Genomic DNA, 144,179 nt, shown 5'->3' on the forward strand with positions numbered 1-144,179 from the left:
TACACCATTGTGTAATGTAAAGTCAATAGATACCACATCCACTCATATCGGACCAATCATATATGATGGATGATTTCTAATAATGTCCTAGAAATAATGCTGGCCTAATGAAAATCATTGCAATGCAAACGTGTTGATGGTCATGAAATGTGACATCTGCGATGATTTTGAGAGCGGTGGTGCTTTTGTCGAACATACGCTGTGTGTAGCGCTGGACTCACCTTGTGACCCTAGCACCCCCTTCTCCTCTAATAATTTCATTTGTGTTTTGCAGCTCAGCCAGCAACATGGCCCCAGGCAAGACCACAGAGGCCAGAAGGTCGGGGAGCGGGCCCGACTCTCCAGACAATCCTACATCTGGTGCTGAGCAGCTCCAATTCTCGGCCGTCAATCTGCTGGGTCTGTTCGCTACTGTTGAGAGCGCCGACTTCGAGGAACCTGCATCGCCACACTCCAGAAGCCATTCCACCTCAAGGCCATCGAATGGTCCTCCGGTCATTCCCGTCTCTACCCTGGAGCTGCCGGCCCCAAGCACCTCACCACAGGGCACCCCATTTGTCCCCAGGACGGCGCCGACCCCGCAGAGGCCTCGTGGACGCGGCAGGTCTGGTCCACGAGTGCCGCATGAGAACAGAGAGATGGTACAGTTGTCCAGGAGGACTGTAGATATTGGTGACCAGCTCATTGAAGCATTGGGGGGCATATCCCGACAGCTGACCACCATGACTGAATACATTCCGCGGATGGCAGAGGCCCTGGATGCGATAGCCAGGAACACTGCTGGCGCAGGCCTCTCAGTGGACCCAGAGTGCGGCACTCCTCCCCTAGGTTTCACACCACCACTGCGAACGACAGATGAGAGCAAGGACCAAGATCCTGCTTCTGCATCAGAGAATGTTGCCCCCTCGGCACCCCCCGCTCCCATACAACTACTGCCTCTGCCTTCAACCCCTCCAATGAGACACCGCCTGAGAAGCTCCTTGGCCAGGCGCTGTGGAGCGAGGAGGGGAAGGGGTAGAGTTGGGGAGTAGAAGGGGTGGGGGGGGGAAGGAAAGTGAGGTGCATGTCCGCAGGTGATGGCTGTGTTATAACTCCATTTGAGTGTATGCAATTTGTTGTGATGTATGGGGGGAGGGGACCGCCCTCCAGCTTTGCGTTTGTATTCTGTGTTGCTGGACATGTTGAACATTTGATTGATGTCAATGGTGGAAAAAGTGGGGTGTGGGCGGGGTTCGGGTGTTTTTGCCTGTGATTCTTATGACTTCAGCCCAATGTTGGTATAAATCTTTTTTTATTGAACATAACCTTGTTGCGCATTGTCTCCGATAGCTGAAATGTTACACACTGGTGATTCCTCAACATGAAAGGGTTAAATAAAACTTAACTTCAATCAACGTAAACTTTAATTCACACCAAGGTGATGGGCGCCATTGATGTCTGAGCTGCACACACACAGCAGTGTGTCAGCGTTGTCACTCACAGGCAAATAGTTCAGATATCAGTGTGGTGTATGTAGCACACAAATCACTGACACGGTCTGGTGTAAGTCTAACTGCTGTGACCTTCATCCTTTATTGTTCAGCTCCAGAGTGCCTCCCAGGTGTGGTGGTCAGCCTTATATAGCCCTTGTTACATGTATTACCAGGGTTTCCCACCGCAGTGCCCTCTGTGGTGTGGCATAGTACTTACATTACATTTAAGGTACTGGGACGATATACACATCATTACATAACATCACCTTCCCCGCCCCCCCACCTGGACGCAGGACAACGATACACACATCATTACATAACATCACACTTGTCCAACGGAAGGCAGGTGGGCATAGACAGTGCGTTAGTATGGTACATATTATCTGGTACATTAACTGGTTATTGACTGGTAGCGGAACCTTGATTTCCTTGTTAGCCGTTATCATTAATTGTACTTCATCCATTATTTTACACAAATACAGTGGCCATTCAGCATAAAAAAAAGTAATTCTTATTATAAATTCACTATCTCACATTAACATAGCTCATTTTAGACTCGCTCTGCCAAACAGAAGTCCTTTGTGGGGACCACCTCTTTGTAAGGCCCTTTTAAGACTCCCGGGTGCATTTCCTTTTTAAGGCGCCATCTTTGATGCAGGAGGATTCCACGAGGCTTCTCCTTGGGCGCCGCCATCTTTAATGCTCTGCAGCTCCGACACGATGCCGCCGCCATCTTCTTCTCCGCCGCTCCGGATGCCCTCCGCCGCCGCAGCCTCTGCTCCCCTCCGCTGCCACCTGACTTGCCGCCTCTCCTGCGGCCGTCGTGGCCTCTCCAGCGGCCGCACTTGCCGCGTCCCCCCGCGGCCTCCGTAGCGGCCTCCCCTGCGGCTGCCATGGCCGCCGACCGACGCTACCAGCTCCTCGGCGGGGCCCGCCCAATGGCTTCTTCCCTGCGGGGCCCTTCCAAACCGCCACCCCTGGATCCCTCAGCACCCCGCCCGCAGTGCCCCGCCGGCTCACCCCCCCCCCCCCCACCCCCACTAGGCCCCTCTGTGCAGGGCTGCTTGCCTGTGGGGGCTGGGGCTGCAGGGTCTCTGTGTGAGGTCCGGGCCTGGGACTTGCCTGTGGGGGCTGGGGCTGCAGGGTCGCTGTGTGAGGTCCGGGCCTGGGACTTGCCTGTGGGGATTAAGGCTGCAGGGCCTCTGTGTGAGGTCCGGGCCTGGGACTTGCCTGTGGGTGGATTGAGGCTGCAGCTCCAGCTCGGTCGGCGCTGCTCTCTGGGGACCCGGGGCACGGCAGCACCCCGGGGAACAGCAGCCTGTGGAGTGATGAAGTCTTCCCAGCTCCCACGGACCGTCCCCATCCACCTTCGGCCGAGGGGTGTCGGCCCATCGCCTGCAACGACCCACAAAGGTAAAGCGTGCGTCTCGTCCCCGTGGGATACCTGCACCATCGCTCTGCCGAGAACAGGTATTAGTTCCCTGGTGTAAGTACGCAGCTTCACCATGACCGGGACCAGCTTGGGTCGTGCAGCTGGGTTAATCCACAGTTTATGAAAAGTTCTCCGACTCATCAGCGACGGATCCGAGCCCGTGTCCACTTCCATACTCACTGGGACTCTGTTGATTTTTACTTCACTTATCACTGGGGGCGAATCGTCAGTACACGTGTACAGTCCAAGCACCTCATCTTCTTCTACCTGCTCCCTGCTCCTCGCTGAACAGTGGATCATCCCCCATCTCCTCAGCCACACGGTGAGTCCGATTTCTTTTACACATACGCTGAAGATGACCTTTAACGTGGCAGGTATTGCACGTGTATTCTGCAAACCTGCACTGGTGAGCCCCATGGCTTCCTCCACAGCGCCAGCATGGTGCTGCTTGATTGGCCTCCCTCGGCGGACTCTGAGCTCCAGGATCCCGAGGACCATGCTCTCTGTCCCGGGCAGAGCCACATTCTGCAGTTTTGTCCGTGGTGGGCGCTATCCTGTGGACAGTGCCTGCCGGGTTCGAGACTGTGTGGATTATTTGCTTGGTGCTGCAAGTCGAAGTCATATATGCCCGGCTGATGGTGATGGCCTTTGTCAGGGTAACTGTGGGTTCCGTGGCCAGCAGCTTGTGAAGGAGGCCCTCGTGGCCAATCCCCAAGACGAAAACGTCCCGCAAAGCCTCGTCAAGGTATGCGCCAAAATCACATGGCGCCGCGAGTCTCCTGAGGTCCGCAGCATATTTGGTGATATCCTGGCCCTCGGGTCTGCAGTGATGGTAAAATTTATATCTGGCCGTGAGGATGCTCTCCTTCGGTTTCAACTGGTCACTGAGTTCAGTCAGCTCCTCGTATGACTTGTCCCTGGTGCTCCCAGGTGCCAGCAAATCCCTGACGAGACAGTAAACCTCATCTCCACAACTGGAAAGCAATATCGCCTTACGCTTCTCTCTCATTGCGTTTGTGTCCTCCATCAGGTCATTTGCTGTGAAGTAGTACTCGAGCCTTTCTGTAAAGGCCTCCCAATCATTGCCCACGGTAAAATCCTTTAGCGAGCCCAGAGTAGCCATGGTTGCGTGGAGTTCGTCCGCTTCCTCGTTGCCAATGTGATGTATGTAGCACACAAATCACTGACTCCACACGGTCTGGTGTAAGTCTAACTGCTGTGACCTTCGTCCTTTATTGTTCAGCTCCAGAGTGCTCCACAGGTGTGGTGGTCAGCCTTATATAGCCCTTGTTACAGGTACTACCAGGGTTTCCCACTGCAGCGCCCTCTGTGGTGTGGCATAGTACTTACATTACATTTAAGGTACTGGGACGATACACACATCATTACATAACAATCAGCTCCTCACGAAAGAGCCACCACAGGCACTTTCCTGCGGTCTGGAGGGGTTCGTGGGCATGATTGCATAGCAAGCCTGATTGTCTGGCCCTAGGTCAGCGTACAGCCCCTCATCGTCCTCTTCCTCTCTCTCCTGAGGTGGAGCATCAGTGCCTTCTGGCAATTCTTGGCCCCTTCTGATAGCCAGGTTGTGCACCATGGAGCACAAGACCACGAATTTACCTACTTGCTCAGGGTTGTATTGTAGTTCCCCTCCTGAGTGGTCCAGACATCTGAAGCGCTGCTTAAGCACAGTTATTGTTTTGTGGACCACATTGCTTGCGTCTCTGTGGCTCTGGTTGTATCGCTTCTTGGCCTCGGTGTGGGTGTCATGCAGGGGGGGGGTCATCAGCCAGGTGGCTAAGCCTTATCGGTTATTAGCAAGCATCCAGCATTGTCCTTGTGGCTGACTCTTAAACATGTCAGAGACAGTGCTCTCAAGCAGGATGTGAACCTCATCGAAGGTGCCCAGACATTTGGCATTCACTGCCATGGTGATCTGGTTCTGGTTGATAACTGGTTGGCCCGTCAGGGAGTGAAATCCTTTTCTGTTACGAAAATGCTCCGGGCCCTAAGAAGGTGGCCGCATGGTGATGTGAGTGCACTGTATAGCTCCCTGCACCCTGGGGAACTTAGCAATGTGGTAGAATGCACCAACCCTGTCAGTCTGAGCCTCCGTGGTCATGGGGAAGCTGATAAAGTCCATCCTTCGCACATACAGGGCCTCCGTGACCTGTCTAATGCAGCGATGGGTTGCATGGTGAGACAGAGGACAAATCTCGACCGCAGAGGCCCGAAAGGAACCGGACATGTAGAAAAATAGTGCCATAGTGACCTTGACCTCGATCGACACTGATGTACTGATGGCAGGCTGCATATGTGGCCTGATGAACTCACATATATCTTTGATCACCACCTTGTGGAAGCGCAGTCTCTGAAGGCAGGTGTGGTCGGACACGTCAAGGTAAGACATCTTTTCCTTGTGCATGCGGGGTGTGTATGGTCTGGCCCTCCTCCTCATTCTTGTACATCTTAAATTTGGGACATGATGATGTGCATTACACATTGAGCCATCTGCACTCTGCAGCATCTACGTATTAATCGATGCAAGCTGAGAAATGGCTGGCCCCATTGCAATGAAAGTATAGTAGTGATTGATCAGAAGCAATAATTTCCTTACTAAAATACAGCCAGAGTAAACCCCCAATAATCCAGAGTCTGAAAATATGTCTGTTGAGATGGTCACTTCACCTGAGAAGAACTCCAGAGTCAATGCAAACTCCCCTAAAGTTGAAGCAGCCTTTTAAAAATGGCAGCCACACAGCTAGCTTTAGTTCAGAACAGTTCCACTTTTTCTGGGCGGTTTTTTGGGCGAGCGATATTGTGGGCGATATGTGTGCGAGATGGTGAAAGTGACGGTGGGCGATCTCCTGGGCGTTCGTTTAGCCAAATGTGCTTTTTATGACAAAAACAAATGGGCGGGCGGTATTATTGAATCTCGGCGTTAATTCCGTGTGGAAAATAACGCTTGCCGATATTATGGGTGTTGATTTCGCCCATTCTGATGATTCCTAAAAAAAGTGGGCGGGCGGTATTATTTTTTTCCCACCGTTACGCACATGGGGAAAGTAGTGCTCACCGATAAGTTTCCGAAAAATGCACGTCAGTTTCCATTTTGTGGCTAATTGGGCGATATATGGGCATTATATGTCATTTCAGCAGTAAAATGGCTGTTAAGTGGGCATTAAGCATGCAAAAAACATGGAAAATCTAGCCCTTAGACTTGGGTGTATAGGGCACAATTTCAAAATTGGCAGATGACACAAAACTTGGAAGTATAGTGATAGACTTCAAGAGGATATAGACAGGCTGGTGAAATGGGCGGACACATGGCAGATTAAATTTAAGGCAGAAAAGTGCGAAGTGATACATTTTGGTAGGAAGAATGAGGAGAGGCAATATAAACTAAAGGATACAATTCTAAAGGGGGTGCATGAACAAAGAGACCTTTGGGTATATGTGCATAAATCATTGCAGGTGGTAGTGCAGGTTGAGAAAGTGGCTACAAAAGCATATGGGATCCTGGGCTTCATAAATAGAGGCAGAGTGTACAAAAGCAAGGAAGTTATGATGAACCTGTATAAAACCTCAACTGGAGTATTGTGTCCAATTCTGGGCACTGCACATTAGGAAGGATGTGAAGGCCTTAGAGAGGGTGCAGAAAAGATTTACAAGAATGGTTCCTGAGATGAGGGACGTCAGTTACGTGGATAGACTGGAGAAGCTGGGGTTGCTCTCCTTAGAGCAGAGAAGATTGAGAGATTTGCTAGAGGTGTTCAAAATCATGAAGGGTCTGGACAAAGTAGATTGAAACTGTTCCTATTGGTGGAAGGGTCGAGAACTAGAGGGCACAGATTTAAAGTGATTGGCAGAAGAACCAAAGGCGACATGAGAAAAAACTTTTTTACGCAGCGAGTAGTTAGGATCTGGAATGCACTGCCTGGAAGGGTGGTGGAGGCAAACTCAATCGTGGCTTTCAAAAGGGAATTGCATCAGTACCTGAAGGAAAATAATTTGTAGGGCTACGGGGAAAGGGTAGGGGAGTGGGACTAGCTGAAGTGCTCCAGCAGCGAGTTGGCATGGGCTCGACGGGCCGAATGGCCTTCTGTGCTGTAACCCAATCCATCACTCTATGATTCTAGCAGGAGGCACTCAATCAGACAACAGATTAAACAAGTCCAGAGTTTGTGTTCTTTTATATATGCATGCCATCAATGAGAATGACTTAATGTCAAATGTCTTCAAACTGTAACAGCAGAAGTAAAGATGAACTCAAAATCAAAAACCGCAAGTGTGATGAGAGATTAGAAAACTTCCCTCTTGCTCACGTTTGCACACAGTACTCTTATCAAAAGCAGTTAATGCTATGTTTTAATAACTACTAAAATGGAGCTGGATGAAATGAAATGAGATAAGAATAGAATAGGTAATGACAGATCAAACAGTCGATTGAATGGTATAGTCCCCATACTGCTGAGGCCCTGGAAATGTCATCTGTGGAATTCATCTAGCTAGGATTAAATAATGTAGATTCTAATGTTGGAATAGTATCTTGGCATTTCAGTTAATTGCCTTTGGGAGACGGAAACTTTTCACAAGGCTTGCAAATTTTACCTGTAGTTATCCTCCTTCCTCAGGAGATTAGTTTGAAGTAATGCCCATGACAGTGCACTTTGTACATGCAAAGTTCAATTAGCAGGAACAGGTTTCATGATCCAAATGATTTTCTTCCAGTTTCTTACTATTTTTTCTTGAGTAAAGATGATGTACGGTTGTGTAGGATTGTCCACGGTTGAATTCAGTTTCTTTTCTCCGATGTCTTTTTAGATAAACATTACTAACTTGGAGTAGGCTTGATTTCTGTCACTGCAGGGCCAGGTAATGAGAAGGAGGCATTTTAGATAACTTATAAGGCAAAGAGTGACTCCACAATCACCCATGCCCTTTGAAGCAAGAAATATTAACTGAATTGAACAAACAAATCAAACCCAAAGTCTGACCCAAAGTGCTGCATTTTAAAACAATAGTTTAAAAGCATTCACTAGCTCACTGTGTAAAAGCATTGAACCATCCAGGCCAGGAAGGTTCCAAGTTCCAGGTGATGTCCCCTTCAGTTGAATAATCTGTCAATATTCATGAACCAGATTTACATGAAGAATGGCTACATACAACTGGAGTGTGCTCAAGACACATGGAACCATCTATCCAGTATCAGATCGTGGCCCCCCCGACCTGCGAGAGAACACCTCCGCAGTGTTGTGTATAGAAGAACTCCACGAGGCTGAGTACTGTGAGCTAAACTTAATGTGACCTTAGTCTTCTTTATTACAACTCCAGAGTGCCTAAACAACATGGCAGCCAACCTTTTATACTGGCCCTGAACGTGTATGCAGGGTGACCATTAGAACTCCAGCAGTCGCGCCCTCTGGTGGCAAGTATTATATAGTTACATACATACCACGCAGGTCGGGCTATAAAAGAGCTTGAGCGGCGTACCACTTCAACCTCCAGCGCGAGCTGCTCCATGTGTGCGACAATTTTGAGATGGGCAACTGGGTCGCCATTTTGGAGTGTGGGCAGGAACATCGGCGGGGCCAAGGTACAGAGGAGTGGGAAGCTCGGGGCGGATGAGCGGCAAGAGTTTGTGGCGTACGTGCAGCAAGAGATCGTGGTGGAGGAGCGGCGAGAGATCGTAGTGGAGGAGCGGTGTGAGATCGCGGCGGAGGCGAGGCGAATGTTTGGCAGAGGAGCGTCGAGAGATCGTGGCGTAGGTGAGGCGAATGTTTGTGGTGGAGGAACGGCGAGAGATTGTGGCGGAGGTGTGGCAAATGAGGGTACAGGGCCCAGAAGAGCCGAGGGCCCAGGGGCAGCACAGGCCAGCCCACACTGCGATATGTGGGCACGTTAGATCCGTGCAGCAGAGCAGGTCTCCAGTCGTCCTGGTTAACCCTAGCCACTGGAAAAAGGCCTAGCTCTGTCAAGCCCGTGTGCAACGATCACAATACGTTAAAAAAATTCACGTACAGGCATCTTCCACCCCCTCAATTAGAGTTCAAGACTGGAACATCGGGTCCTTCATTGAAACACCTGTGAACTCGTGGAAGCAAGTCATCCTCGTTCGAGGGACTGCCTATGATGATGATGATCAGATGGAAATGTGAAAATGGATGAAATGGCTTCCTATCTAGGTTTATGACATTTCTCTGCCCTCTCAAGTTTTTTTAAGCCTTTGAGATAGATCTATCTTCAGTTTAATTATTTTTAGCTGGAATGTCTGAGTAAAAGTGGAGTTTGAGATGGAACCACGAAATACAGTTACAGTTTTCATTAAACAAATTTCCTGAGTTGCAGCATTCCTGATGCTAATGCACAATTCTCACTGCTAGGAATCAGCACCCAAGAAACTGCATCCTGCCTCTTTTTCAGAAAACAGATTAATACTAATAATTTTAGTTAAGTAGAATTCTGTCTCATTTGTTTATTAATGCATTAGAATTCATACTTCGTATTCTAAAAAAACTGTTTTTCATCCCTAGGATTAGAAACAGAAAATAGGTGCAGGAGTAGGCCATTTGGTCCTTCTAGCTGCATCACCATTCAATATGATCATGGCTGATCATGCAACTTCAGTACCCCATTCCTGCTTTCTCTCCATACCCCTTGATCCCTTTAGCAGTAAGGGCCACATCTAACTCCCTCTTGAATATATCTAACGAAATGGCCTCAACGACTTTCTGTGGTAGAGAATTCCACAGGTTCACAATTCTCTGAGTGAAGAAGTTTCTCCTCACCTCGGTCCTAAATGGCATACCCCTTATACTTAGACTGTGACCCCTGGTTCTGGACTTCCCCAAAATTGGGAACATTCTTCCTGCATCTAACCTGTCCAATCTGGGGAAGTCCAGAACCAGGGGTCACAGTCTGAGGATAAGGGGTAAGCCATTTAGGACCGAGATGAGGAGAAACTTCTTCACCCAGAGAGTGGTGAACCTGTGGAATTCTCTACCACAGAAAGTAGTTGAGGCCAATTCACTAAATATATTCAAAAGGGAGTTAGATGAAGTCCTTACTACTCGGGGGATCAAGGGTTATGGCGAGAAAGCAGGAAGTGGGTACTGAAGTTTCATGTTCAGCCATGAACTCATTGAATGGCGGTGCAGGCTAGAAGGGCTGAATGGCCTGCTCCTGCACCTATTTTCTATGTTTCTATCCCGTCAGAATTTTATTTGTTTCTATGAGATCCCCTCTCATTCTTCTAAATTCCAGTGACTATAAGCCTAGTCGACCCAGTCTTTCTTCATAGGTCAGTCCCACCATCCCGGGAATCAGTCTGGTGAACCTTCGCTGCACTCCCTCAATAGCAAGAATGTCCTTCCTCAGATTAGGAGACCAAAACTGCACACAATACTCAAGGTGTGGTCTCACCAAGGCCCTGTACAACTGTAGCAACACCTCCCTGCTCCTATACTCAAATCCCCTCACTATGAAGGCCAACATGCCATTTGCCTTCTTCACTCCCTGCTGTACCTGCATGCCTACCTTCAATGACTGATGTACCATGACACCCAAGTATCGTTACACCTCCCCTTTTACTAATCTGTCACCATTCAGATAATAATCTGCCTGCCTGTTTTTGCCACCAAAGTGGATAACCTCACATTTATCTACATTATACTGCATCTGCCATGCATTTGCCCACTCACCTAACCTGTCCAAGTCACTCTGCAGGCTCTTAGCATCCTCCTCACAGCTCACACCGCCACCCAGTTTAGTGTCATCTACAAACTTGGAGATATTACATTCAATTCCTTCGTCTAAATCATTAATGTATACTGTAAATAACTAGGGTCCCAGCACTGAACCTTGCAGTACCTCACTAGTCACTGCCTGCCATTCTGAAAAGGACTGGTTTATTCCTACTCTTTGCTTCCTGTCTGCCAACCAGTTCTTTATCCATGTCAATACATTACTCCCAATACCATGTGCTTTAATTTTACACACTAATCTCATGTGTGGGACCTTGTCAAAAAGCCTTTTAAAAGTCCAAAAACACCACATCCACTGGTTCTCCCTTGTCCACTCTACTAGTTACAGCCTCAAAAAATTCTAGAAGATTTGTCAAGCATGATTTCCCTTTCATAAATCCATGCCGACTTGGACCGATCCTGTCACTGCTTTCCAAATGCGCTGCTATTACATCTTTAATAATTGATTCCAACATTTTCCCCACTACCGATGTCAGGCTAACCGGTCTATAATTACCCGTTTACTCTCTCCCTCCTTTTTTAAAAAGAGGGGTTACATTAGCTACCCTCCAATCCGTAGGAACTGATCCAGAGTCTATAGAATGTTGGAAAATGATCACCAATGCATCCACTGTTTCTAGGGCCATTTCCTTAAGTACTCTGGAATGCAGACTATCAGGCCCTGGGGATTTATTGGCCTTCAATCCCATCAATTTCCCTTACACAATTTCCTGACTAATAAGAATTTCCTTCAGTTGCTCCTTTTCGCTAGACCCTCGGTCCCCTAGTATTTCCTTAGTGAAGACAGAACCAAAGTATTTGTTCAATTGGTCTGCCATTTCTTTGTTCCCCATTATAAAGTCACCTGATTCTGACTGCAAGGGACCTGCATGGCAGGAAATATTAAAGATTTACATTTATATAGCACCAATCATGACTACTGGATGGCCCAAAGTGCTTTGCAGTCAATGAAATACATTTTGAACTGTAGTTGCTATGTATTTAACCTCTTATAACCTACATCACACCTGTCCACCAGAGGGCCTACCTGTTGGAGTCCCAAGGAATCCCAGCATCCCTTGGGAGCACAGTATATAAGCAGGCCATCCATGAGATACCTGCACTCTGGAACTATAATAAAGGAGCTAAAGTCACACTTGCTCATTATACACAGTACTCGGTCTGACCATTTATTATGAGTGTAACAATTGGTGACGAGGTAATGAACAACCGCGCAAAAATGCAAAGAACAGTCGGCATCCTGGGGAAGTTCTCAGAGGGGGATGATTGGGAGGTCTTCGTGGAGAGACTCGACCAATACTTCGTGGCCAACGAGCTGGAAGGGGCCGAGAATGCAACCAAATGAAGGCGATCCTCCTAACTGTCTGTGGGGCAGCGGAGGCAGAGCAGCGTCGTTGGAGAGGCCTACAAGAGGCCAGCGTCGAGTCGGGGAGGCAGTGGGAGTTCGAGAGGCGGAGCAGCGTCGTCGGAGAGGCCAGCCGATGCAGCTGCAGCAGGGAGGCAAAAAGAAGTAGAAAGAAATCGAAAGGTGACGTCACAGCCAAGGAGGTAAGTGATTGGTAAGTAGTTTTTCTTTTTCTTTTCTATATCAGTAAGTAACATTTAGCATTGTTGTTGCCAAATTAAGTTTATCTAAGGGTTAAGTCATCGCAGGAGAGCTCGGACACGTGTTATGCTCCTCCTGTACTATGTGGAAAGTCAGGTGTGCGGGAAGTGCATCCGCCTGCAGCTCCTGACGGACCGCATTGCGGCACTGGAGCTGCGGGTGGATTCACTCTGGAGCATCCACGATGTTGAGAATGACGTGAATAGCACGTTTAGTGAGTTGGTCTTACTGCAAGTAAAGGGTACACAGCCAGATAGGGAATGGATGACCAACAGGAAGAGCGGTGCAAGGAAGGCAGTGCAGGGGTCCCCTGCAGTCATCCCCCTGAAAAACAGATACACCGCTTTGGGTACTGTTGGGGGTGGATGACTCATCAGGGGAGGGCAGCAGCAGCCAAGTTCATGGCACCGTGGGTGGCTCTGCTGCACAGGAGGGCAGCAAAAAGAGTGGGAGAACTATAGTGATAGGGGATTCAATTGTAAGGGGAATAGATAGACGTTTCTGCGGCCGCAACCAAGACTCCAGGATGGTATATTGCCTCCCTGGTGCAAGGGTCAAGGATGTCTTGGAGAGGGTGCAGGGCATTCTGAAAAGGGAGGGTGAACAGCCAGTTGTCGTGGTGCATATAGGTACCAACGATATAGGTAATAAATGGGATGAGGTCCTACAAGACGAATTTAGGGAGCTAGGAGCTAAATTAAAAAATAGGACCTCAAAAGTAGTAATCTCAGGATTGCTACCAGTGCCTCGTGCTAGTCAGAGTAGGAATCGCAGGATAGCTCTGGCTTGAGGAGTGGTGCAGCATGGAGGGATTCAAATTCCTGGGACATTGGAACCGGTTCTGGGAGAGGTGGGACCAGTACAAACCGAACGGTCTGCACCTGGGCAGCACCGGAACCAATGTCCTAGGGGGAGTGTTTGCTAGTGCTGTTGGGGAGGAGTTAAACTTATATGGCAGGGGGATGGGAACCTATGCAGGAAGATAGAGGGAAGTAGAATGAGGGCAGAAGCAAAAGATAGAAAGAAGAAAACTAAAAGTGGAGGGCAGAGAAACCTAAGGCAAAAAGCAAAAAGGGCCACATTACACCAAAATTCTCAAGGGGCAACGTGTGTTAGAAAGACAAGCCTGAAGGCTCTGTGGCTCAATGCGAGGAGTATTCGGAATAAGATGGACGAATTAACTGCGCAGATAGCAGTTAATGGGTATGATGTAATTGGCATCACGGAGACATGGCTCCAGGGTGACCAAGGCTGGGAACTCAACAGCCAGGGGTATTCAACATTTGGGAAGGATAGACAGAAAGGAAAAGGAGGTGGGGTGGCATTGCTGGTTAAAGAGGAAATTAATGCAATCGTAAAAAAGGACATTAGCTTGGATGATGTAGAATCGTTATGGGTGGAGCTACGGAATACCAAGGGGCAGAAAACGCTAGTGGAAGTTGTGTACAGACCACCAAACAGTAGTAGTAAGGTTGGGGGCAGCATCAAACAAGAAATTAGGGATGCGTGCAATAAAGGTACAGCAGTTATCATGGGTGACTTTAATCTACATATTGATTGGGCTAACCAAATTGGTAGTAATGCGGTGGAGGAGGATTTCCTGGAGTGTATTAGGGATGGTTTTCTAGACCAATATGTCGAGGAACCAACCAGGGAGCTGGCCTTCCGAGACTGGGTATTGTGTAATGAGAAGGGACTAATTAGCAATCTTGTTGTGCGAGGCCCCTTGGGGAAGAGTGACCATAACATGGTAGAATTCTTTATTAGGATGGAGAGTGACACAGTTAATTCAGAAACTAGGGTCCTGAACTTAAGGAAAGGTAACTTCGAAGGTTTGAGGCGTGAATTGGCTAGAATAGACTGACGAGTGATATTTAAAGGGTTGACGGCGGATAAGCAATGGCAAACATTTAAAGATCACATGAATGAACTTCAGCAATTGTACATCCCTGTCTGGAGTAAAAATAAAACGGTGAAGGTGGCTCAATCGTGGCTAACAAGGGAAATTAAGGATAGTGTTAAATCTAAGGAAGAGGCATATAAATTGGCCAGAAAAAGCTACAAACCAGAGGACTGGGAGAAATTTAGAATTCGGCAAAGGAGGACAAAGGGTTTAAATAAGAGGGGGAAAATAGAGTACGAGAAGAAGCTTGCCGGGAACGTAAAAACTGACTTCAAAAGCTTCTATAGATATGTGAAGAGAAAAAGATTAGCGAAGACAAACGTAGGTCCCTTGCAGTCGAATTCAAGTGAATTGATAATGGGGAACAAAGAAATGGCAGACCTATTGAACAAATACTTTGGTTCTGTCTTCACGAAGGAAGACACAAATAACCTTCCGGTGGTACTAGGGGACCGAGGGTCTAGTGAGAAGGAGGAACTGAAGGATATCCTTATTAGGCGGGAAATTGTGTTAGGGAAATTGATGGGATTGAAGGCCGATAAATCCTCGGGTCCTGATAGTCTGCATCCCAGAGTATTAAGGAAGTAGTCTTAGAAATAGTGGATGCATTGGTGATCATTTTCCAATAGTCTATCGACTCTGGATCAGTTCCTATGGACTGGAGGGTAGTTAATGTAACACCACTTTTTAAAAAGGGAGGGAGAGAGAAAGTGGGTAATTATAGACCGGTTAGCCTGACATCAGTAGTGGGGAAAATGTTGGAATCAATTATTAAGGATGAAATAGTAGCGCAGTTGGAAAGCATTGATGGGATCAGTCCAAGTCAGCATGGATTTATGAAGGGGAAATCATGCTTGATAAATTTTCTGGAATTTTTTGACGATGTAACGAGTAGAGTGGACAAGGGAGAACCAGTGGATGTTGTGTATTTGGACTTTCAAAAGGCTTTTGACTAGGTCCCACACAAGAGATTGGTGTGCAAAATCAAAGCACATGGTATTGGGGATAATATACTGACAAGGATAGAGATCTGGTTGGCTGACAGGAAGCAGAGAGTCAGGATAAACGGGTCCTTTTCAGAATGGCAGGCAGTGACTAGTGGAGTGCCGCAAGACTCAGTGCTGGGATCCCAGCTCTTTACAATATACTTCAATGATTTAGATGAAGGAATTGAGTGTAATATCTTCAAGTTTGCAGATGCCACTAAATTGGGTGGTGGTGTGAGCTGTGAGGGGGATGCTAGGAGGCTGCAGGGTGACTTGGACAGGTTAGGTGAGTGGGCAAATGCATGGCAGATGCAATATAATGTGGATAATTCTGAGGTTATCCACTTTGGGGGCAAAAACGCAAAGACAGAATATTATCTGAATGGTGGCAAATTAGGAAAAGGGGAGGTGCAACGAGACCTGGGTGTCATGGTTCATCAGTTATTGAAAGTTGGCATATTGGTACAGCAGGCGGTGAAGAAGGCAAATGGTATGTTGGCCTTCATAGCTGGTGGATTTGAGTATAGTAGCAGGGAGGTCTTACTGCAGTTAGAAACATAGAAACATAGAAAATAGATGCAGGAGCAGGCCATTCGGCCCTTCTAGCCTGCACCGCCATTCAATGAGTTCATGGCTGAACATGCAACTTCAGTTCCCCATTCCTGCTTTCTCAACATACCCCTTGATTCCCCTAGTAGTAAGGACTTCATCTCACTCCTTTTTGAATATATTTAGTGAATTGGCCTCAACAACTTTCTGTGGTAGAGAATTCCACAGGTTCACCACTCTCTGGGTGAAGAAATTCCTCCTCATCTCGGTCCTAAATGGCTTCCCCTTATCCTTAGACTGTGTCCCCTGGTTCTGGACTTCCCCAACATTGGGAACATTCTTCCTGCATCTAACCTGTCGAACCCCGTCAGAATTTTAAACGTTTCTATGAGGTCCCCTCTCATTCTTCTGAACTCCAGTGAATACAAGCCCAGTTGATCCAGTCTTTCTTGATAGGTCAGTCCCGCCATCCCGGGAATCAGTCTGGTGAACCTTCGCTGCACTCCCTCAATAGCAAGAATGTCCTTCCTCAGGTTAGGAGACCAAAACTGTACACAATACTCCAGGTGTGGCCTCATCAAGGCCCTGTACAATTGTAGCAACACCTCCCTGCCCCTGTACAAAAATTCCCTCGCTATGAAGGCCAACATGCCATTTGCTTTCTTAACCGCCTGCTGTACCTGCATGCCAACCTTCAATGACTGATGTACCATGACACCCAGGTCTCTTTGCACCTCCCCTTTTCCTAATCTGTCACCATTCAGATAATAGTCTGTCTCTCTGTTTTTACCACCAAAGTGGATAACCTCACATTTATCCACATTATACTTCATCTGCCATGCATTTGCCCACTCACATAACCTATCCAAGTCACTCTGCAGCCTCATAGCATCCTCCTCGCAGCTCACACTGCCACCCAACTTAGTGTCATCCGCAAATTTGGAGATACTACATTTAATCCCCTCATCTAAATCATTAATGTCGTGTAAACAGCTGGGGTTCCAGCACAGAACCTTGCGGTACCCCACTAGTCACTGCCTGCCATTCTGAAAAGTCCCCATTTACTCCTACTCTTTGCTTCCTGTCTGACAACCAGTTCTCAATCCATGTCAGCACACTACCCCCAATCTCATGTGCTTTAACTTTGCACATTAATCTCTTGTGTGGGACCTTGTCGAAAGCCTTCTGAAAGTCCAAATATACCACATCAACTGGTTCTCCCTTGTCCACTCTACTGGAAACATCCTCAAAAAATTCCAGAAGATTTGTCAAGCATGATTTCCCTTTCACAAATCCATGCTGACTTGGACCTATCATATCACCTCTTTCCAAATGCACTGCTATGACATCCTTAATAATTGATTCCATCATTTTACCCACTACCGATGTCAGGCTGACCGGTCTATAATTCCCTGTTTTCTCTCTCCCTCCTTTTTTAAAAAGTGGGGTTACATTGGCTACCCTCCACTCCATAGGAACTGATCCAGAGTCAATGGAATGTTGGAAAATGACTGTCAATGCATCCACTATTTCCAAGGCCACCTCCTTAAGTACTCTGGGATGCAGTCCATCAGGCCCTGGGGATTTATCGGCCTTCAATCCCATCAATTTCCCCATCATAATTTCCCGACTAATAAGGATTTCCCTCAGTTCCTCCTCCTTACTAGACCCTCCGACCCCTTTTATATCCGGAAGGTTGTTTGTGTCCTCCTCAGTGAATACCGAGTCAAAGTACTTGTTCAATTGGTCCGCCATTTCTTTGTTCCCCGTTATGACTTCCACTGATTCTGACTGCAGGGGACCTACGTTTGTCTTTACTAACCTTTTTCTCTTTACATATCGATAGAAACTTTTGCAATCCGTCTTAATGTTCCCTGCAAGCTTCTTCTCGTACTCCATTTTCCCTGCCCTCATCAAACCCTTTGTCCTCCTCTGCTGAGTTCTAAATTTCTCCCAGTCCCCGGGTTCGCTGTTATTTCTGGCCAATTTGTATGCCACTTCCTTGGCTTTAATGCTATCCCTGATTTCCCTTGATAGCCACGGTTGAGCCACCTTCCCTTTTTGTACAGGGCCTTGCTGAGGCTTCACCTCCTAATTGAGGAAGGACATTCTTGCTATTGAGGGAGTACAGCGAAGATTCACCAAACTGATTTCCGGGATGGCAGGCCTGACATATGAGGAGAGACTGGATCAACTGGGCCTTTATAAATTGGAGTTTAGAAGGATGAGATGGGATCTCATAGAAACATATAAAATTCTGACGGGACGGGACAGGTTAGATGCGGGTAAAATGTTCCCGATGTTGGGAACCAGGGGCACAGTCTTAGTATAAGGGGTAGGCCATTTAGAACTGAGATGAGGAGAAACTTCTTCACTCAGAGAGTTGTTAACCTGTGGAATTCTCTGTCGCAGAGAGTTGTTGATGCCAGTTCATTGGATATATTCAAGAGGGAGTTAGATAGAGCCCTTACGGCTAAGGGGAGCAAGGGGTATGGAGAGAAAGCAGGAAGGGGGTACTGAGGGAATGATCAGCCATGATCTTATAGAATGGTAGTGCAGGCTCGAAGGGCCAAATGGCCTACTCCTGCACCTATTTTCTATGTTTCTATGTAACCTATGGCCTCATGAAGAATCTCCTGGACCCAGCTAAACCAACAGAGAAATCCTCCGAAGAAGTGTACGCTGGTCCGGGAGCACCTAAATCCCAAGGAAAGCGTTTTGATGGCGAGATATCGGTTCTACACATGTCAACGATCGGAGGGCCAGGACGTGGCAAGTTACATCGCCGAACTAAGGCGCCTTGCAGGACATTGTGAGTTTAAGGGATTCATAGAACAAATGCTCAGATACTTTTTTGTACTGGTCATCGGACATGAGACTGTAGAAACTCCGAATCTGAGTAAAGCCATAACGATAGCCCAGGCATTTATGTCCACCAGCGACAACACCAAGCAGATTTCGCAGAACAAACAAGTTTCAGCCAGTACTGTGCATAAACTAACGTCGGTTTTGAGTAGAAATGTACAGGACGGAACGTACACGCCGGCTGCTGTGGCCCGACCTCAATTGACCCAGAATCCGGCATCATCTGTTAATGCGAGGCAGTTAATACCTGTTGGCGCTGCAGGTGTCATCATTGGCCCCATCAATGCCGCTTTAAGCACTGTGCGTGCAATGGTTGCAGAACAATGGGACACCTCCAACGAATGTGCAGGCGAGCTGCAAACTCTGCAAACCACCACGTTGCAGAGGAAGATCCATCCACATGGATCAGATGGAATTGGAAACTCGTACGGAGGAGGCAGAAATGTACGGGGTACACACGTTCACGACGAAATGCCCACCAATAATGTTGAAAGTTAAACTGAATGGTATTCCAGTGTCTATGGAGCTGGACATGGGGGCAAGTCAGTCCATAATGAGTAAAACGGTCTTCGACAGGCTGTGGGGAAAGAAGGCACACAGCCCAAGCTCAGCCCCATTCACACCAAACTAAGGACTTACACAAAGGAACTAATCCCTGTAATTGGCAGTGCTGAAGTCAAAATCTCCTATGATGGAGCAGTACACCAACTCCCGCTGTGGATTGTGCCAGGGGATGGCCCCGCGTTGTTTGGCAGAAGCTGGCCGTGGAAAATCCGCTGGAACTGGGACGACAACCAAGTGCTTTCGTCCGTCAACGACACCCCATGTACCCAGGTTCTAAGCAAATTTCGTTCGTTATTTGAGCCAGGCATTGGAAGCTTCTTGGGGGCGAAAGTGCAGATCCATTTGGTCCCCAGTACGCGACCCATCCACAAGGCTCAGGCGGTACCATACATGATGCGTGAAATTGAGCTAGACAGACTGCAACGCGAGGGCAGCATCGCGCAGGTGGAGTTCAATGACTGGGCCAGTCCGATTGTTCTGGACTCAACAAGGAAGGTACGTTTAGAATTTGCGGAGAATATAAAGTAATGATTAACCGTTTTTCGCTGCAGGACCAGTACCCGCTACCCAAGGCAGATGACCTATTCGTGACTCTGGCTGGAGGGAAGACGTTCACCAAACTGGACCTGACCTCGCCTACATGACGCAGGAGCTGGAGGAATCTTTGAAAAGCCTCAGCTGCATCAACACGCACAAAGGTCTGTTTATCTACAACCGGTGCCCGTTTGGGATTCGGTCGACCGCAGCGATCTTCCAGCGGAACATGGAGAGCCTGCTAAAGTCGGTTCCTTGCACAGTGGTCTTCCAGGACGATATATCGGTTACAGGTCGGGACACCATGGAGCACTTGAAGAACCTGGAGGAGGTTCTTAGTCGGTTGGATCGCGTGGGGCTCAGGTTGAAATGCTCGAAGTGTGTTTTCCTGGCACAGGACCTCAAATTCTTAGGAAGGAGAATTGCAGCAGATGGCATCAGACCCACCGACGCCAAGACGGAGGGCATCAAGAATGTGGCGCGACCACAGAATGTGACGGAGCTGCAGTCGTTCCTGGGACTCCTTAACTACTTCGGTAATTTCCTACCTGTGTTATGCACCCTGCTAGAACCCCTACATGCGCTACTGCGCAAGGGAGACGACTGGGTGTGGGGGAATTCACAAGAGGCTGCCTTTAAGAAATCCAGAAACCTCTTGTGTTCTAACAAACTGCTTGTCCTGTATAACCCATGTAAACGATTAGTGTTAGCTTGCTATGCGTCGTCATACAGGGTCGGGTGTGTGTTACAACAGGCTAATGAATCGGGAATTTTGCAACCAGTTGCGTATGCATGCAGGAGTTTGTCCAAGGCCGAAAGGGCCTACAGCATGGTTGAAAAAGAGGCTCTGGTGTGCGTTTACGGGGTGAAAAAAATGCACCAGTACTTATTTGGGCTCAAGTTCGAGATTGAAACTGACCACATGCTGCTCATATTGCTATTCTCGGAGAGGAAAGGGATTAACACCAATGTCTCTGCCCGCATCCAAAGATGGGCGCTCATGCTGTCGGCATACAACTATGTAATGTGCCACAGACCAGGCACAGAGAACTGCGCAGATGCTCTCAGTCGGCTACCACTGCCCACCACCGGGGTGGAAATGGCACAGCCAGCAGATTTGCTCATGGTCATGGAGGCATTTGAGAATGAGAAATCCCCCACTCAGAGGGTGACAGCAGTGCTGTTGAAGACTGACCCACTCAGAGGGACTGGCTGTAGACAGTCGGCCACCGCTCTGAGTGGTTTGTTGCCATTGTGAGAGAAGGGCGCAAGCGCAGTGCGATCCAACTGTAACAGTTGTGGGAGGCGGAAGTTTGTTCGGAGCAGAGACCGAGGGCCTGGGGGAGAGAGACTGAGCCGGAACACTCTCCGAATAAAGCAAAAACAAATACAAGTAGCTGGATGTTTTTGAGACTACCTGTTTCCCTGCTCCCAGGCAGGCTGTGTTGACAGGTACTGTGCCGGTTTGGCCGAGAATTGTGTGTAACTTTTTACTCTGTTTCAGAACTCTTCAGTAAAGCGCGTCCCTTTTACATTCAAATCACCACGGGTCTGATCCTGATCATTTGATTGGATATGCCCGTCTAACGAATTAGGTCATTACTTTTCCATCCATCTTTTGCCAGTTTCTGTTACACTTATTACATAGTGTTATATGTGAGCATTAAAACTCCTTTTAGCTACATGCTCATTGTTATTTAGGCATTGGAGCTTTTTTGTGTTAATGTTTGTTTTTACTATTTTGAGCAAATGATTTAGTAAGGCAAAGAACCGCAAGTATTGCTTCTTGCATTCCTCCAACTCTGGCCGTTTGTACATCCCCCACCCGCTTTGCCCCACCACTGGCGGCCGTGCACTCAGCCGTTTCGGCTTTAAGGTCAAGACTTTACTCCCGAAACCCCTCCACCTCTCTCTCTCCTTTTAAGATCTTCCTTAAACAGAGCTTTAAGCACAGAGCTTGGTGAATCTGCTAAACACAGTGGCTTTCTAAACAGCGATGATGTGATTTAGGTGAGAGTGGGAATTTAGGTGGGGGCAGGAGGAAGACAGTGCTAAGTAATTTAAACTAAGGGGCAACAGTAATAAGTAAATATGTAAGTAATTAGATGTAAGGGACTAAAATTAAAATTAGCTAAGAAGATACCAACATTAAAGGGATCCAAATGCATTTACTAAAAATCTGGTATGCATAAATAATTAAATCATATAGGAATAAAGGGATACTAAAGTAAATATATATATCTATCTATCTCTGTTATTGTAGCATAAGTAGATAGACGTAAGGAAAATGGTGGGATGGCTTAGACCCGTTGCCTGCAATTCCTGTGCCATGTGGGAACTCCAGGTCACTTTCTGGATAACCAGGAGTGCAGAATGTGCTTCCAGTTCCTCAGAGTTTCTGAGCTTGAGGAACGATTGGAGTCACTGCAGGCCAAAAGAGAAGCTGAGAATTTCTTGGAGCGCATGTTCCAAGAGATGGTCACCCCAAAGCTACAAGAGTTCAGGAGTGGGGCCATTGGGCAGGTTAGGGCAAGCCAGGCATTGCAGGAATCCTCCGGGAGTGTGGCACACTCATACTGGCTTTCAGTAAGGGTAACGACACCTTGCTGGAGTGCAGTGTCGAGCACATCCACGGACGTAGCTGATCAGGTTATGGGGGATAGGGGAACAACCAGAAGTTATGGACCATGTTGGAATGACATAAGTAAGAAAAGGGTCCTACAGACAGCATTTCAGGAGCTAGGGAGGAAGTTAAGAAGCAAGACCTCAAAGGTAGTAATCGCTGAATTACTCCCAGTGTCGTGTGCTAATGAGAATAGGAAAAGGCCGATAAGACAGGTTAATGTGTGGCTGGAGAACTGGTGCAGGAGGGAGATTCCTAGGCCATTGGGACCAGTTCTGGAGCAGGAACGACCTGTACAAGATGGGTAGGTTGCACCTCAACAGGGCTGGGACCAATGCCCTCGCAGAGAGGTTAACTAGTGCTGTGGGGGAGCATTTAACCTAATTCGACAGAAGGATGGGCACTAGGATGAAACTCTTTTGAGTTTATCTGCAAAACATAAAGACATTAAACGGTGCCACCCGACCTGGGTGACACTCCAGACATTTACAAGGCCCTTTTTTTCCCCCCCTTTTTTGTTTTTTTTTTGTTTTTTTTGGGCACTAAAATCACAATTTTTCCCCAGTGCCCCCTATAAAAGGGAAGGGGACACTAAAAGCACCGGCAATTAAAACAAATTAACTTTAAAACGTAAAATCAAATTAAAATTTGGTTGCCGGGCGTGATGATGCACTCCAGTCCCTCCGGTGCCCACCTCTCGCGGAAGGCCGCGAGCGTACCGGTGGACACCGCGTGCTCCATCTGGGCACTAGGATGAAGCATTGGAGAGGAAATACAAGGTGCACAGAGGATTGAGAGACAAACAGAATTAAAATAATGAATAATTCAGAAATAGGAGGGATCAGACAGTCGGTGGGGAGCAGACTAAGATGGGTTGGGAGTGCATGTGCATAAATGCCAGAGTGTGGTAAATAAGGTTGATGAGCTGCAGGCACAAGTAACTATGTGGAATTATGATGTGGCACTAATGGAGACTAATCAAGGGAAGGAATGGACACTTAATCCTGGCTACAATGTATTGCAATGATGGGGTGGGGGGGAAAGAGGGGGTGGCAGTATTGATTAAAGATACTGTTACATAACTAGAAAGGGATGATGCACTTGAGGGTTCAAAGACCCAATATACTTGATTAAAATTAAGGAACTATAGAGGAGCTCTCATACTGCTGCGTGTATATGATAGGCCACGAAATAGTGGGAAGGAGATAGAGGAGCAAATTTACAGGCAAATTGCAGAATGATGCAACAATTTTAGACTAGTGATAATGGGGGATTTCAATTATCCGAATATAGACTGGGAAAAATAACAGTTTAAAGGGCAAAGTGGAGGAATTCCTGAAATGTGTACAAGAGAACTTTCTTGATCAGTATGTTTCCAGCTCAATGAGGAAGGATGCAGTGCTGGATCTGATTCTGGGGAATGAAGTGGAGAATGTTGCAGTGTGAGTGCATTTGGGAAATAGTGATTACAATATTAGGTTTAGAGAAGTCATGGAAAAGGACAAGGGGAAATCATGTGAAAATACTCAACTGGAGGACGGCTAATTACAGTGAGTTGGAACGTGATGTGGCCCAGGTGGATTGGAATTAAAGATTGGAAGGTAAAACAGTAAATGAGCAATGGGAGGCCTTCAAAGAGGAGATAGTTTGGGTACAGGCTAGACATATTCTCACGAGGGGGAAATAAGGGCATTCAAAGCTAGAGCTCCCTGATGACTAAAGATGAAAAGATTAAAATCAAACAGAAAAGGGTCAGGCTCATAATTCAGTAGAGAACCAGGCTGAATACCAAAAGTACAGGGGAGCACTAATGATGTAATTAAGGGGCAAAGAGATGTATAATAGATCAGCAGGTAACAAAAGGGAACCCCAAAGTCTTTGATAAACACATAACTAGTAAAAGGGTGGTCAAAGGAAGGGTGTGGCTGATTAGGGACCAAAAAGGAGACCTTGTGGAGGCAGAGGGCATAGCTGAGTTACTAAATGAGTACTTTACATCTGTCTTCACTAAAGAAGAAATGCTGCCAATGTTGCAGTAAAGGAGAAGGTAGTAGTGAAATTGGATAGGATAAAAATAAAGAGGTGCATCATAGGTTGCTGTGGGAAGTAAAGGTGGAAATTATGGAGGCTCCAGCCACAATTTTCCAATCCTCCTTGGATATGGGAGTGGTGCCAGAGGACTGGAGGATTGCAAATGTTGCACCCGTGTGTTTTTTTTTAAAAGGAGGGAGGGGAAGAGGGACAATGTTCCCTCTAATTGTTTTTTTTTAAGTGCGCGGTCCCTTTAACTGGGTGCGCGACCCATTCAAATTTTTTCACATGCGCGATTTCTTCCCTGTAGAAGCCGTTGATGGCCTGCGGGGGACCTCCAACTAGCGGGAACATTGGCGAGGGATAAACCCTGCCGCTACAGGCTAGTCAGCCTAACGTCGGTGCTGGGGAAGCATTCATCTGGGCCAAAATTAATTGGCACTTGGAAAAATATGGGTTAATAAACGAAAGTCAGCATGGATTTGTTAAAGGCAAATCGTGTTTGATTGAGTTTGTTGTTGAAATAGTGGAGAGGGTTGATGAGGGTAGTGTGGTTGATATCCTGTATGTGGATTTTCAAAGGCGTTTGATAAAGTACCATATAATTTCCAGCGTCTGCTGTATTTTGCCTATTGTACCATATCGTAAACTTGTTAGCAAAATTGAAGCCCATGAGATTAAAGGGGCAGTTGCTGTGTGGATGCAATATTTGCTAAGAGACAGAAAGCAGTGAGTAGTGATGAATGGTTGTTTTTCAGACTGGAGGAAAGTGTGCTGTGGTGTCCCCCAGGAGCTGGTGTTGGGATTATTTCTCATTTTGATATATATTGGTGATCTGTTATTCAGGGCATAATTTCAAAGTTTGAAGATGAAACGAAATGTGGAAATATAGTAAACAGTGAGGAGGATAGTCGCAGACATCAGGAGGACACAGACAGACTGGTGAAATGTGTAGACCCATGGCAGATGGCATTTAATGCAGAGAAGTGTGAAACGATTCATTTTTGTACAAGAATGAGGAGAGGCAACGTAAATTAAATGGAGTATTTTAAAGAGGGTGCATGAACCGAGACTTTGGGGAGCGGTCGTGTACATAACACAAGTCTTTGAAGGTGACGGAACAAGTTGAGAAGGCTGTTAAAATCTCATACAGGATCCATGACTTTATAAATAGAGGCCTATAGTACAAAAGCAAGGAAATATGCTAAATCTTTAACAACAACTTGCATTTATATAGCACCTTTAACAACTCACAAAGCACTTCACAGGAGCATTATCAAACAAAATTTGACACCGACCCACATAAAGAGATACATTAGGACAGATGACCTAAAGCCTGGTCAAAGAGGTAGGTTTTAAGGAGCATCTTAAAGGAGGAGAGAGAGGTAGAGAGGTGACGTTTAGGGAGGGATTTCCTGAACTTGGGGTCTAGCCAGCTGAAGGCACGGCTGACAATGGTGGAGAGATTTAAAATTGGGAATGTACAAGAGGCCAGAATTGGAGGAGTGCAGATTTCTCGGAGGGTTGTAGGGCTGGAGGAGGTCATGGAGAGATTTGAAATCAAGGATGAGAATGTTAAAATCGAGGCATTGCTGGAATGGGAGTCAGTGTAGGTCAGCGAGTACAGGGGTGATGGGTGAACGGGGCTTGGTGCAAGCTGGGATACGGGCAGCCGAGTTTTGGATGAGCTCAAGTTGACAGAGGGTAGAGCATGGGAGGCCGGCCAGGAGTGCATTGAAATAATCAAGTCTAGAGGTAACAAAGGCACGGACTGTGGCGGGGCGAAGTTGGTCGATGTTACGGAGGTGAAAGTAGGTGGCCTTGGTGACCGAGCTTATATGTAGTCGGAAGCTCATCTCGGAAGTTTCTGCTCATCCAGTACTCGATGTCGGACAAATAATCAGAGACAATGGAGGGGTCGAGAGAAGTGGTGGTGAGGTAGAGCTGGGTGTCGTCAGCATACATGTGGAAACTAACATTGTGTTTTTGGATGATGTCGCTGAGGGGCAGCATGTAGATGAGAAATACGAGGTAGCCAAGGATAGATCCTCGGGGGACTCCAGAGGTAACGGTGCGGGAGCGGGAAGAGAAGTAATTGTAGGTGATTCTCTGTCCATGATTGGGTAAGAATGGAACCAGGCGAGGGCAGTCCCACCCAGCTGTATGTCGGAAGAGAGGTGTAGTCAACCGTGGCAAAGGCTGCAGACATGTTGAGAAGGATGAAGTGGGCTAGCTTACCACAGTCACGTAGGATGTAATTTGTGACTTTAATAAGGGTTGTTTAAGTAATGTGGCCGAGGTAGAAATCTGATTGGATGGATTCAAGCATGGAGTTGCGGGAAAGATGGGCACAAATTTGTGAGACGACAACACGTTCAAGGGCTTTGGAGAGGGGCTGGTAGTTTTCAAGGACGTAGGGGTCATGGTTTTTTGAGGAGAGGGGTGATGACGGAAGATTTGATGGGGAGGGGAACAGTACCCGAGGAGAGGGAACTGTTAACAATATCAGCTACCATGGGGCTCGGGCCCAGCTGGGGTTTTGTGGCTAATTCTGGACACCACACTTTAGGGGGGATGTCAAGGTCTTGGAAAGGGTGCAGAGGGGAGTTACTAGAATGGTACCTGGAATGAAAGGCATGTTGGGTGGAGAGACCCCGTTAGGTGGTTCACGGGGTTGGGGGTAATATATTAGCATGGATAGAGGATTGGTTAACTAACAGAGAACAGAGAGTTGGGATAAACGGTTCATTCTCTGGTTGGCAACTAGTAACTAGTGGGGTGCTGCAGGGATCAGTGCTGGGACCCCAACTATTTACAATTTATATTAACGCCTTGGAAGAAGGGACTGAGTGTAACGTAGCCAAGTTTGCTGATGATACAAAGATGGGAGGAAAAGCAATGTGTGAGGAGGACACACAAAATCTGCAAAAGGACATAGACAGGCTAAGTGAGTGGGCAAAAACTTGGCAAATGGAGTATAATGTTGGAAAGTGTGAGGTCATGCACTTTGGCAGAAAAATAATCAAAAAGCAAGTTATTATTTAAATGGAGAAAGATTGCAAAGTGCCGCAGTACAGCAAGACCTGGGGGTACTTGTACATGAAACACAAAAGGATAGTATGCAGGTACAGCAAGTGATCAGGAAGGCCAATGGTATCTTGGCCTTTATTGCAAAGGGGATGGAGTATAAAAGCAGGGAAGTCTTACTACAGCTATATAAGGTACTGGTGAGGCCACACCTGGAATATTGCATGCAATTTTAGTTTCCATATTTACGAAAGGATATACTTGCTTTGGAGGCAGTTCAGCGAAAGTTCACTAGGTTGATTCCGGGGATGAGAGGGTTGACATGAGGAAAGGTTGACTAGGTTGGGCCTCTACTCATTGGAATTCAGAAGAATGAGAAGTGATCTTATCGAAACTTATAAGATTATGAGGGTGCTTGACAAGGTGGATACAGAGAGGATGTTTCCACTGATGGGGAAGACTAGAACTAGCGGGCATGATCTTAGAATAAGGGATCGCCCATTTAAAACAGAGATGGAGAAATTTATTCTCTGAGGGTTGTGAATCTGTGGAATTCGCTGCCTCAGAGAACTGTGGAAGCTGGGACATTGAATACATTTAAGACAGAAATAGACAGTTTCTTAAAAGATAAGGGAATAAGGGGTTCTGGGGAGCCATGATCTTATTGAATGGCAGAGCAGGCTCGAGGGGCCGTATGGCCTATTCCTGTTCCTATTTCTTATGTTCTTACTAGAGAAACTGGGGTTATTCTCAGAGCAGACAAGGTTAAGGAGAGGTTTGATAGAGGTGTACAAAATCATGAAGGGTTTTGATAGATTAAACAGAAAAAACTGTTTCCAGTGGTAGAAGGGTCATTAACACGAGGACATTGTTCTAAGGTAATTGGCAAAAAGATTTAAGGTAATTGGTTGGACACGGCTCGCTAGAATAACATGCATGTTGTGATGGTGTGTTCCTGCCCACCACTACCTGACTGTTCCACAGGTAGCATGTGGGAGAGTGACTCGGCTCGCTGCAGGATCTGACACCCTGGCTGACCAGCTCTGGAGAGACTAGCTGGATCAGAGGAAGTTGTTTCTTTCTTTTCCTCTCTGTTGTCTCCCAGCCTCTCCTAAACAACAACTTGCATTTATATAGCGCTTTAACATAGTAAAACAACCCAAGATGCTTCACAGGAACAAAATTTGACACCATCTAAACAAGATATTAGGGCAGATGACCAAAAACCTGGTCAAAGAGGTAGGTTTTAAGGAGCATCTTTAAGGAGAAAAGAGAGGCGGAGAGGTTTAGTCAGGAAATTCCAGAGCTTGGGGCCGAGGCAGCTGAAGGCACGGCCACCAATGGTGGAACGATTTAAAATCGGGGATGCTTGAGGCCAGAGTTAGATGACACTTGCAACATTGTTCACCACAGTACGTAGCAAAGTAGCTGTAAAAAAGCATTGCATCAAGATGGAAAGACATCAAGGCACTGAATCAGATGGCAGTCAAATTCTGGTACTCAACCAAGTGTGTGCCTCGATGATGATTGACTTGAGCATCAAAAGCAAACCTGACCTTGCCCTCGCATGATGTCACGTGTGCACTTCCAGCAAATGTCACTGGATCTCGCACGCCTAGATTCTCTCTTCTAGATTGTAGTTTATTGTGAGCTTTTTTTTTACAATTAGTTATTTTAAAATTAAGCGTACAGCTCTTTCTTAGGAATTACATGTCACAAAAGAACAGAATTCACCATTAATTTCCAGTAGGAGGAAGCAATTGTCACATTATCCGGCTGCTATTTTCAGCAGGATAGACTTGAGGCTAGTGGAGCTTTAATAGTGCTAACAATTGTAGATATAAATTGTTTGTGATTTAGCATTAAGAAGCTTAAAGGGAAAAGTAAATCTCTTATCATGAGGTAAATAAACCTTGTTGTTTGGCTAAAATTTTACTAAAGGAGATTACATTTTTTTAGAAAGGATAGGAAAAGAAAAAGTGGGTGGAGGACCAGTATTAATAACATGTACCATTGTGCTCATAGAAAGGGATCTAAATGAGCATAATTAGCAGGTTGGAATCACGACAGGTAAAGATACACAATGGCGGAAGGAATTTTTATAGACTCTGATGACTTAGAGAAATATATAGGCAGTTGAGGGAAGTCTGTAAGAGAAAATATGTGGCAATGCTGGGTCATTATTATCCTGCATCTACTTTGGGAGATAAATACCTCCATAAATAGGAGAGGAAACAGATTTATAGAACGCAGTGAAGATAGTTTCTCAAAAGAGCATTTTTTCAATCAGACGTGGGAGTGAGTAAGTAGTTGATTTAGTTACCAGATTAGATTTAGTTATAAGAAATGGCTGGCAATGTGGTCGTAAGGGGAGTGGTGACTATAACAATTACATTCACTACAAGGCTGGAGAAGTAGAAAAAGGAGGGTCAGCAATTAAAATGTTGGACTTAAACCAGGCTAACTTTAAAAAGATAAGGAAAGAATGAATTAGAATAGTTGGGAGAAATTATTAGTTGATAAATCTGCAGGAAATCAATTAATTACAAAATAAGTACACCCCTGGAGGGCAAAAGGGGAGCCTTCAGGGTGATGAAAGTACCTGTATTGGCTACTAGTATGGTTAGAATCAGTATTGAACAAATGGGGAACAGGTATGTAAGGGTGAAGAATGGTGGCAAGGGTTCCCTGTATATCTGATATCTTCTCCACTGTGAAGACAGGACCAAAGTACTCATTTAGCAATCCTGCCATGTCCACTGAATAGATGATAGAATAATTAGAAAGAAAGTGAAGGGATACGGAATACTTGTATTATATGCCCCGGCTAATAAAGGCAAGAACAGTGAGGTTATGCTTGAACTGTATAAAACACTGGTTAGGCCACAGCTAGAGTACTGCGTGCAGTTCTGGTCACTATATTACAGGAAAGGTGTGATTGCACCAGAGAGGGTACAGAGGAGATTTACGAGGATGTTGCCTGGACTGAAGAATTTTAGCTATGAGGAAAGATTGGATAGGCTGGGTTTGTTTTCCTTGGAACAGAGGAGGCTGAGGGGAGACCTTTTCGAGGGGTGTAGAAAGGGTGGATAGGAAGGACCTATTTCCCATAGCAGAGAGGTCAACAATCAGGGGGCATAGATTTAAACTAATTGGTAGGAGGTTTAGAGGGGATTTGAGGGGAAATCTTTTCACCCAGAGGGTGGTGGGGGTCTGGAACTCACTGCCTGAAAGGCTGGTAGAGGCAGAAACCCTCACCACATTTAAAAAGTGCTTGGATATGCACTTGAAGTGCCATTACCTACAAGGCTACGGACCAAGAACTGGAAAGTGGGATTAGCCTGGATTGCTCTTTGTCGCCTGGCACGAACACGATGGGCCAATATGGCCTCCTTCCGTGCTGTAAATTTCTATGATTCTATGAAGACAATTTGTGTACAACATTGTCGAATTTGTTTTTAGTGGTTTTAGTGCAGGAAGGAATGGAGGGTACTGGGAGAACTCTTCGAATAATGCTTTGGCTCTTTCAATTCCATCTGAACAGGCAGACAGGACCTGAGTTTATCTCAAAAGGTGGCACCTCCGACAATGTAGCACACCCTCAGTGCTGCACTGTTGTGTCCTAGACTAGGGGTCCTGAACCTATAGCTTCCCACTCATAGATGAGAGTGCTTACCAATTGAGCCAAATGGACCCTTTAAATGCTGTCATTGCCAGCAACCGTGAATATTTTAAAAGAACTGTTATTAGCCGCTCAGGCAAAGTGTACACTCACTCCCTCCAAGGTCCTTGAATACACCATTGCCAAGCAATCGTGTGCTCACGTCCCCCAGCACACCATGTTTCAGCCAATTAAAATGGTTTGCTGTCTGCCAGGAGTGCCAAGCCCGCTCTGTTTAGAGTTAATAAGGATAATCTGTCCGATTGACCGTGGCTTGTTTTCCCACCTTGACGCTGGCTTCAAAACGATTGCTCACTCCACACCTCTGCTGTCTGCTTCATAGCACTACTCGCTCATGGTTCCACTGCTATCTGTCCCAATGCAATTACTGCATTTTATCAAATACTTTCTTCTATGTAAGTTGTTGAAAATGCTTTGTAACAGAAGAACAAAATCCTGTACTGTATCTATTTTTCTTTTTGCTGTGTTAAGGTGAGACAAAGCCACAGGATGTGATGTCAACGATCAGCATGAACGATGGAGTGGACTTCCATTCTCCTGAATCTACTATATCCAGATTATTGACCAGCTCTGATCTTTCTTGTGGCTCCACCCAATTTCACAGTTCCATCCTCTACAGAGGTAGATCTTACCAGTCAGCGTCTGAGGCTCTGGAAGCTTACATTGACAACTTTGAAAAGAGGCCGTCGCCCACCATGAGAAGTGTAAACAAACTGCATTTGGGCAGCAGTTCCAAATCATTTTCCACTTCTCCACACAGCAAGAAGGAGGGTAAGAACATTTGACTTTCTTTTCCCCATCCGGGACCAAATTGCTGTGAAATGTGAAATTAGAAATTCTGAGACCAAAATTCAGACTTTTGCTTTGTTACTGTGGAGAGACTCCCCACCTCTCCAGAAGGCATTGGCCCTTGCAGAGGTATAGTTGCGTGAGGAGGAGGTGTCTTTCACCATCCTGTACCTCACTCACTTCTGAGGCCAAAGAGTGAGTGTTGGCAGGCTATATTAACCATGTGACCAACGCAGGCAACTCCCTTCCTGTACAGTCATGTGCATCTTTCCGCATAGGTTGCTAGACCGTGATCAGAAGTGGGAACCGGCTAATTCTTTCACCTCCCCAGCTCAATGAAATAGAAATCAATTTTAGCCAACTGCTGCTCCTCTGGCTAACTTCAGGAAATTAAATTTGACTTTTCTGGTCTGTGGGGTTCAGTATCACACCACATGGTGCATTTAGTCACTTGGCTTCACTTAACTCACTTCCACATGTAGATTTATATCCATTCTATTGTTTTTATGGATAGATATGAACTTTTATACTCCTGGTTTATGTCTCAATTTTTATTGCTGCCAACCCGATGACCACTAACTTGTGGGTGCTTGTGATGTAGTTGTAATTTGTGACCAAAGCACAAGAGGGAGGTAGTTTGTGACTTTACTATTCCCTGGAAGGGCTGCTGCTGTTTTTTCCCCCCAGTTCTTCCATTTTTGCTAATGTAAGAAAGAACTTGCATTTATATAGTGCCTTTCACAACCTCAGGACATCCCAACGCACTTTACAACCAATGAAGTACTTGTGCAGTCACTTGTAATATAGGGAAACATAAAGGAGGTTGGAAATAAATTCCTTCTAGCTTGTTTTTGTGGAAATTTGTATATGTTATCTTATAAAATGTCACAAGTGTAAAATCTTGCATCAACTCACTCCGGGTTACTTTTGAACACTCATTGGGCTGGACTTTTGGGTCTTCTGCACTGCGTTTTTCACTCCGGAGCGGTGGTGAGATTGTCTGGGCGAGCGGTCAGCCTCCAGCACCCCGCAACAATCCTCGGGTCCGGTTTTGCGGCGGCGTGGAGCAGCATCGCCCGGAAGAGTTGCGCCGGTGTGCGACATCCCTGGTTGCGATACCGGCGCGAGTTTGAACTCCTGCCCTACCTGTCTGCCCAGAAGTGCGCCCTGCCAGTGAAGAGGTAAGTAATGGACTCCTACGGTAAATGTGATTGTTTTTTCTTTTAATTTTTTTAGCGATTTGTGTTGTGGTGTGGGCAATGTTTAGGGAATGTTTTTGTGGATTTTTTTTTAGGTCCCCCCCTCCCCCCAGGCGTCTCTCGGAATGCTCCCAGGTTGGCTCTTTAGCTTGGGAGTTTCCCATCCTAGCGCCAAGAGAGGTAACACCTCCCTTAGCGCTGACGCAGGGCCCAGCTGCCCAAACTTGCCTATTGAGGCGCAAACTATTCCCAGCCGCTACCTTTCCCGCCCGCTGCCATTATTACCCCAAAAACATAAAAGCGTGAACTCCAGCCTGTTGTTTTTTTCTTATTTGGAAAGTAACAAAGTATGATCTTAAAAATTAACTACTTTTATTAAATGTCTATAGCCAAGCTTTATTCTAAGTATAAGATTAATTATTTTAGGTGGTATTATATGTTTAAAGTCACCCTCCTTTGTGCAAATCCACATTCGCACCAACCAGCCTTCAATACTTTGACCAGGAGCCCATTTTTCATCTGTAAGCTAAGCCAAGCCAGTGACGCTCGCAGTTAATCAACTATCTGGGTCACAGGAAAATCTGATTCTGCCCACCTTGTCCACATGCTTAGGCCCTAGCAAGGGTTACTGGGTAATGATCAACAGCACGAACCCTGGCTGAATTTTATTCTCGCCCTACCCTGGCCCAAACCTGCCGATATTGCCATGTCTCCTAACTCTATGGACTGGAGGTCATACCTGGACCATTTTGTTCTGTGACTTGGTTTCAGACTGAACACTATAGGTGAAAAATTGGGATCGGTAGCGCCTGTTGTTTGAGCGCTATGGATGCCGTTTGGGGATCAAAATGGCATCCGGGTGCACACGTATACACTTCTGCCGCAAATCATGCTAACCACCATCTTGGTAAAGGAAAAATAAGATGCGTCCTTTACCCATGTCTGAAGCAGACGTTAATCCATTTGCATATGCAAATAATGGGCCTAACACCTGCTTCTGATCCCTGCTGCAACTTTGGTTTGCCCTGAGCCAGAGCTGGTTGCCTCCGGGAAAACCAAAGCTAAGCATCAGGTAAATAAAATAAAAAAATAAGAACTTACCATATTCACTGCCACTCCAGATCCCAAGATCTCTGACCTCACTCCCGACTCCGACCTCCAGGCCCCTCTCGATCTTGCCCCAGCCCCGACCTCCTAGCCCTTCTCCTGACAGCACTCCCAACCCCCACCCCCACCCCCCAAAAGTACTCCCGAGCTCTACGATCTTCCTATCCGATCCCCCACTGAACCACGATCACAGACACCAAGACCCGCACGTTCCTCCTCCAGACCTCCGTGATCCAACCCAATCGCTTACCTGGAAATTGGAGCACTACCCTGTGTGGGATACTACCGCAGCGCCATCTGCATTATGATGAGGTCAGAGGCCCAAACTCCAGGGCTCCGAGGCCCTCCCTGTTTGTTAACACTGTGCGGCTGAGACAGCCAGAAATAGGCCCGCCCGAATTTCTAGACCTATATTTGCCCACTGAGCTATTGAGGGAGTTAAATACAATTGTCGATAAATAACCAGACCTTAATTTGTTTTGTAGTTTTCAGAGAGCGACATCCCTTCAAGGATTTGGATTTTACCAGTCGACCTTTGAGGAGGCGGATAGCCAGTGATCCGGACCTTGTAAGCCTCACCACCGATGACCTTTTGGGTATGCCACCGGATGGCTCTTTACCATTGACTCGATCCTCGGTGCTGCGGTGCTTAACCCAGTCGAGACAGCATTTGGGAAGCCACTTCAACCACAGCTCTTCCTATGCATCTACAAAGCAAGCTCCAAACTCCTCATTGGAATATTCTGAGGATTGGCATCGTAAGAGAGATGACAGCTTTGCATTGCTTTGTGAGAGAGTTGGTTATAGCCCATTAAACCGGACTGCTGGCCTCAAACCATCTCCATTCTCGCATCGAGGAACGGCGCCACCAGAGAAAGATAAATACATGACTCCTTCCATTCCACCATCCATCCCTGTGGCAGACTGCAGATTCGGAAAACATAGATTTAACTCCATTTCACGGCAGAATTATCCCAGATGGTTAACCAGCCAAAAGTCCGAGCTGGGTGTCTCTGGCATCAGTAGCATTCCTGAGCTGAAATATCCCGGCTGGCTTCAAGACTGTGACCGGGACTCTGATTCATGTAGTCAGGAAGCATTGAATCAGAGGGAGTATCCGTTATCCACTCGATACGAGGCTGAGCTCATGGACTCCAGACTATACTCTCCTCGATATACAACAAAAAATAAGCGCATTGTCAAATATTTACAGAGTGCAGACCGAACATTTCATAAACACACAGAATGTGGCTTTGGTGACACTTTACGAAGCACAGCTTTGCATACTGCTCGGTTTGCCCACTGTAATACTGAAGAGGTGGAAGATGCTCACTGCAGTAAACCTTTCAGAGGTAACGCAAGACCTAGTATGGGAACAAAGGTCAACCTAGTGACTCACCTCTTAATTCATTTATGTAAAGTGAGGTTGGTGTGTAAAAGTAGTAATACAACATCCCATGTCTCAACATGTAAGCCCACATTGGTGGAACACAAAATTCCATTCATTTAGCATTTTGACCTTTCACCTTTTGATATATGAAAACATGATATTCACCATGTTTTGCTTGTATTTTCTGTTTTAATTTTATAGCTGCAAGCTTGTTTCTCTTTAATGTTTCTTTCTGTTAAAATTAAAAATTTTCATCCTAGTTTTCAAATCCCTCCGTGGCCTCGCCTCTTCCTATCTCTGTTATTAGCACTCCTCCAATTCTGCCCTCTTGAGTATCCTTGGTTTGAATCGTTCACCATTGGTGGCCGTGCCTTCAGTGGCCAAGGCCCTAAGCTCTGGAATTCCCACCCTAAACCTCACTGCCTCGCTTACCTCTCTTTCCTCCTTTAAGACGCTCCTTGAAACCTACCTCTTTGACCAAGCATTTCTTCATCTGCCCTAATAACTCCATGTGTGGCTCGGTGTCAAATTTTGTTTTATACTGCTCCTGTGATGAGCTTTGTGATGTTTTACTACGTTAAAGGTGCTATATAAATACAGGTTGTTGTTGATGTCTCATGCTTTTGCTGAACATTGACCTCACTTGTATCTTTTCAAACCCTGCCCTACTACTTAAACATTATTTTGTCCTTTATTTATGATCTGACCAATGATCTTTTATATCATCTAACTTTTCTATTAAGTTGTTTGCAGATCATTTAACAAATCATCTCCCTCATTGGTAATTGGTGCATCTGTTGGGGGTCTCACTCTTTTTCCAACCTTCCTAAAATGCCTGTTGATTTCAATCTAATGTGAGCAGAAAAGTGGCAAATGGAATTCAATCCAGAGAAATGTGAGGTAATGCATTTGGGAAAGGCTAACCAGGCAAGGGAATACACAATAAATGGTAGTATACTGAGAAGTGTAGAGGAACAGAGGGACCTTGGAGTGCATGTCCACAGAACCCTGAAGGTTGCAGGACAGGTAGATAAGGTGGTTCAAAAGGCATGCGAGATATTTTCCTTTATTAATTGAGGCATGGAATACAAGAGCAGGAAGATTATGCTATAAAACACTAGTTACGCCACAGCTAGAGTACTGTGTACAATTCTGCTCATCACATTACAGGATTGATGTGATTGTACTGGAGAGGGAGATTTACGAGGATGTTGCCAGAACTGAAGAATTTTAACTGAGGAAAGATTAGATAGGCTGGGGTTATTCTTTTTGGAACAGAGGTGGCTGAGGGGAGACTTTATTGAGGTGTATAAAATTATGAAGGGCCTAGTTAGAGTAGATAGGAATAACCTATTTCCTTTCGCAGAGGTGTCAATAACTATTTGTCATACATTTAAAGTAATTGGTAGAAGGATTAGAGAGGCGTTGAGGAGAACCTTTTTTACCCAGAGGGTGGTGGGGGTCTGGAACTCTCTGCCTGAAAGGCTGATAGAGGCAGAAACCCTCATCGTAATTAAAAGGTTTTTGAATGTGCACTTGAAGTGCCAGAGCCTACAGACTACGGACCAAGAGCTGGAAAGTGGGGTTAGGCTGGATAGCTCTATTTTGGCTGGCACTGACATGACGGGCCAAATAGCCTCCCTCTGTGCCGTAAATTTCTATGAAGGTGACACACCTAACATACCATAACTGGTCTTTCCTCTTTACAGGTGTTGAGTGATCTATTTCTATAATTTTCTGTTTCTATTTCAGATTTCTAGCATTTACAGCTTTTAATTTTTATTTGGCTGTAAAAATCACTTGTGCCATGTGCAAGAGAAATTGATGGTTTACGTTTTATGTAAACTGATTCAATTTAAAAACACAACTGAGCCATCAACATGGGTATTAATCACTGTTATACTGCTTCTGTGCGTGCAAGGATAATTCAATAGAGCAACAACTTTCATTTATATAGCACCTTTAATGTAGTAGATATCCTAAGGTACTTAACAAAGGAGAAAAAAATGACGGTAGCTTTAGCTGGGCTCGGCTTCATGCAGCATAACATAACTGTAAAATTCAGTTTGTAGGATTATAATACTTGTTTGGCAAAGTTGGGTATCGCGATTTTACAGCAAGGCAGTGGTAGCAATTGCATTATCTTGGTGTTTAGTCTGTTACCTGGATGGCATGAAGACATTCCACTCCTTTGATCAGATGGCATGTTAACTGATGTATCAAAATAATTGTCTGCTGGTGTGATTCAGACTGAAGTACATCTTTAGTGAGCTCCAGTCTTTGTTTCTCCTTGCTTTGTTGACAGTTATTCATCGCTAACTTCTAGCGAATATCTCGTACAGACTTGTATTGTTGTACTCTGTATCATTAATTTGTGCTACAGCGATGTTAACATAGAAACATAGAAAATAGGTGCAGGAGTTGGCCATTCAGCCCTTCGAGCCTGCACTGCCATTCAATGAGTTCATGACTGAACATGCAACTTCAGTACCCCATTCCTGCTTTCTTGCATACCCCTTGATCCCACTAGTAGTAAGGACTACATCTAACTGCTTTTTGAATATAATTAGTGAATTGGCCTCAACAACTTTCTGTGGTGGAGAATTCCACAGGTTCACCACTCTCTGGGTGAAGAAGTTTCTCCTCATCTCGGTCCTAAATGGCTTATCCCTTATCCTTAGACTGTGACCCCTGGTTCTGGACTTCCCCAACATTGTAAACATTCTTCCTGCTTCTATCCTGTCTAAACCCATCAGAATTTTAAACGTTTCTATGAGGTCCCCTTTCATTCTTCTGAACTTCAGTGAATACAAGCCCAGTTGATGCAGTCTTTCTTGATATGTCAGTCCCGCCATCCCGGGAATCAGTCTGGTGAACCTTTGCTGCACTCCCTCAATAGCAAGAATGTCCTTCCTCAAGTTAGGAGACCTAAACTGTATACAATACTCCAGGTGTGGCCTCACCAAGGCCCTGTACAACTGTAGTAACACCTCCCTGCCCCTGTACTCAAATCCCTTCGCTATGAAGGCCAACATGCCTTTTGTTTTCTTAACCGCCTGCTGTACCTGCATGTCAACCTTCAATGACTGATGTACCATGACATCCAGGTCTCGTTGCACCTCCCCTTTTCCTAATCTGTCACCATTCAGATAATAGTCTGTCTCTCTGTTTACCACCAAAGTAGATAACCTCACATTTATCCACATTTATACTTCATCTGCCATGCATTTGCCCACTCACCTAATCTATTGAAGTCACTCTGCAGCCTCATAGCATCCTCCTCGCAGCTCTCACTGCCACCCAACTTAGTGTCATCCGCAAATTTGGAGATACTACATTTAATCCCCTCGTCTAAATCATTAATGTACAATGTAAACAGCTGGGGCCCCAACACAGAACCTTGCGGTACCCCACTAGTCACTGCCATTCTGAAAAGTACCCATTTACTCCTAATCTTTGCTTCCTGTCTGCCAACCAGTTCTCAATCCACGTCAGCACACTACCCCCAATCCCATGTGCTTTAACTTTGCACATTAATCTCTTGTGTGAGACCTTGTCGAAAGCTTTCTGAAAGTCCAAATACACCACATCAACTTGTCCACTCTACTGGAAACATCCTCAAAAAATTCCAGAAGATTTGTCAAGCATGATTTCCCTTTCACAAATCCATGCTGACTTGGACCTATCATGTCACCTCTTTCCAAATGCGCTGCTATGACATCCTTAATAATTGATTCCATCATTTTACCCACTACCGATGTCAGGCTGACCGGTCTATAATTCCCTGTTTTCTCTCTTCCCTCCTTTTTTAAAAAGTGGGGTTACATTGGCTACCCTCCACTCCATAGGAACTGATCCAGAGTCTATGGAATGTTGGAAAATAACTGCCAATGCATCCGCTATTTCCAAGGCCACCTCCTTAAATACTCTGGGATGCAGTCCATCATCCCTGGTTAACTGTGTTACTGTTAACTGTATTACTCTGTGTTCATGCCATACACTTCTAATGCTACACAAAAACAACTGTTGGAATCACTCAACAAGCAAACACTCCCTGCTTAAATACCTAATTGATCAGCTGTAGTTGTTAAGTTGAACAGCTTGACCAGTCAGGCACTTTTTAATCAGGGTTGGAATCAAGGCTATGTAAATCCAAGTCTTTCTTTGAGTGAAGAAATTTCTCATCTGAGTCATAAAAGGCTGATGCCTTATCCAGAGACTATGCTCCCTAGTTCTAGAGGGGGAAACAACCTCTCAGCATTTACCCTGTCATTCCCCTCAGAATCTTGTATGTTTCAATGAGATCGCCTCTCATTTTTCTAAACTCCAGAGAGTACAGGCCCAATGTACTCGGTCTCTCCTCATAGGACAACACTCTCACCCCAGGGATCAATCTTGTGAATTTTCTTTGCACTGCCTCGAAGGCAACTGTGTTCTTTCTCAGATAAGGTGACTCAAACATAGTACTCCAGGTGTGAGTTAGTTGATTTCAGGCTGGGCATCAGTTGAGGCTCTACAAATGACCTTGACACCCTCGGGAGGGGCAAAATCGGACAGGATTCCTGTTGCTATCTGCGATTCCTGCTGGAAAGTGTACTTTTTGTGAATGTTGACGACAGGAGATCAGTCTTGGGTGTGAGCTGCCTGAGATAAATAGTGTGCCACCACTCGCTGTGAAAAGCACACTCATGGACAATGGTCAGTTGGGCATTAGCAGAGGGCAGCTATTGGCCAAGGAACTGTTCACCAGCCCGTTATTTCAGAAGTGGAGGGAGAAAAAAGGAGGGAAAGCTGGAGGAAAAATAGTGCTGTCCTAAAAATGTGGGTGCTCGATCTTTATCCTTAATGGATAAATGGGACAGATAGGAGTTCGGATTTGGTTCCGATCCTTTTACTTATCTGTAACCTAAGGTGTAATGGTCCCCCAGATTGAAGCAATTATCTGAGTGGGTAAAATACAAAGGAAATGGGAACTAAAACCAAAAAATGCTGTAAATGCGTAGGTGGTCAGTCAGCATCTAAATAGAGAAAAGGTTATGACATATTGGGTGTGTATCCATCACAGTTCTCTCTATTCAGACCTCAAATTGTGTGGCCACAAATGAAACTGGCCAGATAGCTCCTGAGTGGGTAATGGGCTCACCTTTATTTTCTTTACCAAGAAAATTGAGATTCTTTTTTTCTGGAGCAGATATTCCTAGGCATTAAGATCTAAATGGTGTGTCTGCAGTATCTACTTAGATTGGAATGGTGTGGCTTATCAAAGAATCTCCTCCTCTTCCTCCTCCTGTACAGATGACCACATTGATTTACTAATCCAGAAGGCAGAACATGTTCTTGAGGCACTTGCGTGGCATATGACCAGTCCAAAACAGAACCCTGACAGTCCTGGTACTGAAGAGGTGCTGGAAGCTGATCGATCCTGGGATAATCCACCTGTTACATTGTAAGTTAAACACAAGTTTATCTTTTCCTTTTTGATAAAGCTAGGTGAAGATTATAATGTAGGTCACTAAAAAGTTCAGACAATTTAGAGAAGAGCAGATATATTGTGAAGTAGTGGCTGGGTGATGCTAATGTTGGACTTTCATGAAAATAATTGGGGGAGATTTTGGAGCCACTAGCGCCCTGAAAATGGTTGAGTTTTTTTACCTCCCCATTACTGCCAATGGTGTAATCAGCATTTTCTTTCCAAAGGCCTAATGCTGGGCAGTTGGAGTGCAGTAAAATATAGTGTTCCAAGAATCATAGAAAGTTATGACACAGGAGGAGGCCATTTGGCCCATCATCTCTGCTGGCTGAAAAAGTGCTATCCAGCCTAATCCCACTTTCTAGTTCTTGGTCCGTACACTGTAGGTTACAGCACTTCAAGTGCACATCCAAGTGTTTTTTAAATGTGATTAGGGCTTCTGCCTCCCTTTCAGGCAGTGCATTCTAGACCCCCATCACCTCTGTGGAAAAAAAAGTTCTTCTCCACTCCCCTCTAATCCATCTTCCGATTACTTTGAATCTATGCCCCCGAGTTATTGACCTTTCTGCTCAGGGAAATAGGTCCTTTCTATCCTCTCTAACTAGGCCCCTCATAATTTTATACAGCTTAATTAACTTTCCCCTCAGCCTCCTCTGTTCCAAAGAAAACAACCCCAACCTATCCAATCTTCCCTCATAGCTAAAATTCTCCAGTCCTTTGTACCCTCGCTAGTGCAATCACATCTTTCCTGTAAAGTGGTGACCAGAACTGTACGCAGTACTCTAGCTGTGGTCTAACATATGTTTTAAACAGTTGTAGCATAATCTCCTTGCTCTTGTATTTCTATGTTTCGGCTAATAAAAGATGGTATCCCGTGTACTTCTTCGTCAGCATCTCCCAAACCCGCGACCTCTACCACCTAGAAGGACCAGGGCAGCAGCTGCATGGGAACACCATCACCTGCAAGTTCCCCTCTGAGTCCCACATCATCCTGTCATCCTGACTAGGAAATATATCGCCGTTCCTTCATTGTCGTTGGGTCATAATCCTGGAACTCCCTCCCTAGCAGCACATTGGGAGTCCCTTCACCACATGGACTGCAACGGTTCAAGAAGGTGGATCACCACCACCTTCTCAAGGGCAATTAGGGATGGGCAATAAATGCTGGCCTTGCCAGCGACGCTCACATCCCAGGAGAAAATAAAAAAAATGCCGCCTTAACCATCTTATCTACCTGTCCTACTTTCAGGGATCTGTGGATATGCACTCCAAGGTCCCTCTGTTCCTCTACACTTCTTAATATTCTACCATTTATAGTACATTCCCTTGCCTTGTTAGATCTCCCAAATGCGTTACCTCACACTTCTCTGGCTTGAATTCCATTTGCCACTTGTCTGCCCACCTGATCAGCCCATCGATATCTTCCTGCAGTCTACAGCTTTCTTCTTCACTACAAACCAAATGGCCAACTTTCATATCGTCTGCAAACTTCTTATTCATGTCCCCTACATTGAAGTTAAATAATTGATATATAACCTAGAACTGAACCCTGCGGAACCCCACTGGAAACAGCCTTCCAGTCACAAAAACACCCGTCGACCATTATCTTTGCATCCTGTTTCTGAGCCAATTTTGGATCCAACTTACCACTTTCCCTTGGATCCCATGGGCTTTTACTTTTCTGACTAGTCTGCCATGTAGACTGCATCAAATGCACTACCGTCATCAACCCTCCTCGTTACTTCCTCAAAAAATTCAATCAAGTTAGTCAGACACGACTTTCCCTGAACAAATCCATGCTGACTGTCCTTGATTAATCCATGCCTTTCTAAATGACGATTAATACTGTGCCTCAGAATTTTTTCCAATAATTTTCCTACCACCAAGTTTAGGCTGACTGGCCTGTAATTACTCGGTCGTTCCCTTTCTCCCTTTTTAAACAATGGTGCAATATTTAGCAGTCCTCTGACACCACACCTGTAGCCAGAGAAGATTGGAAAATGATGGTCAGAGCCTCTGCTAATTCTTCCTTTGCTTCGCTTAACAGCCTGGGATACATTTCATCCTGGCCTGACGATCTACCTACCTTCAAAGATGCGAAGCCCTTAATGTTTCTGCTCTCACTATGTTTATCTCACCTAATATTTCACACTCCTCCTCCTTAACTACAATGTCTGCATTGTCCCTCTCGTGTGTCAAGACAGACACAAAAGTATTCTTTCAATTCTATCCCTCTAGAAATGAATCCCAGTGCTTAGTTTGCCTTTTTTATGGTCTGATTAACCTGAATCTCTACTTTTAGTGATTTGTGAATCTCTAACCCTTGATCGCTTTCCCTTTCTACCCCATTTAGACTCTTGTTATCCAAGCAGTATATGACCTCATTCTACCGACCAAAATGTAGCACCTCAACAATTGCCTATATTGAAATTAATTTGCCAAATATCCAAGTTACTATGCTTCCCTTAAAGGAGTAGCCACCCTGCCTTAGGAACAGTATCTCCTTACTGAAGTTACTAGCGCAGTATTATTACCGCAGTAATAGTGGGTAGACGACGTGATGATTATTACAGTACATGGGATAAAGACTGCAGCAAGTCACTGAGCTGTGTGTTGAGTTCTTCACATTGTGTTATGCCCAGTTATTAAAAAATTACAGGCTTTCTTGGAAACTTATTAATACCAAGTATTGCACAGAATTTTTAAGAAGCTTTTGAAAATGTGTTGTGCAGTACAGCAGAGCCATCTGCTGTTGGGAGTCAACAACATTTTTTTCTCGTGATTTAAAAAAAAACCTTTAGAAACCACAACCATTAAATGGCAGTAAAAACTGAGGTAGTGAGCTGTGAATCTGAAGTCATAGTGTTAGATAATGGCCTCCTCCTGTGCTGAATGATCTGAAGGGGATTTCTTTTTATTAACAGTAACAGTTTGTTGAGCTCATGAACCGTTAAAGCTTCTTACGACTCCATGGTTGCAGGCATCGTCTAATGTGGCACTGAACCTACTTTTCTGATCTAACTTATCTCAGCTGGGACACAGGCAGGGATGTTCCAAGGTGGGCAAGAATAAGTAAGAGTTTATGCTCCTGATCACTGTCCCATGAGTTCTGTATGAAGAGTTAGAAAGGAAAACTGAAAGTGCTGAAATCTTCAAAAAAACAATGCTGGAAATGCAAAGCAGATCTGCTCGCATCTGAAAAGAGAAAGGGCAGTTTACTGTTTGTTACCTCTAGACTGCCATGCCTTTGTTACCTCTAGACTTGACACTCCTGGCTGGCCTCTCACATTCTACCCTACGTAAACTTGAGGTCATCCAAAACTCGGCTGCCCGTGTCCCAAGTCCCGTTCACCCATCACCTCTGTGCTCGCTGACCAACATTGGTTTACGGTTAAGCAACACCTCAATTTCAAAACTCTCATCCTTATGTACAAATCCCTCCATGGCCTCGCACCTTCCTATCTCTGTACTCTCCTTCAGCCTCACAACCCTCAAGATATCTGTGCTCCTCAAATTCTGCCCTCTTGACCATCCCTGATTATAACTGCTCATCCATTGGTTGCCGTGCCTTCTGTTGCCTCGGCTCGAAGCTCTGGAACTGCCTCCCTAAACCACTCTGCCTCTCCCCCTTCAACGCTCCTTAAAACCTACCTCTTTGACCAAGCTTTTGGTCATCTGCCGTAATTTCTTATCTGGTTCGGTGTCAAATTCTTTTATTGTCTTCCAACACTCCTGTGAAGCACCTTGGGACGTTTCACTATGTTAAAGATGCTATATAAACGCAAGTTGTTGAGATCCTTCATCAGAATTGAAGAGGACAGGCGCTGTATAGGACTGACAAAAACATAGAGGAGAGGACAACAGGTGATGGTCATACTTTGGATTATAATGAATACCTGTATAAAAATGAGGCTAATAGATTTAATAGCCTGAAAGCAATTTTTTTTAAAGCTGGGAGGAGGGGGAAATTGCTGGATAAAATACAAAGAGCATCTCTGGCTGTAAAAAGACAAAAAGAGAATAAAATGGTTCCACAATGGAAGGGAATCTGAAATATAAATGGAACAAACTGGCAGGAAATGGAGGACTAGGTAAGTTCTGAAGTTAAGATACAGATCAGCCAAGATCTACTTGAATGGCGGAACAGGCTCGAGGGGCGGAATGGCCTACTCCTATTCCTGTGAAGTTGCTAAAGGAAGAATTCAGACAGCCAAATTCCAGCAAGCTGAAGAGATACTGTTCCTGAAGTTTTGTACTTTCTCACTCAGTGTTCCTGAAGTTTACTTGAGCTTGGCTGAAGCAAAGTCGGATGTCAAAGATGGAAAGGTCAGGGTGGGAATGGGAGGGTGAAGTGAAGTAGTGAGCCACATGGAAGTCAGTCAGGGTAATGCATGAAGTCAGAACTGAAATGTTCAGCAACATAAGTTACCCAATTTGCGTTTGGTCTCTCCAAATACAGCTACCTGCTAGAAAGTGTGCATATGTGAATGTCATGAGGTTTGGCTGTGACAATCAGCATGACCAAAATCCCTGAAATTTGCTGCCAGGATCACACAAATAAGAGGGCTGCTATCACCAATGGACCTGTACGTCAGCAAGATTCGGAGCCTTTGAACTCGAGCATTTGAGGTCTTGTCTTCAGTGATAAATTAGCTCTTGTATTCCTTTGTAATCTTTTTTCCTGTTGTTTTATCTAGCAAATCCCCGGTGCCTGTAGGAAACAGTGGAGAAGATTGTTTTGAAGCTTCAAACCCTGCTCTGATTGATGACTCACTTCAGGACTTTTTAAATACTGGCCATCAGGTTAGTGTAGAAGGAGAGTCAGACTGGTTACTGATTCTCACTCAATAGTGTGGAACGATCTTATTTTGTTTCTCAATGTTTGGTATATATTTATTATGTACCCATCAAAGTGCAGGATGTCGATTCTGGGTAATAGAATGCTTTCTTATTTTGGCATCGTATCAAACGCTCCCAACTCCAGAATATCATGGTTAAATATAGAATAAAGCTCCTTCTGCTTCATAAAATGCCCTGAGCACAACATCAGAAGAGTACTTCCTACTCGACCAGAATGTCATTTCTTTCTATTTCCTTCATCAGCCAATCTTGGATCAGTGAGCAAGATTACCAATTAGTGTTGAATTAGGAGCAGTATTGTACTGTGGGCCCATGCCCTCTGACAACTATACTGACACTGTTTCAGTTCATTGCTGGGATACTTTCACCCCGACACATCTAAGGACACTGGAAAAGAAAGGAAAATTGTATATCAGATAGTAGTTAATAAGGACAGAGGGGTTGAAGGTGTTTATTTTTGAAGAGGGGTGGATGGAGGTTTTGAAGGAGCAGTGTTGGACGAGAGGAAACCATTGATATCAGCGTGCATGAGTTAGGTGTTCAGTTTAGTGGGAATGGGATTGAGGGTTCCAGGAGATAGGTCTCATGGTCATAAGGAGCTGGAGTAGGTCATTTGGCCCTTCGAGCCTGCTCTGCCATTCAACAAGATCATGGCTGATCTACCTCAACTCCATTTTCCTGCACTATCCCCACATCCCTTAATTTCCTTAGTTCCCCAAAATTTATCGACCTCTGTCTTGAACATACTCAACGACTGAGCATCCACAGCTCCCTGGGGTAGAGAATACCAAAGATTCACAACCCTTCGAGTGAAGAAATTTCTCCTCATCTTAGTCTTAAATGGCCGACCCTTTATTTTGAAACTGTGACCCCGTGTTCTAGATTCCCCAATCAGGGGAAACATCTTCTCAGCATCTACCCTGTCGAGCCCTGGAAGAATTTATGTTTCAATGAGATCACCTCTTATTATTCTAAACTCTAGTGAATATAGGTCTAGTCTTCACAATCTTTCCTCACAGCACAATCCCCCCATTCCAAGAATCTGTCTGATGAATCTTTGTTGCACTCCCTCTAAGGCAGGTATATCCTTCCTTAAGTAAGGAGATCAATACTGTACACAATACTCCAGGTGTGGTCTCACCAGGGCCCTATATATTTGCAGTAAGACGTCTTTACTCTTGTACTCAAATTCTCTTGTAATAAAGGCCAACATTCCATTTGCTTTCTTAATTGCATGATATTGCAGTGACTCATGTGCAAGGACACCCAGGTCCCTCTGAACACCAATATTTCCCAATCTCTCAACATTTAGAAAATACTATTTTTCTATTTTTCCTACTAAACTGGGTAACTTCACATTTCTCCACATTATATTCCATTTGCCATGTTCTTGCCCACTCACCTAGCCTGTCTATATCCCTTTGAAGCCTCTTTGCATCCTCCTCCTCAACTTGCATTCCCACCTAACTTTGTATCATCAGCAAACTTGGATGTATTAATTTGGTCCCCTCATCCAATTCATTGATACAGATTGTAAATAGCTGGGGCCCAGGCGTCGAACCTTGTATCTCACTACTTGCAGCCTGCCAACCCGAAAATGACCTGTTTATTACTACTCTCTGGTTTCTGTTCACTAACCAATCCTCAATCCATGCTAGTATATTACCCCCAATCCTAGGAGCCCTAATTTTGTTTAATACCCTATTGTGTGGCACCTTATCGAATGCCTTCTGAAAATCCAAATATACCACATCCACTAGTTCACCTTTATCTATTCTGCTAGTTACAACCTCAAAAAAACTCTTAACAGATTCGGGAAACATGATTTCCCTTTCATAAATCCATGTTGCCTCTGCCCAATCCTATTATTATTTTCTAACTGCCCTGTTACCACGTCCTGAATAATAGATTCTAGCAATCTCCCTACTACTGATGTCAGACAAACTGGTCTGTAGTTCCCCGTTTTCTCTCTCCCTCCTTTCTTAAATAGTGGGGTTACATTAGCTACCTTCCAATCTGTGGGAACCATTCTAGAATCTACGGAATTTTGGAAGATGACAACTAATGCATCCACTATCTCTATAGCCACCTCTTTCAAAACCCTAGGATGTAGGCCATCAGGTCCAGAGGATTTATTGGCTTTCAGTCCCATTAATTTCTCCAGTACTATTTTTTTACTAATGCTAATTCCTTTCAGTTCCTCATGCTCGCTACACCCTTGGTTCTCCACTATTTCCTGGAGGTTCTTTGCATCTCCTTCAAGTATTTATTTAATTTCTCTGCCATTTCCTTATTCCTCATTATAATTTCTCCTGTCTCAGCCTGTAAGAGATCCACATTTACTTTTGCTAATCTTTTCCTTTTTACATACCTATAGAAGCTTTTGCAGTCTGTTTTTATGTCTCTCTCTGTGATCTTGTTCTAGTTAATTAAATTTGTATTTAAGTAACATAGTTTACAGTTCAGTTTCTTGACTATTTACTAAGATTAAGTTATAGGTAATGAAATTAAATATCTACCTGTAACACACAGCATGACAAGTAATGTAGGCAAAAAGCAGCAACTCCTTCCCCCTCTTCTCCAAATTTCTCCAAGGGTACAGCAAAATTCTAAAAGGACAAAGGGTGTTAAAAGAACAAGCCTGAAGGCTTTGTGTCTTAATGCAAGGAGTGTCCGCAATAAAGTGGATGAATCCGCAATAAAGTGGATGAATTAACTGTGCAAATAGATGTTAACAAATATGATGTGATTGGGATTACGGAGACGTGGCTCCAGGATGATCAGGGCTGGGAACTCAACATCCAGGGGTATTCAACATTCAGGAAAGATAGAATAAAAGGAAAAGGAGGTGGGGTAGCATTGCTGGTTAAGGAGCAAATTAAGGCAATAGTTCGGAAGGACATTAGCTTGGATGATGTGGAATCTATATGGGTAGAGCTGCAGAATACCAAAGGACAAAAAACGTTAGTGGGAGTTGTGTACAGACCTCCAAACAGTAGTAGTGATGTTGGGGAGGGCATCAAACATGAAATTAGGGGTGCGTGCAATAAAGGTGCAGCAGTTATAATGGGTGACTTTAATATGCACATAGATTGGGTTAACCAAACTGGAAGCAATACGGTAGAGGAGGATTTCCTGGAGTGCATAAGGGATGGTTTTTTAGACCAATATGTCGAGGAACCAACTAGGGGGGAGGCCATCTTAGACTGGGTGTTGTGTAATGAGAGAGGATTAATTAGCAATCTCGTTGTGCGAGGCCCCTTGGGGAAGAGTGACCATAATATGGTGGAATTCTGCATTAGGATGGAGAATGAAACAGTTAATTCAGAGACCATGGTCCAGAACTTAAAGAAGGGTAGCTTTGAAGGTATGAGGCGTGAATTCGCTAGGATAGATTGGCGAATGATACTGAAGGGGTTGACTGTGGATGGGCAATGGCAGACATTTAGAGACCGCATGGATGAACTACAACAATTGTACATTCCTGTCTGTCGTAAAAATAAAAAAGGGAAGGTGGCTCAACCGTGGCTATCAAGGGAAATCAGGGATAGCATTAAAGCCAAGGAAGTGGCATACAAATTGGCCAGAAATAGCAGCGAACCCGGGGACTGGGAGAAATTTAGAACTCAGCAGAGGAGGACAAAGGGTTTGATTAGGGCAGGGAAAATGGAGTACGAGAAGAAGCTTGCAGGGAACATTAAGACGGATTGCAAAAGTTTCTATAGATATGTAAAGAGAAAAAGGTTAGTAAAGACAAACGTAGGTCCCCTGCAGTCAGAATCAGTGGAAGTCATAACGGGGAACAAAGAAATGGCGGACCAATTGAACAAGTACTTTGGTTCGGTATTCACTTAGGAGGACACAAACAACCTTCCGGATATAAAAGGGGTCGGAGGGTCTAGTAAGAAGGAGGAACTGAGGGAAATCCTTATTAGTCGGGAAATTGTGTTGGGGAAATTGATGGGATTGAAGGCCGATAAATCCCCAGGGCCTGATGGACTGCATCCCAGAGTACTTAAGGAGGTGGCCTTGGAAATAGTGGATGCATTGACAGTCATTTTCCAACATTCCATAGACTCTGGATCAGTTCCTATGGAGTGGAGGGTAGCCAATGTAACCCCACTTTTTAAAAAAGGAGGGAGAGAGAAAACAGGGAATTACAGACCGGTCAGCCTGACATCGGTAGTGGGTAAAATGATGGAATCAATTATTAAGGATGTCATCGCAGTGCATTTGGAAAGAGGTAATATGATAGGTCCAAGTCAGCATGGATTTGTGAAAGGGAAATCATGCTTGACAAATCTTCTGGAATTTTTTGAGTATGTTTCCAGTAGAGTGGACAAGGGAGAACCAGTCGATGTGGTATATTTGGACTTTCAGAAGGCTTTCGACAAGGTCCCACACAAGAGATTAATGTGCAAAGTTAAAGCACATGGATTGGGGGTAGTGTGCTGACATGGATTGAGAACTGGTTGTCAGACAGGAAGCAAAGAGTAGGAGTAAATGGGGACTTTTCAGAATGGCAGGCAGTGACTAGTGGGGTACCGCAAGGTTCTGTGCTGGGGCCCCAGCTGTTTACACTGTACATTAATGATTTAGACGAGGGGATTAAATGTAGTATCTCCAAATTTGCGGATGACACTAAGTTGGGTGGCAGTGTGAGCTGCAAGGAGGATTCTATGAGGCTGCAGAGCGACTTGGATAGGTTAGGTGAGTGGGCAAATGCATGGCAGATGAAGTATAATGTGGATAAATGTGAGGTTATCCACTTTGGTGGTAAAAACAGAGAGACGGACTATTATCTGAATGGTGACAGATTAGGAAAAGGGGAGGTGCAATGAGACCTGGATGTCATGGTACATCAGTCATTGAAGGTTGGCATGCAGATACAGCAGGCGGTTAAGAAAGCAAATGGCATGTTGGCCTTCATAGCGAGGGGATTTGAGTACAAGGGCAGGGACGTGTTGCTACAATTGTACAGGGCCTTGGTGAGGCCACACCTGGAGTATTGTGTACAGTTTTGGTCTCCTAACCTGAGGAAGGACATTCTTGCTATTGAGGGAGTGCAGCGAAGGTTCACCAGACTGATTCCCGGGATGGCGGGACTGACCTATCAAGAAAGACTGGATCAACTGGGCTTGTATTCACTGGAGTTCAGAAGAATGAGAGGGGACCTCATAGAAACGTTTAAAATTCTGACGGGGTTAGACAGGTTAGATGCAGGAAGAATGTTCCCAATGTTGGGGAAGTCCAGAACCAGGGGACACAGTCTAAGGATAAGGGGGAAGCCATTTAGGACCGAGATGAGGAGGAATTTCTTCACCCAGAGAGTGGTGAACCTGTGGAATTCTCTACCACAGAAAGTTGTTGAGGCCAATTCACTAAATATATTCAAAAAGGAGTTAGATTAAGTCCTTACTACTAGGGGAATCAAGGGGTATGGTGAGAAAGCAGGAATGGGGTACTGAAGTTGCATGTTCAGCCATGAACTCTTTGAATGGCGGTGCAGGCTAGAAGGGCCGAATGGCCTACTCCAGCACCTATGTTTCTATGTTTCTATGTTTCTATGTTTCTATGTTTCTATGTTTCTATGTTTCTAAATTCCCAAATAAAACACTCTGTTTAAGTGCAGTCCGTTTAATGCCGCTCTGTGCAGACTGCTCCAGATGAACTTGAAGAGCATGGGAAGGATGGAGATGGGAGAGTAACTAGAGGGGCATAGTTGAAGAATAAGGGGCGCCCATTTAGAACTGAGGTGAGGTGGAATTTCTTCTGAGGGTAGTAAATCTGTGGAATTCTCTGTCCCAGAGAGCTGAGGAGGCTGGGTCATTGAATATATTTAAGGGGGCGATAGACAGATTTTTGAGTGATAAGGAAATGAAGGGTTATGGGGAGCGGGCAGGGAAGTGGAGCTAAGCCCAAGATCAGATCCGCCATGATCTTATTAAGAACATAACATAAGAAATAGGAACAGGAGTAGGCCATACGGCCTCTCGAGCCTGCTCCGACATTCAATATCATGGCTGATCTGATCATGGACTCAGCTCCACTTCCCTGCCCGCTCCCCATAAACCTTTATCGTTTAAGAAACTGTCTATTTCTGTCTTAAATTTATTCAATATCCCAGCTTCCACAGCTCTCTGAGGCAGCGAATTTCACTGATTTACAACCCTCTGAGAAGAAATTTCTCCTCATCTCAATTTTAAATGGGCGGCCCCCTTTTTTAAGATCATGCCCTCTAGTTCTCGTCTCCCCCATCAGTGGAAACATCCTCTCTGCATCCACCTTGTCAAGCCCCTTCATAATCTTATACGTTTCGATAAGATCACCTCTCAGTCTTCTGAATTCCAATGAGTAAAGGCCCAACCTACTCAACCTTTCCTCATAAGTCAACCCCCTCATCTCCGGAATCAACGTAGTGAACCTTCTCTGAACTGCCTCCAAAGCAAGTATATCCATTTGTAAATATGGAAACCACAACTGCATGCAATATTCCAGGTGTGGCCTCACCGAAACCCTGTATAACTAACAAGACTTCCCTGCTTTTATACTCCATCCCCTTTGCAATAAAGGCCAAGATTCCATTGGCCTTCCTGATCACTTGCTGTACCTGCATAATAACCTTTTGTGTTTCATGTAAAAGTACCCCCAGGTCCCGTTGTACTGCAGCACTTTGCAATCTTTCTCCATTTAAATAATAACTTGCTCTTTGATTTTTTTTTTCTGCCTAAGTACATGACCTCACACTTTCTAACATTATACTCCATCGGCCAAATTTTTGCCCGCTCATTTAGCCTGTCTGTCTTTTTGCAGATTTTTTGTGTCCTCCTCGCACATTGCTTTTCCTCCCATCTTTGTATCGTCAGCAAACGTGGCTACGTTACACTCAGTCCCTTCTTCCAAGTCGTTAAATAGTTGGGTTCCAGCACTGATCCTTGCGGCACCCCACTAGTTACTGATTGCCAACCCGAGAATGAACCATTTATCCCTATTCTCTGTTTTCTGTTGGTTAGCCAATCCTTTATTCATGCCACAAAATTACCCCCAATCCCGTGAACTTTTATCTTGTGCAGTAACCTTTTATGTGGCACCTTGTCAAATGCCTTCTGGAAGTCCAAATACACCACATCCACTGGTTCCCCTTTATCCACCCTGTTCGTTATGTTCTTAAAGAATTCCAGCAAATTTGTCAAACATGACTTCCCCTTCATAAATCCATGCTGGCTCTGTCTGACTGAATTTTGCTTTTCCAAATGATGGAGCAGGCTCGAGAGGCCAAATGGCCTACTTCTCCTATTTCTTATGTAGAGAGAAGGTTGAGAGAGGTGGTAAAAAAGATAGAGCTGGTATCATCTCCTGGCTATAATAGGAGGGGGCAGGGGGAGTTTTGGCTTAATAGGCAAAGGAAAGTGGGGGGTGGGGGGGGAAGCAGCAGAATCAGTTCAACAGATAGGGTTCAATTTTGGTCTGGGCCTATTTTCAGGAGCGAGGAGTTTAAGATGGGTTGTTGGGCTATCATTTCACTTCAAGATGATCCTACAGTAGCCTGTGGTTTTGCCAGAGGTGAGTGAGGCCCTATAGAACTTACTGTGGTTAAGATAGATCTGGTAATAAATGTCAAAGTCTGTTGTGCTCCAGGTATGCTTGAATTTTGCATACCATAGACTTTAGGGAGCAAAAATGGGTGCCGTACCAAAAGCAGTTACAGTGAAGGTTTTGTTGGGAACGAGTGCGGTGAAGGTGAACAAGTGGTTGAGTAGATCAACAGCGGCAGAGCTATTGTGGTGAATGGGCCAAAGGCTCGATAGTTTGTAGTTTGAGAATGTGATTGTAAGAGACTTGGGGAGAGGTTTTTTTTCTTGGGTTAGATGCATAAGACTTTGAGAATTCTTTTATGGTTAGTATGACATGTTTTACCACAATTGATGTAGAGATTTATAATGAAATTGGATTAATATTTGAAAAGGAAGAATATAAAAGGATATGGGGAAGGGTCGAGTGGAAGTATGGAAGCACTACTTTGAATTTGTTCTGAATAATGTGGAGCAAGTTGGCAACCTAAAAGTAGGAAAATATTTGAAAAATAGTGATAGCAATATCGGGCCCAAGTTTCCACATGATTTGCGCCTGATTTTTAGGAGCAACTGGTGGAGAACGGACAATCTTAGAAATCGCAATTCTCCACATTTTTTTTTCTGCAATTCTAGTCAGGTAGAACAGTTCTACTTTGGAACAGAATTTTTTCTTCAAAAGGGGGTGTGTCCGGCCACTGACGCCTGATTTCAAAGTTTCCACAGTGAAAACGTACTCCAAACTAACTTAGAATGGAGCAAGTGAAGATTTTTGTAGAACTGAAAAAACCTGTTCTACACATTAAAAAATCAGGCGCAGGTTACAAATTAGGCGTCCAGAACGAGGTGGGGGGGAAGGGAACTCATTAAATTCTACAATAAATCCTTATTTATACTTCTACAAATATTATACAAATAAATCCAACCTGAATAAACATTTTATAAGCCAAGAAAAGATTAAATAAACCATCTTCCTACCTGTGTGAAAGTGCTTCAGCCAGGGAGAATTCTGCAGCCGTTCATGCCGCTGAGCGGGGTGGGGGGGAAGTGGGTGTTGGGTCGGAGGCAGGGTGGGGAGCGGGTGTCGGGTCTGGTCCGGAGGCAGGGGGGAGCGGGTGTCTGGTCCGGTTGGGGGGGGGGGGCGGGGGGAAGCAGGAGCTGGCCGTGGGAGGAGCCTTATTCACGCAGCCCCAGTGAGGCCATTGGGCCAGGGCTAGGGGCTGCGTGCTTCGGGCCCCTCCCACACAGTTTGGCGCCTGGAGCTACTGCACTTGCGTGCCGACTGTAGCGCACATGTGCAGAGGTCCCGGCACTGTTTTCAGCGCAGGGACCTGGCTCCGCCCCCCCACAGCTCGTGCTGGCTGCGCCGAGGGCCAGAGGACCTGCAAGTAGGTGGAGAATACCGAGGATTTTTTTAGGCGCCATTTTAGGCGCGAAAAACGGGCGCCCAGCTCGGAGGGGCGCCCGTTTTTTTCTTGTGGAAACTTGGGCCCATAGATTCAATGTAACAATAGAATCGGGAAAAGAAAAGTCAATGATGCAATAGGTCATTGGAAAAAAGTAAATTATAGCGAGAGAAAAAGAACTGTCAGATTAAATGGAGGAATGATTTGGCAAACGGAACCATAGATAACTATTGGGAAGTATTTAAAGAGGAGATTGTCAGCATAGATTTCAGTAAAGGATACGGAGTATGTTGAAAGCTGGAGATCCATGGACAAAAAGGAAGATTAGATCAAATTTGCAACTTCAACAAAAAAAAGCACTTAAATGGAAGGTAAAAATGAAAGCCAATTTTTTTTTTTTTAAAAGAATATATAGAAAAGCGACAAGAAAGATGAGGAGTACAAGAGAAAGTAAGTTTAAAAAAAAAGTTAAGTTTTTTTTTAGGCACATGAGGGGTAGTCAAGATGGAGGTAGTACTGCTAAGTGATGAAGGAAGCAAACTTGTAGTGAGGAACGAAGGAATGGAAGAGGTATCGAATAAATATATTGCCTCAGTTTCAGAGAAATTGGAATTGTTGAAGCACCACTACATTGAGTGTAGAACAGTTAGTGGAGGTTATTATTGAACGAGAAATGTTACTGAAGAGTTAATCAATCTTGCGGTCAATAAATCACAGAGACCTGTTGTTTTATGTCTGAAGATTCTAAGGACGAAATAGTGCAGGCTGTGATTATAACTTTCCAAAATTCTTGGAAAAGAAAGTTGTGTTTGAAGACTAAAGAATGGGAAAAGTATTTATATTTTTCCAAACAGGAAGCTGGAGTAAGCTCCCAAATTTTAGGCCAGTTAATCTTTCTTCAGTTGCTGCTAAGCTGCTAGTTTATAAGACTGAGGAAATTACTAAGCACTTGGAGTTATTAGGGCGGTCAGGTCATATTGACCATTCTTTATAGCATTCATCAAAATAAATGATGGGATAGTTCAATGAAATGCAGTGAATGTGATTATAAAGATTTTCAAAAACATTTGATAAACTACCACATGAGACGCGTATCAAAAATAATGGAACATGGAGTTAAGGATAATGTGATCACCTTAATAAATGATTAGATAGCGGAAAGCAAAGAGTGGCGATAGAAGGATGTTTCTCAAGAGTGGTGTTCCACAGGGTTCTCCTTTTTTATACATAAACTATCTGGATTTAGAAAGAAAGAACTTGCATTTGTACAGTTTTTAAACATCCTCAGAACCTCTCAAAGCACTTCACAGCCAATTAATTTACTTTTAAAGTGTAAATCACTGTTGTGTAGGCACAAGTGGCTGTCAACGTGCACACAGCAACATTGCACAAACAGCAAATGAGATAAGCGACCACTTAATCTGTTTTGATGATGTTGGTTGAGGGATGGATGTTGGCCGGACACCAGGAGAATAGCATACTCCACTTCAAATAATGCCATTGTATGTACATTGTCAGACAGTGCTGTATTTTGGACACAGCATTAAACTGAGCTCCCATCTGCCTTTTCAAGTGAATGTAAAAGATCCCATGGCACTATTTGGAAAAGTGTTGGGGAGTTCTCTGTGTCCTGGTCAACATTTATCCCTCAACTAGTACTACAAAAGCATATTAACTGGTTATTTATCTCATTGCTGTTTTGTGGAAGTTTGCTATGTGCAAACTGGCTGCCATGTTTGCCTACATAACTAGTAATTCGCTTTGGAACATCCTGATAATATGAAAGTCGCTATATAAATGCAAGTTCTTTCTTTCCATGGGGTCTTTTATATCCACTTGCACAGGAAAGGGGGACTTTGGTTTTACAACTAATTTGAAAAATTGCACTTCTGAGAATGCAGCGCTCTAGTATTACACTGAAGTGTCCGACTAGCTAAAGTACTAAAATGTTTGAACCCACAACTTTCTTACTTAGATGAGAATGTAACCAAGAGAACCAAACTGACGCTATTGACTTCAGAATTCAGGAGGCAACATTGAAATTTGCTGGGAATGTACCACACTGCGATGAGGATAGTGAAAGATTGTAGGAGGATATAGATATATCAGCAAGGTGAGCCAATGGATGGCGTATACAGCTCAGTGTAGATAAATGTGAAGTAATAACATAATGACAAAAATAACTAAATAAGAGATTAGAAGAAATGTCTGCACAGTGGGTAGTTCAAATGTGGAATTCTCGGCCGCACATAATTGTTGAACCCGAGTCCCAAAGTACTTTTATAAGGGAATTATTAGTTGTGAGAAAAGGAATTTTTATTGGGTATAGGGAGCAAGCAGGATAGTGAAGGGGTTTCATTTCCTGTCCTGATGGGCAGAAAGGTCTGATTCTGTCCTAGTTCAGGGAACACTTTTAAATCGAAAATGGATGTAGTGGTAACTCTTCTGGCAAAAATATATATTGTCTGACTGAATATTGGCATCCAGAAGGCAATGTATATATACTAAAAAAAAAATTTAATTCTTAAGCCTTTGAAACAGATGATAAAATGAAAAACCTGAATGCTGCAAATGTGAAATAAAAACTGGCAATGCACAGCAGGTCAGTCAGCGGCTGAAAGAGAAGGGCAGCTTAACATTTTTTAGGTGGGTCCTTATTTTTCTCTTAAAGGTGCAGACTGACATGCTGAGCATTGTCAACATTCTCCTTTGAAATTCAAAGCCAGTACACCTGTCCTTTTGAGATTTCCCCATATCTTCTCTCCACTCACAAAGTAAAATGAAAGCGGCTCCCTGTTCTTTTTGATTTTAGAAGCACCGTCCAGGTTCATCAGGAATTTCTGCAGGAAAGCACCACGGACCAGTTGAAGCGCTCAAACAGATGCTGTTCAGCTTGCAAACCGTGCAGCAGAGCTTTGATGACGAACACACAGAACAACATGAAGAGATTAGAAAAGTAAATAGAAATAACATCTTTGAATTTCTAGTTTAATGGTAAAACCATGATAGTATTATGCAGTACCCTTTATTACAATGTGGTTACAGACATGATCTAAATTATGACTGTCCGATTTAGTGTATTAGGACCAATCCACTAGAGAAGCTTTATTTGACCCAGTGTGCTTTAATATCGGGCATCGTGCTTCTTGCAACATTGCTCTCATTTACAACCACTGCCTGTACTTCACCCAAGTGTTATTGAGCTCAAAATGATCTCTTCAGAAACCACACCAATTTGGAAGAACAAATTCTATTATTGTACTTTTGGGTATTTTAAAACAGTTCAAGTGGATAAAATATGAAAAATTTATGCACCCGACATTATGATTCAGCTCTTGTTTAATTTGTGGTTACTTCAAACTACTGTTAAGAATTTTGTACAGACAGTTTTCAGTATCTAGGTGTTTCAGTGGTTTGCATTCCCTGTGGTCTCTTTGCACTACAGAAATCTCATTTTGAATGTTTTTTCTTGCCGGTAAAAATGAGGGATGTCTTTACCAAAGAATGGAATTATTTTTTCACTTTGGTTCCAAGTCACAGTATTATCCATTCTCTGGTTAAGTATAGCATGGGTTAGATACAGTGGGTACTTCGAGGACTATGTTTACTGCTGGTCACAACATCACAAAAAATGGGCCAGAATTTGAGGTGGTTAATAATGGCGAACTAACAGCGTCGCCGTTATAACCCCTCTGAAACTGACCGCAACTTCAGGAGGTAGCGCATGCGCATTGAAACGCAGAAATCCTGAAATTGTGGTCAGTCATTCACTGCTCCGACACTGTCTGCGCTGTGCTCTCTTTCTCCCCCCCCGCCCCCGCCCCCGGCCATAGCGGGCAATCTGTTTAATCAGTGAAACTGTCAAAAACTTGCTTTTCCACGGTAATAACGCTGTTAAATACCCCATTAAATGTTGGACCTTGTTGGATTTTGTGTAAGAGTGTATTGAGTGTTAAACAAACAGTATGGCCTTGGAAAACTAATTTTAAAGTTGTGGAATGTCAAATTTCTACATTATGGTTTTAAAAAAAAAAGCAATTTTTAAGGAACTTTAAAAAAAAATTTAAAAAAAAATGTGTTGATATTTCAGGTTCTACCTTATCCCCATGTGAGAGCTCCAATCTTTGTTTTGCTCTCTCTAACGCTTTTTAAAATTTCCAGATAAAAGCTGTTTCTCATTTCCTGGTCCCTTTCTGAGAATTCTGCAATTTAGACAGCTTGTTGACGTCACAGAATTCCCACTACATGTCGCTGAAATCACTTCAACGTCGAAAAAGGCAAACTTCTCAACACAGAGACCACGAGATCTTTGTGGACAGCTTTTTTCGCGGCCAGCGGCAAAAGCCTTTGCTTCACCACTGACTGCAAATTAGGGGCCATTACATTGTTGGAGAAGGTGCACAGAAAAGTAACAAGCCTGATCCTAAATGTAAAGGGGTCGAAGCATTAGAAAATATCAGACAACCTCAAACTCTCGTCAAAAACGTTAGTGGTTCAGGAAGGACTGCGTCAAGGTACTCGTGCCCATTGTCAGGATGGCCGAGTGGTCGAAGGCGCCAGACTCGAGGACTATAATCCTTACCTTACCAAAGGTTGGTGTATTCTGGTCCTTTTCTAGGGGAGTGGGTTCGTATCCCATTTCTGACGTATACTAAAATATTAAATGGTATTGATACAGTAAACATTGACTATTAATGCAAATTATGTCAACAACAGAGAATGTCAATTTAAATGGGTGAAAAGTAAACTTAAAACAGATGTTAGGAAACTTTATTCAAATGTAATCTTCCAGAGGAGGTAGGAGGGAGAAAAACATTAGAGATAGTCAAAATGCATCAGAAGGCTAAACTGAGAGAGCTGTGCTACCAAAGGAATGAGGTTTAATGGGCCAAATGGGCTTTTCTTTCCCTTTTCTTGTTTTTAGTGCAAAGTTTTCTGTACTCTACACCAACAATTTGCGCAACTGTACCCCCAACTATCTCAGTAAAGCAAGAGAATAGCCTGCTGGAAATCCCAAGGAAACTAATATTGAATCAGGGACAGGGAGGGACTCAATAAAATTAACGCAAGTGAAATAACAATAATGAAGAAAATAATGGCACTGAAGAGTGCCAAATCCCCAGGACCAGACGGTTTCCATCCCAGGATTTTAAAGGAAGTAGGTGAGCACATTGCAGATACCCTAACTATAACCTTCTAAGGTTCCCTCAATTCAGGAACCGTCCCTTTTAGTTTGGAAAATTGTGCATGTCACTCCGCTCTTTAAGAATGGCGAGAGAGGGAAACCAGGGGATTGTAGACCAGTTAGCGTAACAACTGTTTGTCGTGAAATCTCTAGAGTCTATAATTAAGGATAGAGTGACTGAACACCACAAATTTTCAGCTTTTAGAAGGCAGCAAGCTTGGATTTGGTAAAGGTAGGTCATGTCTGACAAACCCGATTGAATTTTTTTGAAGAGGTGACTGAAGTAGTGGACAGGGGAATGTCTATGGATATTATTTATATAGACTTCCAGAAGGCACTTGATAAAGTCCCACAAAGAAACTGTTAACAAAGGTAGAAGCTCATGGAGTTGAAGTCAAATTATTGACCTGGCTAGGAAATTGGCTGAGTGGCAGGAGACGGAGAGTAAGGATAATGGGTAGGTACTCAAATTAGCAGGATGTGACTAGTGGTGTCCCGCAGGTATCTGTGTTGGGGCCTCAACTATTCACAGTATCTATTAATGACTTGGATGATGGCATAGAAATCCACATATCCAAATTTGCCAGTGACACAAAGATAGGCGGCATTGTAGCAGTGTAGATGAAAGCATAAAATTACAACGGTATATTGATGGATTAAGTGAATGGGCAAAACTGTGACACATGGATTTTAATGTAGGCAAATGTGAGGTCATCTACTTTGGAGCTAAAAAGGATAGAACAGGGTACTTTCTAAATGTTGAAAAGCTTTTCAAAAAAAAAGTGCCGATCCAAAGAGACTTGGGGGGTGGTCTAGGTACATAGATCATTAAAATGTCATGAACAGGTACAGAAAATAATGAAAAAGGCTATTGGAATGCTAGCCTTTATATCTAGGAGACTAAAATGCAAGGGGTTAGAAGTCCTGCTACAGTTATACAAAGCCCTGATTAGACCACACCTGGAGTACTGTGAGCAGTTCTGGGCACCAGACTGTAGGAAGGATATATTGGACTTAAAGGGAGGGCAGCATAAGTTTACCAGAATGATACCCGGACTCCAAGGGTTAAATTATGAGGAGAGACTACACAAATTAGGGTTGCATTCCCTAGAATTTAGACGGTTAAGGGGTGATTTGATCTCCGTTTTCAAGATATTAAGGAGAATAGATAGGGTAGATAGAAACTATTTCTGCTGTTTGGGGAACCCAGGACTAGGGGGCATAGTCTTAAAAATTAGAGACAGACCTTTCAGGGGTGAAATTAGGAAACACCTACACACACAGGGTGGTAGAAGTTTGAAACTTTTCTTCTGCAAACAACAATTGATAGATCAATTATTAATTGTAAATCTGTGATTGATAGATAGATTTTTGTTAACCAAAGGTGTGAAGGGATATGGACCAAAGGCAGATATGTGGAGTTCGATCGCAGACCAGCCATGATCTCATTGAATGGTGGAACAGGCTCGAGGGGCTAAATGGACTACTCCTGTTCCTATGTTTCTAAGCATTTCTGATTCCCATATTAGGCAACCTTGTGGGCTCAGTGAGTAATTTAAATCATTGGGGCAATTAACTCCACTCAGTAGGAATTTAGTTGACGCTGTCCAAATTAATTTTGCATGGTACCTTTTCAGCATAGATTTCACCATATTTAATATTTTTGGGGGATACATAATCTTTGTGCTCAGAAAATAAAAATTCAGTAACAGAAGTGGAATGCAACAGAGATCTCAACAAGCTGAAGGATCAGCAATGGGAATCTATTTGCAAAACAATGAGCACAGTATCAATCTGGAGAAATTGTCAACCATCCAGATTGATGGGAAATCCCGAGAGGTGCCAGGCACCTGTATTCCCCAGCATCTTCAAAAGTGACATTCCGTAAATGCAGAACCTTCATTTCCTCCGCTGTAGTGTTAACACCAGCTGTTGTAGGACCTGGCTGCAGGAGGAGCCATTAATCTGCACCTGCTTTAGCCACTGAATGTGTGGCCGGGGATTACCGTCCACTTTACAGATACTTCACATTACTGCCCACAATCTCTCTCACTCTTGGCAGGGAGTGCGAGCTTAACAATCGGCAGCTGGCTAATTTCAACTACACGCAGCAGATGCATGTGATTGATGCGCCCGTAGCCATTCTCCAGCACACACGCGTAATTGGCTGTGTCCAAAGGCTCAACGACATCCAGGGTGAGATTCCAGTGCCGCAGTCGGCTCCTGTATCCAAATCTTCGTTGAGATGGATTGATATCTTTGCCGTTTTTTGACCACCGAAGCGCTGGTGTCGGATTACCTCCCGCCGGGCAGCGGAACTTGACTGTTTTCATGGCTGGGATCATTAACGGTCTGTTCTGCATCGTTCCTGACCAAGTCCAGTATGGGGGCCTTGCTTGTTCTTTGTTGGAGGTTACCTCTAGTGCATCACCGTCTTCCTCCACCTCCTTCATGGAGAATAGTGCAGGAAAACATTAACGGCAAAGTAGGAGATTTGGCCCGTTGTTGTACAACTATAAAGGCCCGAGTCATCCTGTGTAGCATTGGTGATTCTGAGATCCTGAGCTGTGATATGTATCCTGTTGCTGGCGGGTAACTGCATCCCATTCCTGGTCCATTTGATGATCTCCCCTTCTCTAAAAACGCAGGACAGCTTCAGAGGATCACCCAGATGCACTGTAAACATTTCAACACTGTGTGGTGCTTGATGTGGTATGATCTGTACCATGGCAAGAGGCACCGAGACCCAGCACACAAAGCGTATCTAGCTGAGCATCATTCCCGCTTCTTGATCCTTGCCTGCCTTCCTTCCTCCGGTTGGACTCGATTTGTATTCAGGCACTTTGTGCAACTTCAAAGGATTTCCATGGAAAAAGGTGGAGGTTTTGATTGCAACCTAGAAATCCAACTGAGTGAATTAATATGAAACTTGTAAACTGTAAAGATGCACCTCTTGTGGGAGAAAATTAGAAAGACTATTCCACCCTTCTTGGCTTTAGTCTGATGGTACAAAGTTTTCAGTTTAGTCTATGCAAAAAATAAAATAAACCAGATAAATTCCGGTAAGTGGCTGGAAATTTCTGATCCTTGCCAAAGTATACAATAGGATAAATAATTAACCACATCATTCTCTTTTTCCTTCTACGGCGTTCAACAAAATCAGGCAGATAAAAGCAGATTTACAGAAATGTATCTCTAGCAGCTTTTGCGTTTGCTGTGAATACAATAATAAAATAGAACAGGCGATCGCTGCAGGCTCCTCACTCTTTCATTTCTCTCACCGTTACAAAATACTAAATTGTTCACAGTGCAAACAAAGGTTTTCTTTGCTGCTATTTATTCTCAACTACACAAATGCTTTTGACCATTGTTTATAAAGAAAAGCAACAAAAATCAGCCAGGTTTCTGGCTTCTGCTCTGCCCCCACACAGAGGGGTGCACATGTATAAATGGGATCGAGCTTGGCTGCAATGATGCCTCCCAGCCCAATAAGCTACTGGTATTTACTGTTGAGACTCATACCTGAAAACTGGCCATCTGCCTAAGGTATCAAAGAGGAGCCCTAGAACTGAAAAGAAATAAAGACTTGCATTTATATATTGCCTTCCTTAACCTCAGGACGTCCCAAAGCAGTTTACAGCCAATGAAGTACTTTTTAAAGTGCAGTCACTGTTGTAATATAGGAAACGCAGCAACCAATTTGCACTCAGCAAGCTCCCACAAACAGCAATGTGATAATGGCCATATAATGTGTCTTTTAGTGATGTTGGTTGCGTGATAAATATTGGCCAGGACACCAGTAATAACTCCTCTGCTCTTCTTCAAAATCATGTCATGGGATCTTTTATGTCCACATGAGAGAGCAGATGGGGCCTTGGTTTCACGTCTCATCCGAATGGCGGCACCTCCGACAGTGCAGCACTCCCTCAGCACTGCACTGGAGACTGGAGTGTCAGCCTAGATCTTTGTGGTCAAGTCTCTGAAGTGGGACTTGAACCCACAAGCTGCTGATACAGAGGCCAAAGTGCTACCCACTGAGCCGTGGCTGACATTATTATTCCAGTTCACAGAATGCAGTCACATTAATTCAGTGTGAGGCTGAATAACGAATTGCACAGTTGAATATGATGTTTTGAGCAAGTTATTATACTAACAACAATCAGATCATATCTGGAGCACTGTAACATACAGAACCAACTTTTGTGATCTTGAAGAATTGGGAAGCGTTGTAAAATGAATGTTGAATTGGTGTTCATTAGTGCTCCAATATCTGAAAACTGAACCCCAGTATGAATCAGTACTGCCAAGAGAAGAGCACAAGGAATATACATTTATTAAAAAAAAAAGAAGCAACAAAGAATATTTTCTGCTGATTCTTGAACAAAAATATACTTGTTTTTAAACCGAGTGTTGACGATGTCATTAAGCACGCAATGAGTAATTGAGCCCAGCTATGTGTAGGGGCTGAGTCATCGTTAGTCATTAATCCCAGGCTGTTCAGCTTCAACTCTCTTCATTCAGTTCTCTGCCTGGCTCATTACTGTCTTGTAACTTAATAATGACTCATTGCACAGTCTCCCACTCTAATTTATTCTTTCTGTGAACCTTAAATTTCTGGAAGTATTAACACTCTCGGATCTCATTTACTCCTATAATTTTCAGGCTTTTAAAACCCAAACTGGATGTCACGTATCTGCTCCTTCCTGATTTACCTTATCGTTCACTCTTTTCAACATTGGTCTGTTGTGCACTTCACTTTAATTTTTTTTTAATTCGACACTCTTTCCCAATTATAAGCCTGTAAATTGTAATTGGCATTACTCCTAATGTCCGTGAACAACAACTTGCTCAAAGCACAAAGTGTCATATTCAAATATGCAGTATATTATTAGGCTTCACATTGTATCATTGTGATTGCATTCTGTGAAATGGAATGATTTATCAAAAGTTGCATTCATTGCTGCAATTCTATGGGTGAGACCACTCCTGGAGTACTGTGTACAGTTTTAGTCACCTTACCAACGGAAGGCTATAATTGCCTTAGAGGGTGTGTAATGAAGGTTCACCAAATTGATTCCTGGGATGAGAGGGCTGTCCAATGAGGGTAAATTGTGTAGAATGGGCAAATATTCTCTGGAGTTTATAGGTGATCTTTTACAGTACCTCCCAAGCCCGTGACCTCTACCATCTAGAAACATAAGGGCAGCAGGCGCATGGGAACACCACAACCTCCAAGTTCCCCTTCAAATCACACACCATCCTGACTTGGAAGTATATTGCCATTCCTTCATTGTTGCTGGGTCAATATCCTGGAACTCCATTCCTAACAGCACTATGGGAGTACCTTCATCACATGGACTGCAGCGATTCACAAAGGCAGCTCACCACCACATTTTTGAAGTGCAATTAGGGATGGGCAATAAATGCTGGCCTTGTCAGCGATGCCCACATCACAGGAACGAATAATAAAAAAAATTGAAACTTATAAAATTCTGAGGGCTTGACAAGTTAGATGCTGAGTGGTTGTTTCCCCTGGCTGGAGTGCCTAGAACTAGAGGTCACAGTCTAAGGATAAGGGGTTGGCCATTTAGAACTGAGATGAGGTGATAGTTCTTCACTCAAAGGGTTGTAAATATTTAGAATTCTCTACCCCAGAGGGCTGTGAATGCTCAGTTGTTGAGTATATTCAAGGCACAGATTGATAGATGTTCGGGTATTAAGGGATATGGAGATAGGGCGGGAAAGTGAAGTTGATATAAAAGTTCCGCCATGATCTTATTGACTGGCAGAGCAGGCACGAAGGGCCAAATGGCCTACTCCTGCTCCTATTATGTTCTTGTGTAACACTGGACTTGGCAAAGGACAATCGTCAAAAGCAGAAGAGGGTGGCCTGAAATGTCAGGTGACAAGCAGGGCATCCTGTCGGATCGCAGTGCTACACAGCACATCAGGCCTAACCATGCTCTGGCAAACTACAACTATGTGAGAAAGACAGAAGGGATGTGTCTACGGAGGCTGAGGTTTAGCAGGGAAACTGGCAGACCATTGCCGTCCTTCCCCTTCAGGAAGGCGCCCAGACTATCTTTCATAAGTATGGCACTGCCAGCCACTGTCAATGTCACCTTGACCCTCAATTTAATAAGTTTGGCTCCATCCAAGCTATGACTGGGGTCATCCACAGTGTCAGCCAGAAGCTGTCCACAGATTTATCGTATGAGTTAGCCAGCAAGCCAAATGACCTGATTACTTTCACCAATAACCACAAGCAGTTATAATCTGAGACGGCAACCCCATTCTCTAAAGATCAACTGGCTTATGCAGAAACTTGGGAGTCATCAGTTACCATACATATTGCTCTTCAGGCTCTTGTTCACAATGATGTGCCCTATATGAAAGAAAGTATTCTTATTCTCTGAATGTTCACAACAGAATCATGCAAACAATTGCCTGTTTTCCTGGGAGTTCTCATGATGTCTAAATTTTAAGGCAGTCAGAAAAGTGATGGATAAAAGACCAAGGCTATTGCTTGCTCCTGACATCAATGCATCACTTACAGACAGAGATGGCGTGTAGTTGCGAATAGATCATGCTACAACCAGCATTATAATCGAATTTACTGCTGAGATCTCGAAGAAGCGTATGAGATGTTTTGCTGATTTATTTTTTGGGGAAGGCGGGGTAATGTCATAAAGTACAATCCCTTCCGGATTAATACTTGACATTTGAATGCTCCACACCTTAGCCCTGAAAATATGCCTCAGCATGCATATTGATGACCATGGTGGTGGTGATGTTAGAGCAGAGCAAAGGGGGTTGAAAATAAAAATGAGCTGCAGAAACAGTAAGGCAGCAAGGTAAGACTGGTACGTTGCACAGTGATTCAAGATAACTTCCAAGGAGTGCCAGCATTTTCTAAAACTTTTAACCACCCCACTTTCTCCTAAACTTTCATGCTCAGCTCTTCAAGTACCATCTATTGTCATTTGCTGAGTTCTTGCTTTATCGTCATGGATGACAATAAAATACCCAGCACAATGTGCAAATGAAGTGCAGTACATTTACTTCATTCGTTGTGTGGTAGTGTACATGAATGCTGTCGGCTTGATTTCACGAGGTGCTTCTCCTTTGTTCTTGTGTGTTCTTTAGACCACATAACGCCCACCCTAATACTCCTTCTGTTTACTGGCTGCAAGGTTTCACCCCCAGCCTGCTGGGATTCTAATGGCCCTAAACCACCTTGGACTGTGTTTTGTGAGGGCCAGCTAGGTTCAGTGCTTTGGTGGCTGACTAGTCCCATCCACTTTCTGACAGCTCATGTGATGCACCAGATGCTTTTTGGGGAAGGGGGTGCTCTTGTCATCAGTTCCGTAAGTAAATGTCAGCTCTCCACATAAAAGGTTACTGCACAAGATAAAAGTTCACGGGGTTGGTGGTAATATGTTAGCATGGATAGAGGATTGGCTAACGAACAGAAAACAGACAGTAGGGATAAATGATTCATTCTCTGGTTGGCAATCAGTAATGAGTGGGGTGCCACAGGGATCAGTGCTGGGACCCCAACTATTTACAATCTATATTAACGACTTGGAGGAAGGGACTGAATGTAATGTAGCCAAGTTTACCGATGATATAAAGATGAGAGGAAAAGCAATGTGTGAGGAGGACACACAAAATCTGCAAAAGGACATAGACTAAGTGAGTGGGCAAAAATTTGGCAGATGGAGTATAATGTTGGAAAGTGTGAGGTCATTCACTTTGGCAGAAAAAAATCAAAGAGCAAGTTATTATTTAAATGGAGAAAGATTTCAAAGTGCTGCAGTACAGCAGGACCTGGGGGTACTTGTGCATGAAACACAAAAAGTTAGTATGCAGGTACAGCAAATGATCAGGAAGGCCAGTGGAATCTTGGCCTTTATTGCAAAGGGAATGGAGTATAAAAGCAGGGAAGTCTTGCTACAGTTGTACAAGGTACTGGTGAGGCCACACCTGGAATTCTGCGTGCAGTTTTGGTTTCCATATTTACGAAAGGATATACTTGCTTTGGAGGCAGTTCAGAGAAGGTTCACTAGGTTGATTCCAGAGTTGAGGAGGTTGACATGAGGAAAGGTTGAGTAGGTTGTGCCTCTACTCATTGGAATTCAGAAGAATGAGAGGTGATCTTATCGAAATGTATAAGATTATGAGGGGGCTTGACAAGGTTGAGTAGGTTGTGCCTCTACTCATTGGAATTCAGAAGAATGAGAGGTGATCTTATCGAAATGTATAAGATTATGAGGGGGCTTGACAAGGTGGATGCAGAGAGGATGTTTCTGCCGATAGGGGAAACTAGAACAAGAGGACATAATCTTCGAATAAGGGGCCACCCATTTAAAACTGAGAAGAGGATATATTTCTTCTGAGGGTTGTGAATATGGAATTCGCTGCCACAGAGACCTGTGGAAGCTGGAACATTGAATAAATTGAAGGCAAAAATAAACAGTTTCTTAAACGATAAGGGAATAAGGTGTTATGGGGAGCGGGCGGGGAAGTGGAGCTGAGTCCATGATCAGATCAGCCATGATATTAAATGGCGGAGCAGGCTCGAGGAGCCATATGGCCTACTCCTGCTCCTATTTCTTATGTTCTCCCTGGCTCCTTACATTCATGTTTCCAGTACCATTTCAATAAACCTGCCTTTCTTAATCTGGAATTTTGTTCAGGCCCCCTCAGTACTCATTCAACTATTTAAATGCCTCCTGAGTGGAGTTCACATACTGAAAAAGACAAAATAATGTGTTAAACAACTTTGTAACCATCAAAAATGGAAAGTAACCTCCCAATAACTCCTTAATAGTGCACTACCAGTAATCTCTAGGCTATAGACTCTTTATAGAAACATAGAAATTAGGTGCAGGAGTAGACCATTCGGCCCTTTGAACCTGCACCACCATTCAATATGATCATGGCTGATCATGCAACTTTAGTACCCCATTCCTGCTTTCTCTCCATGCTCCTTGATCCTTTTAGCCGTAAGGGCCACATCTAACTCTCTTTTGAATATATCTAACGAACTGGCCTCAACAACTTTCTGTGGTAGAGAATTCTACAGGTTCACAATTCTCTGAGATCTATTCTTACCTCTAGATTATTCTTTTAAAATTCAGAAACTTATGTCAAAGGCCATAGTGCTGGACAGGTTTCAAGCTCCTGTAAACGGATAGTGCAATGAGTCTTGATTTCAAGACAATGAGGAGGCAAAGAAGCGGAAGAGCATGTTGGATGATGTATTTGGATCTCAGAGGAACAATGTGGTATCAATAATATATATATAGAGAGAGAAACAACGAAGGTTGAGAGAGGGAACTGGAGACTTGGGACAGGTTAGGTGAATGGGCAAATGCATGGCAGATGCAGTATATTGTGGATAAATGTGAGGTTATCCACTTTGGTAGCAAAAACAGAAAGGCAGATTATTATCTGAATGGTGACAGATTAGTAAAAGGGGAGGTGCAGCGAGATCTGGGTGTCATGGTACATCAGTCACTGAAGGTAGGCATGCAGGTACAGCAAGCAGTAAAGAAAGCAAATGGCATGCTGACCTTCATAGCAAGAGGATTTGAGCATAGGAGCAAGGAGGTCTTACTGCAGTTGTACAGGGCCTTGGTGAGACCACACCTTGAGTATTGTGTGCAGTTTTGGTTTCCTAATCTGAGGAAGGACATGCTTGCTATTGAGGGAGTGCAGCGAAGGTTCACCAGACTTATTCCCGGGATGGCAGGACTGACATACGAAGAAAGATTGGATCGGCTAGGCTTATACTCATTGGAATTTAGAAGAATAAGAAGGGATCTCATTGAAATATATAAAATTATGACTGGACTGGACAGGTTAGATGCAGGAAGAATGTTCTCGATGTTGGGGAAGTCCAGAACCAGGGGTCACCGTGTAAGGATAAGGGGTAAGCCATTTAGGACCAAGATGAGGAGAAACTTTTTCACCCAGAGAGTGGTGAACCTGTGGTATTCTCTACCACAGAAAGTTGTTGAGTCCAGTTCAATGGATATATTCAAGAGAGAGTTAGATGTGGCCCTTACGGCTAAAGGGATCAGGGGATATGGAGAGAAGGCGGGAGTGGGGTACTGAAATTGCATGATCAGCCATGATCATATTGAATGGCGTTGCAGGCTCGAAGGGCTGAATGGCCTACTCCTGCACCTATTTTCTATGTTTCTATGGTGAGCGAACACTCCGTCAGATAGTTGTAAAGATCTTGTCTAGGAGTGTGATAGAGGTGCTACAAGATCTCAAATATAAGAGCAAGTCTTGCATCGACGTGTGCTTTATAGAGAATTAAAGGCCCCTGAGATTGTTGATGGCACTCAGTGTACTTCCAAAGTCCAATCAGTGTCTGAAGGTATTTTTAAAATATATTACGTGTAATTATTGTTACATTTACAATGGTACCCATTTGTTAAATAAAGTTTTTCTTTTGAACAGATATCTGAAAACTTCATGTCTCAGACACAGGGCTTGGACTTTGAGGGGGCACCTGGCAGCAAGTCATTACAAAGGTAACTTGGCAGATAAATGTGCCCTGATTGGCAGAATTAATATTGGGATGCAGCAAAGCTATCGTCTGGGCGTTGCAGTAGGTTGTCTTGTCAGTTGGCGCAACCATTGAGTGGCAAAATATGAGCTTGTGTGCAGCTCACTTTCTGCACTGAACCAGTAAGCAACTGGAGTTTGTTCATCCGTGCCTTTGGTACCTTTAGACGTGATTATTCCAATGCTCTCTTGGCCGGCCTCTGATCTTTCACCCTACATAAACTTGAACTCATCCAAAACTCTGCTGCCTGTGTCCTAACTCGCACCAAGTCCCGTTCACCCATCACCCCTGTGCTTGTTGACCTACATTGGCTCCTGATCCGGCAAAGTCTCGATTTAAAAATTGGCATCCTTATTTTCAAATCCCTCCATGGCCTCACCCCACCCTATCTCTGTAATCTCCTCCAGCGCTACAACTTACCGTGATCTCTGCTCTTCTTCAATTCAGGCCTCTGGCATATCCTCGATTTTAATCGCTCCACCATTTGCGGCCATGCCTTCAGCTGCCTGGCCCCTAAGCTCTAGAATTCACTCCCCAAACCTCTCCACCTCTCTATCACTCCTTTCTTTAAGACGCTCCTTAAAACCTACCTCTTTCCTGTGCTAATATCTCCTTATGTGGTTTGGTGTCAAATTTTGCTTTACTACATTAAATCCGCTATATAGCCGCAAGTTGTTTTTGTTTTTGACCAGAATACTCAAACTGCAGCCGTTCCCAAAAATATGATGTTAAATCCTGTAGAGCAATTATCATAAAACCAATTGTGTGTCACCCCACTATTTCACAGTTGATTCTTAAAAGCCCTTTTTAAAAAGAAAAAGTTAAACTTTCCATAATTCTCTTGTCACATTCTCGTAAGAAAAATTACCTTTAGCACCCATGTGAAGAAACAAAAGCATTTGAAAGTAAGATCGTAAAAGCTCTTAAATGCATTTGCCACTTATGCCATTTCCAAAGCTAGAATGTGCCCGACTACAGTCCCATTTAGCCTCATCCTCCAGGTGTGCACAGCCTTGGAAACACAGCCAAGATGGCAGTTAAACTCAAGGCTCCAGCAATCGTGTAAAAAGAAAGACTTGCATTTATGTAGCGCCTTGAGCTTGGCATGACTTAGGAACGAAACATCCCTATTACAAATTTGGGTCTTCTCCCTTTCAGTGGCTTCAGTTGCTCCCATAAGCGGCCTTAGCACCTTATTTTTGCTGCCCATATCTATTTGGACGATAGCATAACCTGGGGATGCAAAAACAAATCCCATTGTGCCCTGAACCTGATAGTCATGTCTTTCTCATGTGTATTTCTTCAGTCTCCCTGAAGGCGGAACTAGCAAATATTTTGTGAGATGAGGCCTGATACAAATTTATAAGCTGCTTAATAGTAAAGCGAACATACAGAATAGCAGTTATGATCAGACTCACTTCATTCAGTCAGTACAAATGATCTGCGTTATAACACAACGTAAAGAATACGGCATACTTCCTCACATCAGTGGGTTGGTCTTACTTGACTTAAACAAGATGACTTCTAACCATCCAGCATTTCTAACTTCTTAATCTCGGTGAAAGCTTTTGCAGCTTTCTCTACAAAAACCTGATGGCTGCCAATGGAGTATCTATTATATGTTAAAATCGATGAGTGAGTCATAATGTTCCATTTTAAAATGCAGCTGTTCTGCCTGTGCTGTTCTTGTGAATTAATATTACATGGTTGGCGTACTAGCACTAAATCTAATCCAGTGCTCATTGTATTTTAAAAGAACCTTTAAGTACCCCCAAAAAACTAATTTCTTTTTAGCCCGAGGGAGTCATTATAAATCCCCTTAAACTCTAAAACATCACTTAGCAGGCCTTCCCTGGCTCTCAGTGGCATCCCTTCCTCACCCATTTGATGGCCTTCAGTTGTAAAATAACCTTGATGGCTCCCTCCGATAAGCCCAAAACCCTTTCTTTTCACTGGGTCCCTGCAATATTTTGAACTCCAGTTGTCCCCTTGATTTATGTGGTCTGTACAGTGTAATCGGAGTCAGGAGGTTGTGGGTTCAAGCTGAGGGAGCACGGCACTGTCGGAGGTGCCTTCTTTCAGATGAGATGTTAAACCGAGGCCCCATCTGCTCTCTCAAGTGGACGTAAAAGATCCCATGGCACTATTTTGAAGAAGAGCAGGGGAGTTATCCCTGGAGTCCTGGCCAATATTTATCGCTCAATCAACATAACATAAAAAAACAAATTATCTGGTCATTATCACATTGCTGTTTGTGAGAGTTTGCTTGTGACAAATTGGCTGCCGTGTTTCCTACATTACAATAGTGACTACACTCTAAAAGTACTTCATTGGCTGTAAAGCGCTTTGAGACGTCTGGTGCTCATGAAAGGCGCTATATAAATCCAAGTCTTTCTTTTTAACTTTGTACATTTTGCAGAGTTTTCCAGAAGGGCCCCCGAAGCTTATCTGTTCCATCCGCCAATTTACCGAACCAAAATGTTCAGGGATCATAAACCTTTCAGCACCAATAGTGCAGTCGGGTCGAGACACCCGGAAACTGATCTTGACATTCTGATAGGTACAACATTGAGCATGCCGCTCAACAGAGATTCTGCTCCCTTTCCCCCACCACTCCCCTCCCTTAAAAAAAAACCCTTCCTAATGCTCTCTAGCTGTGCCAAATCACCTAAATAGAATAGCGTTTGCAGTAATCACCTGTTGGCCCACTGGCGACTGCCACTCACTGGCAGCAGTACCTGCTGAGTAGTCCATCACCTTGACAGTCCTCTTACTTCCCCCTCGCTGAGGTGCATTTATGGTTTTGACTCTCTCCCACCCTGAAGATCTGTCTCCAGCTGCTCCAACATCCTTCTCTCCCGAGAAACATTGTTGCCCTTGCTCTCTTCCATCACGAGTGTTCTCTGTCCTTAGGGACCTCTTCCGTACAACTCCTTTTGCCTTCTGCCAAGTGCTCAGACAGAGGTTCATAAACCAACTCCTCCAAACTTCCCCATTGCTTAGATCATTTGTTGGCTTCCTGTTCCCATTCTACCTTCTCTCTCTCCTCCCTTTTCTCTCATTTCTTCTCTTTTCTATCTCCTCTCCCCCTTTCCTCTCTCTCTTCTTCCTCCTTTCCTCTCCTCTTCACACTTGTCTTTTCCCCTCCCTGCCTTCCAACCTTGCGTGAACTGAATGCTACACTTGGTCTTGACTCCCTGAGTGCAACACCACAGGAGATTTAGTGATTTATATTACTTAAATTGTTTGGCTATATAGTGCTGGATTTTTGGCTTTCGGGGTTTTTGGGCGAAAATGGTAGCGATATGTGAAAATTACCGTTTTCGCTGTGCTAACGATTTTAGGCTGAACTTTCGGCATTTGGGGTCTGCGCTAGGGGCACATTGGTAAGGGAGGCGTTCCTCGATTATTCGCGGCGTAGAACTTTAGTGCAGGGTCGTTTGTGTGCGAGAAAGGCCTTGGGAGAGGGGAGAAAAAATTAAAAAAAAACATTACCAAGACCCTTAACTAACTTATCACTGCAAAAAAAGAAAACTTTAACTTGCCTTTCTTGCCGGTTTTCTAACTTACCGCTGTTGGGTGGGCTGCATCGCTGTTCTGGGTGCGGCATACAGGTCGGGAGAGTGCCGCAACTCAGACGGAAACATTATCCGTATCATTACATGTCCAACACAGCTCTCTCCGGCGGTATGTCCCATCGCTGCTGCAGACAAGGAGCCGAGGATCTTGCCCGGGCTTTGCGACCGGGTTTTCGCCGCAGTGGGTCAAAAACCTGGTCGCAAACCCCTTGAAAATCCAGCCCTTTGTTTTGTGTTTTATTGAATGATAAAATACAGGACTTGAATACTTTAGTGCAGTACCGAGAGAATGCTGTAATGTCAGAAGTGCTGTCTTTCAGATGGCCTCTTGCGCATCCCCCAATTGCTGCACTCCACGATTGGCGGCCATACCTTCAGCCATCTAAGCCTTAAGCTATGGAATTCTCTCTGCAAACCTCTTCACCACTCTCTCCTCCTTCACGACGCTGCATAAAACCTACCTCTTTGACCAAACATTTGTCACTTGTCCCAATGTCTCCTTCTTCGGCTCGGTGTCAATTTGTGTCTGATGAAACTCCTGTGAAGTGCCTTGGGACGTTTTACTACGTTAAAGGCACTATATAAATGCAAGTTGGTATTGTTGTTTAACTCATTAAGCCGAGGCCTAGTTTGCCCACTTAGAAGATGCTGACCCATCCACCTCCATGGTACGAACCTGGTATTGCAGTACTTCCAGGAACGGTGCTTGGGCTCTAGGCCTTTTGGCTAAGAGCATTAGCGCAGGGTGATCCTTGATGTGTGCAAGGTGACCTCTAGCGTTTGTGATCTGACAAAGAATTGGAAAGATTGGCTACGAATAAATTAATTAAAAAGAAATATATATTTATTAATTTAATTAAATGTTTTTGGCTCAATGCCACTTGAAATCAATCCAACATGTCTTTGTAACATCTATTAAATAAAACACAGTCCTCTAAAAGTCTGTTAATTGGTTTATAATCCTGTAATTTATTAGACTACTTCATTAGATGAGGTGAGCAGATAATCCATCTGGCGCTATTATTACTGTAATATTAAAAATCATCTTCATTTATTGACTAGGGACAGATGCTCATCTGTGTAAGATCCTACAGCAGACCCTACAGCAAATTATTTTATTATACTTTGTTTAATAACGAAATATAATGGATCCTCAGAAATGCTTTGCTGGCTTATTATCTAATCATAAAATTTCTATTGAAAAAATAATTTCTAGTTATCTTGGGAAGGTTTGAGGATTCTTTTCTCCTCACCTGATGACGTATTTTATTTTGCTTGGAAAATGGAAATAGATTTTGATGTTCTTTAGTGACTATAAATGAATTAGATCATATTCAGCTTGAACAGATTACTGTTAGAAAATGGTGTACAGGTCTCAATGATGTAGAAGGTGCATATGCAGTTTTAACAATGTGCACAAACATCACTCATACTATTCCAAACTTGTGCAGATCTATTCCCCTTTGTTCCCCCCTCCCACAAAAGGAGATCTGCAGGACATAATAACCTGTACTGGGGTATAAATTATTTGCAGAATTTCATAGAATGTACAGCAGAGAAACAGGCCGATTCGGTCCAACTGATCTATGTTGGTGTTTATGCTCCACACGAGCCTCCTCCCACCCTACTTTATCTCACCCTATCAGCATATCCTTCTATTCCTTTCTCCTTCGTGGACTTATCTAGCTGTCCCTTAACTACATCAATGCTATTTGCCTCAACCACTCCCATGTCCCACATTGCAACCATTCTTGCTAAAGAAGTCCTCCTGAATTCCTTATTGGATTTATTAGTGACTATCTTATATTTATGGCCTCTAGTTTGGACTCCCCAGAAATAGAAATATTTTCTCTACATCTACTCTATAAAACCCTTTCATAATCTTAAATACCTCTATTAGGTCACCCCTAAGCCATCCCTTTGCTAGAGAGAAGAGCCCCAGGCTGTACAGTCTTTCCCGATCGTTATAATCTCTCAGTTCTCAATTATTAAATTCTATATGAATTAAAATATCAACCAGTGTAGATGGATTGTTTTATTGAGGACCCCTGACGAACGCCTGGGTCCGGAGGAAAATCCCGTAGCTAATGATAAATGTTGCCATATGTGGCATTTCTTATCTCTCAGTACAAAAATTGTTTGTTCTATTTGTATGGCGAGCTTCCTTTTGTACAGCAGGCATGCAGCTAGTTTTCGGAAGCATTTATGTTTGTGCTTGAAGATAGTTAAGTTTAGTGATAGTTACTGATTTTGCCCCTTTATCTGTGAGCTACATTACAATTGCTACCAGTTTAAGAAAATGATACATTATTGTTAACTAAGACTTCCTGAATTGAATGGGTTTTACTTATCAAAAGTGGCTAAATAATTGGTGTATTTGGTTGTCACACAAGGGACTAATTTTCTGTAATAGATCTTGCAGATCTACACAATCAACTGGAATAAGCAGTAGGGCTAAGTTAGTGAGAAAGGGTGAGCAAATAAAACGGTAGATCCAGATAATGTGGCTGGTATCTTGTATTATTCTGCTGCTTTCACTTCCAATCTGGTGTGTATGAATGGAAACAAAACCTGAAATGTGTGTGGATGCAGGTTAGAGTGTAGTGACAGCTGAAACATTTCTTTCACCAGGGCTCTGAATCACTTGAAACATCTGAAGGAGCTTGTTGACGATATCGGTGCCAAGAAGGAAAAGGAAGCGGAGAGAAATCAATACGAATAATGAGCAATTAGGGAGACTATTTTAAAATCTGATGGCTTGTGCAATCTAATAAAATAAGTTTTTTTTTTAAGTTTAATTGAAAAGTGAATTATTAAAGTGTGCTGACATGTTTATGATGATTTGAGTCACCTCATTACAGCCACATTCCCTTTTAATGACAGGATATATTCTTTCTTTTGAATTTATAAACCTTGTTGGGTCAATTGTTTACCTTTGCCTGTGTGAGAACATTATGGGTTTTAGTCCTCCTCGTGAGGGAGTGCTGCACTGTCAAGAGTTGTTGGTCTTCGAATGAGATATTAAAGTGAGGTTCCGTCTCTCTGGTCTGGTAGTTCAGATGGATAATAAAGATCCTGTGGTATTATTTGAAGAAGAGTGTCCTCACCAACGTTCCTCCCTCATCCAACACCACCAAGAAAAAAATAAAGACTTGCATTTATATAGCACCTTTCACGACCACCGGCGTCTCAGCGCTTTACAGCCAATAAAGTACTTTTGGAGTGTAGTCACCGTTGTAATGTAGGAAACGTGGCAGCCAATTTGCACACAAGCAAGCTCCCACAAACAGCAATGTGATAATGACCAGATAATCTGCATTTTTTTGCAATGTTGATTGAGGGATAAATATTGGCCAGGACACCAGGCATAACTCCCCTGCTCTTCTTCAAAATAGTGTCATGGGATTTTTTATGTCCACCCGAGAGAGCAGACGGGACCTCGGTTTAACGTCTCATCCAAAAGGCAGCACGCCCTCAGCACTGCACTGGAATGCCAGCCTAGATTTTTTGTATTCAAGTCCCTGGATTGGGGCTTGAACCCCCAACCTTCTGACTCTGTGCTACCCACTGAGCCACAGCTGACACTATGATTAGCAACCATTAACAACCATTTATCTTGCTGTTTGTGGGATGTTGCTGTGGCTGGCAAGGTCATTATGTTTGTATACATAATCGTCATTGTACTCCAAAGTACTTTGTTATATATGAAGCATTTTGAGAGATTTTTGAGAGGTAATGAATTGCAATATACTTGTTGATAAAGGTAAGGAACTCATCTCTGCTAGCTACCATCAGGATCATGCACATAAAGTGTACTGGGTTCTATCGCAACAACGTGCTACCTCGCAAGCTGAGCAAAGATAACATTTTCATCTGCATCAGCGTGAGACTGTCAATTAGTCCAAATTAGACAATTTTGGGCTAGATTAGACAGCTCAACTTGATTTCTGCAATCGATGCTTTCTGTCGCATCAATGGACAGACTTAAGGTGGCCTGGGGACGCAGGGTACTGCACGAATGGTACTGTCTCGAGTAGTGATGGGATGATTTGGTATCTTTCCTAAAGTTCTAATTTATGCTGTGGACATGCAGGGCAAATGCAGAATGGGTGGAATTGCTTTTCTGTAGGATAAGAAAGTCGGCAATAGAATCAACTTGAGCTAGTCTAGCAGTTGCTTAGAGCGATGCTAACTGCAGTCTGCAAACAGAATGCCTACCACTGTAAGGAGGGAAATAACGGGGAATTTCTATGGGGGGTTTTCTGCTTGTCTGCTGTGACGTCAGCAGAAGAGCCACTGAAACTCTGGAACAATGACTGATATATAATCCTAAGAAAGACTTGCATTTATATAGTGCCTTTCACGATCACTGGATGTCTCAAAGCGCTTTACAACCAATGAAGTAGTTTGGGAGTGTAGTCACTGTTGTAATGTGGGGAACGCGGCAGCCAATTTGCACACAGGCAAGCTCCCACAAACAGCAATGTGATAATGACCAGATAATCTGTTTTTGTCATGTTAATTGAGGGATTTATATTGGCCAGGATACTGGCGATAACTCCCCTGCTCTTCTTTGAAATAGTGCCTTCAGATCTTTTATGTCCACTTGAGAGAGCAGACGGGGCCTCGGTTTAATGTCTCATCCGAAAGGCACTGCACTAGAGTGTCAGCCTAGATTGTTGTGCTCAAGTCCCTGGAGTGGAACTTGAACCCACAACCTTCTGACTCAGGCGTGAGTGCTACCCACTGAGCTACAGCTGATGTCGGTTGAGATGATGGAATACCATACAAGTTTTAGCGTGCTCTTCCATTAAATTGTCAGTTTTTTAATCGCACAATTTACCCTCTGGCCATTCACCTATCCCAGGAGATAAAGTCAGTAAAATGAATGCCAGTACAGATTATAACTGAATTGTCAGGAGGGGGCTTGATGGGCTAAATTAGATTTCTGCATTTCATGCTTTCTCATTGATCTCCTTTTCAGTAACACCAACACGAGTCTGTTTCTGTTAACTGTTGCAACATTGTAACGGCTGGAAAACAGTATAGAAACAGCCTGCTGGGAGTCTGGCAAAACTCTTCGGGCTGGAAAAACCACCACAGCTGGTATACCGCCCAAAAAAACGCTAAGATTATTAAATTAAGGCTGGTGGAAAATTAATCAAAAAATGGAAAAAAAATCCACCCGGGGGGGGAAAAATCGCTGTTGTACGTCGATTCTCGGCGGAAAACCTGAGCCTCGTCAAATTTAGACCGAGGCTGCAAGTTGGGGCTAGGGAGGGGTGCAAAACACAAAAAATATTTTTCAATAAAAGAAAAAATTGGAAAACATTCTGAAGACCCTTTTCCATTGAATCGCTGTAAAATAATTTTAAGAAAAACCTTGTAACTTACCTTTTTGGAAGGGTTTCATACCTACCGCCCAGCTCCGGCTGGTTTCTCGTGGGCAGTTTTTTTCTGCTCACCTACGAGTCACTATTGTGACCAAACTTGGGCGGTAGCGGTTTTTTCAGCGGTCCGCTCCCCAGCGGTATTTCGAAATTGCTAGCAGAACATTTTGACCAAACTAGCACTGCGTGGTTTTCCGCTGAAAAACCTGGCGGAAATGCTCAGCAAATTCCAGCCCTTTGAGTTGGAAGAAAAAGAACAGCCCTCAGCTTTCGGTTAGGCATTTCACAACCTCCTGGATTCAACAATTGAGTTCAACAATTTTAGATCATAACCACTGCTCCCATTATTTTGGACAGCTGGTGTTAGTAATGGCACTGATGTTATCATTTACAGCTCCTCTAGACCCATCATTTGTTTCTTTACTTGTCCCATTACCACCAATTTTTACCTTGCACCATCATCCCTTCTGTCATTTAATCTCTCCTGCCCTCCACCCTATCACAGACCTTCCCTATTGCTCTTTCCTCCCTTTCCCTGCCTCTGTATTTGCTTAAGAACTGTTGCACAAGAATTAGGAGCAGGAATAGGCCATATGGCCCCTCGAGCCTGCTCTGCCTTTCAATAAGATCATGGCTGACCTTCGACCACAACTCCACTTTCCCGCCCGATATCCCTTGATTCCCCAAGAGTGCAAAAATGTATCTATCTCTGCCTTGAATATACTCAAAGACTCAGCATCCACAGCTCTCTGGAGCAGAGAATTCCAAAGATTCACAACCCGCTGAGTGAAGAAATTCCTCTTCATCTCAGTACATCTCCAACATTTTCCAGTTCTGACGACACGTCATCGATCTGAAACGGTAACTCTGTTTCACTCCACAGATGCTGCCTAACCCGCTGAGTCCAGCATTTTTTGTTTTTATTTCAGATTTCCAGCATCCGCAGTATTTTGCTTTTTGTATTTGGCCTGATTTTTTATTCATTTCTTTTCCGCAGTGCACTAAATAGAGTATGAGAGGAAGCTTGCCAGGAACATAAAAACTGACTGCAAAAGCTTCTAGAGATATGCGAAGAAAAAAAGATTAGTGAAAACAAACATAGGTCCTTTGCAGTCAGATTCAGGTGAATTTATAATGGGGAACAAAGAAATGGCAGACTAGTTAAACAAATACTTTGATTCTGTTTTCACGAAGGAAGACACAAATAACCTTCCGGAAATACCAGGGGACTGAGGGTCTAGTGAGAAGGAGGAACTGAAGGATATCCTTATAAAGCGGGAAATTGATGGGATTGAAGGCCAATAAATCCCTGGGACCTGATAGTCTGCATCCCAGAGTACTTAAGGTAGTGGCCCTAGAAATAGTGGATGCATTGGTGATCATTTTCCAACAGTCTATCGACTCTGGATCAGTGCTGGGACCCCAATATACATTAATGATTTAGATGAAGGAATTGAGTGTAATATCTCCAAGTTTGCAGATGACACTAAACTGGGTGGCGGTGTGAGCTGTGAGGAGGATGCTAAGAGGCTGCAGGGTGACTTGGACAGGTTAGGTGAGTGGGCAAATGCATGGCAGATGTAGTATAATGTAGATAAATGTGAGGTTATCAACTTTGGGGGCAAAAACACGAAGGCAGAATATTTTCTGAATGGCGGCAGATTAGGAAATGGGGAGATGCAATGAGACCTGGGTGTCATGGTTCATCAGTCATTGAAAGTTAGCATGCAGGTACAGCAGGCGGTGAAGAAGGCAAATGGTATGTTGGCCTTCATAGCTAGGAGATTTGAGTATAGGAGCAGGGAGGTCTTACTGCAGTTGTACAGGGCCTTGGTGAGGCCTTACCTGGAATATTGTGTTCAGTTTTAGTCTCCTAATCTGAGGAAGGACGTTCTTGCTATTGAGGGCGTGCAGCGAAGGTTCACCAGACTGATTCTCGGGATGGCGGGACTGACATATGAGGAGAGACTGGATCAACTGGGCCTTTCTACACTGGAGTTTAGAAGGTTGAGAGGGGATCTCATAGAAACATATAAGATTCTGACGGGACTGGACAGATTAGATGCGGGAAGAATGTTCCCGATGTTGGGGAAGTCCAGAACCAGGGGACACAGTCTGAGGATAAGGGATAGGCCATTTAGGACTGAGATGAGAAACTTCTTCACTCAGAGAGTTGTTAACCTGTGGACTTCCCTACTGCAGAGAGTTGTTGATGCCAGTTCATTGGATATATTCAAGAGGGAGTTAGATATGGCCCTTACGGCTGAAGGGATCAAGGGGTATGGAGAGGAAGCAGGAAAGGGGTACTGAGGGAATGATCAGCCATGATCTTATTGAATGGCGGTGCAGGCTCCAAGGGCCGTATGGCCTACTCCTGCACCTATTTTCTATGTTTCTATATAAACACACTTGTCCACTAGGTGATGCTGTGTTTCCCTGGCAACTGCATAAATAAGAAGCACTGCTGAAGTTTAACAGAAATGTTTGTGTTGCCTTAGAGTTTGGAGTATCTGTGAAGCTACTTTTAACAGTTTTACAATTAACTCACGACTGATCGTAAATGAATGGTTCAGTTAGCCGCCTGCCCTTCCCTTCCCTTTTTTTGCATGCACAGTGCTGGGGATAGACTCATACATGCAGTGGCATTGCATATTTTTAAATGCAATGATAGAAAACCAGATTTTATAGTTCAGTTTTCAGTTATGAAAATTATTGGTCAACCTTCCCTAAAACTTGACTTTCTACTTCATTTCAAAATCGAACAGGTGGCAGAAATCTGTTTTATTTCTCACTTTCAGCTTGAATCTGTCTGATCTATTAGCTGCTTTGCATCTGTGACTCTCGCGCGAGTAAACGACAAGCAAAAGGAAATAAAAATTAACGGCAGAATTGCCACTGGCAGCGCTCGCATATATCTTAGTGCTGGACATGGTGAGGTCCAAGTCTACATTGCCTGCCTGCTCCCTTGAACAGTGATGTGACATGCCCTAGCATGTTGTAGAAAGGAGAATATAAGAAAAGCAAGTATTTTAGGTGTAGGAGAAAAAACTAGTTATTTTATTAGTCAGCAAGTTGAAATATTTCTGTTTTAAGACAATTAGCCAAAGAGTTTGCACAGGCACAGAAGCCAAAAGTCTCCCTTCTGTGCTGTAACTTCCATGATTCCACTCTATTCTCTGCAAGTATTGTTATCTTATGCAGACAACGATGAGGATTAATGGCAGTAAGCAGCACTACAATGGGATACTACAGTTAATAAAGTGAAGACTGGGGCTCCCCAAGCACATGCTATTCTTACCTAGTCACTACTCTTAATTCTAGATGATATCTCACACTATGGGACTTGGCTCCACACTTTTAGTTTCTCAATGTAACAAAAGATACATTGCAGCCCAGATTTTCCTGCAACGGCAAGTTCGGCGACACACGGTAAATGTCACCATCTAACACATTAGTCTCACCGTTGATAACTTGCCCTTTATTTCACTGCATTTTTAATTAAAATATGCCATGGCAAACATTGGAGGTGGCGTGGCCATTTATTTCCAGCGATTTGACAAACATATATGATGCAAAATATATTACCTTTATGAGGAGCAGTCATTAGCTGCTAGAAATAGCAACAGCAATCTCCCAGAACCTCTTCACAACTAATGATAGAGAAAACCAACCTTGAACTGAAATAGAAATTGGAGGTCCAGTTAATTCCAGACCGTTTCTAATGTTGAGCATGTCCATAAAACTGGCAGTTCATACAGATACGGAAGGGGTGAAATTGGGGTAATTTATGCCACCCGGGGGCGCTAATGGGGCACAATTGACTTTGCGACAGTTGACGCAGCGCCGCTTACAACTCCCGCTAAATTTGGTGGGGGGTTTAGCGGTGGCGCTACAGCATTACGGCCCGATCTCCTGCGCTTGGAGATTGTGACATCATCGCCATGCGCATCGCCCCGTTAGCATTGTAGAACTTTTTTAGTGTTCTTTGACAAGACAATCCTAATAGGCAGCAGTCAGTATGGTTTGTGCAATAGATTAGATTTATTAAGCTTACAACAATAGTATACTTCACAAAAAGCAAAAGCTCGCAGACCCAGGTCCCTGGAAACTCCTGTGCACAGGTCGATGATGTCCTAAATCTGTACGTTGCTATTCCAGCCATCTCTGTGCAAAGGTATTTTTTGAGTATTGATATTTTAACCAATTTCTTATCAAAGATTTGTTTGTCCATATATGGTCTTTAACAAAATCACCTTGTTTAATTTGTTCTCGTGGTCAAAATACCATTGTCACTCAAACCAGAGCTAGTATTCTGGCCACTTCTGCCTCCAGTAATTTTCCATCAACCCAATTGTCCATGTTATCTTGTTTACAGATTCCTTCATCTCCTCGGAATTTACCTTATTTATGCTATTGTATTCTAACTGTTAGATTTGATTGGACCGACTCCAATTTCTACTTTGTTATTATAATCATAGGCAGTTCCCCTGAATCGAGGATGACTTGCTTCCACGTCAAAAAGTTCACAGGTGTTTCAATTTTCAATGAAGGACCTAAAATTCCAGGTCCAGAACTAAATCTTGAAGTGTGGAAGATGTCTGTGCGTGGATTTTTTTAATGTGTAGTGGCCGTTGCACACCAGCCACCACATGGGCTTGACAGAGCTAGGTCTTGGTCCAGTGACAAGGATTAACCAAGATGACTGGAGACCAGCTCTGCTGCACAGATCTAGTGCGCACACACATCGCAGTGTGGGCTGGCCCGTGCTGCCCCTGGGCCCTCGTCTGTTCTGGGCCCCGAACTCTCGCCTCTCCTGGGTCCCGATCACATCCCTCTACAATCTCTCGCTGCTCCTTCGCCCTGACCTCACAGCTCCCGCTGTACCTGCCCACGCTCCAATCACCGACCTTGATCTTGGTGACATCCCCTTTCCCTGCCGTTGCTCTCCTGCTCCAGCACATGCTGCTTCCTGGAGTGGTCCTTCCGTTCCCGGGCCTGCTCTGATAGTGCTCACAGGCTGGGGGTCGCTCAGCCACATCTGCCTGATGGGTGATTGACAACACATTATAATAATGTGACCTTGGTTCACAACTCGTGTTGGCTTGTTATTTGAACCTCGTCAAAACTGAGCTCTGTGTACATTCAAGGAGCTTCTAACATTCCCATGCCCACAGAGAATCATGGGTATGATTAGTTTGGTCAATGACTACGAATTGAATATATATATGAATCTCTAATACTAGTCTTTGTTACAATCCCCACCTTGAGGATGAAATGTTTTAAACATTGATTCCTCGACTACCTTAATCTAAGTTATGCATAGTTATTGCTTTCTCGCTTTGGGCATTGCTAGCAGGGAGACTCTGAAATTAAGACTTCCCCCTTATAGGCCATTGCTTTGAGGGGGAGACCCCTTGCCCAAATTTACTTTACTGTTTCGGTGTTCGAATTCTGCCCCGCCTGGGGTATCTTTCCTGATCTTACCCCACCTGGGGTCTCCTTTACATTGCTTACTTGAGGCTGAGAAATTCTTTCCGACTCCTCATCATGATATTGGCTAGCCCTCTTAATCTGGATCAGCAGTATATCCAGATCAATTCACTACCTCCGATATCCATATGCTTCATGACACTAACTTTGTCCATTCTGAAATCTGGTATGATTCTGGATTATGCATCAAAGCCTTGCTATATGGGGTATATATATCAAATACACTATCATTATAAGTTGGAGAAGTACCAGAGCGTGTAAAATAATATGAACGTAAGGGTGTGCTGAAATATTGTGCAGCTTATACTTCAGTATCTCATTTACTGTCGGTTTCACTTGAACATGGGTTTTGAGACAGGTCCTGTTAGACACGTAAAGCATGGTACAGAAGGCACCACTAAAATCACCTCATACTGGGTTCATACTGGCTTTTCCCACATTCTGTTACCTACAAAACACAATTACAGTTAAAGTTATAATTCAGTCTCACAATCGACTAAGTACCTACATTTTAAGCGACAATGATGCAGACAAAGAAAACATACATTGTAAAGAAAGTTGAAGTTTAACATCTAACAAGTCATGGACTTAAAAGATTCTCCAAATCTCACTCTTACTCATACCCATCTTGTGGATAATTCTTGCTCAATTTATTTCTCCCGAGCCTTCAATTTTCCCAATCCATGTAACTCCACTTCAACTTCAATTTAAATCTCTCTTAACAGGTACCAATGTGCTTAACTCTCGTCTGATTATTTCATTAATTAGATAGTTTCTTGATGGAGTATGTACCAATGCTTAAAAGATTGTCTCACCGCCTGTGCCACATTAATCATTTCACGTCTTGCTGTTGTCAAGTATGTCTGTGACCCGTTCTTCAGTGTAAATTCACCATGCATTTCCGCATGTTAAATGCTTCAGATACCATGTCATGTCTGCACTCTTACACCGGTATCTCTATGCTATCTGATACAAGACTTCTTGGGCTTTCAGGTAATCTTATCAAAAGATTGTAGTTGTCTGCAGATCTTTGCTTATCTTCCACTGCATGTTCCAGATGTCTAGGGTAGTGACCAGCTATCAAATTCCGTTTTAATAAGAACATAAGAACATAAGAAATAGGAGCAGGAGTAGGCCATACAGCCCCTCGAGCCTGCTCTGCCATTTAATACGATCATGGCTGATCCGATCATGGACTCAGGTCCACTTCCCTGCCCGCTCCCCATAACCCCTTATCGATTAAGAAGCTGTCTATCTCTGTCTTAAATTTATTCAATGACCCAGCTTCCACAGCTCTCTGAGGCAATGAATTCCACAGATTTACAACCCTCAGAGAAGAAATTCCTCCTAATCTCAGTTTTAAATGGGCAGCCCCTTATTCTAAGATTATGCCCCCCTAGTTCTAGTCTCCCCTATCAGTGGAAACATCCTCTCTGCATCCACCTTGTCAAGCTCGTTCATAATCTTATACGTTTCGATAAGATCACCTCTCATTCTTCTGAATTCCAATGAGTAGAGGCCCAACCTACTCAACCTTTCCTCATAAGTCAACCCCCTCATCTCCGGAATCAACCCAGTGAACCTTCTCTGAACTGCCTTTTCTTAAAAGGTACAGAGGCAAGGACACCAATGTTTCCAAGAGAAAGCTATCGGTTTACTATTCTTGACTACACTTTTCTGACTTTCACTAGAATGATTCAATTATCCTGTTTCTATCTCATATCCTCATTCACTTCCTTCTCCATTTTACACATCCCATTAATTACCATTCATATCTCATTCCTGATACCTGGAGGAGCTTTACTATCCAAAATTATTAAATATTAAAGATAGAAAACATAGATCAAACATTCTAACTTGGTCCAAGTCATTAACACATTTTTTTTTAATTCTTTATAACCCGTTACATTTTATTTTCCTTCTGGCACATGGGAAAACATTCCCTTACAATTAAGAAACTTAAATTAATAATGTCCATTATTCAAAAGACTTTCCTTGCTGAATTAATAAAACACATGTCAGCAGAAAGGGTTAACATCTTTGCAGGTTTGTAAGAAGGTGGAGCAAAACATTGTCTGACTTCATTACGTGACTTTGCGTAATTGTTTTTTAAAAACCTTCCCTGATATGAGAGACAAGTGCTCGCAATTCATCTCGATCTCCCCACCTCGAGCATGTCTGTCTCTCATCAGAGAATATGGCATTTTAGATTGCCTCTAAACTTTCCAGCATTACTTCCAAACTGCCCAGTATCTTCCATTTAAAACAGGTGTCCAAACCCAAGATTTTCCAATACAATCAAAATCATCTCAAACATCTCAAAATTCCAATTCAAATACTGCCAATCTTTTCATAGGGTGTCTTCCCTTTTTTGTTCTCAATGTCAAAGCCTCATGTCCGGAACTAGGGACATTCACACTTTGAAATAACCAGAATTTCATCTTAGCCACAATGAAAATCCGGTTTTCATTAGTTAATTAACCTTAATAAACCCAATCACATTCAGACCAATATTTTTTTTTCGTAGCCAATATGTTATTAACTAAACACAATAGAGCGCAGATAAAATAAAACAAAATAACTCAGTAAGTTACATCAGTTTCCATATTCTTCTTTCTTCGGATGACTTTCCAATTAACTGTAAAAATACTGACTATAACTAGAAAAACACTGGTTTTTGTATTTAACAAACATCACACATTTTACACAAAAGGAAAAGGAGGGCAGAGTTTCCCTTAGCTTATAGCTCCGAAAAATTTATGTAGGCTTTTTAAAAAAAAGGACACTTAAAAAGACGGTGCTTTTTAAATATTCAAATTGATTTACTTGCAATAACCAAATTGAAAAGACAGTGCTTTGTTACAATTCAAATTGATTTAAAAGATTTTTAATTTAAACTACATAAGACAGTTGCAATTTAAAAAAATCCAATTAAAATGTTCAATTCATTCATTTTTAGCAACTGTAACTTCAAGGCTGAAATTTTATCTTTTGTTAAACAACCTGTCTTTTGTGCATTTCATGGCTCTGTAAATCATAATCAAAATAAATACCATCCAATTTATGTACCCTTCCATCATTGGTGGACTAGGACTCGGAGGCACGTGCAAGTGGCCAGTCGTTCCGGGGGAATTCTTTCTGCCCGACAGAGGTGTCTGGCTTTGTCTCATTCGTCTTGTGTTGAAGCTGCCGACTCTGCAGGTGTTTCTTCCGCCATCGAATCCGGAATTGATCTGCAGGTCGTTGGGCCCGTCACCGTTGTCGTGGTCCATACAGATCCGGTTGCGCCAAGTTGCCAGCTGGTGCCTGGAGGGGCTGAATTTTTGGAGCCACGAGCATGGCAATTCACTAAATATATTCAAAAAGGAGTTAGAGGAGTTAGATGAGGTCCTTACTACTAGGGGGATCAAGGGGTATGGCGAGAAAGCAGGAATGGGGTACTGAAGTTGAATGTTCAGCCATGAACTCATTGAATGGCGGTGCAGGCTAGAAGGGCCGAATGGCCTACTCCTGCACCTATTTTCTATGAGAGTGAGTGCTTGAGGTTCGTGTTGAGGAGTGGAGGGAACTCCGAGTTGAGGTGAGCACCTTCTGTCATGATCTTGGTGTTGGATGGATATGGCCGTCGGTGGCTGAAGGATAGTACAGTTGACGAAGGAATGGACTTTTTCATTTGCCCCACTTGAGCAAGCCTGGCCGGAGACTGTCCAGCCTAGGCCCATACGTTGTGCCCACGGTGTTCCTCTCGGCCTGTTGCGAGACTCCCTGATCTTGAGGGGCTCAAAGCTGTTTCTTCCAATGAGGAGGATGTTGGATGCATCCTCTCTTGGCTCGGGTATCTTTTTCGCCACTGACCTGAGGTGGGGGAGCTTCGCGCAGAAATTGGGACGTGGGATCTCGCTTCTGTCTCTGGGGATATGGGCATTCTCTATGATGGTAGGCAGCTGTTCAGCCTTTCCATCTGCTGCTTCAACAACCAGACCGTTTGCTCTTCTCCCTTCTGCTGTGATTCGGTCTCCACCACAGATGGCAAGCTCATACGGAAAGGCTAGACCTGGGAGCTCTAAGACATCGAAGATTTCAGGGTCTCCGAAACAGGCATTAGATTGGTCATGCAGCACTGCTTAGCCAAGATACGTTTCGAGGGACAATCCCTGTGGTAGATTCGACATAGAACGATCTTACAACAAGATCGTGTGAAAGGGCAAGCCAGGTATCTGGTGCACCTAGCGTTGACCTGTATGATCTGTGGCCCGTCTATTGGCCCCTCGTGGTGGATCTCTCCGCCGTGGGTCTCCCCACCATTTTGTCTTGGCATCGCATGCATGAAGGAGGCATGCTCTGTGCCTTGGCATTTCTTGCAATGCACCTTGGTCTAGCAGTCTTGCAATCTGAAAGGACGGTAGCTGTCGTTATCGGTCATGTGTTCTGACACGTGCTTCCTCCATGCGTTGCGTATGTAGGTAGGGAGTTTTTCGAGCATCGGATGAAGATAGTGGGGTAGTCAAGCAGCTCCAAGTCGGGCAAGTTGTCCATCTGTACTGCGATGTCCGTGCACAATTCGGCAAGTTCGAGACGTTTGTGGCTTTCGTCTGCCTTGAACTTCGGAAAGCTGTCAAGCTTTTGAAAGACGGATGTTGTAATCCTCTTCTTGTTACCAAAACTCTCTTCTAGTTCCTTCCATGTTTCCTGGTAGGCCGTTTCAGGGTCCGAAATATACCGGTGTTGGAACCTGTCTACCAATATCTTGACCCTCCCCTTTGTGAACTTGGCAAGAAAGGTAAGCTTCTGCATGGCTGGGGTCTGCGCCTGGTCTACCATGGCTTCGAATGCATGGCGCCATGGCTGAAACATGATAGGGTCCCCATCATAGACATCGGGCTCGTGTACAGGCCGGCACTGATGAGCGAGAGTGTCGGAAATGTCCTTTGTCAAGTTGAAGAATGGATCCCTCTTGTTGGTTGCCAGCTCGAGAAGACGGGGGCTCGGGTAGTTCGGTGCTACACCGCTGGCTGGTGGGACAGCTCTTCGTTCCGTTCCGGATGGCTGAAAGATCGGGGCTGCTGTCCGAAGCCGGAATACAGGGACAGACTTAACTGACCTATCCACCAGGTACCGAAATTGCAAGGCATGGTCATTTGAAGTCTGTTCCGGTGAGGTTCGGGCCCAAGGCCTCCATGCCTCTTGTTCAGCTCACTGCATCTCCTCTACTCTTGCTTGCTGTACGGTGGCAGTTTTCCTGGCTTGAAGTATCTGGAGGTCCACTTGGCCTTCGCTCCTGTCACTTTCAACTTGGCCGTTTGTCTCGCTATGACTTCCTCAAAGTCTGCATTCTTGGCGGCAGCAGCGGCGTCGGCTCGAGCGTTGATCTAAGGTAGTCCGACTGGAGGATGATGCAGCTGCTCCATCATGTGGGCGATGGCGCTGTTCGCGAGGTGACAGTTCTCTAGGAAGATTGATTCAGTTTGTTGAGCATCTTCCTTGAATGCTCCTGTTTTACCTTGAGTGTAGAGGTCGGCTGAGCGCAGACCACAGCTCCTCGTACGTCCGGAGTGTCGCGCGAGCCTCGGCTATGGCTGTTTGAAGAATGGTCTTATTGTCTGGGCCATCTTGTAGTTCTTCAAGAATTGGTTTGGTTCTCCGCCAGTGACTATGTAGTTTCTTTTTTCTTGCTTCTACGTCATTATTTAGGGCTTTTAGGGTAGGTTACCTCTCTGTGATTGACTCGGAGGGTGTGGCTCACAGGGAGAGATCTCCTCGAACTTTGAGCATAGATTTTCCTGGTGGAGGGATTTTGCGCTGTCAGGAACACCTGACGTGATGATCTCCTGCCTGGTGATTTGAGCGATTACTCGGGATAATTCTTAAGTCATGTTCCTCAGTTATTTTTACTGTACTGTTTTTGTCAGAGGGTAGCATACAGTGAGCGATTACTCTGATTTCCCAGCTAGCTTCAACACTACACCAAGAAATATGGCTAAAGGTCAGAGCTTCCGAATCCAAATCCTTTAATAAATGCAGTGTAAAACTGTTGGTAAAGAATAAAGACAGATCTAAAAGTCTTGTAATACAACAGTAACAATTGAATAAAAAACAGTAATAAAGAGAAGTTACTTATCTCTTGCTGTACAGCAGTGCCTGGTCTCCAGTCATCTTGGACCCCCTTGCCACTGGACCAAGACCTTGCTCAGCTAAGCCCGTGTGGTTGCCGGTGTGCAGCGACCACCCCACATTATAAGAACTCACGCACAGGCATCTTCCATTCCTTTAAAATGAAGTTCGGGACCTGGAACGTCAGGACCCTCATGGACAACTCCCAACAGTGACAGGCCGAAACGTCGTATCGCCATAGTTGCCCGGGAACTTAGATGCTTCGATGCCGACATCGCCGCCCTAAGCGAGACCCGGCGGGCAGGGGAAGGTCAGCTCAAGGAACAAGCTCGAGGTTACACCTTCTTCTGGAAAGGGAAACCAGAGGAAGAATGCCGCCTCCACGGAATCGGTTTCGCTATCAAAAACGAGCTGGTCCGCCGCCTCAGAGACTCCCTTGCGGGATTAGCGTACGTCTCATGATTCTCTGACTCACCCTATCCCAGAATCAATGCGCCACAGTCATCAGTGCATAGGCCCCAACACTCGATACGACAGATGAGACCAAAGAGGGTTTTTACTCCAGCCTCGAAAAATTCCTGTCCCGTGTCCCTGCGGACGACAAACTGATCCTCCTCAGTGACTTCAACGCCAGGGTCGGCAAGGGCACAGCCCTCCGGGGAGGCGTGATCAGCAGCGAGGGGATAGGGAAAACCAACTCCAGTGGTACCCTGCTCCTGACAAGATGTCTAGAACATGACCTTGTCATCATCAACACCTTGTTTCGCCAGAGGGACAAGTACAAGGCATCGTGGCAACACCCTCGCTCCTATATCATCGTCCGAGCCAAGGATCGCAATGATGTGCGCATCACCCGCACCATGACAGGAGCTAATGACTGCTGGATGGACCACCGCCTAATCCGTTCCATCATTAACATCAACATAGCCCCAAAGAAGAGACGGCAGCAGAAGCAGTGCCGTAAAAAAGTCAATGCCAGGGCACTCAAAGACCCAGCTAAGAGAGCCCTATACTGTCAGCACCTCACTGCTAATCTGGCATGATGACCCTGAGACGCAGAATGCCCACAGCGCTTGATTTGCCCTCCAGGCCTCCATAACCACTGCCTGCGAAGAGACGCTCGGTCACTCAACCAGGAAACACCAGGACTGGTTTGATGAGAATGACCAGGAGATCCAACAGCTAAAAGGTGGCAAGTGCAAGGCATTTCTGAGTCTTAAACAACAACCCAACCCGGGAGCAGCAAAGCAGCATTACAGACGGCTTAAGGCCGAGGTCCAACAAAAAACTCGGGACCTAAAGAACAGGTGGTGGATGGAGAAAGCACAGGAGATACTGCAGCTGGCCGACAGCCATGATGTGCGAGGATTCTTCACCGCAGTCATGGCCACCTATGGCCCAAAGACCCAAGGCCCCACCCCATTGCTGGCCAAGAATGGGGAAACCCTCATCAAGGATACCGAGGCAGTCAGGGGCTGCTGGAAGGAGCACTTCAAAGATCTCCTCAATTGAGATTCTGCCTTTGACTCGAGTGTCCTCGACTCCATCCCGCAGCATGCTACCCGCCACCATCTCAATAAAACCCCAGCCCTGCACGAGGTAGAAAAAGCCATAAGACAGCTTAAGAACAACAAGGCTACAGGAGCAGATGGAATCCCTGCTGAGGCACTGAAGTATGGTGGAGAGGCACTGTTGGCGTGAATGTATGACCTCATCTCTCTCATCTGGAGGGAGGAGAGCTTGCTGGGAGATCTCAGAGATGTAGTGATCGTGACCATCTTTAAAAAAGGGGACAAGTCCGACTGCAACAACTACAGAGGAATCTCCCTGTTATCAGCCACTGGGAAAGTCGTCGCTAGAGTCCTCCTCAACCGTCTTCTCCCTGTGGCTGAGGAGCTCCTCCTGGAGTCACAGTGGGGATTTCGTCCTCTACAGGGTACAACGGACATGAATTTTACAACGTGACAGCTGCAAGAAAAATGCAGGGAACAGCACCAACCTTTGTACATGGCCTTCTTTGACCTTACAAAGGCCTTTGACACTGTCAACCGCAAGGGTCTATAGAGCGTCCTCCTCCATTTCGGCTGCCCCCAAAAGTTCGGCATCATCCACGATGACATGCAGGCCGTGATCCTTATCAACGGATCCATTGCAGACCCAATCCACGTCTGGACCGGGGTCAAACAGGGCTGCATCATCACTCCAACCCTCTTCGCAATCTTCCTCGCTGCCAGGCTCCACCTCACAATAAGCTCCCCGCTGGAGTGGAACTAAACTACAGAACCAGTGGGAACCTGTTCAACCTTCATCGTCTCCAGGCCAGATCCAAGACCACCCCAACCTCTGTCGTCGAGCTACAGTACGCGGATGACACCTGGGTCTGCGCACATACAGAGGCTGAACTCCAAGTCATAGTCAACATATTCACTGAGGCAAAGAAAAGCATGGGCCTTACACTAAACATAAGTAAGACAAAGATCCTGCCACACAGCACTGCCCCCCCCCCCCCCCCCCCCCACAATCATCAAGATCCACAAGACTCCCAAAGCAAGTGCTCTACTCGGAATTCCTTCACGGCAAACGAGCCAAAGGTGGGCAGAGGAAACATTTCAAGGACACCCTCAAAGCCTCCTTAATAAAGTGCAGCATCCCCACCGACTCCTGGGAGTCCCTGGCCAAGAACGCCCTAAGGAGGAAGTGCATCCAGGAGGGCGCTGATCAACTCGAGTCTCATCGCCGAGAGCATGTAGAAACCAAGCGCAGGCAGTGGAAAGAACATGCGGCAAACCAGCCCCACCCACCCCTTCCCTCATTGACTGTCTGTCCCACCTGTGACAGAGACTGTGGTTCTCGTATTGGACTGTTCAGTCACCTAAGAACTCAATTCCGAGGGACTGCCAATGATGATGGACTGTACATCAAAGATAAAATACAATAATTCCAGAACGATTGGATAGGAAGAACATACGACCATAAGAAATAGGAGCAGGAGTAGGCCACCTGGCCCCTCGAGCCTGTTCCGCCATTTAATAAAATCATGGCTGATCTGATCATGGACTCAGCTCCACTTCCCTGCCCGCTCCCCATAACCCTTTATCTCCTTATCGTTCAAAAATCTGTCTATCTCCGCCTTAAATATATTCAATGACCCAGCCTCCACAGTTTTCTGTGGCAGACAATTCCATAGATTTACAACCCTCTGAGAGAAGAAATTCCTCCTCATCTCAGTTTTAAATGGACGGCCCCTTATTCTGAGACTATGTCCCCTAGCTTTAGTTTCCCCTATAAGTGGAAATATCCTCTCTACATCCACCTTGTCGAGCCCCCTCATTATCTTTTAAGTTTCGATAAGATCACCTCTCATTCTTCTGAACTCCAAAGGCCCAATCTACTCAACCTATCTTCATAGGTCAACCCCCTCATCTCTGGAATTAACCTAGTGAACCTTCTCTAAACAGCCACCAATGCAAGTATATTCTTCCTTAATACGGAGACCACAACTGCACGCAATAGTTTAGGTCTGGCCTCACCAAAACCCTGTACAGTTGTTGCAGGACTTCACTGCTTTTATACTTTATCCCCCTTGCAATAAAGGCCAACATTCCAATGGCCTTCCTGATCACTTGCTGTACCTGCATACTAACCTTTTGTGTTTCATGCACAAGGACCCCCAGGTCTCTCTGTAATGCAGCACGTTGCAATTTTTCTCCATTTAAGTTATAACTTGCTTTTCTATTATTACTGCCAAGGTGGATAACCTCACGTTTTCTCACAATATACTCCATCTGCCAAATTTTTGCCCACTCACTTAGCCTGTCTATATCCCTTTGCAGATTTTTTGTGTCCGCCTCTCAATTTGATTTCCCACACATCTTTGTATCATCAGCAAACTTGGCTACATTACACTCGGTCCCTTTATCCAAGTCATTAATATAGATTGTAAATAGTTGAGGACCCAGCACCGATCCCTGCGGCACCCCACTAGTTACTGTTTGTCAACTGGAAAATGACCCATTTATCCCGACTCTCTGTTTTCTGTTAGTTAGCCAACCCTCTATCCATGCTAATATATTACCCCCAACCCCGTGAACTTTTATCTTGTGCAGTAACCTTTTATATGGCACCTTATCGATTGCTTTCTGGAAATCCAAGTACATCACATCCACTGGTTCCCCCTTATCCACCCTGCTTGTTACATCCTCAAAGAACTCCAGCAAATTTGTCAAACATGATTTCCCTTTCATAAAACCACGTTGACTCTGCTTGATTGAATTATGCTTTTCCTGCTACTGCTTCCTTAATAACAGACTCCAGCATTTTCCGAATGACAGATGTTAGGCTAACGAGTCTATAGTTAATTACATAACTGTAACTCTAGGAAGGTTCACAAATACAGAAGATCCGTTTCTGATTAACAAAAGTTAAATGTAGTTCTAGCTAAAATGGATGCTGGCTCCCTGCTTCTCTTTGTTTCTCTCCCTGTCTTTCTGCCTGTCTGTGTCTAATTTGAAAACATCACCTAGTAGTGGGAAAATGGTAATACAGCATACAGTGGCCACAAGCTGTCAAAAAGCTCCAACCATTACACCCTCTGTCTAAAAATAACAAGGATTGAAATTTTTACTCGTTAGAGTTTAGTTCCTCTTAGTTCGTGAGGTGGCTTCAAGGCGGACACCATCTGTATGGGTACGAGTTCAATCTCAGGTAGCTGCAATGCATGCCATCACTGCAGACCATACCATCCACCTTACGTACCCTTCCGTCATCGGTGGAAGGACTCGGAGCACGTGCAAGTGACCAGTCGTTCCGGGGAAGTTCTTTCTGCTGGAGGAGAATGACAAAAAGCGATAGTTGACGAAAGCGCGCAGACCCAGGTCTCTGGAAACTTTCGTGCACAGATCGATGTTGTCCTAAATCTGTACGTTGCTATTCCAGCTGTCTCTCTGCAAAAGTATTCTTTGAGTATCGATATTTTAACCAATTTCTTATCAAAGGTTTGTTTGGCCAGTGTCCATATATGAGGCTGGATTTTCATCATTTAGCCCTACCTCTGGTTTTCCGGTGGTATTTCGGTGTCATTTACACATCGCATTTTTTTTTAACCATCGAAATACCACATTCATTGAAGGCCGCTATTATCATCAAATATGACCAGTGGTAGGGCTAATTATATTTTGTTCTTATTTTTGATCGAGCAACACTCAAAGTTAAATGGGTGGTATTTTTGCGGGTGTTAAAATTATTGGTATTGATGTATTTACCTCTGGTGGTAATTTTCGGTGGTATTTCGGTGTTGGAGTCTTGGCCGCACATAAAAGAAGTGCAGGGTGGGGGCTGATGTTATATTGCTGTTTTTGTTCTTGCTGTTGATGTTGTAGTTCTTGTAATTTTTCTTGTTGTGTTGTTGTTATTATACTGTTGCAAAACTTTTTAAATCGTTGAAGTTCAAAAATTATTTATTTATTGACTTTTGCGTTTTTCAAAGTTTACAACATTTTATTACGTTTTGTTAAACCTAACCATTCTTGTATTGTGGCTAACTTTTAGAAAATGAAGGGTAAAACTCAACGATAGAGTGGGCGGTAAAGGTGAAACGTAACTCTCACTGTTCAAGCAAAGCGTTGATTTATGAGCTGCTGATGTCCTCAAATATCCTCAAATGTTCTCAAAATGTTCTCAAAATGTCCTAAAATGTCCTCCAATTTTCTTAAATGTCCTTAAAGTGTCCTACAATTTTCTCAAATAATCAACTAAAACCTCAAATAACCTTAAAATCTAACTCTGAACTCACATAAAGATGTCTGTGTAAAACCTGGCCTTCGCTCCTGTGGAATGGACTGCAGCTCCGGTTTTTAAAATGGTGTCCGTTGCACTGGATTCAATCAGATAAGATCAGATAAGACTACGCTTTTCTCGTTGGTAATTTAGGCCAGTGGTAAAAATGGTGGTATTGATGAATTTACCTCTGGTGGTAATTTTCGGTGCTATTTCAGTGTTGCACACAATGACATCATAAAAATGGCAAAAAAAAATAAGATCGGTAGTATTTTTTACCACCGGTGGTAAATCATTGATGAATTTAACACCAGTGGTATTTCGATGCTAAATTATGAAATGGGCAATATTTCAATGGTAATCTGCGATGAATTTACCCCTGATGGTATTTTCAATGGTAAATGGGTGGTAAATGATGAAAATCCAGCCCATGATCTTTAATAAAATCACCTCCTTGACCTCCATAATCTCCTTACTCTTGTCTCGACTTATAAAGACAAGTATTCCGTATGCCTTCTTAACTACCTTATCTACCTGGCCTGTTATCTTCAGGGATCTGTGGACCTGCACTCCAAGGTCACTTTGTTCCTCTACCCTTGTCAGTGTCGTACTATTTAATGTGTATTCTCTTGTTAGACCTCCCCAAATGCAATACCTCACACTTATCCAGATTGAATTCCATTTGCCATTGTTGTGCCCACCTGACCAGTACATTGATATCTTCCTGCAGTCCGCAGCTTTCTTCTTCATTATCAACCACATGGCCTATTTTAGTGTCATCTGCAAACTTCTTAATCATACTCCCAACTTCAAGTCCAAGTCATTGATATATACCACATAAAGCAAAGGACCTAGCACTAAGCCCCAGGACTGAGCCCTGCGGAACCCCACTGGATACAGCCTTCCAGTCATAAAAACACCGATCAACCATAACAATGACTTCCAGTCGTCTAAAAGTCTTTCAATTTCTTGACATTAGGCATCAATATTCTTTGTAACAGCTTTTGCTGCATCCTCCAGCCCAGTTTATTCGTTCAGTGGCAGTATCCAAGGCCCTACCATCTTCAGCTGCTTCATCAATGACCTTCCTTCCATCATAAGATCAGAGGTGGGATGTTCGTTGATGACTGCACAGTGTTCAGTTCCATTCGCAACTACTCAGATAATGAAGCAGTCCGTGCCCACATGCTGCAAGACCTGGATGACATTCAGGCTTGGGCTGATCAGAGGCAAGTAACGTTCACATCACACACATGCCAGATAATGGGCATCTCCAACAAGCGAGGGTCTAAACACTGCCCCATGACAGTCAACGGCATTACCATCACCGAATCCCTCACCATCAACATCCTGGGGGCCACCATTGACCAGAAACTTAAGTGGACCAGCCACATAAATACTGTGGCAACAAGAGCAGGTCAGAGGCTGGGTATTCTGCGGTGAACGTCTCACCTTCTGACTCTCCAAAGCTTTCCAGCATATACAAGGCACAAGTCAGGAGTGTGATGGAATACTCTCCACTTGCCTGGATGAATACAGCTCCAACAACACTCAAGAAGCTCGACATCATCCAGGACATCAACCTGCTTGATTGGCACCCCATCCAGCACCTTAAACATTCACTCCCTCCACCACTGGCGCACCGTGGCTACAGTGTGTATCATCTACAAGATGCACTGCAGCAACTCGCCAAGGCATTTGCGACAGCACCTCGCAAACTCGCAACCTCTACCACCTAGAAGGACAAGGGTAGCAGCGCATGGGAACACCACCACCTGCAAGTTCCCCTGAAAATCACAAACCATCCTGGCTTAAAAGTGTATCGCTGTTCCTTCATCGTCGCTAGGTCAAAATCCTGGCACTCCCTAATAGCACTGTGGGAGTATCTTCACCACACGGACTGCAGCGGTTCAAGAAGGTGAATCACCACCACCTTCTCAAGGGATGGGCAATAAATGCTGGCCTTACCAGCAACGCCCACATCCCACTATTTCAATATAATTGGCCCAAGTTTCCACACGAAAAAAAACGGGCGCCCCTCCGAGCTGGGCGCCCGTTTTACACGCCTAAAACGGCGCCTAAAAAAAAAATCGCGATTCTGGAGCGTTCTGCAGCTCCTTGTCTGCCTGGTGCTGCGCCGATTTTGTAAGTGGGAGGGGGCGGGTACTATTTAAATTAGTTTTTTTCCTGCTGGCAACGCTGTGCGTGCGCGTTGAAGCGTTCGCGCACGCGCAGTGTGAAAAAAACATTGGCATTCGGCCATTTTTGTAGTTCTTTGTAGCTGTTTAATTTTTGAACATTTTTTAATAAAAGCACCTTGCCATCAGCACATCAGCACTTGCAGCCTTCTCACTGTCTCCTTCCCACCCCCCCCTCCCCCGGGAACGAACGGCTGTTTCCTTCCCCCCTCCCCTCCCGCTCAGCGGCAACAAACGGCCGTCTCTTCCTCCCCCCCCTCCCCCGCTCAGCGGCAACAAACGGCCGTCTCTTCCTCCCCCCCCTCCCCCGCTCAGCGGCAACGAACGGCTGCAGAATTCTCCCTGGCTGAAGCACTTTCACACAGGTAGGAAGATGGTTTATTTAATCTTTTCTTTGCTTATAAATGTTTATTCAGGTTGGATTTATTTGTATAATATTTGTAGAAGTATAAATAAGGATTTATTGTAGAATTTAATGAGTTCCCTTCCCCCCCCCCCCCCCTCCCTCCCACCTCGTTCTGGACGCCTAATTTGTAACCTGCGCCTTATTTTTTAATGTGTAGAACAGGTTTTTTCAGTTTTACAAAAATCTTCACTTGCTCCATTCTAAGTTAGTTTGGAGTACGTTTTCTCTGTAGAAACTTTCAAATCAGGCGTCAGTGGCCGGACACGCCCCCTTTTGAAGAAAAAATTCTGTTCCAAAGTAGAACTGTTCTACCTGACTAGAACTGCAGAAAAAAAAATGTGGAGAATTGCGATTTCTAAGATAGTCCGTTCTCCACCAGTTGCTCCTAAAAATCAGGCGCAAATCATGTGGAAACTTGGGCCCAATTATACTCTTCATAATTACAACAAAAATAACTTGTTTTCTCGGCTTCAAGGTAGTAAAATGTCTCAAGGCGCTTCACAGAACAATCTATGCTTAAAAAGACAAGTGGTTAATAAAAAAATCTTAAAAGAAATGAATCACTGATAAGATATTTTTATTGGCATGACATTGCAATGGTTTAAGAACCTGTCTTTCAACAAGTGCCAATCAACAAACACATTAGCACGCCATGTAAATGCAATCGGAGAATGCATTTCAAATCAATAAATCAGACCGCTGCTGGGCCACCTGCACCATTATTTTTCAGTCTAAGTGGCAGCAGAATGAAAACTAGCTTCAATGTCGGAAGATCGTGATTGGCAATTTCAGTGGGGCTGGAACTATGATACTTACCTGCTACCTGTTTTTGCTGAGGGTAATGGCAGGGTGGCGCAAGTCGCAGGAAAATGTGAAGTCTCATAATTAATGGTGTACATTACTCCATAATCTTTGTACCCCTGACACTTGAAGTGTGCCATTTAAATATGTAATGAATGTGCATTAGATATGAGAGTTGTTTACAGACAGAAATATTTCTGCCCGAAATAATCAGTGTGGAACTATCTTTTTGCTAAAGTTAGCAAATACAGGAATTTCACCTATTTTTTAACCACCCTTTCATATTTCCCTGTGGAACCCCACTGTATACAGCCTTCCAATCATAAAAACACCCATCAACCATAACCATGACTTCCAGTCATCTAAAAGTCTTTCAACTTCTTGACATTAGGCATCAATATTCTTTGTAACAGCTTTTGCTGCACCCTCCAGCCCAGTTTATTCGTTCAGAGGCAGTATCCAAGGCCCTACCATCTTCAGCTGCTTCATCAATGACCTTCCCTCCATCATAAGATCAGAGGTGGGATGTTCGTTGATGACTGCACAGTGTTCAGTTCCATTCGCAACTACTCAGATAATGAAGCAGTCTATGCCCACATGCTGCAAGACCTGGATGACATTCAGGCTTGGGCTGATAAGAGGCAAGTAACATTCGCATCACACAAGTGGCCAGACAATGAGCATCTCCAACAAGCGAGAGTCTAAACACTGCCCCATGACATTCAACGGCATTACCATCACCGAATCCCTCATCATCAACATCCTGGGGGCCACCATTGACCAGAAACTTAAGTGGACCCGCCACATAAATAATGTGGCAACAAGAGCAGGTCAGAGGCTGGGTATTCTGCGGCGAGTGGCTCACCTCCTGACTCTCCAAAGCTTTCCAGCATATACAAGGCACAAGTCAGGAGTGTGATGGAATACTCTCCACTTGCCTGGATGAGTGCAGCTCCAACAACACTCAAGAAGCTCGACATCATCCAGGACAAAGCAGCCCGCTTGATTGGCACCCCATCCACCACCTTAAACATTCACTCCCTCCACCACTGGCGCACCGTGACTGCAGTGTGTATCATCTACAAGATGCACTGCAGCAACTCGCCAAGGCTTCTTCAGCAGCACCTCCCAAACCCGCAACCTCTACCACCTAGAAGGACAAGGGCAGCAGACGCATGGGAACACCACCACCTGCAAGTTCCCCTGAAAGTCACAAACCATCCTGACTTGAAAGTGTATCGCTGTTCCTTCATTGTCACTAGGTCAAAATCCTGGCACTCCCTAATAGCACTGTGGGAGTACCTTCACCACACGGACTGCAGCGGTTCAAGAAGGTGAATCACCACCACCTTCTCAAGGGATGGGCAATAAATGCTGGCCATATCACTATTTCAATACAATTATACTCTTCATAATTACAACAAAAACAACTTGTTTTCTCAGCTTTAAGGTAGTAAAATGTCTCAAGGCGCTTCTCAGAACAATCTATGCTTAAAAAGACGTGGTTAATAAAAAAATCTTAAAAGAAATGAATCACTGATAAGACATTTTTATTGTCATGACATTGCAATGGTTTAAGAACCTGTCTTTCAACAAGTGCTGATCAACAAACACATTAGCACGCCATGTATGCAATCAGAGAATGCATTTCAAATCAATAAATCAGACCGCTGCTGGGTCACCAGTGCCATTCTTTTTCAGTCTAAGTGGCAGCAGAATGAAAACTAGCTTCAATGTCGGAAGATCGTGATTGGCAATTTCAGTGGGGCTGGAACTATGATACTTACCTGCTACCTGTTTTTGCTGAGGGTAATGGCAGGGTGGCGCAAGTCCCAGAAAAATGTGAAGTCTCATAATTAATGGTGTACATTACTCCATAATCTTTGTACCCCTGACATTTGAAGTGTGCCATTTAAAAATGTAATGAATGTGCATTAGATGTGAGTGTCTAATGCACATTCATTACATATTTAAATGTCATACTTCAAGTGTCAGGGGTACAAAAATTATGGAGTAATGTACACCATTATTTGTTTAGAGACAGAAACATTTCTGTCATAAATAATCAGTGTGGAACTACCTTTTAGCTAAAGTTAGCAAATACAGGAATTTCTCCAATTTTCTAGCACCCTTTCATATTTCCCATATGTGTATTTCGAAAGCAATGTGACTAGAAAGAATACCTACAGAATGAGAGCTTAAGAAGGAGGAGAATTTGAAGGGAACTCACTAAATACAGAACATTTCCAAAAAAGCTAAAATTTCCTTGAAAATAAAAATCCGAAACATGATTCCGGATATCAGAAACCAGTTAGTTCAACAGGAAAATTTACTGGCAGCTCTTGACATTCTCTGAAGATGTAGCTGAACTGGGGATGGCAGTATTGAGATAGACATTGCATCCTTCGATTTTCACAGGGCATGTAACCAAGTTCGTAGGAGGTTAAAATTGAAGTTCTTGGAATGCAGAAGGAAGCAGTATATAGGAGAAGAACTAAGGAATAGGAAACTAAGGGTAATCATTGATACCGGTGATCTATAATTGGACAGCGGCTCACTTCTGTTGTTTGCAACATTTACAAATGATCTGCAGGAAGGTTTTAAAAGTAGAAATGTGCAGGCAAATTGTTTGGGCAAACAGCATATTTGGATAAGAGGGATAGAATTCAAAGGGGTTCGCAAAGTTTTAGTAATCGGGGCGCGGAAATTCAACTTGCACCAAAAATGTGTGCAGTGGCCGAAACACGCAACTAATGACATCGGTGAGCCAAATTGGTGCTCGTGCCTCATTTGATTATGATTGGCAAAAGAACCAGAGGTGACATGAGGAAAAATGTTTTTATGCAACGAGTGGTTAGGATTTAGAATGCACTGCATGATAGGGTTATGGATACAGATTCAATAATAGCCTTCAAAAGGGATAAATACTTGAAGGAGGAAAACTTGCAGGGATTTGGAGAAAGAGTGGGGCGAATGGGACTTACTGGGTTGCTCTTCGAAAGAGCTGCTGCAAACTTGATGGGTCGAGCGATCTCCTTCTGTGCAGTACTATTCTATGATTGGCGAGCTGTCAGCACTACTTGCATTGTTTATGGGCGGGAGATGCTTAGCGCCCTGTTAGCGCCACAGAGGGTGGCGCTAACCAAGCAAATTTCTAGCCCTAAGTGTCCACAATTTTTGAACTTAGCTAGAACATCCAACACAGCCAGGAATGGGCCTAAATGTCCACAAGCAGTCTAAAATGACTAACCATAGACATCACTAGTTGCAGCTGAGGATTCCTTTAAATTACACTTGTGCAGTCTCCTGTCTGACTTTTGGAAAATGAACAAATGCAGCACTCCTAAAGTTCAATTAGGAAGTTGGGTTCTTAAGCAGGTGTAGGACCCCAATTTACTTATATTTATTAGGCCCATGCTGCTTTCAGTCGGGCATCCTGCACAACTAAAAGTCGCCCAAGTCAATATGGCATCCGGCACAATTCCGGCTTAGTTCAGGCATGGCTGATCGCGATGTGAAATTGGGAGGTCTTACTTTGGAAGAACAGGCGACTGTGTGTTGAATTTCTCCTCCTAGCTGAGTGAATTACAAGTGGAATTTAATATTGGGAAATTAAAGTGACAAATATTGGTGTTAAAAACAGCAAATATAATTAGGAAATAAAGAGCATTTAATTCAATAAGTGAGTCATGAAAGATGTTAAAATTGACTGAACGTTGAAAGTATAGTCACATGTTACAGTCAATAAAATGGAGGTATAAGTAGATCTATTGAGCATAATTCTACAAAATTGGTGCTGGTAATAGTGAAACCAGACATAGCAGGGATTCATTTCCTCCCTGTTGGTTAATGCATTTACATTTAAATCCTGCCTATGCTGTTTCAATACCGTTACAACCAATGTATTTTAAATAGGTTATTGATTGAGTTAAGTAGCCCTCTCACCTCTGAATCAGCCTACTCTAGCGCCTTATCCCATAATTTAGGCCGACACTTCAGTGCATTACTGAAGGAATGCTGCATTGTTGTAGGTACCTTCTTTTGGGTGTTAATCCAAGGAGCTGTCTGCCTGCTTTCCTGCATTACTACGGTAACTAATCTTCAAAAGTACTTCACTGGCTGTAAAGCACTTTGGGTCACCCTGAAGCTAGGAAAGGCGCTGTATAAGTGCAAGTCTTTCTTTTATGTTGATGTAAGAGATACCACTATTCAAAGAGAAGGTAGGATGAAAAAGACGCTTAAGGGTCTGACAAGCACCTCATGATCTTCTCAATTACCGCTGCAGCCTCTGCCGTTGGGGTCACTGCCGTGCTGGCAAACATGTCCGAAGGAAAGGCATGTGGGGGCCAGATGACAGCGGGTTCCCAACCCGCTCCAAGTTTAAAAAAATTTCCTTCCCGAACCACCTCCAATCTCGCCCACATGGATGCCAGAAAATTCTGGTCCAGGTTTCTGTATATTAATCCCAAGCTAAAACTTGACAGATTGGAAAAGCTGGTTTTCGGCACATACGCATCGTGCATCAAAATCCGGCTTTGCAGGGCCTCGCCGGGTCCAAAAGATATTCCGTACGGACCTGGCGAGACCGGAATTTCAGGCCCAAAATCACAAAGGAACGTCCTACCTAGAGAACAATGCAACCAGAATCAGAAGAAGTTCAATATTTCAGGAAACTGGACCAGTAAGTGGCAAAGGCAGTTGACTTGAAGTATAAAGTATTTTGTGTGAAAGTAAACATCATCATCATCATCATAGGCAGTCCCTCAAAATTGAGGAAGACTTGCTTTCACTCTAAAAGTGAGTTCTCAGATGACTGAACAGTCCAATATGGGAATTACAGTCTCTATCACAGGTGGGACAGACAGTGGTTGAAGGAAAGTGTGGGTGGGTAGTCTGGTTTTCCGCACGCTCCTTCCGCTGTCTGCGTTTGGTTTCTGCATGCTCTCGGCGACAAGACTCGAGGTGCTCAGCGCCCTCCCGGATGCTCTTCCTCCACTTACGGCGGTCTTTGGCCAGGGATTCCCAGGTGCCACTGGGGATGTTGCACTTTATCAAGGAGGCTTTGAGGGTGTCTTTGAAATGTTTCCTCTGCCCACCTGAGGCTCGCTTGCCATGTAGGAGTTTCGAGTAGAGCACTTGCTTTGGGAGTCTCGTGTCGGGCATGCGAACAATGTGGCCCGTCCAACGGAGCTGGTCGAGTATGGTCTGTGCTTTGATGCTGCGGATGTTGGCCTGATCGAGAACACTAACATTGGTGAGTCTATCCTCCCAGTGGATTTGCAGGATCTTGTGGAGGCAACACTGGTGGTACTTCTCCAGCGATTTGAGGTGTCTACTGTATATTGTCCATGTCTCTGAGCCATATAGGGGGGCGGGTATCACTACTGCCCTGTAGACTATAAGCTTGGTGCCAGATTTGAGGTCCTGGTCTTCAAACACTCTCTTCCTCAGGCGACCGAAGGCTGCCCTGGCACACTGGAGACATTGTTGGACCTCATCGTCGATGACTTGCTGATAGTAGGCTCCCGAGGTATGGAAAATGGTCCATGTTGTCGAAGGCCGCACCATGGATTTTGATGCCCGGGGGTCAGGTTGGTGGAGGACCTTTGTCTTACAGATGTTTAGTTTAAGGCTAATGTTTTCGTACGCCTCGGTGAAGATGTTGACGATGGTTTGGAGTTCGGCCTCTGAGTCTGTGCAGATGCAAGCGTCGTCCACGTACTGTAGTTCGATGACCTTGGATTTAACCTGGAGGCGACGTATGTTAAACAGGTTCCTATTGGTTCTAGGAATATCGAAAAGAGGGGTACAATGGATATGATCATGTGAAAACTACAAGAGAAATGCAACCCTTGTATATGGCCTTCTTTGACATAACAAAGGCCTTTGACACTGTCAACCGTGAGAGACTATGGAGTGTCCTACTCAAAAGTTTGTCACCATCCTCCGCCTGCTCCACGACGACATGCAAGCCGTGATCCTGACCAACGGATCCACCACAGACCCAATCCACGTCCGGACTGGGGTCAAGCAGGGCTGCGTCATCGCGCCAACGCTCGTCTTGAAATTAACACCCAAATTGTGAAATATAACAATTAAACGGAACAGTAGTCGACTCTGATCAGTAAAGAGCCCAAGAAGTTACTGATGATAAATCTATGAAACTGCCATCCAGTTATTGGTTACACTGCAAAAGCCAAATAAGTTATTATGAGGAAGATAGGGTGTAAATCAAATGAGACTGTATTGTTGCTGTTAAGGCATTGTTTAGACATTTTTAGTAACGGAAAAAAAGAAAAATATAGGACCTTATTACTTTCCCAAAACACTTCATAACCAATGAGTTACTGATGATGTTAGGCAAAGGCTATTAGTTCCAACAAGCCTATTTCTTTTTGAAAAATCAACCCTGATTTCATTCCATTGATTTTAGGCAGGCCCATGGAGCGGAGATGAAATTTTAACCCCAAGTGATCTGGTCATTCATTGATTTGTTGATTGTAAAACACAATCTATTGAAATCAATGGAATTAAAAATGGGGAGAGACAAGGACTATCCACTGAAGATGTGGCTCATGACACCTTTGAGGAAGCCAAGAACTGAGGCCGAGGGGAGATATAATGGAAGCCAAATTCCACCAGATGTGTCATAGAGCAGACAATAGGCATGCTCAAAATGCGTTTCAGAGGAGCCCTTCAGTACACACCAGCCACGGTCTCCAGAATCATCGTGATCTGCTGTGTCCTGCACAACATAATACAGAAGCGAGGGTTAGTGCTGCATGAGGAGCAAGGCTCTGAGCACACAGCCTCTTCAGAAGAGGAGGACCAGGAGGAGCATCACCTGGAAGACAAGGAGGAGGAAGAGCAGGAGGAACCTGCGGGACCGATCCCACCAACACCCGAGCACATTGCTGTGCTCATTGCTGAGGCCAGAGATGGGCTCATATGGCCAGATTTATTTAACTTTACGCACTACACCCATTTGACTGCCACATGCTGTGCCAGGTTGGCACCACTCCACAGCAACATCACAAAGCATTCCTACAATGACCAAGCTATTCCTTTCACACTGATGACCATTGCTGGAGGTAAGTTTATGTCTCACCATTCACTCCAACTCACTAAGCCACTTTCAAAGTTGCACAAAAATTTGTCCATGACCGCAAAGTGGTGAAAATAAAGATTTTTTATCTGTTACATCACAGTATTGGAAACTTTACGCAAATATTTAATAAAACACCCAAGTGGCTACCCTTCTGAATCTACTTGTATTTCATCTTTCTCTTACGCGTCCTTCCATGAGGTGCAACTCCTGTGACTTCAGCAGAGGTAGAAGCAGTCAGCTCACATCCCTGTTGCGACTGCACAGACCCTTTTGGCGGACGTCCTCTGGGTTTTGGAGCCTGTGAGATCCCGCCAAAGTCTGCTCCTCCTGCAACTGTGCAGGGGAAAACTTGGCCATCGTGATCTTAGGTGACATGTGGGGCTCTGAGTGAGTGGGATGCAATGGGGGAGAAATGTGAATGCTTTGAGAGGAGCCCCCACTTCCATGTCCCCTCTCACCATCATCCTTCTCATGGGCCACCCGCACTTCACTGCTAGCAAGGAGCTTGGGAGCAATTTGCTGCAGAGCATTGGGGACATGAGGATCCACTTCTACATTGACATCCCTCCTCGAGAGGATGTCTATGACCTCTGCCATCTATTCTCCATAGAGACCCATGCTCTCCTGTGAGTGACGCATTAGCTGCTCCATACAGGTGGCCATCCTATCCTTGGAATAGCCTATAGACACTATTGTCTGCAACACAGTGGTGCTTATCATAGAATAGAAATTTACAGCATGGAAGGAGGCCATTTCGACCCATCGTATCCATGTCGGCCGACAAAGAGCTATCCAGCCTAATCCCACTTTCCAGCTCTTGGTCTTGTAGGTTTCAGCACTTCAAGTGCACATCCAAGTACTTTTTAAAGAGATGTTGGAGATGGACTCCTCCATTCTCTGGACATTTGCAGACATTGTGGTCGCATAACCTGTCAAAGCCTCCTGCACTTCTTGCTGCACCTCCAGGATTGCCCTCTTTCTGGATGGTCCCCGAGCTCAGCGTTTGCATGCAGCTGAGCAAAGCTGGGAGCATCCTGCGGCTTCCAACGAGGAGTGTCCACTTCTCTCCCTGTCTCCGCCATATGCTCTTGCTCACTTGTGAGTTGTGAGGAATCAGGTGACAACACTATTCTATCTGCGCTGGTGCTGGATACGCTTATGTCTGGTGACGGTGCGCCCTCAGAGGCTGGAGGCTGGTCTGAGGAGTCATCTTCCTCTTCCTCCTGGGGGGGGGGGGAGGGGGAACTTTTGATGGACCCATGGTAGAGTAAAGAGATAAGTTAGATATGTCATATAAAGAACGGGTATAGGTACCATTATGCACATGATGAACATTCACAGGCTGCTGTCATCAGTTCCCTATGAGTGACTGATTTATGCCATGGAGCTGCATAATAGGTAATTCTGTCTCCCACCTTTAGCTGCTCGGCAACTCCAAAAACTTCCAAGGCAGCCTCCTTTGCTGATGTTAGGGTGGCCACTGAAGGAGGGCCACCTCCAGTTTGCTCCCTCTCCCTCTTATTGTTGGCTCTCTTTTCCTGCAAGAAGGAAAAGAAGGGAAGGTTGAGTGAGAGTGATGAAATGACTGTAAGGAATGAATGGGTTACATCTGTAGAGGGAGACTATGAAGGAGTGGAGTGGCAATGCCAAGCGGCCTCTTTGTGTGTTGTTAGTTGATATGATTGCATTAGGATGAGGGTGAGTGTGAGGGATGACTAGTCAGATGGGGATGTGATAATGTAGATAGAGAGGGGGATGAATGGATGTACAAGGTATGTTGGTGTGAGTAAGGATGTGCATGAGCAGGGTTGGAAAGGTAGTGTGATGGGGATGTGATGAGAGGCACAGCAGGATGATGTTGAGTGTGGCTTTGCACTCACCTTTGACGTCATCAGACCCGCACCATTTAATAGGGCCGGGTAATGTGCAGGGTGGCCTTAACAGACGCCATTAATGGAAAGTCGATTTCAGGAGCGGCATGGTATGAAGAACGGGGTCGCGACCCGCCATGTCGACCACCCGCACCCAACCCGTCCAGGTACAGAAAATTGCGCCGATAGTCTGTGATAATTATGTGGTTTGTCTTTCTGAGCCTAGCAATAAAAGTGTGCAGGAGTGATGATCTGCCTTGAGTTGACTAGGTTGATTTGATGTTGGGAGTACCAAGGAGTGGTACAAGTGCTGATCATCCTGAGACAAGGGGCACTTGATCACAAACACAAATCATTGTACTGTGATCTTGGTGTAAGATTACTGTGAAGAGCTTTACATTTCCAAGGCTCCTCGAATTTTAAGTGATTATAGTGCAGGGCTGCAACCTAGAGGTCATAAGTTCAAGGGCCACCATAGCCAATTGTTAATTTGTAGGTGACATATGAGTAAGATTAGAATGAAAGCTGCTGGATTGTTGTAAAAACCCAACTGGTTTACTAATATCCTTCTGCAAACTCCTTTGGCTTAGCTGTAGCTCGTCCACTTTACCTTATAATGCCCTTGCAATTGCCTAGCAACTCACTCAGTTCCACAAAAACTTCAAGAAGGCCAACCACCTTTTCAGGGTAACTAGGGATGGTTTTCCAGTATTGCCCACATCCCGAGAGCAAATAATAATAAAAAGAAGAGGACAAGAAGTCCAAAGCTTTCATCTCAGGGGTATTATGACCTGAAAGAATCAACGATATGATAGAACAGATTTAATTCCTTACGGCACTTAAGTGCGTCATAAAACATTAACAGCAAATAGAAAGGCCCCATTGAAGATGCAGAGTGAGTGGCTGAGGAGATGGATACCGAGCAAAAGCAAATTGTTCCTCACAAAATGAAAAGAGAAACAAGCCCAAATAGCCGAGTTAATTAAAACAAAAGAAGTAATTCATCACATTCTGTTCAGGGAATTATTTTACAGAAACAATATTGTTATGTGTAAAAGTATTGCACAAAGGCTGTTGTAGATGATTACAGAGTACTGTGGACAGAGACTATCTATAATTCATAGCATGGATCCATTTTGATAGTGTTCTGTTTCAGGCACACTTACACACTGATCTCTGACAGACTCAAACAGCAGCAGTATAAAGTATAGAAACAGCACTGCATCCTAAGATGCTGAGGGGGTGAAACTGGAAGGGGTTAAATGTGGGACATTTGGCGAATGCAGAAAGATGGATGACTCAGATTCACTGGTTGTGTGCTACTCGGGATGTATAGGGACGTACTGGATAGATTGTGAGTAAAAAAGGCTCATAAAACTTTTAATTGTATGGGATATCTGTGGCCGAAATTCAGGAGCGGGGAACAGAGGTTCATAACAAACGTAAGAAACATAAGAAATAGAAGCAGGAGTGGGCCATTTGACCCCTTAAGCCTGCTCTGCCATTCAATAAGATCATGACTGATCTGATCTTGGGCTCAGTTCCACTTCCCTGCCCGTTCCCCATAAACCTTCACTCCCTTATTGTTCAAAACTCTGTCTATCTCAAATATATTCAATTGAATATATTAAATATATTCAATGACACAGCCTCCACAGCTCTCTGGGGCAGAGAATTCCATAGATTTACAACCCTCTGAGAGAAGAAATTCCTCCTCATCTCAGTTTTAAATGGGCGGACCCTTATTCTTAAACTATGCCCCCTAGTTCTAGATTCCCCCACGAGTGGAAACTTAGGGCCCAAGTTTCAGCTGTCCCGCAGAATGGTACACCTCCGAGAGGCCCGCCTATTTTGTAGAATTAAAAGCGCGCCTAAAACTTACCGCGCAATTCTCGGTGTTCAGCAGGCCTGTTTAGCAGTCGGCTCGGCACAGCACTAGCAGGTGGGGGCGGAGCTACAGCCCTGTGCTGAAAAGAGTGCCAGCAGCTGCGCGCACGTGCACAGTGGAGTCTGCGCGCGTGCGCAGTAGCTCCTGCCCCTCCCAGCACGTCCTGTCTCCGGGCGACCCTACCCCTGGCCGAAGGGACGTCGCGATGTTTGCCGTCCCTATCCCTGGCCGAGTGGCCTGCCTGCCTCACCGTCCCTCGCCTCACCTCGTCGCCACTGCCTTTACCTCGAGGCTTCCTTGCTGGCCCGCCCGAACTCCTCCCCAGTGGGGGGCCCGGCCCGAATACCTCCCTGGCAGTGGGGCCCGCCCGTCCAGTTCTTCGGCAGGCAGGGCTGCATGTGCTGTTGGAGGATTCCCGGTGCTCCCGAACAGATAGGTGTTGCAGTAGGTGAGTAGAATCTTTAAATTTTTGATTTATTGATTTATTGATTGATTTTTTATATTTTTTTTTATTTTATTTTTTGATTTATTGATTTATTGATTGATTTATTGATTGATTGATGTATTATTGATTATGGCTCTTTGTTGTTAAAAGTGAAGTGTTTAATGCTTTGGAAAATCCCGTAACTTCCCTCTAACTTCCCTCCCACACCCGCCACCCCCCCGCCCCCCCCTCCAGCCCCCGCCCCCCATCTCTGGCTACCTGCGCTTAATTTCCAAAGTGTACGCAAGGTTTTTCTGAATGTACAAAAGTCGACATTTACTTCGTTCTATGTTAGTTTGGAGTAACTTTTCGCTGCCTAAACTCGCAAAACAGGCGTAAATGGCTGGTAATGCCCCCTTTTGAAAAAAAAAACAGAACTAAAACGAAACTGAACTAACTCACTAGAACTGGAGCAAGCTAAATGCCGAGAATTGTGATTTCTAAGATACTCCAAACTAAACTAGTTGCTCCAAAAAAATAGGAGCAACTCCAGCCGAAACTTGGGCCACCTTGTCGAGCCCCTTCAGTATCGTATATGTTTCAATAAGATCACCTCTCCTTCTTCTAAACTCCAATGAGTATAGACCTAACCTGCTCAACCTTTCTTCAACCTCGTGAACCTTCTCTGAACTGCCTCCAATGTCGTTTAGAACTGTAGGGACAACAGGAATAAAAATAGTCAATGTAAGAATACCCATAGGTAATAAGGTGAATCTGCTGATCCCAATGCCCGAGAAACAATAGGGTAAATTTCCTGCCAATCAGTATTGTTGTTTCTGGTGGGATTTGGGGAGTAGAGATTGGGAAATGTCATGACCAGTGGTCCAGCTCAGTCCCCACTGAATATGTGTCTTGCGTTTCATTCTGTTGAGACTGCACGACTGTAACAACCTTTCCCACTTTTTTTGAGCATTCATCGAACATAATAATAAGGACCCTAAGCAGAACCATATCACTTTCTGATATTTGGGGAGAGGTCCCACCAAGCTGCAATATCACCCATCGTAAATTGAATTTAAAGGGACAGAACAAAAATATATTTTTGGTTTAAAAAGAATATTCAGTTAATGTTAGAAGTATTAAATGTTTTTTTTTAAATCGCTGCTGTTTCCTGGATCAGGCCATGGAGGAGCTGTTTACTTAATGAGTGAAGTAACAGGAGCATTGTTATCAATATAACAGAAATTGACTGAAACAACTCTTTCCAAGAAGTCAGCAGAATTAGGAAGCTCCTTAAAGAAGATGGCATCTGTAAAATGTCTCCTGCAGCACCAATGTTCATATAGCCTGAGAGTGCACCACTGCATCTAACTGGCAGGTACACCTAATGCATTGCCATTTGGCATGTCACTGTTACCTCACTGTAGAGGGGTTGCTTGGAAACATGACTAATTGCAGTATATTATGCTTTAGGTGGTTCAAGATATGGTAATGAAATCAGTAGGCACCTGTTGGCCATTCCCACCATGGGGTCGCCAACCATATCTCCTGGCAAGTCTATCTGGCAATGAGGAGGAATTGGCTCCACGGGGTTTGGATCAGTAGGGAGCTGGCTGTGAGCTGTGACTCTGTGACGATGACGCCTGCACAGGATGCACACTATGGCTACACCCTCAACTATTTTTTCTTTACCTCCTTCTAGTTTAGAATAGTCTGCACTATCAGCAAAAGAGTAGCCTGCAAATGGATGAAACAACTCACTGATGCTTTGGTCAGCATAACAACATGTTTCAGCTCCTGTTGCCTCAGGATCTTTTGCCAGTCATCTTAAATCTGTGTCCTTTAGTTACTGACCCTTCTGCCACTGGAAACAGTTTCTCCTTATTTACTCTATCCAAACCGTTCATGATTTTGAACACCTCTATCAAATCTCTTAACCTTCTCCGCTCTAAGGAGAACATCCCTAGCTTCTCCAGTCTCCTCATATAACTGAAATCCCTCATCCATGGTACCAGCCTACTAAATCTCTAAGGCCTAAAGTGCAGTGCCCAGAATTGAACACACTACTCCAGCTGAGGCCTAACCAGTGTTTTATAAAGACTTAGTTAAATTTAATGTTTTTTTACTCTATTCCTCTATTAATAAAGCCAAGCATCCTACTTGCTTTTTTAACAGCCTTCGCAACTTGTCCTACCACTTTCAAAGGTTTTGTGTATGTACACCCCCAGGTCTCTGTTCCTGAAGTCTGTTGCTATCTTCCTCACCGTTTAATACATTTCAGAGTTTTGTGTCATCTGCAAACTTTGAAATTGTGCCCTGTATACCCAAGTCCAGGTCATTAATATACCTGTATATCAAAAGGAGCACTGGTCCTAATACTGACCCCTGGGGAATACCACTATATACCTCCATCCAGTCCAAAAAACAACCGTTCATCACTTCTCCCCTTTCTGTCAACTTTCTGTCCATCAGCTAATTTTGTATCCACACTGCCACTGTCCCTTTAATCCCATGGGCTTTAATTTTGCTAACAAGTCTATCATGTGGTACTTTGACAAATGCCTTTTGACCATCCATATACACAATAGAAACAGCACTACCTTCATCTACCTTCTGTTACTGTTGAGAGAAAACAAAACAACACAAGAACAAGAAGCCATTTGGCCTGATCATTCCGTAGAGCACAAACAATTGACTCTATCACGCACTTTACCTCAAACGTATAGGCTGAAATAGCGACTAAGAAATGTCAGATAAATGCGTTTTAAGTGTTCCTTTGCCACAGTAATTTCTACCCGTTAGAAATTAAAATGAGGTGTGAGGGAAGAACTGCAAACTTTGTGCTGTTATATAACTGTTTTAAATCATTTAAGATAAGCATTTTGGAGAATCACCTTTTACGTGTCTGGGTGCTAATGTTTGAGCAATTATCCACTGTTGACTTCTAACACTGAATTTAGACAACCCCAAGGTGTTAACCATAGAAACATAGAAATCTACAGCGCAGAAGGAGGCCATTTGGCCCATCGTGTCCGCGCCGGCCGACAAAGAGCCACACGGCCCTTGGTCAGCAGCCCTGCAGGTTACAAATAAACCTATGAACAATGAACAATGGCAGAAAGGTAAAGAGCATCCGGCCCAACCAGTCCGCCCCACACAACTGCGGCAGTCCTTACACTGAAACATTTCACACTCCACCCCAACCGGAGCCATGTGATCTCCTGGGAGAGGCAAAAACCAGATAAAAACCCAGGCCAATTGGGGAATAAAATCTGGGAAAATTCCACTCCGACCCATCCAGGCGATTGAAACTAGTCCAGGAGATCATCCTGGCCGTATTCGATTCGCTACAGTACTATCAGTACTTATCAAGCTGCCTTGTGCTCTGTGGTTGCTGTTTTAAAATGTCCTCCCTCTCCTGAGGATAATGACTCATATTTTTGTGTGGTTCCAACAATGCCAGCAGTTATATTTTATTTGCGTAGGCCACAATCTGGCCTGCCTAGAATGTGCAGCGCCAGATCAAAACCTTTTGGATATCAGCACATCAGTCTAGGCTGGTTTCCAATTTGCTGCAACTTTAATAAAGGCCATTGAACTGCTGTGATTGTAAGGTTAATTAATACCTGCCTTAACAACTTTGCTTGAGTGTCTAAAATAGAACAATTTATAAATGTGTTTTCAACAGAACCTCCTTTAGCTGCATTTATTCTTTTAATGGTTGGCTTTAAACCAGTCAGTTAAAATATTCAGCATTGACATAATTGATGTCTTACTTTCATGAAAATAGACTGTTTTGAGTATTAAACATCCAAGGTTAAGTGGAAGCCCAGGGACTATGGGAGAGCAATTTGGTTGTGTAGTGTCTCATTTTGCACCCTGGAGGGGCGTTAATGCGTCTCGAATGGCTTAATCGCTGCACAGATTGTAAATCCCGCCGGGAAATTTGGTTTGGGTTTACTGGCGGCGCAAAGCGCTATTGCCTCACCATCTAACTTCAGTCAGATCATGACGTCAGTACGCATGCAATGACCCGCTAGCGCCCCGTTCGCAAAATGAGGTGTGGCCGCCTCATTTAGCATCCACCGCTTAACACGCCAGAGAAACCAGGCAGTTCCACTTTCTTTAGGCGATACCTGGAGGCTATTTGAAGGGTGGAGCAACCGGATTAATTGGAGGTCACTATGAGTGCATCGTTTCGACAGAGCATGGTGCGTGAACCTCTTACTTTGCAGCGGCAGATTTATCTGACCTTACAGGTTCCTAGCAACTTGAGTTTGAGAATTAAATGGGTGCTTTACTAGCACGCCAGCATTGCCTTCTACATGCTCTTGTTTGGTGGCGTCAAGAAGGGCAGTTGGCCATGTCGGTCCATGACTGAGGAGATCCCGTAGACTTCGGGACAGGAGGCCTTACCCCCCAGGGGTTAACGGGAGCAACGCTCATATCTCGATATGTCGGAGAAGGAGTGTATCAAAAGGCTGTGCTTATGAAAGGAGGTCCTGACAGAGATATGTCATCTCCTGCAGCCAGACCTGCAGCCTGACATTGACACCAGGACTGCGCTGCCCGTCGCAGTGAAGTTTACTCTGATGCTGACCTTCTTCCCTCCGACTCCTTCCAGGCTGCATCAGGGAACATATGCAGCGTCTCTCAATTCACAGCACATCGCTGCATCCGTGATGTGACACAGGCTCTGTACAGATGGAGAATGGAGTTCATAACAGTTCCAATGAGCAGGCGTAAAGAGGATGAGCGGCCATGTGAGTTTGCCAGGTTAGCAAGCTACCCGATGGTTCAAGGAGCCATTGACTGCACACACATGGCCTTGCAAGCACCATTCCAGAATGCTGATGTCTTCCGAAACCGAAAGGGATACCATTCCCTGAATGTGCAGCTTTTGTGCGGCCACACGCAGTGCAACCTCGCAGTGAATGCCTGCTATCCAGGCAGCGCAGATGATGCGTTCATCCTGCGTGAGAGCACTGTGCCACGAATGTTTGAGCCACCATGGGAGCGGCACATCTGGCTGCTCGGGGACAAAGGATACGGCCTAGCCACCTGGCTAATGAGCCTCCTCCGCAACCCCACCACCCATGCAGAGCATCGCTATAACAACAGCCATGCGGCCGCCCACAACATAATCGAGCAGACAATAGGGGCGCTGAAGCAGCATTTCGAATGCCTGGACCGCTCTGGAGGCAGCCTTCAATACTCCAATACAGGTGTCGCTATTCATTGCCGTGTGCTGCATGCTGCACAACTTGGCCATAATGAGGGTCCAGGCATTGCCAGTGGAGATTGCAGCCCCACCTCAGGAGGAGGAGGAAGAGGTAGAGGATCCTGCTGAGGCCCCAAATGGCCAGCCAGACGAGGAGGAGGAGCAGTAGCAACCACGGAGGAGGCAATGCAAGGGCCACATGTCAGCAGCTCATAATGCATTGCTTCTCTTGAATGGGGGAAGCTGAGGGATGCAGTTGGTATTGAATCGCTATGTGTGACGATAATGGCACATCTCATTGAAATTCCACTTTAATACACAATACGGGAATGCAAACGGTCAAATGAACATTTTAATAACTCCACCAAAAATCTCACCTCAAAGAGCAAATCAAAAACCCCTCACCAGCAACTAATAAAAAATGTAACAAATGCCCCTTGAAACAGCATAACACACAATCAACGTCACCAATATCTGTACATCCGCCCCTGCCGTTTGTAATTCAACACCAGCTTCCATGTGCCAGATTAGACCCAGACCCATACACCAATAGCAGGCATCAAACAACAGCAACGAGATATTTACAATGATAGTTACAGGATGAGGACATCTGTCCATGGTGGCCAAAGACTTTATTGCAACTTGCTCTCCGATTTCCCACCCCTTTCCTTAACCGCACTCTCACGCCTACTGCTCCTCGTTAATGTGACCGCAATGCTAGCAGCAAGGCTGCTTGAAGGCTGCTGTGTCTGTAAAGCCTACACGACAGATGGTCTAGCAGGACACTCTAGACCAGCTCTGGGTCTGGAAGGTCCGGCTGCAGACTGCACCACCTCAGCATCGGTGGCAGCATTCTCGGATGGCTGGGGTGTAGAACGCAGCAGGTGCAAAGGCTGAGTGGCAGTGGTGAGAGCTGCAATGCTGTTGTCTGGAGAAAGGACAGCATCTTCCATTTCCAACGGCCCACCGCCACTTCCGCAGGGCACTGCCTCAGCATCTGGAGCAATCTAAGTAAGTCTTATCGTAATTAGCTTAATCTGTGGGAGCACAGATTGCTGGCCTGCTTCGGCACCATCACTTCGTTGTTGGACTGTGGAGAACACAGAGAGGATGGCAGCAGTTAGTGTTTGCATGGCATCAATCTGAGACTGACTCAGAGCAGACTGAGTCTGAAACACAGCAGTCTGAGAGTTGATGCCAGCAACCAGTGACTGCATAGAAACATAGAAACATAGAAAATAGGTGCAGGAGTAGGCCATTCGGCCCTTCGAGCCTGCACCACCATTCGATAAGATCATGGCTGATCATTCCCTCAGTACCCCTTTCCTGCTTTCTCTCCATATCTCTTGATCCCATTAGCTGTAAGGGCCATGGATGTTGAGTTCCCAGCCTTGGTCACCCTGGAGCCATGTCTCGGTGATGCCAATTACATCATACCCATTAACTGCTATCTGCGCAGTTAATTCGTCCATCTTATTCCGAATACTCCTTGTATTGAGGCACAGAGCCTTCAGGCTTGTCTTTTTAACACACTTTTCCCCTTTAGAATTTTGCTGTAATGTGCCCCTTTTTGCTTTTTGCCTTAGGTTTCTCTGCTCTCCACTTTTACTTTTCTTCTTTCTATCTTTTGCTTCTGCCCCCATTCTACTTCCCTCTGTCTCCCTGAAAAGATTCCCATCCCCCTGCCATATTAGTTTAATTCCTCCCCAACAGCACTAGCAAACACTCCCCCTAGGACATTGGTTCCAGTCCTGCCCAGGTGCAGACCGTCCGGTTTGTACTGATCCCACATCCCCCAGAACCCGTTCCAATGTCCCAGGAATTTGAATCCTCCCTGCTGCACCACTCCTCAAGCCACGTATTCATCTGAGCTATCCTGCGATTCCTACTCTGACTAGCATGTGGCACTGGTAGCAATCCTGAGGTTACTACTTTTGAGGTCCTATTTTTTAATTTAGCTCCGAGCTCCCTAAATTCGTCTTGTCGGACCTCATTCCCTTTTGTTACCTATATCGTTGGTACCTATATGCACCACGACAATTGGCTGTTCACCCTCCCTTTTCAGAATGCCCTGCACCCGCTCCGAGACATCCTTGATCCTTGCACCAGGGAGGCAACATACCATCCTGGAGTCTCGGATGTGGCCACTGAAGCGTCTATCTAATACCCTTAAAATTGAATCACATCAGAAAGGCCTTGCATGGCTTCGGCATGATGTGATAGTTGCTGCCATGTTAACCATGCCACGTACCATCACCTCTGGGACTCCACTGTTACTCTTTGAGCCCATCTCCCTCTGCAACCAGGTAAGGATGGGCTCGGTGTGCTGCTGAGAGGCTTTGAGAATGCTTGAGGCGGCCTCCCCCAAACTCAGAGAAAGTGCATCCATGTTCTACGGGACCCTTTCCAATGCACCCATAAGCTCGCGGTGCATTACCATGGACTCTCTTGACATAACCTCCAAGTCCAAGTCCACATCTGAGTGTCTTTGAGCAGGACTCATAGGCCGACTCATCCTCCGGGCAGCTGACTGCAGGCCACTGGGGTCAGGAGCCACAGGCTCTTCAAACCCTAGGAATGTTGTGTCTTCCACTGAGATGGTGCCCTCACTCAGTGCAGCATCCCGCTCTGGCGCACCACTGTCATCTCCTCCCTCCTTGTCTCGCCCGTCGTTGGATGCGGAAGGCCCACGGGCAGGCTGCTGTGCTTCTGGCTCATCATCTGTAAGCACAAAGCAACAGAACTTTGGTTAGCAACAGGGAAGGGGGCAGGAGGCGAAGAAGAAGACGGCATTGGACACTTATATGTAAAGGGGATAAGGCATGTGGTATCGAGGATAAAGGGTCTTACATAAAACGCAAAAGGCATTAACATACCATCACTGTACATCGGGGACTCGGTTTCGCCGACCGCTACCATACCAACTGGTGCGCCCATGAGGGCGTGCACTCGCTCCTCCACCTCCGTGAGGTCCTGAAGTTCAGGTACCCCTCCGTATCTGTTCGCGTGTCTTGTGAGCCAGTTTCGACGCAATATCAAACACAAGAAGGTGTGAGTGAGTGTGTAGCTCATCGTGTACCACATGTGGTTGAATAGCTGCTACTGTATGGAAGTGTACAGATCTCTATTTGAATCTGCGTCACTGCGCAGAGTGGCTGTGTGAACGGTGGGATTAGGTGACAACCATCTTAGATTAAGGATGAGGCTGAAGTGTTGCAAAGGCGTATCAGGAGTGAAACGGTAGTGTGAGGAGGGATCAGGCTGAGTAAGGAAAAGAAGGTCAGCGACGGTTGGATGGGTAGGGCACGGCTGCTGAACTGAGCCTGAACTTTTGTGGTGGCTTCACCAACGAAGACCATGGCCTGGTACACATAGTGAAGAAGCAGGTACTGCAAAGACTTGACATTGTGTGAGAGAGTGAGGTTCATATTATGGCATCTCACCCTGATGACCCTAGTGAGGTCGTTGAACTTCTTGTGACATTGTGTTACAGTTCTGGCTACCGTGTCCCTGACGTAGACATGCTAGGCCAACTCCTTCCATATCCTTCTAAACACTCCAGGAACGGGCCTCCTTCCACTAGGTGGTTGCAGCACATTTCACCGCCTGTCCATTACCTCGATGGCTGCGGGCGAGAAGCACTGGACACGCTGGCGACCTTCTTGTTCATCCATTTTACTGCTCTGAGCAGACTGAGAAGTTGAAACTGTGCATACTTATCTTACCGCGCCTTTAAGAATTGGCTGTCTACGGGATGTATAGCAGCCTTCGAAAGCATCCACATTCGTTCTGCAAATTTATCACTAAGATTTTCGTTTCCAACCACCCTAAGAGAACTGTGCAAATTACTCATTTAGCGCTCCCTTTCCCTTTTGCTGTTGAGGCCTAATTTTGCGGTAGGCGGCGCACTTTCCGAGGGTGCTACAGTTCCCACCCCGACAGGACCAACATCTCAAAATGGGTGATATTGAATTTCCAGCTCCTAGTGTCCAAACATTCTGAAGTGAAGAATAGGTACATGTGTGGAGTTAGAAGCTGTAAATGATTGATGAAAAGATGAGAAAAAATGAGAGAAGTACATTTTCAAACAAACAAGCATTATTTAGAAGAGTTTATTGTTTCAAAGGCAACAAAAGAGTGTTGGATGGTAGCAGCGAGTTGAGAAAATGTCATTATGTCTGTCTTTAAGTACAGCTTTTATTTGAAGTATAGTGAAACTTGGAGATAAGAAGCACCTGAGAATTGAGTTCTGGTGGTCCTCATTCATACATGTATTATGATTTGAGCTTATCCAGATACCTTTTCTGCTTTCATTGCCATGCCATTTTTTTATTCGTTCATGGGATATGGGCTTTGCTGGCAAGGCCAGTATTTATTGCCCATCCCTAATTGCCCTTGAGAAGGTGGTGGTGAGCTACCTTCTTGAACCGCTGCAGTCCATTTGTTAAAGGTATTCCCATAGTGCTGTTAGGGAGGGAGTTCCAGAATTTTGACCCCGTGACGGTGATATAGTTCCAAGTCAGGTGTAACTTGGAGTGGAACTTGCAGTGCATCTTGTAGATGGTACACACTGCAGCCATGGTGTGCCGGTGGTGGAAGGAGTGAATGCTTAAAGTGGTGGATGGGGTGCCAATCAAACGGGCTGCTCTGTCCTGGATGGTGTTGAGCTTATTGAATGTTGTTGGAGTAGCACTCATCGGGGCAAGTGAAGAGAATTCCATCACACTCCTGACTTGTGCCTTGTAGATGGTGGAAAGGCTTTGGGGAGTCAGGAGATGAGACACTTGCTGCAGAATACCCAGTCTCTAACCTGCTCTTGTTGCCCCAGAATGTTGATGGTGGGGGATTTGGCGATGGTAATGCCGTTGAATGTCAAGGAGCAGTGATTAGACTCTCGCTTGTTGGAGATAGTCATTGCCTGCCACTTGCATGGTGCGAATGTTACTTGCCTCTTGTCAGCCCAAGCCTGAATATTTTCCAGGTCTTGCTGCATACCATTGCTCCATATAAACTGCTCCATTCAAACACGAAGTAATTTGGCATAACATGCCACAGGCAAACAATGGACACTTTCTTTGCTACCAGATATTACATGGGATTTCCACTACGTCCCATGTTACTTCAAAAGATGGATAATATAAGCTATGCCAAACATAGACTGAGCTTACAAACAGGTTTATTGAGAGATAAGAGCTATTCATAGAAGCAGCAGCACAAACAAGTTATTTCAAATACAACAGGAGACATTGTTCAGAGTTTCCGTAGTAACTTGTCTCGAAGCCATGATTTTATCCTTTAGATGAATGCATAAATCCAATTTAAGTGTGGCATTTTTCAAAATACTTTATTTTAAGCTAAGAAATACTGCATGTAGCATTCGTAACAAAATAGATGAGTTGATGGCAAAAATAGATACAAATGGGTGTGATCTGATAGTCATTACAGAGACATGGTTTCAAGGTGACCAGGACTGGGAACTAAATATTCAGGGGTATTTGACAATTCGGAAGGACAGACAGAAAGGAAAAAGAGATGGGGTAGCAGGATGGAATCAGTGCGTTAGTGAGAAATGATATTGGCTCAGAGGATCAAGATGTTGAATCAGTTTGGATGGAGATAAGGAATAATAAAGGGAAAAAGTCGCTAGTAGGTGTAGTATATAGGCCCCCTAACAGTAGCTACACTGTTGGACGGAATATAAATCAAGAAATAATGGAGGCTTGTAATAAAGGAATGGCAAAAATCATGGGTAATTTTAACCATATTTATTGGACAAAGCAAATTGGCCAGGGTAGCTTTGAGGAGGTATTCACAGAGTGCAGGATAGTTTCTTTGAACAGTACATTACGAAACTAAACAGGGAGCAGGCTATCTTAGATCTAGTATTGTATAATGAAGTAGGATAAATGATTTATATCGTAAAAAAAGATCCTCTGGGAATGAATGACCATAATATGGTTGAATTTCAAATTCAGTTGGAGGGTGAGGAAAGTTGGTTCTCAAACTAGGGTCCTAAGCTTAAATAAAGGAGACTACAAAGGCCTGAGGGCAGGGTTGGCTAAAGTGGACTGGGAAAATAGACTAAAGAATGTGACGGTCGATGAGCAGTGGCAGACATTTAAATAGATATTTCATAACTCGCAACAAAAATATAACCCAATGAGAAGGAAAGACTGCCACAGAAGGGATAACCATCCATGGCTAACTAAGGAAATAAGGGAGGGTATCAAATTGAAAACAAAGGCAGACAATGTGGCCAAGACTAGTGGGAGGCAAGAGGATTGGGAAATTTTTAAAAGCCAGCAGAGAACGACTAATAAAAATGATTAAGAGAGGGAAGATAGTTTATGAAAGTAAACCAGCATAAAATATAAAAACAGATAGTAAGAGTTTCTACAGGTACATAAAAAGGAAAAGAGTGGCTAAAGTAAATGTTGGTCCCCTGGAGGATGAGACTGGGGAAGTAATAAAGGAGAACAGGGAAATGGCAGAGACATTGAACAAATATTTTATATCGGTCTTCATGGTAGAAGACACTAAAAACATCCCAATAGTGGATAGTCATGGGGCTATAGGTAGGGAGGAACTTGATACAATCACTATCACTAATGAAGTAGTACTAGGTAAAATAATGGGACTAAAGGTGGACAAGTCCCCTGGACCTGATGCATTACATCCTAGGGTCTTAAGAGAAGTGGCTGCAGGGAAAGTGGATGCATTGGTTGTAATCTACCAAAATTCCCTGGATTCTGAAGCGGTCCCAGCAGATTGGAAAACCGCAAATGTAACACTCCTATTTAAAAAAGGAAGCAGACAAAAAGCAGGAAACTATGGATCAGTTAGTCTAACATCTATCGTTGGGAAAATGCTGGAGTCCATTATTAAGGAAGCAGTAGCAGGACATTTAGAAAAGCATGATTCAATCAAGCAGAGTCAGCATGGATTTATGAAAGGGAAATCATGTTTGACAAATTTGCTGGAGTTGTTTGAGGATGTAACAAACAGGGTGGATAAGAGAGAACCAGTGGATATGGATTTCCAAAAGGCATTCAATAAGGTGCCACATAAGAGGTTACTGCACAAGATAAAAGCTTGGGGGTAATATATTACATGGATAGAGGATTGGCTAACTAACAAAAAACAGAGAGCCAGGATAAATGGATCATTTTCCGGTTGGCAGACAGTGACTAGTGGAGTGCTGCAGGGATCGATGCTGGGTCCTCAACTATTTACAATCTATATTAATGACTTGGATGAAGGGACTGAGTGTAATGTAGCCAAGTTTGCTGATGATACAAAGAAGTGTGGGAAAGCGAATTGTGAGGAGGGCACAAAAAATCTGCAAAGGGATATAGACAGGCTAAGTGAGTGGGCAAAAATTTGGCAGATGGAATATAATGTGGGAAAATGTGAGGTTATCTACTTTGGCAGAAATAATAGAAAAGCAAATTATAATTTAAATGGAGAAAAATTGCAAAGTGCTGCAGTACAGAGAGACCTGGGGGTCCTTGTGCATGAAGCACAAAAAGTTAGTATGCAGGTACAGCAAGTAATCAGGAAGGCAAATGGAATGTTGGCCTTTATTGCAAGGGGATAGAGTATAAAAACAGAGAAGTTCTGCTACAACTGTACAGGGTATTGGTGAGGCCACACCTGGAGTACTGCGTACAGTATTTAAGGAAGGATATATTTGCATTGGAGGCTGTTTAGAGAAGGTTCACTAGGTTGATTCCAGCGATGAGGGGGCTGACTTAAGAGGATTGGTTGAGTCGGTTGGGCCTATACACATTGGAGTTCAGAAGATTGAGAGGCGATCTTATTGAAACTTGTAAGATAATGAGGGGGCTCGACAAGATGGACGCAGAAAGGATATTTCCACTCATAGGGGAAACTAGGGGACATAGTCTTACAATAAGGGGCCGCCTATTTAAAACTGAGATGAAGAGAAATGTTTTCTCTGAGGTTTGTAAACCTATGGAATTCTCTGTCCAGAGAGCTGTGGAGGCTGGGTCATTGAATATATTTCAGGCAGAGATACAGATTTTTGAGCGATAAGGGAGTAAAGGGTTATGGGGAGCGGGCAGGGAGTAGAGCTGAGTCCATGATCAGATCCGCCATGATCTTATTGAATGGCGGAGCAGGCTCAAGGGGCTAAATAAGCAAAAATGGGCAAATTGTTTCATTTGTTTGTTACAAAGTGGTTTCCTAATGCAGATTCAAATCGGGATTGAAATTGTAATCCCGGTTAATGTACAGTTGAGCATTGGCATTGGAATTCAGGGGCATTATCTGTGACCTGCCCACCTGAGTTTACATGTGAAAGGAGGACTCATTGTGGAACACATTTACTAACTGATCACTGGAAACAGCTTTTAAAATAGGTTCCACCATTAAATGGGATAGTTGAAAACAATTTGGAATAAACATTAGGGTAGTTAACAAAAAAAGTTGACACTACCAATAATTCAGCAGAAACAAATGTGGTCAAATATGGCCATGTGATTTGAAAGTATCAACACTGATCTAGTGAAACAAATTTTCCAAAACATATGTTGCATTGATCATTCTAAAATGCCTTAGATGATCATTTTCACTTTCAAATACAACGAGCATAGCTATTTTTCACTTTATTAAGTTCACCAACATCTCATAACATTTAAAGTACAAGTTCCTCAAAGTATTTTTTCCCTAAACTACCAGCAGGTTCAGGAACATTTCTTGCTTAGGCTGATTAGTTTTGTTTCTTTTGAGCTCATAAGGAAGAACTTGCATTTATATAGCACCTGCCATGTCCTCAGGATCTGTGTTGCACAGTTCCACAGTAGATAGTGCGTTGACCAACTTATCCATCAAGAGAGACTCCAGCCAGACATTTCAAATACACATAACAAGTTTGTTTTGTGATACACATTCTTCAATCTTACTTTCTTTTTGTTCATACTTGGTTATTAGGTTATGGCAGATTGACGGCCTGGTCACGATCAAACACCGGAATTTTCTTGAATTCATTCTGTGGCTTAAAAAATGTCTGGGCTAATATTTGATCGGCTGTTGCATGAAAGTAGTCATCCATATCCAGAGTTTCCAGCTGCAAAAGATTGAAAGCTTTACGTTAATATTCCAAGAATTTAAACTCCAACCAGTTCTTAGATATTCTTAGGGCTCGTATTTTATTCTTAATTATTTGTTGATGTGGATAAGACTTCCTTTAAAGATAATGGCGTAGAAATTGGATAAAGCCAAGAAATGGGCAGTGTTAAGACTAAATTAGGGTAAGCTGCACCACCTGAAAATGGTCCAGATAGCATGCAAAATTCATGCTCACTCTTTAGTATCATGATTGTAGTCATGATTTCAGTGCTAAAACTGTTGCTCATTAGCTTTACACGCAACAAGTGGATCAATATCAGGGACAGTCTAATTCACAGTCATGATCGCCACAGGCCTTTTCCACTACTTAGAGGGGAGGTGCAATAAAGTTGCAGCATATCATTATGAGGGTGGTTGGGTCTTCAGTTGCCCCAACAACAAAGTAAAGATGTTTAAGGACAAGGAACAGACAAATCGTCTAAGCCATTTAGGACTGAGATGAGGAGAAACTTCTTCACCCAGAGAGTTGTTAACCTGTGGAATTCCCTACCGCAGAGAGTTGTAGATGCCAGTTCACTGGATATATTCAAGAGGGAGTTAGATATGGCCCTTATGGCTAAAGGGATCAAGGGTTTTGGAGAGAAAGCAGGAAAGGGGTATTGAGGGAATGATCAGCCATGATCTTATTGAATGGTGGTGCAGGCTCGAAAGGCACCTATTTTCTATATTTCTATGTTTCTATGGCAGAACCTGGGTGGGAGGTGGGGGAAGGAGAGAAAGCCTGCAGGTTCTCCGATGGAGCTCTGCAGGCATTGCTATTCGCGGTGGACAGGAGGTGGGTGGTCCTATACCTGCAAACTGGCAGGAGGCCCTAAAAAATATACATTCTGGACCATGTGGTGAGAGATTGCATACCATGTCACGGCCAGCACTGTTGTCCTGAGGACCCACATCCAATCTGGAAAAATTTTAATGACCTCACAAGGGTGGTCAAGGTAACTGAAAGCTTCAGCAAATACCATATGCCACCATCTGCACCACGAGCTTCACTCATTTCAATGCACCACACCCCCAGCACTCGCAAACCAGCAATCTCTACCTATTAACACTCACACCCACATCTCGGGACCTTGCACACAATGACAGCTATTCAATTACAGCAGGCACATCACCCAAACACATTGCACTGAACTTACTCAACACTTCTCTTTCCCTTGCAGGCCAAGGTCACACATAATAGCCATGAGCAGGAGCAGGCAGGTGGGGGCCAGGTGGACATGCAACAGCTAAGCCAGCTCGAGGAGCAAGTGCTGGAGATCATTGGGTGCCACGTGGTAGAGGCCGTGTCCACTGGAGAGGTTGAACACCTTGGGCACAACAACGGCATTTTGATTCCTCATCCTTCTTCTCATATCCCACTTCCCCCTCAGCTCACAATCTTTTCTCATGTTCAAGATACACAAGCTGTATGCATGCATTTCTGGTGTCCCACCCCTCACCATAAGCCAACTCTTGTGCCTTTCTGCTGTCAGATAATAAAAAAGCAGCCTATCCCCGAGGGACACTGCTGAGAGCGAGGGGGGGAAGAAAAGGAGGAGGAAGATGACACTGCATCTCTCACTCGCAGACACCAGGTCAGAAACTGGCACTAAGCGAACTCGAGTCCAGTGTAGAAGTGAGATCTGTACAGGGTAAGGCACCGGGTACGACTGGGCTGCAGCAATGCCAGGGGGAAAGATTGCTGATACACGGCACTGACGCAGGGTGAAGGTGTCATGGCTGCTGGCAGGATAGTGAGCATTGACATTGAGGATTTGCTGTGCGTGGTCGCACACCAGCTGCACATTAAGTGAGTGGTAGCCTTTGCGATTATGGAAGATCTCAGGATTGTTTTACGGTGCCCGCAAAGCCACGTGTGTGCGGTCATTGGTGCCCTGCACTATGGGGAAGCTATTCTGGCAAACTCGTCCTGCCTCTCTCTGCTAAGCAAGAAGCCAATGTAATCCCTTTTCATGGTGTAGAGAGCCATAGTGACCTCCTAGATGTAGCGATGGACGATGAACTGTGAGATGTTAGCTTTGTCTCCTGCTGCAGAATGAAAGGATCCGTTGGCAAAGAAATTGAGGGCCACGGTGGCCTTGGCTGCCACAGGGAGAGCTGTGGTCACCCTGCTCTGAGGCTGCAGATCTGGTTGCAGGAGTTGGCAGAGTTCTGGAGGTAGGATAAGTGTTTACCCTAGGTGGGTAAGGCCTCCTGTTGAGAGCTCTCATGGCCCTCCTCCTCCCACTGCACGCAGGTTCCTGTCTTCCTCGCTGCCTCCACTCCCTCTGCCATAGATCCTGAAGGGTGAAGTGGACTACTAGTACAGCCCTCATGACAGTGAGCAAGTGTTGTGAACAAAACCCTTTCAAAATAAATGGGGGAGTTCTTAACTTGGAACAACATTCGCTGTTACCAAAGAACCTTGAAATAAGTAAAGAAAGCTGTTTGAGTTGCAGAAAGTGCACAAGGCCACTCAAACTGCAGGACCATGTCGGGTGCAAGTGATTCCTGATGATCCCTTTAATTATCCCTGTTGCAGACTCCTTCCTGCTGTCGGATGCCTGCTCTTCCTGTCGTTGTTTTGACATGCTGGTAGGTTCATTGCCGAGAATGAATACTGCACATCTGGCATCAAGTGAGCATTGCACACTCACTGACGTCACGATCTCAGTCATTTAAATCCCTATGGCGATCGCGTTTACCGGCAGCGCTATTGGCACTTGCAAAATGGCGCCTGCCGCTGGAGCCGCAACCAGCTGTCAGAAGAGTGCTGTCCGCTGCTTTTTGACATTTCGGGGAGGTAACGGGGGTACAAACCACCCTAATTTCTAGACCATTGACCACAAAATTCCACATGGGCGCATCCTGGCATAACTGCTGCGATTCATCCCATTCTCATCTACACTCCCCCACCTGGGCATCCACTCCTCCTCCCCAACAGATCCAGACGTTGATTTATCACCGCAGGCTGCGAGCTGCAGCCGGGCACCTGTTTGGCACCTGCAGCTCGCCGACAATGTTACCGAGGCCCAAACTTAAAAGTGAAAGGACTTTTGCGTTGGGCGGCACCGCAGAAGCATTGCTGATATCACGCCTGTTCAGCGCCCAAACTGCAAGTCTCTCTTCGTGTATTGGTTCTCTCTGGGTCACTACAGTGGTCGGAGATGGACTGTGCACGTGAGCGCCCATTCCCACTGTGGTATCAGGATGACGTTCCAAGCTGAAGCCACTATTTTTCTGCAAGGAAGAAGGCAAGGAAGATGGGAGGGTGAATGACCTAGGGACATTTGTCTAAGAAACTGGTTACAGAGGAATTCCAGTGTGAGGCGAGGAGCAGAATTCCCGCCCATTCTTGCAAGGTTGAAAAGTGTAGGAACGAAGATGCAATCAACTTGTGCTTGGGTGATACCAATTATGGATTCCAAAAGAATGCAGATTGTAAGAAGGAGAGAAGACCAACAGAAGTTGGATCCTGACACTTTGCAGTTCCTCGCCGCAACGACCTTTAATGAACAGGACTATGCGCTCACCTGGTCTCCTGTGCCAAAGGCAAGGATTAATAACAGATCTTCAACACAGGTGCTTTTAATGTAGTGCTGTGTTCCAATGGGAAAGAAAAAAACATCGCCAACATCTATTTGAAAGTCAGTGACTGAAGAACCGATTACTCCCACCTGAGTGGATGAAGCAAATAATTATGTCAGTATTTCACTTTTGCCGGAAAAGGTAACCAGGACTATTAAGCCACATTGTAATTGACAGGATACACAGGTGAAGTACTAATGTGACCTTTCATTTAGAAACCACAATACAAAGGCAATAGAAGTGATAGTATTTGTTTAGATCCTATGGACAATAATTTAACATATACATATAGAGAGGGATGCTTTGCTTTGGTGAAATGAGGGCACAGAACATCTCATTGGCTAATCTTGGCAAGAGCAGGTTTCTTATGGGTTTGGAGATATTTTAATTCAACATTTAAAACCTTTCAGACTAATTAACCAATATTCTTATGTAAACTCATTTGAAAATATTCTTTAAAAAATTAGAACATCACACACAAACTTGCTAGTTAGCTCTCCAGTAGTTTGCTAAATAGCCAGTTGGTTAAAACTAGTTAAAATTGGTTCTTTGAACAGCTGACCAGTGGTGACTCATCTGAGCCACAAGCAGTTTAAAAACCGAGGGCTAGTGCTGTTAGCTTGGAGTGCAGTAGCTCAGAGTGGGAAAATAGAGTTTGGTAAGTGGGAGAGTCTTAAGGATTAATCTCTTTTATACCATTTGGAGGCTGGTGGTAATTGTTAGTAGCCTTGAAATAAGATTAACAGTTAAATATTTAGGATTCTTTCAGGCTGAAGTAGAGACAAATTAGCTCACTAGCTCTCCATAGTTTGCTAAATAGCCAGTTAGTTAAAACCAGTTCTTTGAACAGCAGACCAGTGGTGATTCATCTGGTCTCCAGTCGTCTTGGACCCCCTTGCCACTGGACCAAGACCTGCTCAGCTAAACCCGTGTGGTAGCCTGTGTGCAACGATCACCCCACATTAAAAGAACTCACGAACAGGCATCTTCCATCTGAGCCACAAGCAGTTTAGAAACCGAGGGCTAGTGCTGGTAGCTCGGAGTGGGAAAACTGAATTTGGTATGCGGGAGAGTTTGATGAAGTGGGGGCGGGAGGTGTTGCTTTGCCTTGTTTTTCCTAACTTTTTACGCAGAACGGCGGCGTACCTGAGTGAGAGCAGACCGAGGCCTGAGAGTGGGGATAAAAGCCACAAGCAGACCACAGCATACAGCCAGTGTGATCTCCTGGACTAGTTTTGATCGCCTGGTTGGGTCGGAGAGGAATTTTCCCAGATTTTTTCCCCAATTGGCCTGGGGTTTTATCTGTTTTTTTGTCTCTCCCAGGAGATCGCATGGTTCCGGGTGAGGAGAACTCTGCTGTGTGACATCGCAGGTAAGGCAGGTTAGTGATTTGGGCTAAGTTTTTTTTTTAATTAACATATAGCATATAACTAAATACTAAAAACTAACCTTTATTTGTTGAATTAATTTAGTAAACTATATCGGGTAAATACTTGATTAACGCTAAACTAATTAATTAAATAAAATAATGGGAAAACAGGAGATGTGTTGCTGCTGCAATATGTGGGAGCTTCTGGACGTTTTGGTCCAGGGCGACTACATCTGAGGTAAGTGTCTGCGGCTCGATAAACTTCGGCTCTGAGTTGAAGAGCTGGAGTCTGAGCTGCAGACATTGCGAGACATCAGGGAGGGAGAAAGTTACCTGGACCTTTTGCTCCAGGAGGCAACCACACCCTCTAGATTAAATATTTTAGAATTGACACGTGGTCAGGGACAGGAGGGTGTGACTGTGAGTGAGGCAGGTACGGGGATCCAGGAAATAATATTGCAGGAGCCTCAGTCCCTGCACTTGTCCAATAGATTTGAGGTTCTGGCAACCCTTGAGGACAAGTGTGCAGACTGTGGGGTGGATGAGCAGACTGACCAAGGCACCGTGGTGCAGAAAGCCATTCAAGTGGGGGGAGTAAAGAGGCAGGTGGTTGTAGTAGGGACAGTATAATTAGGGGTATAGATAGGGTTCTCTGCAGCTGAGAGCGTGTGTCCCGAAGGCTGTGTTTCCTACCCAGTGCCAGGGTAAAGGACATCTGCTCTGGCTGGAGAAGAACTTGAATTGGGAGGGGGAGGATCCAGTTGTCATGGTACACGTGGGTACCAATGACATGGGTAGGACTAAGAAAGAGGTTCTGCTGAGAGAGTTTGAACAGCTAGGGACTAAATTGAAAAGCAGAGCCACAAAGGTAATAATCTCTGCATTATTCCCTGAGCCACGAGCAAATTGGCATAGGGTCAATAGAATCAGAGAGATGAATGCGTGGCTCAGAGGTTGGTGTGGGAGAAGTGGGTTTCGATTCATGGGGCACTGGCACCAATACTCGGGAAAGAGAGAGCTGTTCCATGGGGACGGACTACACCTGAACTAGAGTTCTGGCGAACCGAACAACTAGGGAGGTAGACAGGGCTTTAAACTAAATTTGGGGCAGGTGGGCGGGGGGGGGGGGGGTTGTTGGAGGTGGGGTGGGGAGGACGGTCGCAGCAGAGAGCAATGTAGAATGCTAAAGAGAAAAGAAAAGGAAGCAATGCAGGAAAGTGATTGTGGTAAGGATAACCAGATTATGTCAGGAAGGGACAGAGCATAGAAACAAAAGAGTGCACTAACAAATAGGGTCCAGATAAGAAAAAATAGTGATAAGACAAATAGGGCTATAGTACAAAATAATGTTAAGGTGTCTAATAATGTTAAATCTAAAAGCATTATATCTGAATGCATGAAGCATCTGTAATAAGGTAGACAAATTTACAGCACAAATAGATGTAAACGTAAATGATATAGTTGCAATTACGGAGACATGGTTGCAGGGTGACCAGGGTTGGGAACTGAATATCCAAGGATATTCGATATTTAGTAAGCACAGGCAAAAGAGAAGAGGGGGTGGTGTGGCGTTGTTAGTAAAGGATGAAATCAGAGCAATAGTGAGAAAGGATATTGGCTCAGAAAATCAAGATGTAGAATCAGTCTGGGTGGAACTAAGGAGCACCAAGGGGCAGAAAACATTGGTGGGAGTTGTCTATAGGCCTCCAAACAGAAGTGGTAGTGTAGGGGACGGCATCAAACAGGAAATCAGAGATGCATGCAACAAAGGTACGACAGTAATTGTATGTGACTTTAATCTACTTATAGACTGGCCTAACCAAATTAGTAGTAATACTGTGGCAGATGAATTCCTGGAGTGTGTACGAGATGGTTTTTTAGACCAGTATGTTGAGGAGCCTACTCGGGAACAGGCTATCCTAGATTGGGTATTGTGTAATGGGAAGGGGTTAATTAACAATCTTGTTGTGCAAGGTCCTTTAGGGAAGAGTGACCATAACATGATTAAATTCTTTATTAAGATGGAAAGTGAAGTAGTACAATCTGAAACTAGGGTCCTAAATCTAAACAAAGGAAACTATGAAGGTATGAGGAATGAATTGGCTATGATAGATTGGGACGATTCATTAAAAGGCATGACGGTAGATAGGCAATGGCTAACATTTTAGGAACGAATGCATGAATTGCAACAGTTATGCATTCCTTTCTGGCTTAAAAACACAAAGAATAGTGGCCCAACCATGGCTAACAAAAGAAATTAAGGATAGTATTAAATTCAAAGAGGAGTTATACAAAGTTGCTAGAAAAAGTAGCAAGCCTGAGGATTGGGAGCAGTTTAGAATTCAGCAAAAAAGGACCAAGAGATTGATTAAGAGGGGAAAAAAAGAGTATGAGAGTAAACAAGCAAGGAACATAAAAACCGACTGCAAAAATTTCTACAAGAATGTAAAAAGAAAAAGATTAGTGAAGACAAGTGTAGGTCCATTACTGACAGAAACGGGAGAATTTATAATAGGGAATAAGGAAATGGCAGAACAATTAAATAAATACTTTGGTTCTGTCTTCACAGAAGAGGACACAAATAATGTCCCAGAAATGCTAGGGAACCCAGGGTCTAGTGAGCAAGAGGAATTAAAAGAAATAATTATTGGGAAGAAAATAGTGCTGGAGAAACTAATGGGACTGAAGGCAGATAAAGCCCCAGGGCCTGATGATCTGCATCCCAGAGTACTAAAAGAGGTAGCCATGGAAATAGTAGATGCATTGATTGTCACTTTCAAATTTCTATAGATTATGGAACAGTTCCTGCAGATTGGAGGGTGGCAAATGTAACCTCACTATTTTACAAAAGGAGGGAGAGAAAACAGAACTACAGACCGGTTAGCCTAACATCAGTAGTAGGGAAAATGTGGGAGTCTATTATAAAGGATGTGCTAATGGCACACTTAGATAATATCAACGGGATTAGACAAAGTCAACATGGATTTAGGAAAGGAAAATCATGTTTGACAAACCTGCTGAAGTTTTTTAAGGATGTAACTTATAGACTATATAAGGGAGAAACAGTGAATGTAGTGTATTTGGATTTTCAAAAGGCCTTTGATAAAATCCCACATAAGAGGTTAGTATGCAAAATTAAAGCACATAAGATTGGGGGTAATGTACTGGCATGGATTGAAAATTGGTTAACTGACAGGGAACAAAGAGTAGGAATAAACCGGTCTTTTTCGGGGTAGCAGGCAGTGACTAGTGGGGTACCACAGGGATCAGTGTTTGGGCCCCAGCTATTCACAATATATATAAATGATTTGGATGAGGGAACCCAATGTAATATTTCCAAGTTTGCTGACGACACAAAACTAGGTGGGATTGTGAGTTGAGGAGGATGCAACGACGCTGCAAGGCGATTTAGATAGGTTGAGTGAGTGGGGAAACACATGGCAAATGCAGTATAACGTGGATAAATGTGAAGTTATTCACTTTGGAAGGAAAAACATAAGGACAAAGTATTATTTAAATGGTCATGGCTTGGTAAGTATCGATGTACAGAGGGACCTGGGTGCCCTTGTACACCAGTCATTGAAAGCAAATATGCAGGTGCAGCAAGCAGTTAGGAAGGCAAATGGTATGTTGGCCTTCATTGCAAGAGGATTTGAGTATAGGAGCAAGGATGTCTTACTACAGTTATACAGGGCCTTGGTGAGACCACATCTGGAGTATTGTGTGCAGTTATGGTCTCCTTACCTAAGAAAGGATATACTTGCCATAGAGGGAGTGCAGCGAAGGTTCACCAGACTGATTCCTGGGATGGCAGGACTGTCGTATGAGAAGAAATTGGGTCGACTAGGCCTGTATTCACTAGAGTTTAGAAGAATGAAAAGGGATCTCATTGAAACGTATAAAATTCTGACTAGGTTGGATATACTGGATGCGGGGAGAATGTTTCCCCTGGCTGGGAAGTCTAGAACAAGGGGTCACAGTCTCAGGATACGGACTGAGATGAGGAGAAATTTTTCACTCAGAGGATGTGAACCTGTGGAAATCTCTACTACAGAAGGCTGTGGAGGCCAAGTCACTGAATATATTTAAGAAGGAGATAGATAGATTTCTAGACACAAGGCATCAAGGGGTATCGGGAAAAAGCGGCAATATGGTGTTGAGATAGAGGGTCAGCCATGATATTGGTTGGCGGTGTAGTCTCGAAGGGCCTACTACTGCTTCTATGTTTGTTTCTAAATGACATGATGGTGATGCATTTCAATGCAATTTCTACATTTTGCAGTTATAAACAAAGAGAAAATGCTGTTTCATGAAGGGTAGTGCCCCTTTAATTTAAAGTATGGATACAGAACTTGAAGACACGAGTACAAAACTAGCAAGACTCGAGATTGCAAGATATTTTTTCTCGCATGGAGATAGCAGGAACAGACTTCTCACTTAAAATGATTAATGCTCTTTCACTGGATCGCCAACACAGAACGCTAACATCCTGCCCTGTGGCACACAGGTTTTAAAATTAAATACCCTGCACAGCACAGTGGTTAATATGTCTAATTATATTCCGGGTTTGGTATCACCAAAAAGAAAAAGCTCAATGGTACCTGTCCACAGCCACTTATCACGTATCCCATCTCATGAGCATTAAAATGGAAATGAGGCTGCCGCAGTCCATTGATGTATATTCTCAGTGTTGCTAGGGTGAGACTGTCTGCATGCTGAAGAAAATAAATAGAAAGATAGTTATTAATTTTGTGAAGATTAGTCGAGTTAGGCAGTCTGAGCGGTTCCAATTAGTACAAAATCTATTACATAATAGATAGGCTCCAAACAAGACAAGACATTTCCCTCGACAAATAGATAACGTAGAGAGACTGCTCATAAAACCTGTTGGTGCTGTGTCATTGAAATGCCGATGTACCATGCTAGTCTTGCCCTGTGACACCACAACGAGCAGTGTTGGGAAAGGAAATAAAGCAAAAAAAGTGAAAAGTATAAGAGCATAACCGCAATTGTTTGAGCTGAAGAAAGATGGCAACAGGTGAGGAGGATTGCAGGCAACGTGTTACAGGCATGCAGTTCTCCCAACCCAATTTTTCTCTGCAATTTGGCCAAACAACCCTTTAAACCAAAGAGCAATTGTAGAAAAGCTATCCTTATGTTCCTCAACAAATTGTAACTTGGGCGGCATCTTCTTTGGAAGTCAATTCACTGGTTCCTTTGCTCCTTTGTTACTTTCGGGATTTCCAGCCGAAAGTGACAGGGAAATGTAAAACATCCATGCCTATATGGGCGCGTGTATTTTAATGCTTTGTGAGTAACAGAAGTTCGTCTTCTGATGTATCTTCTGTCGTTTGCACGTAGATATAATGATTCATTCGATTTGCTCTGTAGATTTGTTTTCTTACATTTTCTTTTGTTCCAGTTTTTCATCCTTCCTCTTAAAGGCACTAACTCTTGCAGTATGATTTCAGAAGCAATAGCTGTCTTCTGCACATTTTGTAAGTGTTAACTCTTCATGAGTGAACCCAGTGAGTGAGTCTGGATAACAATTGACTGTTTGGGAGTGATCACAGCAGAATGTAATCTTGCTCCATCGGGTACGTGCATACGCGCATACTCGCTCCGCAGAATGAGTAACTTGGAATCTCTAAGGGCAGAGTGACTGAGCACTTGGAGAAATTTGAGCTTATAAGAGAAAGCCAGCATTGATTTGTAAAGAGTGGATGATGTTTAAAGAACCTAATTGAACGTTTTGAGGAAGTAACTAAAGTAGTAGACAGGAGAATGCCAACGGATGTAATTTAGATGAACTTTTGGAATGTGTTTGACAAGGTTCCAAGTAAGAGGCTGTTCGCTAAAAATGAAGTTAATGGAATTGGAGGCAAATTATTAACCTGGTTAGGAGTGGTAAGACGATGGAAGACAGAGTAGGGATAATGGAATGTTCTCGAATTGGAAGGAAGTGACTAGTGGTGTCCCAAAAAGATCTATGCTGGGGCCTAAACTATTCACTATATTTACAAATGACTTCAATAACACAATAGAGAGCCACGTATCAAAGTTTCCTGATGACCCAAAGATTGGTGCCACAATAAATAGCGTAGACAGGAGCATAAAATTACAAAAAGACATTGATAGAAGTCAGTGGGTAAAATTGTGGCAGATGGATTTGAACACCGATCATAGAATCATAAAATCATAGAAATTTACAGCACAAAAGGAGGCCATTTCGGCCCATTGTGTCTGCACCGGCTGACCAAGAACTATCCAGCCTAGTCCTACTTTCCAGCTCTTGGTCCGTAGCCCTGTAGGTTATGCACTTGAAGTGCTCATCCAAGTATTTTTTAAATGTGGTGAGGCTTTCTGTCGCTACCACCCTTTCAGACAGTGAGTTCCTGACCCCCACTACCCACTGGGTAAAGAAATTTCCCCTCATATCCCTTCCATACCTCCCCCCAATTACTTTAAATCTATGCCCCCTGGTTTTTGATCCCTCTGCCAAGGGAAACAGGTCCCTCCTATCCACTCTATCCAGGCCTCTCATAATTTGATACACCTCAATCAATTCTCCTCTCAGCCCCTTCTATTCCAAAGAAAACAGACCCAGCATCTCCAATCTTACATCATACCCCAAATTCTCCAGTCCAGGCAACATTCTTGTAAATCTCCTCTGCACCCTTTCCAGTGCAATCACATCTTTCCTGTAATGGCGTGACCAGAACTGTACACAGTACTCCAGCTGCAGTCTAACCAGTGTTTTGTACAGTTCAAGCATAACCTCCTTGCTCTTGTATTCCCTGCCTCGACAATAAAGGTAAGTATTCCATATGTCCTCTTAACCACCTTATCTACCTTCAGGGATCTGTGGACCTGCACTGCCACTTCCTCTACACTTTGGTGTCATATCATTTAATGTGTATTCCTTGCCTTGTTAGACCTCCCCAAATGCATTACCTCACACTTATCTGGATTGAATTCCATTTGCCACTGTTCTGGCCACCTGAGCAGTACATGGATATCTTCCTGTAATCCATAGCTTTCTTCTTCATTATCAACAACACAGCCTATTTTAGTGTCATCTGCAAACTTCCTAATCATATCCCCAACAGTTATGTCCAAGTCATTGATATATACCACAAAAAGCAAGAGATTCAGTACTGAGCCCTGCGGAACCCCACTGGATACAGCCGTCCAATCACAAAAACACCCATCAACCATTACCCTTTGCTTCCTGCCTCCAACTTGTCACTTTGCCCTGGATCCCATGGCTTTTACTTTTGTGACCAATCTGCCATATGGGATCTTATCAAAAACTTTGCTAAAATCCATATACACTTCATTATACGCACTGCCCTCATCGACCCTCCTGGTTACCTTCCCGAAAAATGCAATCAAGTTAGTCAGACACAACCTTCCTTTAACAAATCCATGCTAACTATCCTTGATTAATCCATGTCTTTCCAAATGAAGATTTATCCTGTCCCTCGGGACTTTTCCCAAGAATTTTCACAACACTGAGGTTAGGCTGACTGGCCTGTAATTACTTGGTCTAAAGGTACAACATTAGTAGTCCTCCGGCACCACACCTGTAGCCAGAGAAGATTGGAAAATGATGGTCAGAGCCTCTGCTATTTCCTCTTTTGCTTCTCTTAACAGCCTGGGATATATTTCATCCGGGCCTGGGGATTTATCCACTTTCAGAGCTGCTAAGCCCCGTAATACTTCTCTCACTATGTTTATCTCGACTAATATTTCACACTCCAGCTCCCTCATTGCAAAGTCTGCATCGCCCCTCTCTTTTGTGAAAACGGATGCAAAGTATTCATTAAGAATCATACCCAGGCCTTCTGCCTCCACACAGAGATTTTCTTTATAGTCTCTAATAGGCTCCATACTTTCTCTAGTTATCCTCTTGCTCTTAATGTATTTATAAAATATCTATGGATATTCCCTGATTTTACTTGCCAACATTCGTTCATGCTCCCTGCTTTGCTTTCCTGAAATCTTTTTGATGCACCCCTGCACTTTTTATACTCCCCCAGAGATTTTGCAGTATTGAGTTCTCGGTATCTGTCATAAGCTTCCCTTTTTTTCTTTATCTTACCCTGTATGTCCCTTGACATCCAGGGGGCTCTTGATTCTTTTAGGGATCATACTTGCTCTGTATCCTCAGGATCTCTTCCTTGAATGCCTCCCATTGCTCTGACACTGATTTACCAGTCCACTTTGGCCAAATCCCATCTCGGCTCCACAAAATTGGCATTACCCCAATTGAGAATGTTTTTTCCTGGTCCACCTTTGTCCTTTTCCATTACTACCCTAAATCTTACTGAATTATAATCACTAGCACCAAAATACTCTCCCACTGGTACCCTTTCCACGTGCCCCTCTTAATTCTCCAAAACCAAGTTCAGAACCACGCCCTTCCTTGTTGGGCTTGTTACATACTGGCGAAAGAAGTTCTCCTGAATGTATTTTAGGAATTCCGCACTCTCTCTACTTTTTCCCAGTTAATATTAGTGTAGTTGAAATCCCCCACTATTACAGCTCTATAGTTTTTGTACTTTGCAGCAATTTGCCCACATATTTGTTCTTCTATCTCTTCGGACTGTTTTTTGGGGGAAGGTCTATAGTACACTCCCAGTAGTGTGATTGCCCCTTTTTTGTTCTTCAATTCAACCCATATGGTCTTGTTTGATAACTCCTCTAACATATCATCCCTTCTCACAGCTGTAACAAGGTAAGTGTGAGATCATCCATTTTGAACCAAAAAAGGATAGATCCGAGTTTTGTTTAAATGATAACTTCGGAACAGTGGTGGTCCAAAGGGATTTAGGGGTTCATGTACACAGCTCACTAAAATCTAGTAGTCAGATACAAACGATAATCAAAAAGACTGAGGTTATAACTAGAGGGCTAGCATATAAATGGGAGGAAGTTTTGCTACAGCTAATACAAAGCCTTGGTTAGACCACATCTGGAGTAGTGTGTACAGTTCTGGGCACGCACCTTAGAAAGGATATATTGGCCTTGGAAGGAGTGCAGCGCAGATTCAGCAGAATGTTAACGGGGCTCCAAGGTTTAGATTATGAGAAGGGATTACATAAATTAGGCTTGTATTCCCTGGCATATAGAAGATTAATGGGTGATTTAATTGAGGTTTTTAGGATTTTGAAAGGAATTGATAGGGTAGATAGCGAGAAACTTTTTCTGCTGGTGGGGGAGACTATGTCAAGGGGACATAACTTAATATCAGAGCCAGGTCATTCAAGAGAGAAGTTCGGAAACAATTCTTCACGCAAAGGGTGGTAGAAGTGTGGAACACTCCCCCATAAAAAGCAGTAGATGCTAGCTCAATTAATATTTGTTTTGCTAGCCAAGGGCTTAAAGGGATATGGACCCAAGGCGGGTGGATGGAGTTAGGATATAGATCAGCCATGATCTAATTGAAAAGCGCAACAAGCTCAAGGGGCTGAATGGCCTACACCATCGTTGCTAACAGCAACCGGGAGCAGAAACCCTGGCCGATTTTTCACTCACTAGGCTGAGCAATGAGACCTGAGGCCAATTGTAGAAACTCTTTTGCTACCCTGAATGAGGTAGGTAAGGTCTTCACACACTGGAATTGAACCTGAGACTTTCCTGGTCCATATAGTTCAATTCCACATACAGCAGTAAACATACCAACTGAGCTATCGGAATGGCTGAATGAAGCAATTTTGCATTTCTTGTACTCAGTGTTAGCAACAAACACTCCTAGATCCAGTATAGGTTGGGTCAGATGCAGAATTAAACACTGTCATTACATTAGAAAGACTTGTCTCTGGGCAAGGGACATACAGATTAAGGTTAAGTGAGTGGACAAAATGGTGGCAGATGGAGTTGAATGCAGGGAAGTGTGAAGCCATTCACTTTAGATCCATGAAAGATTGATCAAGTTTTGTTAGGTAAGACTATCCAGGCATATGGATCAAAGGCAGGTAAATGTAGTTTAGTGCAGATGAGCCAGAAACAGGCCATTCAGCCCAACTGGTGTATGCCGGCATCTTAGTCATTTTTAGAACAGACTGTACATGGTCTATGGAGGGAGTGAACTTGATAGGCCAATGTTATGTTCTCATTTCATGATTTTTTTTTGTTCCAACGAAATCTATCTCTGTGAAAGGACAAACATCCCAAAAGTTGTGTAAAAATACCTACGTTATTAGCAAAACTCTCATTGCCATATGTGCCAGTACATACCTGTATTCTCCTGGTCAAGTAACTATCCATAGGTAATACTGACTAATAAATTACCTGATGAAGTGAGTCACTAAACACTTTCTCATTGTCTGTCAATCCTGCCGTTGTTCTTCGGTATCTTGCCCACTGAATAATACCACCTGGGAATGTGTAATTTTTGGACCCTAGAACATCAGAAGAAACATAAGATAAGATGCTGTTTTTCTGGGGTTTCGGTGACTCTTTCTCTGAGATTACAGCAGATGAGTGGGAGAACCCTACAGTGGAAATTCACCCCCTGTGCCTTTACATATTCACTTTCAAAGTCACAGTGGGAAACAGACTGCGTGCAGATGTCCAAACTGTATATCTGTGAACAGAGCTAGGTGCTGCTGATGTTCCTAAGCATTTGGACTGCAGTTCAGCACATGGACTAATTCTGGTGAAGTGAGGCCTGATTAGTAGGCCTTGTCGGGATCTATCACAGTTTCTTAAAAGAACATCAACCAGGTATCATGCCCAAAATAATTTTTTGTTGATTTTGAGTAAAGACACCATTCCTGCTTCTCCTGGCTTCACAAAAATAAAAGAAAAACATTTCCTGAGACACTTTTTTGCACACCCTCTAGCATTTCTTGATTAGGTGGTCTCATAAGAATATAAGAACATCAGAAATAGGAGTAGGAGTAAGGCATTTGGCCCCTCGAGCCTGCTCTGCCATTCAATACGATCATGGCTGATCTGATCATGGACTCAGCTCCACTTTCCTGTCCGCTCCCCATAACCCTTTACTCCCTTATCGCTCAAAAATCTGTCCATCTCAGTACAATTGGTAAGTGTGCAGATGACTTATACTCAGCCCATTTGTACCTGAATTATGCAATAGGGGTTCCTTAACCATTGTAGGAACCTGGTTTGAATATTGAAGCAGCCTAATGCCTACTTCAGGCGGGCGGGCTGCTTGTTGATTTACACGCCTGCCTGAATATTGCATCAGGTAGGCCTTGGGCATCAAAGGGTTGGCTGAGATGCTCCACTCTCAATGGCCGCAGCCCATTTTTCAGGTACAACTGCCAGCTGTGGTTCACTTGAGCACATAAGTCTAAGCTGACACTTCAGTGCAGTGCTGAGGGCGTGCTGCACTGTCGGAGGTGCCGTCATCCGGATGAGACGTTAATCCGAGACCCCGTCTGCCCCCTTACATGGACATAAAAGATCCCATGGCACTGTTTCGAAGAACGGTGGAGTTAGCCCTTGTGCTCTGGCCTATATTTATCCCTCAATCAACATAACAAAAACAAATTATCTGGTTAGTATCACATTACTGTTTGTTGTCAATGGAGCGTCCTCCTCCGTTTCGGATGCCCCAAAAAGTACGTCACCATCCTCCGCCTGCTCCACGATGACATGCAGGCCGTGATCCTTAACAACGGATCCATCACAGACCCAATCAACGTCCGGACCGGGGTCAAGCAGGGCTGCGTCATCACCCCAACCCTCTTCTCAATCTTCCTCGCTGCCATGCTCCATCTCACAGTCAACAAGCTCCCCGTGGAGTGGAGCTAAACTACAGAACCAGTGGGAACCTGTTCAATCTGCGCCGTCTCCAGATCAGGTCCAAGAACACCCCAACCTCTGTCGTCGATCTACAGTACGCGGATGACGCCTGCGTCTGCGCACATACAGAGGCTGAACTCCAAGATATAGTCGACATATTTGCTGATGCGTACGAAAGCATGGACCTTGCGCGAAACATCAGTAAGACAAAGGTCCTCCACCAGCCTGCCTTGGCTGCACAGCACTGCCCCCCAGTCATCAAGATCCACGGCGCGACCCTGGACAAAGTGGACCACTTCCCTTATCTCGGGAGCCACCTGTCAACAAGAGCAGGCATTGATGATGAGATCCAACACCACCTCCAGTGTGCCAGTGCAGCCTTCGGCCGCCTGAGGAAAAGAACGTTTGAAGACCAGGCCCTCAAAACTGTCACCAAGCTCATGCTCTACAGGGCTGTAGTAATACCCGCCCTCCTGTATGGCTCAGAAACATGGACCATGTACAGTAGACACCTCAAGTCGTTGGAGAAATACCACCAACGATGCCTCCGCAAGATCCTACAAATTCCCTGGGAGGTCAGACGCACCAACGTTAGTGTCCTTGACCAGGCCAACATCCCCAGCATTGAAGCACTGACCACATTTGATCAGCTCAGCTGGACAGGCCACATAGTTCGCATGCCAGACACGAGACTCCCAAAGCAAGCGCTCTACTCGGAACTCCTTCAAACGAGCCAAAGGTGGGCAGTGGAAACGTTACAAGGACACCCTCAAAGCCTCCCTGATAAAGTGCAACATCCCCACTGACACCTGGGGATCCCTGGCCAAAGACTGCCCTAAATGGAGGAAGAGCATCCGGGAGGGCACTGAGCACCTAGAGTCTCATCGTCGAGAGCATGCAGAAATCAAGCGTAGGCAGCGGAAAGAGCATGCAGCAATCCAGTCCCACCCATCCTTTCCCTCAACGACTATCTGTGACAGAGACTGTGGTTCTCGTATTGGACTGTTCAGCCACCTAAGAACACATGTTAAGAATGGAAGCAAGTCTTCTTCGATTCCGAGGGACTGCCTATGATCATGACTATTTGTGGGAATTGGCTGCTATGTTTCCCACATTACAACAGTGATTACTCTCCAAAAGCATTTCAATGGCTGTAATGCACTTTGAAATGTCCAGTGGTCATGAAAGGTGCTATATAAATGCAAATCTTTCTTTCTTTTACAATACAGGCATAAGACTGGAATTGAGATTGCCCAGCTGAGAATCAAGGGCTGTATTGTTGTAGCCCCCTGGCTTTCTATTATAAATATAACTCTTATAAGCAACATTCATAGTTCAATGTATTTTGAGACCAGGGTTTAAACCTGTCAATGACACTCCATGCTCAGATTATTACTGTAGTGTATGCAACTGTGAGTGTGCTCACAGATTTGTGGAGCTGTTGCATTGCAAATT

At 44.3% G+C, this 144,179-nt stretch overlaps 1 protein-coding gene and 1 pseudogene across 9 annotated transcripts; one reads left to right on the top strand and one right to left on the bottom strand.

The window, feature by feature from the left end:
• Positions 1-2,595: 2,595 nt before the first annotated feature.
• On the top strand, positions 2,596-76,969 carry c2h18orf54 (chromosome 2 C18orf54 homolog). Of its 9 annotated transcripts, XM_070862075.1 has the most exons (9): positions 2,597-3,226; positions 5,063-5,305; positions 31,509-31,808; positions 34,618-35,484; positions 40,818-40,968; positions 45,690-45,795; positions 57,642-57,785; positions 70,491-70,564; positions 76,809-76,969. In XM_070862075.1, exons 3-9 carry the CDS (start codon positions 31,532-31,534, stop codon positions 76,897-76,899), a joined length of 1,710 nt encoding a protein of 569 aa, XP_070718176.1. In that variant the 5' UTR covers positions 2,597-3,226; positions 5,063-5,305; positions 31,509-31,531; the 3' UTR covers positions 76,900-76,969. The 9 variants fall into 9 exon arrangements, 8 of the variants coding, with proteins under 8 accessions (XP_070718186.1, XP_070718176.1, XP_070718169.1 ...); XM_070862085.1 differs by lacking the exon at positions 5,063-5,305 and having other exon boundaries at positions 2,596-3,226; XM_070862068.1 differs by lacking the exons at positions 2,597-3,226; positions 5,063-5,305 and adding an exon at positions 20,986-21,126.
• Positions 61,804-62,467, bottom strand: LOC139228140 (fibroblast growth factor receptor 1 pseudogene; annotated as a pseudogene).
• Positions 76,970-144,179: the final 67,210 nt, after the last annotated feature.

The sequence above is a fragment of the Pristiophorus japonicus genome, chromosome 2 (assembly GCF_044704955.1).
Source record: "Pristiophorus japonicus isolate sPriJap1 chromosome 2, sPriJap1.hap1, whole genome shotgun sequence".
Lineage (NCBI taxonomy): Eukaryota > Metazoa > Chordata > Chondrichthyes > Pristiophoridae > Pristiophorus > Pristiophorus japonicus.

What these genes read in the sequence shown, in the direction of transcription:
- c2h18orf54 (XM_070862085.1), top strand. Translation starts at nt 31,532, where the DNA reads ATGTCAACGATCAGCATGAACGATGGAGTGGACTTCCATTCTCCTGAA. An exon ending in TCCACACAGCAAGAAGGAGG is followed by an intron (nt 31,809 to 34,617) that starts GTAAGAACATTT and finishes TTTGTTTTGTAG; the next exon opens with TTTTCAGAGAGCGACATCCC. An exon ending in TTTTAAATACTGGCCATCAG is followed by an intron (nt 45,796 to 57,641) that starts GTTAGTGTAGAA and finishes TTTTGATTTTAG; the next exon opens with AAGCACCGTCCAGGTTCATC.